Source organism: Cololabis saira, chromosome 14, assembly GCF_033807715.1.
Source record: "Cololabis saira isolate AMF1-May2022 chromosome 14, fColSai1.1, whole genome shotgun sequence".
Lineage (NCBI taxonomy): Eukaryota > Metazoa > Chordata > Actinopteri > Beloniformes > Belonidae > Cololabis > Cololabis saira.
The window spans coordinates 35650612-35794790 of NC_084600.1; the positions used below are offsets into that span (position 1 = coordinate 35650612).

The 144179-nt window shown below is 38.7% G+C and overlaps 5 protein-coding genes and 2 non-coding genes across 11 annotated transcripts in view; 2 read left to right on the plus strand and 5 right to left on the minus strand.

Annotated features, from left to right (window-relative positions):
- Positions 1 to 15467, minus strand: part of LOC133460046 (hexokinase-4-like) — a 23709-nt gene extending 8242 nt beyond the window's left edge. The window contains exons 1-4 of the mRNA XM_061740540.1: positions 15226 to 15467; positions 10389 to 10505; positions 2297 to 2459; positions 437 to 585 (exon numbers count right to left, since the gene is read on the minus strand). Coding sequence (XP_061596524.1) covers positions 437 to 585; positions 2297 to 2459; positions 10389 to 10505 — 429 coding nt within the window. The 5' untranslated portion in view covers positions 15226 to 15467. The remainder of the gene's footprint in view (positions 1 to 436; positions 586 to 2296; positions 2460 to 10388; positions 10506 to 15225) is intronic.
- A 4555-nt stretch (positions 15468 to 20022) lies between these two features.
- Positions 20023 to 51144, minus strand: uimc1 (ubiquitin interaction motif containing 1). 3 transcript variants are annotated; one of them, XM_061740543.1, is made up of 23 exons: positions 51099 to 51144; positions 50714 to 50830; positions 49247 to 49362; positions 49078 to 49162; positions 48620 to 48738; positions 47291 to 47465; positions 46848 to 47005; positions 46002 to 46703; positions 43422 to 43470; positions 43213 to 43313; positions 42243 to 42355; positions 38518 to 38686; positions 37032 to 37136; positions 35958 to 36013; positions 33322 to 33503; positions 32164 to 32225; positions 31533 to 31641; positions 31136 to 31444; positions 30290 to 30371; positions 29308 to 29407; positions 29131 to 29179; positions 22360 to 22393; positions 20023 to 21517 (listed from the first exon to the last, which is right to left on the minus strand). In XM_061740543.1, exons 3-23 carry the CDS (start codon positions 49346 to 49348, stop codon positions 21355 to 21357), a joined length of 3024 nt encoding a protein of 1007 aa, XP_061596527.1. In that variant the 5' UTR covers positions 49349 to 49362; positions 50714 to 50830; positions 51099 to 51144; the 3' UTR covers positions 20023 to 21354. The 3 variants fall into 3 exon arrangements, with proteins under 3 accessions (XP_061596527.1, XP_061596526.1, XP_061596525.1); XM_061740542.1 differs by having other exon boundaries at positions 43422 to 43467; positions 46848 to 47011; XM_061740541.1 differs by having other exon boundaries at positions 46848 to 47011.
- An 880-nt stretch (positions 51145 to 52024) lies between these two features.
- st6gal1 (ST6 beta-galactosamide alpha-2,6-sialyltranferase 1) lies at positions 52025 to 87441 on the minus strand. 2 transcript variants are annotated; one of them, XM_061740553.1, is made up of 10 exons: positions 87320 to 87441; positions 83944 to 84157; positions 82632 to 82717; positions 64884 to 65090; positions 63362 to 63733; positions 62281 to 62545; positions 60383 to 60480; positions 58694 to 58795; positions 58385 to 58559; positions 52025 to 57269 (listed from the first exon to the last, which is right to left on the minus strand). In XM_061740553.1, exons 3-10 carry the CDS (start codon positions 82641 to 82643, stop codon positions 56998 to 57000), a joined length of 1503 nt encoding a protein of 500 aa, XP_061596537.1. In that variant the 5' UTR covers positions 82644 to 82717; positions 83944 to 84157; positions 87320 to 87441; the 3' UTR covers positions 52025 to 56997. The 2 variants fall into 2 exon arrangements, with proteins under 2 accessions (XP_061596537.1, XP_061596538.1); XM_061740554.1 differs by lacking the exons at positions 82632 to 82717; positions 83944 to 84157; positions 87320 to 87441 and adding an exon at positions 69583 to 69627.
- On the minus strand, positions 85705 to 85776 carry trnae-cuc (transfer RNA glutamic acid (anticodon CUC)). The gene has a single exon. It is a non-coding gene; the product is annotated as a tRNA-Glu (tRNA).
- Positions 86523 to 86594, plus strand: trnaw-cca (transfer RNA tryptophan (anticodon CCA)). The gene has a single exon. It is a non-coding gene; the product is annotated as a tRNA-Trp (tRNA).
- A 6293-nt stretch (positions 87442 to 93734) lies between the features above and the next one.
- LOC133459283 (pterin-4-alpha-carbinolamine dehydratase 2-like) lies at positions 93735 to 115971 on the plus strand. Its single transcript, XM_061739159.1, has 4 exons — positions 93735 to 93893; positions 94850 to 94981; positions 112157 to 112237; positions 114368 to 115971. Exons 1-4 carry the CDS (start codon positions 93804 to 93806, stop codon positions 114461 to 114463), a joined length of 399 nt encoding a protein of 132 aa, XP_061595143.1. The 5' UTR covers positions 93735 to 93803; the 3' UTR covers positions 114464 to 115971.
- Positions 115972 to 132247: 16276 nt separating this feature from the next.
- The window catches only part of pitx1 (paired-like homeodomain 1), a 13600-nt gene continuing 1668 nt past the window's right edge, over positions 132248 to 144179 (minus strand). The window contains exons 3-5 of one of the 2 annotated variants that reach the window (XM_061740555.1): positions 140246 to 140395; positions 139041 to 139243; positions 132249 to 135112 (exon numbers count right to left, since the gene is read on the minus strand). In XM_061740555.1, the coding sequence (XP_061596539.1) occupies positions 134564 to 135112; positions 139041 to 139243; positions 140246 to 140395 (902 nt within the window). In that variant the 3' untranslated portion in view covers positions 132249 to 134563. Of the gene's footprint in view, positions 135113 to 139040; positions 139244 to 140245; positions 140396 to 144179 lie in introns of both variants that reach the window. The other variant, XM_061740556.1, reaches the window with a different exon arrangement.

Sequence of the window (144179 nt, forward strand, 5' to 3'; positions counted from 1 at the left end):
TTGCCTATCCTGGAATTGTTTTGTCTCTTTATTTTTGTTTCTTTGATGAGGCTGGTGTACGTGTTGTTGCATGTCCTTGCATTAATCTAGAAGGAAGATGTGCCATCTCCCAAATGTGTTCACATAACAGTATCTTCAATCACTGATTCCCCAACTTTAATCGTCATCAGTCTTCCTTTATGTTGCGCTTTTTTTTGTCCAATATAATGGCACGTTATATGTCAACGACCAGTCGGTCATTAATTTAAATGGTTCCTGTTCCATGCACTACCATGAGTTTTCAACATATGTGGGAATCAGAAAATAGGTCCCTCATTGATGCTGAATGAAGATAAACTTGAACAGGCTTTAAGTCAACAGATATATCTTTTCTTGGACTGCTTATATTTCCATCATCAGGCTTAATTTTCATACATTTCTTCTTTCTGTGTATCACCTGTTCTCCTGTTCCCAGCATCATTTCCTGAGGGATGGCACAAATCTGACTGTCCATCTTCAACACCTTCTGCTCCTCCTCTACCACTCGAACGTGAAGCACTCGGAAGTTCGTTCCACCCAGATCCAATGCCAGGAAGTCGCCTTTCTCTGCCAGCACACGCAAACAAGTGCTTGATGAAGATTTTGTTTTACGTGAGAGGGGCGTATAAATGTTTTCCACAACATAAAGACACCATATTATGCTGCTGATGCCCATATATTTATATGAAGAAAAAAGGAATATGTCTGTTGCTTGAAAGGTTTATGTATCAGGACAAAATTAAAACTAAAAAAATCTTCTGGTCCCTAACATGTTTTAAAATCAGGCAAATCCAACCTCACAAGAGCAACAACATATTACACCTTGTTTATTCATCAAAAGTTAAGTCAAAATATAGAAGCAGTGTGTGTACTCCCCATGAGCCACTGTTATCAGGAAAAACATACATGTTTCCTGTTTGAAATCAGTCCCTCACATTGCTGTGGAGGAAATATGAGCTCTTATTTTTAACGTCACTGTAGATCATCGAGATTTGTAGACATTCACTCTCTTAAGGTCCCGCCACAAAGAGGATTTTTGCTGGAAAGTAGTCCAGACAGGCCATGCCCGTCCAAGATGGATTGTCATGAAATGAAACATTTGAGATGTCGAGGCCTGGACAATCTAACTTCTACAACATGGTTTGACCAGTCTATGAAATCTGCTGGGACATCCGCTCCACTGGCAGTTGTCTTGAATGTTTTCATCTTATGAATAATCTTGCTGCAATGATGTACAGAATTAGAAAATAATGCATTAAACCTGCTTTTTTTGTTTTATGTCTTTATCCTTGTGATTGTTTTTTGCTCGGGAGTCATGTTCTGGGTCTCTGAAAAGGGCCTGGAGATGATTTGTATTGTAATTGACACCATATAAATAAAACCCCAAGGTAAAAAGACCTTCGAAAGGAGAATCACATGGGCTCCATATGTTCGGAGTAGGGCTGGGGATTGATTCAAATGTCAAGAATCGATTCGATTCCAATTCTTAAGATTCAGAATCGATTATCAAGATTTGATTTAATTCGATTAGATTCCGATATTGATTTGGGTTAGTGTTAATAAAACTGTTTTTTGAGCTGTTGCATGAATTATATGACTGTAGTTATGCAAAATATTACTACTAGTATTATATTGAGATTAAACAGCAAGTATTGGCAGCTAATGATGCTGTAAGGACCAATCAGCTCCCAGAATGCTGATAGAACTGCTTTCAGAAACATCGTAGGTCAGAATTACCAAACAGATCCGGGGAGGAAACAGAGACGGATGAAATTGGTTTTATTTTTTCCCACATTCCGTTTTTATTTGTTCCATTTTCGGTCTATTTTGGTTTTTAGTTTTTGAGCATTTAGTTTTTATCATTTTTTGCAAATGTAACCCCAAGACAGTATATAAAGTAATGAAATATAGACAATTTATGCAATTATAACCTAACACTTTAATGTTTTCATACCTTTAAACATATTTAAAAGCAAAAACATGGCACCATTATTCTCATGTCCAACAAAACATTCCTTTTTTGGGGATAAACAAAAAAATAACCAAAAGTTGTAATGTAATGATGAAAAAAAAATACATAAATAAATTTTAAAAAAATCGATCTTTAGTCATATGAATCGATTTTTAGGAATGAATGTGAGAATCGATTTAGAATTGGGAAACCGATTTTTTCAACACAGGCCTAGTTCGGAGTACTTCTAGGACACAATTCTTGTTTAAGAAATGTGCTTGAATGAAGTGAGAGAAACTTTGTTTGATTAAGACGTGAACTTAGTACCTGTCCCATCCGGCGTGGCCCTGACGAAGGTGGGCAGCATCTTGACGGAGGCCCGGTGGTGCGCGTGCTTGGCCAGACCTCGGAGCAGATCTCTCCGGAGCCGAGCAGAAACCTCCTGCAGCTTCTCCAGACACAGACGGAAAGGCTCCAGGTACTTTTCCACCTGCAAATAAAAGCAGGCTCTTACTGTTAGAAACAGGTTGTCCATTATAAGATTCATTTAAAAAAGAAAGAGCATAAGATAAATCGATTATCCTGCTCTTATTTTATGGGTGAATACACTTTAACATTACAGACACTTATGTGTAGGTACAGTTTGTGTTTTAAGTATTATATTTTTAAATTTGGGCAACTTAAAGCGAAAATGATCTGACTTATAAGAAATGTAAAGAGGTTTATTGTTTAACCACTAGATGGCGATATTTCCCCAACGTGTCCAGCATGAACCGGCAGAGAAACAGCAAAGTGATCATCCAAATCATTTAAAGGCATTTTTTACAGCGTCCCTAGTGGTCATATGATAGAACAACAGGTGAAAATAAGAACTGCAATTATTATAGATTTTGAGTTCAACTACAAATATGTGAAAATCTGAGCTGATGAAAATGGAATTGTTTTATTTTTCAGGAAACATAGTAATTGAGAGGGTTTTATTTAAATCTTTAAAGTTCTGAAAATACGAAATCAGCCCTGTTTTTTAAGGGAGCTAATTTAGCAGATAGAACTAATTCTCACAAAATGTCAAAGGTTTCTTTAACTAACCCCTTACAACAACAAAAGAGAAAAGAAAGTGGAACAAGACCTCTTAGAGGATTTTTATTCAGTTGTTTTATTTTGAAAAAAAAAATGTCACAAAACTACTTCATGCACTCAAACAGCATCAATTAGATCAAGTGCAAGAAAAAATGGAATCAGTGAATCATGTGAAAAGTAATATGGAATGACCTTTCCATTTTCACTTCTAAAACAAATACATGCACAAGTCTAAATGTGCAAACATTTTTTTAAGTTAAAACAGATGTGAATAAGCTTTTGCATCTGCCTGATTGACCGGAAATGGTCAGTCAAAACAGTTTCCTCCAAGAGGAAAATTCAACAAGGAGTGTGACATAAGATGTTGGTTGTTCCAGGGAGTTACCGGTATGTATAAAATTTGAAGCAAGTACAGCCAAAAGTGAAGGTTATAAAGGGGCTCGACCAAGGATGTGGACATCAAATCCTCAGGACAGAAAACTCAAAGCAACACGCCTTAAAAATAGAAAATGGAAAATGAAAGGAACTAAAAAGAAATGTGTAAAATCAAGACTCAGTGTTTATGACTGAACTGTAAGAAATCAGCTGAGTAAACGAGACTCTCACACAGAAACGCCTGTGCTCGTGTAAATCATCATCAACAGCCTAACCTAATAAGACAAAGTACAGTGGGCTAAAGAGAGGCAGTCGTGAGTTGTGAATGAATGAAAGTGATGTTCAGGTATGAATCATGAATCTGCTCGGGACAAACATAATGTTAAGACTTCAGTTTGGTGAAACATACAAATGACCATCTGAAAAAAATCTGCGCATTTCCACAGTAATTGATGAAATGGGGTTACAAGTGGGTTAAAAACACAGGGGATAAGATACTTGTTGAATCTACAGTAGATGAACATGTGAAGATTTCAATTTTGTACACTTTTGTCCTTCCATCACTGGAAAGTTATTTTTCAGGTTGATAATGTATCAAAGAACAAAGAGCAGGTTTTTTTCACGAGGGAAAAATGCTCAGAATGACAAGGCGTGCAAGCTATCTAGATCTGAATCTGATTGGCAACTTGTGATCGAAATGTATAACTATATATATATATATATATATATATATATATATATATATATATATATATATATATATATATATATATACATATACATATATATAAAGTCAAAGTCAGAAGTTGATCAATTGATCAATGAAGAATATTATTGAAGTCCTTGCTTCAGAAGACTAAGAGTAAAGTACTTTTTTCTCCTCTAGGCATCCATCCATTCATACTCCTTTATGTGAATAAAATGCCATCAACTATAACCGTTTTGTAAAAGGTGTACAGGGATTTTCATATAATAAATACAACACTTTCTCGAATGAATGCATTTAAAAAAAAAATGTTATCCCTGATTTTTTTCCCATTTTTACCACCCCGTGCTCCTGCCTAAGTCAGTCCTGGGCATTGTCGTCCTCTGCCAACCCAGGGAGGGCCTCCTTCTTAACCTTAATGCATTTTTTTATCAAATGATAAAACAGCTTACAAGTCAGCGTTTCTGCCAGAGGTTGATACGTTTGATGCAAAACAGAAAAAAAAATTGATACCGAGTGTGGTTTTGAACTTGAGAATTACAACAACTTTGTGAAGAACAGAAATCCTTATGCTACTAGATTCAAAAACAGCCAGAGATGAAGGACGGGGTTGACCTGCGAAGAGTTAACAGCAAGAATCACAAGACTTGTTCTCTGTGGAAAGGTGATATGAGCAACTGGCACACCGTTGCTCCAAATAATCAAATGGTGAGGTAGGGAGGGAGGTAGGTCGTGGTAGGTAGGGTAGATAACCGAGCACATGGAACAATGTACAGGTACATCTGCACTGGGGATGCGTTGAAGTTTCAAAGTCAAGACCTCCAAGAATAGTGGAGAATGAAAGAGTAAAGATCCCGTGGGACTTCCAAAGCTCTCGGGCCTCTGGAAGAGTTTAATATATGAAGAAAGTGATTTATCCCAATACAGTATAAAACAGTTTTTTGGGCATGTTTATGTATTATTTTGCAGGGATCTTTTTTTTCTGAAGTTTCCTTTGTGACATTCTTGACAGTTTGTGAAAGTCCTCATGGTCAGGGTCTATTTGTTGGCCTATCAGCAGAGATGTTTCAGATTTAGCAGGAAGCGGCTTGGCTGGCACCCCCATTAATGACCCTCTGGAGATAGCAGCAACAATTCACTGCTCTCTTCCTGTTTTCGTTGCTTCCTTAAAAGCCGGAAAATCGCTGCAGAGTGTAATAAAGTCTGCACATTCAGAAACACAGTGGATACATGTCTAACCTAATAAAAACATGTGCTTAATGTTCACACTGACTTGTAAGCGCCCGCAACGAGGTTTATTCTACTTGTAGCGTTGCTGATGTGTTTGCACAGTTTTGTGTCAGAACTCCAACAAATGATCCTCATCACAAGGTGTGACTACATCCAGCTGTGACTATATAATATAAACTATATAACCCAACAATATAACGCTTATTCATATTATACTGACATGCAAGAGAATCATCCATTCATCCTCTTTCTATACCCGCTTCATCCTTTGCAGGGTCACGGGGGTCTGCTGGAGCCTATCCCAGGTAATAACAGGTGAGAGACAGGGGTTTTTGCAGGACCACATAGATACACAGACAACCATGCCTACTCACACTCACACCTACGGGCAATTTGTAATCATAAGTTAACCAACTATGCATGTTTTTGGACTGTGGGAGGAAGCCGGAGTTAGGGCTGGGCGATATGGACCAAAAGTCATATCTCGATATTTTTTAGCTGAATGGCGATACTCGATATATATCGATATTTTTTCTGTGCCATAATTGGGGTTTCCCCCAAAGCATTATAGCATAGCATCTCTGTTAGCATCTCTGTTAGCATCTCTGTTAGCTTCATTTTTTTCTGAGGCAAACCCTTAAAAAAACAGTCAGTTTTAATACAAAGCCTCGTGCCAAATGTCACACAGGTACATTTATTAACAGAGGTCTGCACAATATCAAAATGTATAAAACAAATGAAATAAAAATAAACTGTCTGCATATATAGAATAAAAATACTTCTTGAATAAAATAAAACAAATATCCCTTTCCTGCACAACAATTAAATTAAAATACACTGTGCAATTAATACAATGTAGACAGTAACAGGCAGACTTTTCCACTGAGGTTGACAGTTGTGCAAATAACAAAACATTTGTGCAAATCTCAAATAAAACATTCAAGTCAATTTGTCACAAAATAAGCTTCAAAATCATTAAAAAAAAAAAAAGTTTTTTTTTTTTTAATCGATATAAACGATATTGTCTCGTACCATATCGCGTTTGAAAATATATCGATATATATTAAAATCTCGATATATTGCCCAGCCCTAGCCGGAGTAACCGGAGGGAACCCACGCAAGCACGGGGAGAACATGCAAACTCCACGCACTCCAACTCTGGGAGTCGTCGAACCAGGAACCTTCTTGCTGTGAGGCAACAGTACTAACCACTAAGTCACCGTGCTGCACAAAGAATCAAGGATACAAAGGATAATCGTCTTGATTTATGTGGCGCAATCCAAAAGACTTAGGGGATGTTGCACTGCGGTGGTGAAACTGTAGCGTTACTAAGGTGGGCCACAAAACACTAACCGTCTCATAGAAACGTGTGCAATCATCAGGTAATGTACTTTTTTTTAAGTAGCATCTTAAGGCAAAACTTGTCCTAACCTGATGTTATGAACATTAGAGCTGCACCAGGTGATAGAAAACGTGCCATCGTGAGAGCAGGGACAGGGAAAACATCAAGCAAAAGCCCTGTGAGCTGTTCTTCCAGGTGTCAGTGTGCTGCGATCGATGGCATCAAGGCTTGTATTTTAGTTGGCAGCCTGAGCGTTTTAATCACACATGTTTCATGTACATTGCTTTTTCAGAAATACCTCAGGCAAGTTTCAACAGCTCAACCGTTACTGCTGCACATATGCCAGGACGGCATTTCTTATGAGTCAAAAAAAAACTTGGTTGTGCAACCCGGAGGACGGATAAAAGCAGGTATAACGTGTGGGAAATCAAAGTGTCACAGATGAGTGGATGAGGGAATGTGTTAACGCCAAACTGAAGGACCTGACAGCAGCCAGGAGACGTGGATCAACAAAGACTTTATGCTGTATTGTGTAATCTCTGTGTGGATGTCTGGGGTGGCGTCCCCACTAGAGCCCGATGCCCCTCCCTCCGCTAACAAAAGAAAAAAACCTCCCGAGCTCGTATTCGTCAGTGCACACATCCTGCAGTCACGGGACCCGTATGAAACTCAGCTCCAGGATGAGGATGAAATCCTGGCAAGAACACACACCGCTCCCGTCTTTATGTCAACCACACGGTCGCAGTACTTTTCCAGAGGCGTGTTTGCTCCGGTCTCACGTCTTTCCTCCAAGGATCTGGCTCGTGTTTCTACACGCTCGCTCCTGCTTTTACGCCAGTGGAGTCGAGGATCATTTCATTCCTCCATCATGACTCCAGAGGTTTGATAATTAAAAAAAGAAGAAAGAAAAAAGGAAGGAAAGAAAAAAGGAAAAAAAGAAAGAAAAAAGGAAGGAAAGAAAAAAGGAAAAAAAGAAAGAAAAAAGGAAAAAAAGAAAGAAAGAAAGAAAAAAGGAAAAAAAGAAAGAAAGAAAGAAAAAAGGAAAAAAAGAAAGAAAGAAAAAAGGAAAAAAAGAAAGAAAGAAAGAAAGAAAGAAAGAAAGAAAGAAAAAAAGAAAGAAAGAAAAAAGAAAGAAAGAAAAAAGGAAAGAAAAAAGGAAAAAAAGAAAGAAAAAAGAAATAAAAAAGGAAAGAAAAAAGGAAAAAAAAGAAAGAAAAAAGGAAAAAAAGAAAGAAAGAAAAAAGGAAATAAATAAAAAAGGAAAAAAAGAAAGAAAGAAAGAAAGAAAAAAGAAAGAAAGAAAAAAGGAAAAAAGAAAAAAGGAAAAAAAGAAAGGAAAAAAGAAAGAAAAAAGGAAAAAAAGAAAGAAAAAAGGAAAAAAAGAAAGAAAAAAGGAAAGAAAAAAGGAAAAAAGGAAAGAAAAAAATAAAGAAAGAAAGAAAAAAGGAAAGAAAGAAAGAAAGAAAGAAAGAAAGAAAGAAAGAAAGAAAGAAAGAAAGAAAGAAAGAAAGAAAGAAAGAAAGAAAGAAAGAAAGAAAGAAAAAACCTTCTGTGTTCACTAACATGACCAGGTGGTTGTTTTACATTAGGACAGACGCTTCTCCCCCTGTAGTACTGTACTGTGCTCCACGTTTGATAACATAACTCTGATAACTGCGGTGACTTTGCATCAGAACAGGGAACTGTGTGGGAGAAGTTTCAGCACATCCAGTGAAAAATGAGAGTTGTTTGGACTGAAAGGGAGTATTATTCACAGAACTTGGCCAGGCAAGTTTGGGAATAACATTGAATGCCTCTGAAACAAATTCTTCTCTAATGATACAAAGAAAAAATCTGCGCAATAAAACACAGAGCTGGTGGAACTAAAAGTCTACAAATACTCTATTTATAGCATGATCTTAAGGCGTATTTAACTCATATCTGAGTATAAAATACACTCACACAGAAACACTTCCTAGAGAATGCAAGTGTTTTACTTGAAAATGCTCTTTTTGGCTGTTATCCCAGCCTCACCTCTAAAGACCGCGTCTCAGTTTATGAGAAAGAGGAATGTTGGCTTCAACTCTACAGCTCCTTTTTGACCTAAATGAACTTGAGTTCATGTAGCTGGAGAGTGGAAGTGACATTAAGGAAATAAAGTCATGATTGAGGCTGATTATCTGACACAGAGCTGGAGGATTGTCCTGTACGACTCAGACTAACAAACACTGAGATTTGGTGGGCAGAGGATCCTCCAGCAGCAACTGCAGCTTCACAAACACACAGCCGAGCGTTACGTCGCGCAGCAGGACTTTTAGTCACAGAGACCTTTACTGAAACGTGATGAGGTCATTTTAAAACTGTCCGCTCTTTCTTTTAGTTCTGTTTACCAGAAATGACGATGTGTTTATGTATTACTAGTCACACAACTACGCAGCAAGGTTACATTTTTGTTCCAGTCTGAAATATGGGATAAATGACCTTAAGATGTGGTGCACACAGCCCTTCTCTCCAAAAGAGGACTTTTTCTGAGTTGTGGTGATAGTTTTTACTTCTCCTTTAGTTACATAAGTACGACGGAGTATTAGGGCCAAACTAAGACGAAAGAAAATTGGAAATTACGAGAATAAAGTCATAATATAATGAGAATAAAGTCGTAATATTACGAGAAAAAAGTCGTAACATTACGAGAATAAAGTCGTAATATTACAAGAATAAAGTCGTAATATTACGAGAATAAAGTTGTAATATTACAAGAATAAAGTGGTAATTTATGAGAATAAAGTCGTAACATTACGAGAATAAAGTCGTAACATTACGAGAATAAAGTTGTAATATTACAAGAATAAAGTGGTAATTTATGAGAATAAACTGTTAATTTATGAGAATAAAGTCGTAATATTACGAGAATAAAGTGTTAATTTATGAGAACTCTAACAGGAAGAGCATCTTCTCCCTGTGTTAAAATGAGGAATATTGAGCATCTTGTGAAGTTATATTTATATATTTATAATATATTTAATATTACGACTTTATTCTCGTAATATTACGACTTTATTCTCAAAATATTACGACTTTATTCTCGTAATATTACGACTTTATTCTCGTAATATTACGACTTTATTCTCACAACATTATGACTTTATTCTGGTAATTTTACGACTTTATTCTCATATTATTATGTAATTTCCATTTTATTTTTTTTGTCTTAGTTTGGCCCTAATACTCGTCGTACATAAGCAAGTCAAGATGTGAACTAGAAATATCTAAATCTACTAGGGCGTAAAAAAACTGATACAAATATTGGCACTTTCAGGACAACTTTCTCTGTAATCCTCTGACTTTCCTCATAAAAATACAGCAGAGTTCTTTATTTCATCCAACAGGATGTCCCCTGACAGACTTCAGTTGCAAAACTCATCCTCTCACCGTTGTTTCCATCGATCTGGTTTTTTAAAAGAGGTAATTTTTTACTGTGTTTTTATTTCTCTCTAAACTTTGGCTTACTCAGGAGTTTGCGGTTTCTAAAATGCCCCGTGTTTGCATGATGAGCAGCAGATGTCTGCATTCTTCACGTTGCAAGAAAACAGCAAGATGGTGAACTCACATCTGGACGTCAGCATTGCCAGCACCTTAGTTATAATTCTGATTGTACCTCAACTACAGAGCAGTTAAGTATTAGGATTTCCCTCTCAGAAGACGCTTACCTTACTGAGCGTGTCCAGGGGGATGCCGTCCACATGCAGATGCGCCGTGTCGCCACTCATTTTGGGCTTCTTGGAAATCTGAATGCAGTTGTCGTTGTTCATCTCAGTGTTGCTCATCTGGACGGGGGACATTAACGTTCAAATCAGTCATCTTTTATTGTGAAATAGTTGCAAAACCAGAACACTTCCACGTGTCACGCAGAGACATTTTCTATAGGAATCATTTATTATGAATTAATATTAACAGCATTTTCCACGGATCCGAGTTTCCAGTGTCAGTAAAAGTCAACAACACTGATGTTTTAATGCCGGTGTAGCTTTTATGGGTTTAAATGCTTATTATAGAGTGAACAAGTAGCAACACACAAAAGGGGAACAAGCATTTCCTTCAACTGAACCATTGGGGAACTAAGTTACTAAATCCACCTATTTTATCATGTGCAGGGTCACGGGGTCTGCTGGAGCCAATCACAGCTCACTACAGGCGAGAGGCAGGGGTTACACCCTGGACAGGTCACTAGTCCATCACAGGGCCACATATAGAGACAAACAACCAGACACACTCACACTCACACCTACGGGCAATTTAGAATCATCAATTAACCTACTACCAGAGGTGTCAAAAGTATTCACATTCATTACTCAGGTAGAAGTATAGATACTAGAGTTTAAAAATACTCCTGTAGAAGTTGAAGTATCAACTCAAGTTTTTTACTCAAGTAAAAGTATAAAAGTACTGGTTTCAAAACTACTTAAAGTATAAAAGTAAATGTAAGGGGGAAAAAAGACATTAAGGACAAAAGCCATTGAAAATGAATGCATCTTAGTATAATGCAAATTTATTAAAGAACCATATATGTGTACTATTGAGCATTAACATGTGTTTCAGAGAGCAGGAGATATGATGACTAGTTGCCTATAAGTATTGTAATGGTGCAAAAAGTCAAACTTCAGAGGCATATTATCCTTTATCCTAACCTTTATTGGAATGTACATCCACGTTTAGTTGCAGGAATCTGAGGGAACGGATGTAAGAACAAAACTGGACAAGAACATCTGAAACAACCACAACCAAATTCACTCTATCCGGATGGAGCAATTTAACTGGATAGTTTTTTTTAAAGGCCGAAATGAAATAGAGTAACAAGGCTGTTTTTAAAATGTAAGGAGTAAAAAGTACAGATAATTGCGTGAAAATGTAAGGAGTAAAAGTAAAAAGTCGTCTGAAAAATAATTACTCCAGTGAAGTATAGATAACCAAAATTTCTACTTAAGTAAGGTAACAAAGTATTTGTACTTCGTTACTTGACACCTCTGCCTACTACGCATGTTTTTGGACTGTGGGAGGAAGCCAGAGTAACCAGGGAACCTGTGCAAGCACGGGGAGAACATGCAAACTCCACACATTCACCCCACCGGGCCAGGGAGTCGAACCAGGAACCTTCTTGCTGTGAGGCAACAGTGCTAACCACCAAGCCAACCATGCTGCCCCCGTTACAAAATCCATTATCTCAATTTGAAGTAAGCTTTATATGAAAAGGCGAGATGAAAATGTAATTTTTTAATGAACATACAGAGATAACAGTTCTGTACCTCCTTTAAATTCTCAAATTTTTGGACTTTTAATTGGAGACCTAGTTGTTTCCCTGTTTTGTTCTAAGAAGTAAATCTTTGAAAGCTTCTCTAGACTAGTTACAACATTTGGTGGTATCTTGCTTAAGAGCAAAATGAGCTCTTCTCATACAGTATGTTGTCTTTTGCACCCACGTCTTACAGTAAGTGACCCATTGAAAACATTATAAACGTGTATACATTTTTTTATTTTATTTTTTTGCAATTTAGGCTTCAGCAGACCAGAACATTTTCTCCCTTCAAAGACCTTTTTTATTTTGAATTAAGCTGTTCTTTGCATATACAGCATGTGTGAATAACACTGAGAACCACTGTGTGAAAGTCATTTCAGTGTGTTACCTAGGATATATACTGACAAATAAAGATTATTATTATCTATTATTAACAGCTCTATTACTATTTATTAGGATCAGCTAAATGAATATTAACTAACCTGTCATAATATAGATTCTTAAAACTCGTAAATAAATGAATGAAACATGAGAACTACCTGTCAAGAACACTCTGTGTGTAACAGGCCACACTGTTGCATGACGTCTGAAACTGTCCTGCTGAAATGACCACGGATCACGGACCACGGATCTTCTGGTAAAAGACGTTGTACTGATGTTGACAAAAATCCCTCTGAAATTCCAGTATGCACCTCCACAACAAGTTTATTTTCACACAAATGCAGGTCAGCCGAGACATGAGCACTGATGCAACGCCATCCTCTTACAGATGCTGGCTTTTACCCTTTATCATACTGGCTGGTCTCCTTCATCTTGGGCACACAAAGGCAGATTTCCAATTTCCATTTTTCCCAGAAAACGCTGAAACGTGGACTAAGCCGTCTCATCTGTCGGTCTGAGATGAACTTGTCTCCGTAGATCACTTGTTGCTTCTGTGCAAAGTAGACGTTGATTTCCTCCTTGTGTAACGGTACCAGGTTCCATCTCTGGATGCAGCGACAGACTGTGAGTGACGAAGGTTTCCCAGGATAGTCCCAAGCACATCCAGGTACGCTGATCCTTGTGGCATGGTGGTTGCTCACGCAGTGCTGGCTGAGGCCTCAAATGTCATCCAGCAGTGGATTCCAGCTGTGGCCACTTTTATATGATCTGTGTCTGGTATACAGAGGTCAATCCAGGCTCCTTCAACTTTTACCAGTTAATATGCAGACTGTAGAATCTGTTCCTCGTCAACCTCTCTCCTTCTTTACCTCTCTCCCAACCTTCTGTATGAGTGTGTTGCTCCATCAAACTCTAAGTTTGATCAATTTGCTTTTATGTTTTAACTATATAATAATTATACTGAAAAGTATTTCATTACATAAAGGATTAAATCATCCATCTATCGATCATCTGTGCCCGCTTGTTCCTATTCAGGGTCTCGGGGGGGTCTGTTGGAGCCTGTCCCAGCTCTCTTCAGGTGAAAGGCATAGGTGCACCCTGGACAGTTCGCCAGTCCATAGTAATTCTGGATAAAATACCGGACCGATCTGGCCCTGCTATGTTATCCTGTTGCTACAGTCAAAAGTAGAAGAATTAGTAGCAAGCATTTCCAAAACGTCCACGAATGCACACGCAACTATCAGTGGCTTCACAACACTGAAGAAAACTCCATCATAGAGTATAAAATTAAATCTGAAGCAGTTATTTCAATCACAGGTGTTATGAGTAGTGTTGTCCCGATCGATCGATCACGGCATTTTCAAAACATCGGTATCGGCCAAAAAAGCATCGGGACATACCTAGTTATTAATGTTTTTAATATATATTAGATCGTTTTATATATCGTTGCATTTAACGTCACTTCCGGCCAGCGGCCGGCAGTGGCCAGAAGTGGCGAAGTAAGCGAAACTAACATGGTTTACATGTTTGAATTGTGAAATGTTATATATGTTCATGTTGCATTAAGCTGCTGCTATTCATTTCATGCCATTCAGAATGTTGCACTAAGATTAAGCCAACAAGTATTTTAATTTTCTTGTGTTTGTGAGTTTGACTGGATGTCATTCAACTACCTCTTTTGAAGTTAAATTTATTTATTTTTGTTATTGCACTATTCTGCACTTTTTGTTTTAGTTTAAAATTTCATGTTTTTACATTTTGTGGCACCAGTGCTGATAAGCTTTGTTGAAATATATGTCGATGTTGTTCTCCAATGGACAATAAAAGAAACTTGGGATAATTTAGTTTTAGTCCTTTTTTTTATTTTAATTCATTGCCAAAATGTATCTGATCGGGAAAAAGTATCGGAAATGTATCAGGAGCCAAAAATAATGATCGGATCGGGAAAAATCGGGATCGGCAGATACTCAAACTCAAGTGATCGGGATTGGATCGGGAGCTAAAAAATCCTGATCGGGACAACCCTAGTTATGAGGTTGCTGGATATATGGTTCCGGGCTTTGGTTGCAGTCCGTCAGACAAAAACCTGCTCCTCAGGCTGCTGAAATCCTGGTTGTGACCCGGGGGAATCTCCGCTGACCCCACCGTGACTCCTGTTCCACTTGTGTTCTTGCTTCTAAAGGCTGATTTATGGTTCCGCGTTACACCAACGTTGGTGTAACGCGGAACCATAAATCAGGCTTAACACCACCTTACAGGACAGTGTCCTCAGCCTGCCTTGTGATGCTGACCAGTGACCACGACTGGGAAGATGTAACACGTACACGCTGTGGCCTCATGAATGTGGAGATTTTTCACCTGGCACACCCTTTTCGGTCACACCTGTCCTGTGACGCACCGTGAAGCTTTTTTGGCTCATTAAAAACTCTTCTAGTTTCTTTTTTTCTTTCAGTTAATTTAGAACAGAGTTTGTAGTTTCTCACTTTCACACAAATGCGAACCATTACTTTAAAACGACAATAAGTCAGTCCTTTCTTGAGCTTGAAGGCGATATAAAACACGCCAGACCAGATGAGCTGGTCCTGAAAAAGACCTCGAAAGGTTCAAACATTTCTGCTCCAGTCACTTCTCAGTATAAATAAGCGAGACGGAAACGCATTTTTGCAATTTTAAGGAAAGATTTCATGGATGGAAAGAACGAGCGAGGATGGACATCCAGAGCGCAGATTTTACATCTGAGGTTAACGCTTAAACATTATCAAAACAGTTGCCCAATCGTTGCCAGTGTGCCTAGGAGGGTAAAATGTGATTATGTTCTAAAGATGAAGCAAAATAACAAAAAACGACCAAAAACAAAACAACCAAAAACTCACCTTTGCGTCCTACGCCTGTCAAACTGTGAGGAACCGACTTCCTGATGGATGAAGGAGTTGGGGACGGTGCGTAAAGACGCGGCGCTGATGTCGCAACAGCAGGAGACGCTGACTGGAGCCGCTGCTCCAAGAGCCCACAGAGAACCACACAGCTGACTTCGTTTACAGACGTGACACCCACAGGCTCGGCAGAGGTTTGAGGAGGGAAGTGCGGTCATGTGCTCACGGCGGAGGAATGATGAGTTGGCTGCAACAGTAGATCTTTGCGCGCAATGTCTGAATTATGGTTCCGCGTTAAATCGACGGAGAGCCTACGCCGTATGTTACGCGGCGACGCGCGCCGTACTACGGCGTAGCTCTGCGTTGGTGTAACGCGGAACCATAAATCAGTCTTAAATACGCATCGGGAGCGCACAAACCACTTCTGCCAGTTCGACTTATCCAGAACTCTTTAGGAGGAAGGTGTTTCTTCAGGCATGTTGCAGACAGGAACTGTTGAAACAGGTACTATTCTGAGAAACACACTTTACGTGTTAGTTAGGACATGTAACAAAAGTGTCTAAAGTAAAGTAAATATAAAAACATGATTTTCACAAGGTACAAAGAGGAAGGGGTTTAGCGGCTTGAGCCTGCAGATAAACACTATTGGGTGAAGGGGTAGGTTTGTTTATATTTATGTACAGAAATGGGCAGCTAATCATATGTGTATGTATGCATGTGTATATATAGGTACATATATATATATATATATATATATATATATATATATATATATATATATATATATATATATATATATATATATATATATATGTAGGTATGTATGGGTGTATGCGGGTGTATGTGTATATATATATATATGTGTGTGTGTGTAAGTAGATATATACATATAGAGCAGATGCAGTTAATAGAGACAGTATAGTGTAAATATTTATATAGATATTTATATGGGCATGTGTGTACAAATATTCAACTATGTGTATGTATGTATGTATGTATGTGTGTGAGTATAATTACAGTATATACTACTACTACTACAACTACTACTACTACTAATAATAATACTGTTATTTAGCAGTGTGAGTACAGTGTGTGAGTATTTATACTGTAAATACGCTTTAAAGGATTAGTGAATGGGGGTAGGATTAAATAAGTTTACACTTCTTCCTACTCCTTTTTTGCACATGTATTAAGTGTTAAAGGATGAAATTCTTTGTTTTGTTTTGTTGTTTTGTTTTCTTAAACTTCTCTTGAAGTGTTGTTTGTTTACATGTACAAAAATAAAATAAATTGAAAAAAAAAAAAAAAAGGTACTCAAACAGACTTATGTTCCATCAGGGCGACCAAGTTGAAGTTGTCTTTATTGATGAGGACGCTTTTAAGATCAGTGGTTCGATCCCCGCTTCAGATCTTGAAGACATTGAACCTCAGACTGACCCTGATTTTCTGTTACAGAAGGCATAACACACTAATGTGAATAGTAAATGGGTGGTACTATAGTGTGGGAGGGGTTAAAAAAAGGCATTTGCAGATGTTTTCTGTGATGAAGATTTATTAAAATCAGCCTTAAAAGAAAAAAAAACAATTCCCTGAATTACTTTTCAACATCTATGATGCTCCCAAACAACACACCTTCTGAGTTTGAAGTGACTGGGAAAAATACCTGTTTAGAAAAGCGCACACAAAGGTTAAACTTCTTTGGGACTTTTTAGTTTTTATTTAAGTCCCCATGAAACAACATTTGGTGTTTACATGTGTGAATGTTTCTTCTTAGGGTGGGCGGAGCCAGAGCAGGATTCTGGCCAATCAGAGCAGACGGGCGGGGACTGAACAGCGGTCACTGTCCCAAACACGTGCTCTTTTTTTCTTTTTCTGAATCAATTATTCTTTTTATATGCATGGGATAATAACAAAGTTGATCTTTTTTTGAGGAGGATACTGCCATTTTCAGACTGTTTCTTCAATCTGATTTTAGTCTTTTGTCACTAGTTATTAATCACAGCTGACCTTTGTTCAAGTTTCTTTGTTGATTTTGTAACTTTTTTGGTTTATTATTAAATTGTTGCCATGTATTATAGCAAGTTAGTATATTCTTTTTTTAAATAATGAATTATTGATATATATTGAGTGTGCCATATGTGGTTATGATGTTTGTAGTTTGGTACTTTTGGTCCAGAGCAAACCAGAAAATGATACATTTAGTTTAGTTTGCTTGTAGAAAGTTCATAGTCAGATAGGTCATGTTCACACTCGAGTTTCAAAGTTGGACAGATCAAAAGACCTAAAAAGGAAAAACACAGCGCACTGCATTTTTTAAACCTGCAAACATGTTTTTATTGTTTTTTTATTTTGAAGTCATGTAAACTTGATGCATTTTTAAAATATACAAAAAAGAAAGCTATAACCAATAAAGGTCTGAGACTGAGTATAACAGGAGGAAGTAATGCATTTGTTACAATTTTTTAGTGTTGAAAGAACTCTTTTCTGCAGTTTTACTGAGTATTCAGTGATGCCAGATTTTCTGAACGTAGATTTGATTGCAAAGGACGTTGTCTTTGGAACAACAGTTCTTTATTATATTTTAAATAATTACTTGGTGACAGTGAAGTCAGGGCAGAAGCCCAAAGTGAATGAATTTGTTTTGTCACACTGTTGAGGAGGCGGTTTCTTCATCTCACTGAGTCTGAAGTTGCAGCAGCTTCTTCTCAACTTTGGCCCCGCTGCTGCAACTGATCACTGTAACCTGATTATGACATTGTCAGTGTTACACAACAACAGAAGGCACACTGATGTGCTGCTTCAAGTGCCCAACAGGAAGCTAACGTTTGAAACACAAATGGAACAATAGCAGCCGTGACACAAAAGACGTTCTGCAACATAATGCAGAGATTTTCTCAAGGACTAAAGATAAGAGTCACAAATTCATACAGATAAAGCATCGGTACTGCTCTGCAACTTGAACGTTTCACACACTACACTCTGACGTGCAGACACAAAGGACAAGACATTCTGATAACACTTCTGCTACTTCTGCTCTCGTGGTGGGGGGAAACTGTCCGTTTATAGCCTGAAAGGGGAAACTCGAGTGTTTTCACTTGAAATGTTGCATTCTTCCTCATGCTGCATATCTGAGAAGAACAGATGATAATATGCAACTTTCAGATTCAAGTTTAAATGAGCAGTCATTCCTCCACATATTTTAAACAATCCAATAGAATTCAATGATAAATTAATAAATTAATTATATTAAGTAATATTATTTAAGTCATCGTCCTTGTTGTCCTCCCCTTCTTCGTCGTCCTCCTCCTCGTCCTTGCAGACATGTTATTTATATAGTAATATGTCACTTTAGCAACTGAGTGTGTGGTAAAAATATACTATAAGACTAATTATGAGCTTATAAGAAATGGATGTCACTTATAGGCTTGCGTTGAAAAAATCGATTTCCCAATTCTAAATCGATTCTCATATTAATTCCTAAAAATCGATTCATATGTCTAAAGATCGATTTTTTTTTCTTTTATTTATTTATGTATTATTTTTTTTCATCATTACATTACAACTTTTGGTTATTTTTTTGTTTATCCCCAAAAAAGGAATGTTTTGTTGGACACGAGAATAACTGGTGCCATGTTTTTGCCTTTAAATATGTTTAAAAGGTATGAAAACATTAAAGTTTTCCGTTATAATTGCATAAATTGTGTATATTTCATTACTTTATATACTGTCTTGGGGTTACATTTGCAAAAAATGCTAAAAACCAAATTCTCAAAAATTAAAAACCAAAATAGACCGAAAATAGAACAAATAAAAACGGAATGTGGGAAAAAATAAAACCGATTTCATCCGTCTCTGTTTATCCCCGGATCTGTTTGGTAATTCCTACCCACATGTTTCTGAAAGCAGTTCTATCAGCATTCTGGAAGCTGATTGGTCCTTACAGCATCATTAGCTGCAATACTTGCTGTTGAATCTCAATATAATACTAGTAGTAATATGTTGCAGAACTAGAGTCATATAATTCATGCAAGAGCTCAAAAAACTGTTTTAATAACACTAACCCAAATCAATATCGGAATCGAATCGAATCAAATCTTGATAATCGATTCTGAATCTTAAGAATCAGAATCGAATCGATTCTTGACATTTGAATCGATCCCCAGCCCTAGTCACTTATTAACTTCCACTTCTCTACCCCTCAAGTGACGTCTATTTGTTGAATGAATCCAGGTAAAAGAAAATTAGGAAAAATCTTTATAAAGAGCCTGGTGGATAAATGAAACTTGCATAATCACACTGGTGTTTTTTTTTTTTTTATATACCACTTTAAATATCTTGGCTTAAAACACTGATAGTAATGTTGTTTGCTTACACAGTTTGCAGAAACCTGAAGATAAAGGGGATAATCTCTACAACAGCTGGCCAAACTGGAGCTTGAGTTGTGATTGAGAGAACAGAAGACTTGAGGGACCTGGATTTACCCAGATCCCTGAGATGATGCAGAAGACTAGATGGTCTGAAAGTCAGGCCAAAAGTGAGGTTTCCAAAGAGCAAAATGCTACACTAAAATGAATTTGTTTATTTGTTTATTTGATTGGATCCCCATTAGCAGCTGCACAGCAGCTACTAATCTTCCTGGGGTCCACCCGTAAGTTCACATTGAGTACCGGTAATGAAAAAGTTCAACTAAAATACAAATTATAATGATAAGGAAAAACTTACACTAATGATGACTGCAACCATTGCAGCAATAATTAAAACAATGATAACAATTAAGTAAAATTACAAAACAACAAAAAAACAGAAACAACCAGAAAAAAATACTACCCGATAATAGTAATAAATAAATAAAATGAGACAAAAATAATTATCTCATACATCAACTAAGAATCAAAGGTTACGATGAAACAGTTCCTGTAGATGTTTCGATGTTCATGTGGATCCAGTATCTGTGCTACAATCAGTTAGAACACTGATCAAAACAATGCCTTTTTTTCTTTTAATATGCGGTTTAATAGTTGTGTCTATGAGAAGAATTCTGTAAACAGACAACATGATTTACTGAGCTCTATATTTCTTGCATCGTTTAAAAAAAAAAAAAAAAAAAAATTGGGAATAACTGTCAATTCAAAAAATTGACTGGATTTATGTTTTGTGATTTATTTATCCTATTTGAAATAAAATAAGTTAATAGTGAGGTAAAATAAAAATCAAAGTAACAGTATGAATCTACTTCTTTTGAGTAGACAAGAAGCAAAACAAAGAAGTTAGAATGCTGTGAATTAAATGATACATCAGCTCAATTTATTACCACACGAGCAAATTACAACAGAGTTATCTCAATGTGAATAAACTTTTTAGAAGTCAAAGAAAACCATATTGCGCATCACTGGAGGCCCAGAGATGCCGTATTTATAAATCGTCTGAAGTCTATGCAGCTCTGCAGCTACACAGCTTCAGCGTCCTGGCAGTAGAACACAGCTCTTTAACACCATGTTTGTTTTTTCTAAACTCGAACTTAAAAACTTGTGTTTCAGGAGCAAATCAGCCAGCTTAACGGGGGTGGACCCATAACTTCCATTAAGCGATAAAAATAAATTGACTTTTGGCCCAATCAAAAATTACATTTTCAAGTCCAAACTTTTTCCCCACGAGACATTTAATGTCCAGCATCTAATTAAAAAATGACAGAAAACTGCTGGTATTCAGTTTGCAGTGTTCTAATAAATAATTATACTCCAGTCAATTTCATACAAAACTATAATTTCAGCTGTTTTTCAGTAAATATGAAAACAGAGCAGACCTGCTTCGTTCCTCCCAAATACGAGACATTTAATATGAGCTGAATTCAAGAGCAAAGCTACAGTAACAGAGTGGGAATGCTTTGATAAGAAAAGAAGAGGTAGTCTGACATCAGTCCACATCAGTGGCTTCAAATGAGTCAAAATCAGGTTTCCTCTGAACAGATTTGCAACATTCAAGTGCTCGGTTTGCCTTTGTCTGCATAAATATCCAAAAGGTGACATCAGGATGAGGGTGTTGCATTTTGAATGACCTGATGGCTCTTCGGGTTTCTGTTAAGGCTCGTGGTTCCTGGATTTTCAGTCTTTTGAACTATTTCCATCATCTTCATCTTTTAGTCGGCCTTTTGGATCGATACTGTTTCTTGAAGTCAATAAGGCAGTCTGTGGCCTCAGAGATGGAAGTGAAGGATTTGATAGGAGAGTCACTCATTGGAAACGCGGGAGTGCCCTCCTCATCATCATCATCATCTCGCAAATCAATGATATCTCTGAAAGACACACAAAAACATGGATAATTAGTTCAAGACTCAATAAAATAGTGAAATTAATGTTCAACTGGGTCCTTTTTTTTTCTGCAACTAGGAACCATGAGAATGTAGAACATTCTAACTTCAAATCACCCCTGGAACTAACTTTTTAACAGTCTAACGCGGGGGTCGGCAACCCGCAGCTCTAGAGCCGCATACGGCTCTTTAGCGCCGCCCTAGTGGCTCCTGGAGCTTTTTCAACAATGTTTGAAAATGGAAATAGATGGGGGAGGGAAATATATTTTTGGTTTTCATGTGGTTTCTGTAGGAGGACAAACCTGACACGAACATTCGTAACCTTTTCCAATGCTGTAAAAATGTGTAGAATAAATATTACATTTCAACATTTCTGTTAATGAAGATTTGCGTCAGAGCCTGCGACACACGTTTCTACCAGCAGGGGGCGCCAGGCAGGTGGCTGTTAACCGGCCAAAGGGATTTAATTGTTTCCAAAGGGAAAAAGAGAAAAATAACTAAGGAAAAAAGAGGATTCAACGTTTCTTGGACCGAATCATTAGCATTCATTGCCTGAATGTTAATAATATAACTAATATAGATACATGCAGCATGTGTTGCCTTCATTCTAAGGCTTATACAAGACTTTTAATTTTTGCGGGTCCAGACATATTTGTTTTTTGTTTTTTTGGTCCAATATGGCTCTTTCAACATTTTGGGTTGCCGACCCCTGGTCTAACGTCTGCAACAAAGGTTTGGGGTTGGTTCACTGGTTCACTTCAAATGGCCACCTAACAACTAAAGAAAAGTTGAGAGAGAAATCTTAAGGAGTTTAGATTAAGTCTTACTGTTGGTGGGATTTGGATCCAGACGGCCGGGCATCTGTGGAAGAAAAGAAGAAAAAAAGAAAAAGATCAGGAAACCACAAAATCCGGCTCTTCTTCTTGAAACTCATCCAGATGTTGATGATTTGAGGGGGAGGGGGTCTCTGTGACAAGGAGTTGAGTCCTGATAGTCAGATTCAACGCATCACTAAGACAAGTTACCATTCCACAAACGCATAAACATGGGGTTCAAAAGTCTGCAGAGAAATATGAGTTTTTGTATTATACTTGCAATATATTTCTAAGAATAATCACTGGATATTTGTTTTTTTGGACTTTGACCGTCCAAAACTGCAGCAACTAAATGAGGCATCTCTTCCCATCTGTGGAAATCCAAACTATGATCCACAAAATCCACCAGGAAATGAATTACAGTATATACACCCTCTTTATGCAACAGAATACATTATAACCCTTTTACTATCTTTTATTCATCTCAAAATATACTTAATATTTACTTAATATAATTAATAAGACTTTTTTTTAATAATTATGCACAAATAAAGTTTTTAATACTTTTACTTTTGCAAAAGGTGCATTAGGAAATCAGGCCTGAAAAGTTGGAGTTAACATGGAGATGAAGCTGACAGGCGTTAACATGTCTGTTATAGTTCCGGTTGCTCAGATGGGTTCGAAACAAGATTGAAACGTTCTGGAGACGCAACATTCGGATTTGGTCTCGTGATCATTGTGTTTGGGACTCAGGTGAAGGATAAAAACTCCTAAACGTCCATTACATCCTAAGGTACAGAAAATAACGTGCGGAAATCACCATGACTCGATAGTTTTCGGTCTGTTACTGAGGGACTATTCTGGGTTTTGGTGAAAGCAGTTTCTCTTGATCTGAATTAACCACGAGCACATTTCAGAGACAGGTTTTAATAAATTCTATGCTACATCAGAGCCGAAAAACTTTGGATGAGAAACTAATAGTCTCTGGGTTGAAATCAGGTGTTTAAACTTGGCTCAAAAAAAAAAAAAAAAAAAAGGGTTTGTGTGTGTGTGTGTGTGTGTGTGTGTTTATATATATATATATATATATATATATATATATATATATATATATATATATATATATATATATATATATATATATATTAATAAGATAAATATATGTGACATATTTAAAAAAAGAAAATCATGTATTTTATATAAAAAATGCACATATATATTCCTAAGGTTCTTACCAGCATGGTATTAACCATTAATATGTGTGCAGACAAAAAAAAAATCTTGGCTCCATCTCCTGAGTATGTCGACTCTAAGCATGGCTGCAAAAACCATCGTCAGCAGAGCTCCATTACTGTGATTCAGCATGAGAAAAGAATTCAGAAACCACCTGAGAGCCGGGCCCACACGTCTCACAGCTCTGCATACCGTTCCCTTGCAAATATGCTCGGCATCCCTGACATTATAAATTAAACTCCGGCAGCAAAAATGAGTAACGATTGAGCAACACAGACTAGTCTACTTGTGTGAAGTGAGGGCAGGATGATAGACTATGTGTGATGGACATAAATAAGATTCAATTTGATTCAAATCAAATTAAAGAGATACTTTATTTAGCCCTGAAGGGAAGTCAATTATTGCTGTAGTTTTCATGATTTAAGTCTCTTTAAAGAGTCACTGCAGAGGTCTATTGCTGTGGGCAGGAAGGATCTCCTGTAGCGGTCTGTGTTGCAGAAGAACCTCTGGCTGAAGACACTGCTGCTGAAACACCGTGTTGTGAAAGGGATGATCGGGGTCGTCCATGATGATGACAGTCCCCAGAACAGAGCCAGCTTTCTTTATCCGTTTGTTCAGTTTCTTTAAGTCACTGGCTCTGATGCTGCTCCTCTAACAGATGACTGCAGATTTGATGTAATTCTCCACAACAGGCTTATAGACAGTTTTACGCACCAAGACCTGGGCGCTGCCATTACCCTACACAAATGCATTTCATTTCCGCCGGAAGTGATTTGCGCAGCGTCTACCGGTGTAAACACAGTGGCGTGGATGCCAGCCTAAAGCAAAGACTCGCTGCTCGTGACCTTTTAATGTCGACAACTATGTCTTTGCAATGGGAACACGGTTCTACTACTTTGACTAGAGATGGCGTTACTCTCCCCACCCGAATTCAGTGCAGAACTGGGAGGAGAACATGACGACACGGCCCAGCAGAACGGACAGCAAGAGCTTCTGAGGCTTATCAATATCTGCACAGCAACAAAGTTGGTTGTGTCATGTCATACAAACATGATCGTTTAGTTTTTTTTAAAGCAAATGTAGAGCCTAGCCAGTGTTTGAACAATGCGTGGCATAAAGCTCGGGTGCTGTAACTGAAGCTGGAGAAGTCAAAACTGCGGGATGTTCGTGTTGCTGGACCTGGAGATCGTGTTCCCATTGAGCTGCGATCGTATGGAAGGTAGCAAGATTACTTGATCTATATGTCTTTATTTTTGGTATCCAAACCACATCATAGTCTACTTGGCTAGAGTGCAAAGTGTGTGTTTGCAATGATGATAATAATAATAATAATAACGCATTTTCTTCATAAAGTGGATTTCTGCAAGCCCAATGTTATTTATTTTTTCTCTATTATATATATTATATGTTCTATATATTTATTGTAGGCTATGTGTACAATGTATTATATCATATGACATGTTTGCAAAGAACTCATAATATCTATGCACTTTTTTTTTTTTTTTACTATATCTCTCTAGGTAGAAAATGCTGTGAGACGGGAAAACTGGGCTTGCCTGCACTGATGGACAGAACCAGTGGAATGCTGGGTCTAAAAGAAATGCTGGTCCGAGGAAGATGAAGTATGTGCGCTTCAAACGGCACAACAGGAACGATCTTTATCAGCTGCCACCAACTTCACAGCCAGCTCCCAAAAATTGTTGAGGATTTTGTTGAGGGAAGGTTACAGTTCTGCAGTAAATATCTCAGCATTTTAAAACCAAAATGAACAGCCTTATTTAGGGGCCAACAGATGTCCATTGTTTACATAATGCACAATTTACATTAGCTCTTTATACTGTGCCATATATCTGTGCCTGTACTGTTTGTACTGTGAAAATAAAGTTTGATGAAACTTAATTTAATTTAATTTCATTATTGCACTGAACTACGATCATGAATGATAGGCCTTATCTTCCTTAGAGTGCTACAATTTCTTTTAACACAGTTCATCATTCATAGTAAGCTCATACTGTACATTAATAATGGATGAATTAATTGATTTGAGGAAACTAAACAAATGGCTTCAACAAGAAAGATCACATGTTTAATCCTAACAGGTATTAAAAAGTAAAATATTTGTGTGCATATTATTCTACAGTTGTGCATAAATAAATAAAAATGTAAACATTTGTTTAAGTCAAATCATACATATAATATGTAGTTTGTATTTTCTATGTGTGAATACCACTCATAAAGTTACAACTTTACAAGATTTTGAATACAGATTGCAGTTTTATGGGTGAGTTTTCTTCATTGTGAATACGAATCTGAAAGCGCGTTATGTGGCGCGATACAGAACTAGTCCGCCAGAACGGAGGTGGATTGCATCGACGGGAGGACTTCAGGAAGTAGAGGGGAAACGGGTCAAAAACTTGTCTATAGAAGACAGACAACATCTTGCTGCAAACGCTGAAGAACCTAAGCTTCCTTAAGAAGTAAAGTCTGCTCTGTACTTTCTTGAAAACAGCATCAGTGTTGTATCTCCAGTACAGTCTACTGTCCAGGTGAACACTTGGGTATTTGTACTCCTCCACTTCTTCTCCCATAATCCTGGCTCTCCTAAAATCCGCAATCATCTCCTTTGTCTTGTTCACAGACAAAGGAGATTATTGCTTCCACACCACGCCAGAAGATGGTCCACCAGTTCTCTCTACTCAATCTCTTGTCCATCACCGATACACCCCACAGCTCTGAGTATTTCTGCAGATGGCAGGAGTCTGACTTGTACTGGAAGCCTGAGGTGTTCAGCGTGAAGAGGAATGGTGAGAGTAGTTCCCTGTAGTGTCCCTGTGGAGTTTCCCTCATTTCAGGTTTAACATCTCTTAATTAAACCTCCTTTCTGAAAAAGGCCCAAGAAACTTTACTGACTGCTTTTAACTCAATTGACTACTCATACAGGACTGTCTCAGAAAATTAGAATATTGTGATAAAGTTCTTTATTTTCTGTAATGCAATTAAAAAAACAAAAATGTCATACATTCTGGATTCATTACAAATCAACTGAAATATTGCAAGCCTTTTATTATTTTAATATTGCTGATTATAGTTTACAGTTTAAGATTAAGATTCCTAGAATATTCAAATGTTTTTAGATAGGATATTTGAGTTTTCTTAAGCTGTAAGCCATGATCAGCAATATTAAAATAATAAAAGGCTTGCAATATTTCAGTTGATTTGTAATGAATCCAAAATGTATGACATTTTAGTTTTTTTTAAATTCCATTACAGAAAATCACAATATTCTAATTTCCTGAGACAGTCCTGTACATCTTAAACCAAACTTTAATGGGAACAAGGTCAGAACTGGTTCTCATGTCTGGAAAAACAAATTCCATTCAGAACAAAGACGATAAACAAACCGGACACTAAGACGCAACAACTTCTCTGATATGACTGCCAGAGTGATTTGGTTATTTCAGACCCGTTTCATTGGAGCTGACCCTGGTTTTCTCTTCAGCTGCAACCTCAGACTGAAGCATCCACCTCCTACCGGTATCTACACATTTTAAATATCTTTAAATATCATGTTATTACTAGTGATGCACCGAATGTGCGGTAACCGAAATTGTTTGGCCGAAAATGGCAAAAAAACACTGTCGGTGGAATAAGTGGGGAAAAACCGAATAATTAATAACGACGTGTGATGACGCAATCAAACAGCGAACAGCGTGGAGTGAAGGGCGTGCGGTGTTAAATGCAGCAAACATGTCAGATTATTACTTGGATGTGGGGAAAAAGCAGAGGACACGAGAAATGATCCAGGCTGAGTTGGATTTGGGAAAGCCGCTTGGTGATGGAGACGTCACGGGACGCACAGCAGAGAAAAGGGCCCGTACTACCGATGCGGTGGAGAACCCTCACTGTCTAATATGACGAGATCCTCCAAGAAAATAACCCAGATTTTAAAAATTATTATACAAGGCTTCAAATTGCGGAGATCAGCCCCGCGCCACCGCGACCCGATTTATTGGATTTGAGCGGGAGAAAATGAAAAAGGATTATGAGAAAAAATACAATAAGTACAGTAAGACAAATTGTGACTGGCGGGTATTTATTTTATTTATGCAATGGTGAAAAAATTGGCAAAACAAATGAAAAACTGCAAAGAACCATTGTTCGGTATTATTTGGTATTCGGCCAAGTGTTTATTATTATTTTCGGTTTCGGCCACAAATTTTCATTTCGGTGCATTACTAGTTATTACTGACATGTGTGCATGAGTGCAGAGCTTGAGATTGTCCTGTACTCAGTTTGACATTGAACAGTTCATTCCAACAGAAGCAGAGTGTTCAGCAGATACAGGCTGCACTTCCAGTCAGAGCAGCTTCTTATCTCACAGATGGGACGGTATCAAGATTTAAATGTTTACAACATGTCAGCAGTAAAACTGCACTATTAAATGAAAAGAGGATTTGGATGAGTCAACAGTACAAAACTGAAATAAATTGGGGTCAAAACAAAAGTAGCTGTAAAATGAAAATTAAACAATAAATAATTAGAAGTATAAGTATTTTTTCTGTTTTTTTTTAATGTTGGATGTATGTTATGTAGGAAAAATCTGTTTCACAAATATGAGTACATTGACCCGATGAGGAGGATATGACCCACCCCCTTTCTCTTCCTTTATTTTTGTTTAATTTGCATTTTGTTTTAATTCAGCATTTTGTTAAAGAACAATAACAAAAAATTAGTAACATATTTTTTTATGGCATGTAGGACTATATGCAGCTTTCTTGATTACATCTTGATTTGTCGTTGGAGTAAAGTTGAAATTACCTATTGAGGATCTCAGAGAAAGTCTCTTCTAATCTGATTTGTGACCGGATTCAGAATTATTGATCACAGATGGTATCAATAGTTTCCTTTTTTTTAATTTTATGTTTCATATTGGTAAGATATGTTTCTGTTGATGTGAATTTTATTTTTTTAATATTTATTTAAATGTCTCATTAGTTTATGATTTAGTTTATATTTCTATTCCACTTTTTCATATACTGCCTTTTTAAAAGTTAAGACCCTAAACTGTTTGGCAATCTTTCTGGACAGCAAAGAAATAATTTCCTTATCGAGGAAAACATGTTTCCTACTGTCCATATGACAATAAAAACTTAGAATCTTAAATGCAGAGAAATGATAAATGTGAGTACTCTGTGACCTCCAGTGGTCAGAAGGAGGAACAGCACCACACTTGATAGGAGATTTGATATAAATATTAAGTCTAGGTCAAACCACAAGCATCTGTCACCAAACTAAGTTGATCTTAATGTGCAGTTTTACTTAGATAAGTATAATGCAGCGTTTCAGTGCGTAGAATGTGTAGAATGATGATTAGATTTCTATTTTTTCAATAATGCTGCCTTCAACTGTCTCTTTAAAAAGGTTATTACAGTAATTAAGTGTACAAACGTCACAAATTTCCTAAATTTAATTCATTTTTCTAATAAAATTTGTTTAAATAAAAAACAAAGTAAAGTGAGGAAAAATAAACAAAAACAACAACAGACTCACCAAAATCCATGCTTTCTGTTTTCTCCAGAGCCAACAGCAGATTCCCTTTCTGGATAGTGACAAGTGTAGAAAAAAACGGAAAAGAGATTGAAAATACAACTAACTTTTACTTGACCATTATTCTGATTTCTGATTTGGCGTGTTAATTTTGTGCTGCTGAGCGTAAAACCCGCTTACTGCTGCGGTCCCGGACCGACGCTGGAGGCAGAGATCCGTGTGTCGGTCGTATTCACTCAGAGGAACAGCTTTCTGACAGATAAAACACTTCTCTTGGTTCCTGTTGATTAAAAACAGAAGTCACAGTCAGCCAGAAAACGCTAAGCACTTAAAAGGAGCCCCCGACTTTTATTATTACGGTAGCTCTATACTGTACATAATTAAAGGAGAGATACCGTATTATCTCTTTTTCACAGGCTGAAACCACATCCAGACATCTTTAACAAATGTTTGGGACATGATCTGGTAAAAAAAATACATAAAAGGAGCTCCCTTTTCAAGCAGACATGTTCAGCCCTGTTTAAAGCAGCTGGTTTAAGTGTGTGGAGTTATTCGCTTCACTTCAGTCTGTCCACCTTCCCTTTTATTACAAATCTGGCAAAGTGTTTGTGTGAACTTCCAGGCAGTAGAACACGGATGTGGTTTGGCCATAGCGTGCTTTCAAGAGAAGTTTACAGTTGTTCTCTACAGGACTGTCTCAGAAAATTAGAATATTGTGATAAAGTTCTTTATTTTCTGTAATGCAATTAAAAAAACAAAAATTATATATAATACATTCTGGATTCATTACAAATCAACTGAAATATTGCAAGCCTTTTATTATTTTAATATTGCTGATTATGGCTTACAGTTTAAGATTAAGATTCCCAGAATATTCAAATTTTTTGAGATAGGATATTTGAGTTTTCTTAAGCTGTAAGCCATGATCGGCAATATTAAAATAATAAAAGGCTTGCAATATTTCAGTTGATTTGTAATGAATCCAGAATGTATGACATTTTTGTTTTTGTAATTGCATTACAGAAAATCTTTTCTTCAGGTCTGCATCAGGTATAATGTGGTGAGAACACAGTCATCATAGGTCTTTAATTTCTGTCTTTGAGTGTCAGGTAGAAAGCACATCGAGCTACCGGACCGGACGAGTCTTATAAATCCTACTGACCTGGAAACGTTCAAGAAATCATTTGTTGCCTCAGCTGTCCCTTTTGTTTTTCTTGTTCTCTTTCCTCGATGCTTCAGTGACTCTACAAGAAAAGGAGGAACGTGAGATTTTAAACCATCAGCACATGAGCAACAAAACATTAAGCTGTGAAATGCATCCATACTCCTCAAATTTACTTTCTTAATTAATCGTCTACTGTCAAAATATCATAAAATACCAGTTTTAAGTGTTAAATTGTGATGTTCAGTGTGACCTGAGGGTGGCAGTGTGGCTTCACTATTACAGTGTGTAAACCCAGACACCATGAAACACAAGTGTCTGATTGGTTTATTATCATCGTAATGTGAAGCTCCAGCCACTGCACATCTGGCTTAATTCTAAGCCGCATTTTATATATATTTTCTTTTAACGGCTTTGATGACAACAACTCTAAACATCAAATTAAATGAGGTTGTTGCTCATGATGAGGTGAATGAGCTCCCTTTTAAAACATTCATGACTCAGGTAACTTAAAAGCCTTTTAACAGAAAACGGATCAGAAACAACAGGATAAAAAAAAGACAGAAAAAAAGAATAAATGACAGGTGGTTGCTGCTTGAAATTTTCAGAACAAAGCTTTTTGATGAAAGATGTCTCACTCTGGTGGCCTGGCCTGACAGTCAGGATACAGAAACACTTGTTCAGCCGAGTGAATGCATTCAGACGGAGCACCGTATCTCTATATTACTGATTAGTAAATAATCGGCTGCTGAAGTAACAAGCTTATCTTGTTTTTAAGTCCAAACCAAAGAAAATGTAACAGTTATGAAGCTGTGTTGCAGCATTACTGTGAATAAACTCTGTCACCTTGGAAACGGTCTCCATCGGGCCTCCTCTCATCCACGACAGCCACGTCCCCGTCACAATACGCAGCGTGCATCTCAATCTCATTCACAGGGAACGGCACCTGACAGATGGGGCACTTGATGGAGGATTGGGCGGTACGAGGGCTGAATGCTGCTTCCGGTTCAGGAGACGGCAACCTTTGAATTCCTCTGTCCTTTACCACCTCAAGGTCTGGATCTGTCCTGTCCTTTATATGCTTGTCTGCTCCCGCAGTTTGTCCTCCAGCACCCGTACGGCAGCCCGAGATGTTTTCCTTTTCAGCAGTTGAGGCTGAAAATAGTCCCAGATAAATTACCTTCAGCACCAAGTTGAAATTTTTTAACAAACACCAAACTTGTGTGGTTTTCTGTGTGATTACCATCCACGTGAACCTCCTTCTCTGCCTCTTGCTTAGTCTCAGCTCTGACTGGACACCTGTTGCGTAACGTCGTCTCAATCTCAGGCAGCTCAGGACTTTTAGGGGACAGCTAAATAAAAATCAATGAAATTGATTTAATATGTAAATAACCTGGTCCCGAAAAGTTTGCTTGATGAATGCAAGTTAGGGGGATTGGTTTGTCAGGTTTGCTGTTTGTTTATATGTCTGTTGTGGCACTTTAAACATGTCAAGAAGTTTGAAAACCTTTCATTTAAAGGTTCTTTCTTGCTGCTCAACTAATTACAGCTGTTCTCTAGCTTGGACCTTTCTTAGGTATTTACCTCCAGGCTGCATGAATGCTCTGTTTTGTGAACTTAAATCCATTAATTGCTACAAAGACTCAACGTCTGTACCCAATAAGTTGTGTGTCAAGAACTCTAAGAAAAAAATGAAAATCGATGCTTTGTCTTGGAGTTTGTTTTGTTTGCACATCTGCATATTACATACAATTTTCCTTGTTCAAGAACAGTTAATCACTTCAGGAGTCACATACCATTGATAAACAGACCATAAAAGGCATGCTTCAGTAAATTCTTGCAACACAATTGTGGCATTAAACACCCAAACTCACCTCCGCTGCAGCATCAGTAACAACGAGATCCTGTGTGCTGTTATTGTCGCTCAGTTGTGTTTCTGCGATTGCAAACAAGAAAAAAAAGCGGGTTAAAGTCAAAAGCTCACATGTTGGAGATGCATGCAAAGGTAAGAACAAACTCAATCAAATAAGGACATGAGAAGTGGCGGATATTGGTTAAATGCCGTCTCGTCTGATTTCTGACAGTAATTCCCTTTTCTGTTATGCTGCGACACAATAGTGGTGAAAAAGAGCAATCCAAAGGAAAAATAAGAAAACAAGCAGCAATCTGATTCCATATGAACATGATAATCAATATAACTACATTGTTATGTAGTTTTAAATGTATTATTTATCAAGTCTTCAAGAGCTCTGGGCATCTTTAAAAAAAATTAAAAAAAATAAAAATTTGAATTTTATTATTAAAATTGGAAAATTATATCTATAGGATTATTTGTGATTTTATAGGATTATTTGTGATTTTTATGAACTGGCATTATTTTTTTATATTTTTGTAATGAGCCCTGAAATTACTTTTGTTGTTTGTTCTTGTGAAGTTTTGCTTTCTTAAAAAATTAAAATAAAAAGAATAAAATTGCATTAACTAAAGTTGCAGCTGGTAAATTTATTTTTGTAAGATTTGCTGAAATGTCCACAATGTTTCTGATATTATCACATAAACTGGGTAATTTGAGAAGCAAACTCAAATTTGGCAATACTTGCTGCTCACAATGCAGCTTACAAGTTTCCACCGCTGCCGTTGCAGCTCCTCCAATCACAGCACACAAACCGGCGTTGACAGCCAGTAAACTGTGGCTGTGCGCCAGAATGTCAATCACAGCCTCACTTCCTGCCCTCTTCCTCCAAACTTCAGGTAAACATTCACACACAACCGACTGAAGAAGACTGGATGTGAAATGGTTTACTGGAAGCAGGTCAACTTTCCCCGGGACATTATATTTAATCTCATTTATGATTTGTGTTTTATTTGTTAGAGAACGATCCATCCATGTGACACCACTTTGTTTTTTCATCTCATTTTTACAAATTAAATGTCAGAAAAACCCAAAAATGAATTCCATGTTGTCAAACAAGTGTAAACATGTAATAACGTGTAAGACTGGAGGATTTAAATAATCAAGCAGGAATCGCTACCTGGACAAACCTCACAGTCCTCAGTATCCATCTGTTCTTCATTTCCTCCATTCTTCTCTTTTTCCTCCTTCATTTGCTGGTCTTCATCTTTCTTGTCATTGTCCTGTTCTTCCTTTTCTTCTGTCTTTTCCTCTGCCTCGGCCGAAGGAGTATCAGTTGTTTCACCTCTTTTACCACGTCTCCTGGAAACGACACAACCAGCTCTCATCAAGTCAGTGAGCAGAGGAATCCCACCAGGTGGTAAGCTCTTATCCAATAATACTGATTCATCATCTGAATATCTTAAGCACAAAAAAGAAAAACATGTGATATCTTTGCCTTAGTAATATTTTTCTCCTGCTGTTAACTATTTGTTTCACACTCAGCTTTCAAAATGTGGTTTGAAACTACGAACATAAAAGTCAAATCTCCAAGAGGTTCAGTTTGGCTTTAAAGACAATCCTGAGCCTGAATTTGATTCAGAGCTGAAATACAGCTTAAACACTTATGAACAAAGAAGTAGACAGTCTGAATCCCAGCTGGCAAAACTAAAATAAATTCAGTTATGCAAAAAACATAAATCTCAGAGAAGCCCCTAGCAGCAGATTCACTGACAGACTGAATTTGTGTGTCTTTTTCCTGTGTGGCCATGGGTCAGTGGAATGTCCTTCCCACAGAACTTATTCTATGTACAAATCCTCACACATTCTCATGCTTGTCAAAGCGCTGGTTATTAAGTAAGCAAGTTTGCACACATTGTTGAGTATTATGTGAGTGTGTGTATGCGTCTGGTTATGAGTGTGGTTGAGGATGAGGATGATTGTTATCTTTGTATTGTATGTGTATGTGTTTGAATGTGTGATGAGAGTGAGAGAGAGTGTATGTGCTGTTGGTCTCTATTGTGCACTTTATGATCTGGCGCTCTTGTTTCCGTGCTTTTATTTATTAGTGCATTCTGTCAAATCTTTAAATATTATGGTTATTATGTCTTATTTAAATTAATCTTAATATTGTATCTGCTTAGCACTTTACCTGCCCAGGGACTACAGGCGGAAATTAGCAATTGTTGCTATAACCTGGCTCAGAGCATCTCTTCTTGTTTTACAAGATTAATGTTTTTTTTTGTGCATTGTCCCTGTTTCAAATAAATAAATTCAATCAATCAATCAATCAAAATATAAACAAACACAGCTCAGGGGGAAAAGTTTGCAAAACTGCACTTTTCTTGTCGCTACTTTCAATCACAGTGAGACATCCATTTCTTCATCGGCTTGTGGAGATCCAGGAGAAGCTTTTGCCGCCTCCTTTCAGTCGGCAGGGAAACCTTGACAGCCGTTTTGTGGCGATATGGCACAACCGCTCTGTATAAACTGCTTGTGTTGCAGGACTGAGATTCAGCCTTTTTGTGGGAGAGACATCCATTGTTTGGATTTTACAATGTGCTGGGTCTACTCAGATTTGATCTGTTTAGAAACTTGCTCCATCTTTGTGGACCACAACTGTCTCTGTATTTCAGTCTGAAGCACTGTTCCCGTCATGCTGACGCACAAATCACTCACAGCTCACGCTACACCGCTGACCTAGATTTTATTTTTTCTTTCAGTGAGGTGGCTCATCTGATTTTTTTCATTGCTGTGGACACAAATTGAATTATCAATACAGATTTTTAGATCACAATTGCATCTGGTCTTAGATCAGAGACATATCTGACATGTGGCCATTAGGGATGGGCGGTATGGACTAAAAAAAATGTATCACGATAATTTCTGGCATTTGTCCCGATAATGATAAAAATGACGATAAAAAAAATACCAATTCAACTCCACCTTTTTAACTATAAATCTATCACCACATTCAGTCTTTGGAGCCCCCAAAACACTGCTCTAAAAGAACTAAAAAAACTACACCAATTAAATTGAATTGATAAAAACCAATTAAATGATTATACCTGTACTGCAAAACTGTAATAACTCAGATCCGCCACGTTTGTTACACAAAAACGTCATCAACGGGAATTTATCTTTCTTTCTTTCTTTCTTGCTCAATTCTCTCTTTCTTTCTTGCTCATTTCTTTCTTTTTCTTTCTTGCTCATTTCCTTCTTGCTCATTTCCTTCTTGCTCATTTCTTTTTATTTCTTGCTAATTTATTTCTTGCTCATTTCTTTCTTCCTTTCTTGCTCATTATTTTCTTTCTTTCTTGCTCATTTCTTTCTTTCTTTCTTTCTTTCTTTCTGGGTCATTTCTTTCTTTCTGGCTCATTTCTTTCTTTCTTTGAATCATTTTTACCATGAGATGACAAATTCTTACCATGGGGAATTTTTTGGACGGTATATCGTGAACGGTAAAATATCGCCCACCCCTAGTGGCGATTCAACTTGAGTGAGATCAGACATATCAGAGTTCATGAGGCTTTTTGAGGAAAGTAACAGAAATCAAAGGCAATTCACTATTGTCTCATAGATAGATAGATTTTATGATGTTATCAATACAAATGACTCATGCTGAACAGTGGAGCACATGTGTGTTGTTTAATGCAATCATGTGATACAAGACACTCGCAGTTATGATCGTGAACTGTCAAATCAAAACTTTACTAAATTAAAACTGAATCAGATGAGAGTGTGAACGCAGCCTAATGTGACAAGAACAAGTTTTACCTTCGGGGAACATCACGTTGAGGGGATTCAGGCAGCACCTCAGGAGACGCGCACTTCTGAGAAAAACAAAGACATCAACAAAAGAAAACAATGCTGATTCAAAACCAGTACAAACAAATGATTTTCTCTTAAGATCAAAACAGCAAGAAAACCACACAACCATCATATTTTACTAGGTGTACTAGGGCTGGGCGATATATTGAGATTTTAATATGTATCGATATATTTTCAAACGCGATATGGTACGAGACAATATTGTTTATATCGATTTTTTTTTTTTAAATCTTTTTTTTAATGATTTTGATATAGCTTATTTTGTGACTAATTGACTTGAATGTTTTATTTGAGATTTGCACAAATGTTTTGTTATTTGCACAACTGTCAACCTGAGTGGAAAAGTCTGCCTGTTACTGTCTACATTGTATTAATTGCACAGTGTATTTTAATCTAATTGTAATGCAGGAAAGGGATATTTGTTTTATTTTATTCAAGAAGCATTTTTATTCTATATATGCAGGCAGTTTATTTGTATTTCATTTGTTTTATACATTTTGATATTGTGCAGACCTCTGTTAATAAAGGAACCTGTGTGACATTTGGCACGAGGCTTTGTATTAAAACTGACTGTTTTTTAAGGGTTTGCCTCAGAAAAAAATGAAGCTAACAGAGATGCTATGCTATAATGCTTTGGGGGAAACCCCAATTATGGCACAGAAAAAATATCGATACATATCGAGTATCGCCATTCAGCTAGAAAATATTGAGATATGACTTTTGGTCCATATCGCCCAGCCCTAAGGTGTACATACATTTGTTTATTTATGGACACATTGATGACAGATTTACTGAAAACCGTTTGGAAAACCTTTAAGTAGGCAGGGAAAGGAAAATTCCTGCTTAAAACTGCTGTCAATTAGTTGCGGTGAGAATTTTTTTAGTTTTCAACTAAAAATACATTTTAAGATAGAGAAAGTAACTTTTTTGCTTCCATCAGTAGTTTTGCCCCTTCTTAGCACCACATCGTTGAAGAACACGTCACATTTGTAATCAACATGCTGTTAATCATCATCGCACCTCTGGCTGCGGCAGGATGGCCTCTCCCCACTCGACCTTCGGCAGACACAGACGCTGAGCCTCTTTCAGACTTTTCTCATAAACCTCCATCTGAGCCTCGATCACCTGAGAGCAGAGAAAACAACACAAAGATGAACGGAAAGACAATGACTTACTTTTACTAAAGCGTCAGTCTCTGTCAATGTATTATTGGCATTTCTTTTGTTCCAAAAACAAACTGAAAAGTGCAAGTTTTTTGTCTTTGTAGCGCTCATTAGACCGCTTCAGAACAAGTTTGCAGTTTCTGCAGGAACATGTGTCATGTGTTGACCCAGTTCGCTTTTTCTGACATAAAATGGTGACAAATGCAAGTCATTGTGAATACAGCAGCAGAGTGTGACATGCAACATAGGTTTGCCATTGAAAAACCATCATATCAACAATTTAAAAACAAAATTAAAGCTGCAAGCAGAGATGAACGGGCCCTCGCACTTGCAATTTTCACCAATAAAAGGTCAAGGACTCAAAACTATGTCCGATGACACCACCCACGACTCTTTATGTCAAACTATTCAAAAGTTATGGCAGAAAGTAGGAACTATCAAATATGGACCAATCAGATGAAGGGGGGGCGCGCTTTTTGGCGTCTATCATCGCCACAGTAAAACTTTTGACTGAGGAAAGTAATGCCCATCGTCGCAGGTTCGAGACGCACATTTTGATGTATAAAACACCTGGGTGCACGTTACGGTTGGGGCCGCATTAACGGCCGAAGGAATGGCATAAATTGCGCCAAAATGACACGATTCATTCAAAATGGCCGACTTCCTGTTTGGTTTCGGCCATGGCGCCAAGAGACTTTTCTTTAAGTTGCGACATGATACAGGTGTGTACCGATTTTAGTGCATGTACGTCAAACTGTACTGTGGGGCTTGAGGCACAAAGTTTTTTAGGAGGCGCTGTTGAGCCATTATAATGCAAACCATTAAATATCAAATTTTTCGCCAGGCCTGGCTTGCGTGCAAAATTTGGTGACTTTGCAACCTACTATAATCTACGAAAAAATATTGATCAGCACGAAGAAAAAGTAAGTAATTTATACCAGGGGCTGCAGATTGTATCTGTCACATGGTGAGGTGCCTCCTGGTGTGGATGTTCATGATTATGTTTTAATGTTTATGTGGGGGGTGTATATGTGTGCTGTGTGGGTATTAAAGTGAGGATGTGTGTGAAAATGACCAGATGTGTGTTTTTAAACCAGGACTGTCTGAGTTTTTCTATGTTAAATGTTGATTTTATAATGTAAAGCACTTTGCGTTACTAGTATATGAAAAGTGCTATAATAAAGTTTGATTTGATTTAATGTTTCCTCAGAAGACTGAGAATAGAAAGCATTAGTGGACACTTTGTTTGTTTTACACAGATGCCTCCGGTTTAGATGATCCTTTTAAAAGCAGACGTATGTTTGAATGGGTTAAAGACTTAAAGCCTTCTGTGTCAGAGTCACCTTTGTGTACTGGTCTGGGTCCAGGCCTCGAGGGCAGAAGGGAACCCCCCAGTAGTAGTGAACCGTCTGTTCACCCAAAGGCTCCCTAAGTGGCTGTGTCACTCCGCCGACAAGCTTGTCTCTGTCCACCGGCTGCATTTCATGTTCGGGGCTGGAAAGCTGCTGGCGCCTGATGGACAAAGAAGAGGAAGAGGTTAAAGATGAAACATATTTGTCTGAACTGCTCAGATCATTGAATGTGCCTCAAACACACTTCTGAAGATCCAGACTGGAAACAGATAGTCAGTAAACTTTGTCCTCCAGTGTTGCCAACTGTTTGTATTTTAAAGCACCATTGAAATAAATCCTGATCATCCTGGAGCCCTTTGGTAACACACTAATGACAAACATCAGCCAGACTCACTAAGGTCTGATTTGAAGCATGAGACAAACCAGAATACTTTCTGGACTTCACATCTTTTCTATCACATCGACATAGAACGTCTAAACTAAAATGCAAAGCTTTTCGCAGTATATGGTGGAGGTTTTGGCTACAGAGCTCTGTAGCGCCGTCCAGAAGGGGGGAGGAGTTCAGATACAGACTGTGTCCTGAGTGTGCACTGCAAAAACTCAAAATCTTAACAAGAATATTTGTCTTATTTCTAGTTAAAATGTCTCATTTTTAGTATATAAAAAAAAAAAAATCTCATTACACTTAAAACAAGACTCATCACTGAAAAAAAACAACAATTTTCACCTGTTTCAAGTAGATTTTCACTTAAGTAGAAAAATCTGCCAGTGGAACAAGATTTTTTTTGCTTGTAATGAGAAGATAAATCTTGTCCCATTGGCAGATTTTTCTACTTATTCCAAGTGAAAATTTACTTAAAACAGGTGAAAATTGTCAAATAAGTTATTTTTCTGGTAATGACTTGTTTTAAGTGTAATGACATTTTTTGACTAAAAATTAGTTGACTTCTTCTTCCGGCTCTCGGTGAAGGCGGACGCTTTTCTGCTCCCTCTCCCTCCCTATCTGCCCTGCTGCTGCTTTTGTCCTGTTCTGTGCTGAGGTGTTTTTTTGCACTTTCACACTGAGATGTATACAGTGTGAATATGCCCTTTTTCCCCTCCCCATCCCAGTGTCATCCTTTCTCAACTGATCTGATCTCACCAGTTGACTCATGTTGTTATTTGTTTTGTCTGTTGTCTTGATGGGTTGTACTGGTTGCAATTTCACTGTGCTGGGACGCCAGCCCAGCGACAATAAAGCTTATTCATTCAGTATGGGCTCCGTTGGCTTGGTCACCTGCACAGAATGCCAGACTACCAGCTGCCCAAGTGCATCCTCTACGGCGAGCTTTGTGAGGGTGTGCGAAGGAGAGGACGTCCACTTCTTCGCTTCAAAGATGTTGCGAAACGCAATATGAAAGCATTAAATGTTGATACATCTAGCTGGGAAAGGATGGCTGAAAACCGTAGGAGCTGGCGTCGTACACTTTATGCTGACGCACTAACACTGTCTGACTCATTCAGCTATTAACACTATAATCTCACGTAGATAAATTTGCCATTATTATTATTATTCAGTATGCGCAGCTCTCCATGGTGCTGAAGTAATTACTATAGATGTGGGTCTTTACCATGTTTATAGCAATTTTACTGGTAACTGTGGACATAATTTAGGCTGTTTACTTGTTCAGAGACATGGCCCACTTCCCCAGTCTGAGGGAAGTAAGCCTGGTGGAGAAGAGGCTGCCTGAATATGCAGAACTTGTCAACAACCTAAACAGGGAGTTTGATCTGCGCTTTATGGACTTTAAAAAAAAACTGTTGGAGATATGGAACTATTCTCTCAACCCTTCAATGTTAGCCCCGACTCTGTCCCAGACCACATTCAAATGTAGTTGATTGAATTTCAATGTGACACTGAGCTAAAAAATAATGTCATGTTACTGAATTTGAAGGATTTCTATACACAGATCTGACTGGAAAGGTACCCACAGATCAAGAAACATGCACAGGTGATACTTTCACTGTTTGGCAGCACTTACATCTATGAGCAAACCTTTAGTGTTATGATCCCAACAAGTCAAGACTCAGGAGGTATTGACCTCGTCAGTGAGCCAGCTGCAACCCAACACTGAGAAGCTAGTAGTGTCCAAAGATCAGCTTCATGTGTCTCACTAGATTCAGAGGTACTGACTTGCACCTTGATGACCACTGACTGACTGTGATGACTATATTCTCCCACTAGCAGTCTACATGTGTTGAAGATGCATGTTTGGTTTTTGGGGGGTTTTTTGTTCAGATATTGCACTATATTTGGTTGGATTTATGGCTGCAATTATTATTTGTTGTTCTGAAGTATTTATTGTTATTGTTCTATACTAATGTTGTTGTATATAACATCTTATTTACACTAATAAATTAACTTCATTTTTTGCTATTTGTGTTTCATACTTAAAACAGCTGTTTGGCCCACTCGCACAATTCCACTTTGGCCCTTTGACCCAAAAGTATGGGAACGCCTGATCTACATGAATATTTAAAAAAAAAAAAAAACATTTTGATGTTCATCTACTGCAGGAGTTAAATAAGCTGTTTGCAGTCACCAGTTGCACAAATACAGGCTATAGAAAAACAAGAAATGTGGCAGTTCTGGTTTCAGGAAAGTACAACTGCACCTGTTAAGTGGTTAAATGTTCTGCAAAGAAGTTAATTTAGACCCGTGTCGCCTCGGGCAAAAAAGTATGAATTTAATCTCCTAGAAGGGACTTCCTGCTATGGCAACACAGACAGTCGTTACCGGTATTTCAGCCAACAGCACCAAGGGTTTGTTTTCTTTCTTTTCCAAGGAGCTAAGAGATTATCTCCTGCATCTTTTGCATTTTCACTAACGTCTGAGGTTCAGAGCAGATGAGGCAAATAAAGCTGCCTCAAGTGTGCTGCTCTTCCTCGAGCAGGATTTAAGAGCTGCAACGCTGGTCACATTATTTTAATAGGCAAACAAAGAAGTGCACTTCAGTTGCAAAACGCGTCTCTTAAAGCTTTATATTTTTTTATTGTAACTTTGGAGCATAACTGCTTTGAAACAGGGACTAATGTTTTATTGCCCTGATCTGACTACTGCTTTCTTTTTACAGTTGGTGATCTCTCACCTCATTCATGCTGCCGCTCACTTGAACCATTAGAAATCACTTTGAGTCTTCCAAGCTGACTGAAGAACTAAGACAGAAAGGGCAATAGATATTTGAATAAATGATAGCGGTTAGCACTGCTGCTTAACAGCAAAAAGCTTCCTGGTTCGAATTCTGGTAGGTGCTTTTGCATGTTCTTCCTCATGCTTGAATGTTTTTCTCCAGGTACTCGGGCTTCCGTCCACAGTCAAAAGTTGTGCATGTCAGGTGAACTGTGGTTCAGGTAAATTCAGGTGACCTCTCCAGGGTGTACCCCTGCTTTTCACCCAAAGAGAAATGGGAGAGGCCCTGGTAGATCCCCTTGACCCCGAATGGGAATGAGCAGATATAGAAATGGATGGAAGTCTATAACGCTTCCTGGTTGTCACTTTACGTACTGTACAACACAGACTTGTAACTTTGAGAAGAAAAGAAAACTGAGTCATACATCTGTAAGTAGGAGGAGTAACACACAGTATTACTTTGTTTGGGCTCACAGCTCCCTGCTATCCATCCAGGTTGAGTCTGTGCTAAGTTTGATGTGAAGTGTTTAATATGTGATCTTTGTACCTGCAGTTCGGCTCCACAGAAGCGGCTGGAGAATGGTTCAATGTGTCCGCCTGGCTCTCTTCCCGAGGAGCAGGGCTCTCCTCTGGGAAGACTGGGCTGGGAGAGCCCACCGGCTGCAGCAGAGATGGAAACATTGAAAACAAAAGAAACAGGTAGGAAATACATCTGAAATTCCTGATGTTCAACTTTCCACTATATTATAGACAGAGGTGTCAAGTAACGAAGTACAAATACTTCGTTACCTTACTTAAGTAGAAATTTTGGTCATCTATACTTCACTGGAGTAATTATTTTTCAGACGACTTTTTACTTTTACCTCTTACATTTTCACGCAATTATCTGTACTTTTTACTCCTTACATTTTAAAAACAGCCTCGTTACTCTATTTCATTTCGGCCTTTAAAAAAAAACTATCTAGTTAAATTGCGCCATCCGGGTTGAGTGAATTTGGTTGTGGTTGGATGAGAAGTATAAACATAATACCATTCCGACACCCTATTGGTTTGTACGCGTCTGCTCTCTGAAACACATGTTAATGCTCAATAGTACACATATATGGTTCTTTAATATATTTGCATTATACTAAGATGCATTCATTTTCAATGGCTTTTGTCCTTAATGGCTTTTTCCCCCTTACATTACTTTTACTTTTATACTTTTAAGTAGTTTTGAAACCAGTACTTTTATACTTTTACTTGAGTAAAAAACTTGAGTTGATACTTCAACTTCTACAGGAGTATTTTTAAACTCTTGTATCTATACTTCTACCTGAGTAATGGATGTGAATACTTTTGACACCTCTGATTATAGAATATCAACAATAATGAGGCATGTTCAAGTAAAACATTTTATAATGGAACAAGCTGGTGAACTGTCAAGAAAGCGGGTGAAAATTTGTTCACTTTTGCCTCAATAAATCTTACAATGTCATATTCCATTGGGAAGTAAGTATTATTGAATAGAATAGTACCGTGACGTCGTCATCGTCTCCATCCGACCAGACTAATGTCATATCGCTCATCGGCACAGTCTCAGCATGGTTCAGGTCTTTGGATTTTTCATTCAATTCCTCTGCAACATGTAAACCCAGAAAATGCAGCAAATGAAAACTGATCACACATCAAAACTGCTCGTGATGATGAAACGGACAGAACAGGAGCAGGTGATGTTTCACTGTACCTGACTGTGTGATTGTGTTACAGTTGTCAGCTTGACAGCCAGCAACCTTCTGGACCAGAAATAAAATGAAATATACAGTTTTAAATCAGTGCAAACATAAGCAAAATCAATCTAAAGTGCCACATAAAATCAGTAATTCTCTGTGTAACTCTACTTAACAGGACACAATAGATTATTTGAATCTCACCATATCTTAAAATGAGCTACCTACAACCTCTAATGAAAAATCGTGATATATTAAGTCATTACATTACACATGCTGGTTTGGATCATTCAGGTAGGTCTTACACACCGCCAATGAGGAACAACAATATATGACCTTAGAGAAGCAACTGTTGCTATTTCGAAAATGTTTGGAGTCCATTATACGGTAAAAAAAGAGAGGAACATTCAAGACTTTAGCCAATCTTCCCAGGAGTGGATATTCAAGCAAGGTTTACAAGGTCCGACTGCACAATACTAATAAAAGAAAGCTTATTTTCTCTCACATTACCACATTTGGAGAAAACAACTTGGACTTTTCAAGCACCGCAGTGAATGAGTGACGTTTGCCATTTCTTTCTCCCCACAGAACCTGAGCTCTTAGCAGTCATCAAAGTAGATCATGAATTCTTCTAGAGCAGGGGTGTCAAACTCATTTTGCTTGGCGGGTCGGGTTTGACCAATTCTTTTCTCGCGGGCCGCACGCTCAAAATAACAAAAACGGCGCAAAAACATTTTTTTTCTACTATAGTTATCTAATCCAATATCAGTTTAGTTAATTTTAAAGGAAATATGCACTTTGTTTACACTCTAATTATGTAAAATATATTTCTTCAGGATCTTTTCTTGAAATTTCTCATTTTTTTTCAAATTATGTAAGATACTTTTAATATTATTTTACAAAGATAAACAGAAACAAGTATGTTTTTTTTTTAATATTTCGCTTTTTTATAGGAAATTTAATTAAAAGCAATCTTTCTTATTACATCCGAGAGTGTTTCTTTGTGATTTAGAGATTTTTCCAGTACAATTAAGTGTATTTATTTTTAGAAATTTGCACGGATATTTACGCCAGTGTGCCGAAAAAGTCAGCACTTCTCTTTTAACGGTTTTACTTTGTCACTATCATATTCAAAACTGAAATTCTCCAAATAAATATCTTCTATCATCTTTTTTAGCAGTGATATTTTTCCTGCGAAAATATATAATAGTAGTCAGTTAATAAAAATAAACGATCGTCTACAAAGAAATAAAATCGGCAAATGCATTCTAGAAAACTAAAAAAATATCAAAAACTGCTCTCTTTGTGGAATAACGATGGATTTGTAGAAGAAATATATTATCGGATATGCTGCGATTCATGGCAATTATTTATGCCTTCCTTTTTAGTAAATTAACATTTCAGTTTTTTGCGTTGGAAACTTCTCGCGGGCCGCATGAAAATCTCTCTCGGGCCACATGCGGCCCACGGGCCGCACATTTGACACCCCTGTTCTAGAGTCAAATGTGATGTCAAGCGTCCAACAACTAAAGCTTGGCGACAGAGCAATAATCGCAAGCACATCAGTGAATCTACAACAGTGGGTGAAAAATATACTGTTGAATCTAGTGCAATGCTCCAGTGGAAGACCAGACCTCAACCTGCAGCAGTGTGACCTTATGAAAGCTCTGTATTAACAAAATCTCTACAAAACTTTATAAAGTGAAGCGAAATTGTTAAGAAGAAGAGTTCCTCTGTGACGATGTGGGACTTTTTCTCAACTGCATAATATGTGGTGGTAAGTCATGGCTCCGGGAGTTACAGAGAGAACATCTAATCTAAAAGTACAGCTGCAGTCTCTTCAGAATTTGTGCATCTGTGTGTGAGGCCTTGTAAAGACAACACATGCACGGACAGCAGACACATAAACACTATTTAACTTTAACGTAAGACCTCAGGTGAGGGGAAAAAACGCAGATGTTAGCCTACTGGCCTACTTCTATGTTTTTTTTTGTTTTTCAAGAACACCGTTATTGTTAAACAGATGAGTAAAGGGAGTAAAAAATAAATGATTCAATCAACATTTACATTCCCCTAATGCTGAAATCAAGATTTACTCTTAAATTTACATCTTATCTCATCCTTGAAAACAATTACAGGACTGTCTCAGAAAATTTGAATATTGTGATAAAGTCCTTTATTTTCTGTAATGCAAAAATGTCATACATTCTGGATTCATTACAAATCAACTGAAATATTGTAAGCCTTTTATTATTTTAATATTGCTGATCATGGCTTACAGCTTAAAAAAACTCAAATATCCTATCTCAAAAAATTAATTAATAATATTCTGGGAATCTTAATCTTAAACTGTAAGCCATAATCAGCAATATTAAAATAATAAAAGGCTTGCAATATTTCAGTTGATTTGTAATGAATCCAGAATGTATGACTTTTTTTTTTTTTTTTTTTTTTTTTTTTTTTTTAAATTGCATTACAGAAAATAAAGAACTTTATCACAATATTCTAATTTTCTGAGATAGTCCTGTATAACTCATAACTATTTTCACAAGTAAAGGAATCCTTCTCCTTTCTTGCTCTCTAAAACCTGAACTCACCTCCCTGCCGCTGGGCGGACTCGCTTCCCCCTTCGAACCTTGGAGTCTGGCAGCTGAAGGACTTGCCGGCTTCTTCTCCGTGTCACTGTTAGAGCTCTGTTGTGCTGCTTTCAGGCTGAACACAGGGCTCAGAGCGAGACCGTGACTCCTATCAGTCTCCCCTTGGCAAGGACTTTTGGGGACCAATGATAGATGTGAGGGAGGGAGAATTTTGTGGGGGCCAGGGCTTTTGGGGAACACTGGGCTCTCGGGACAGGACTCACACCTCATAGAGGGGGTTACATTTTCCTGAGAAGAAAACACAAACTCTGGGTTTTCACAGGCTGGGCTACAGACAGAGACGTGGTGTTTGCAGGCACTTGGAGACCTCTCGTGCTGAGTATTTCTGCCAAACACCGGACTCTTAACGAACTCAGAGCTCAGCTGAGTCTGTCCATCAACTCCCAAGTCACCCGTGGAGAAGATAGGACTTTTAGGGCATGGCTTGAGGTCACTTTGGGGGAATGTGGGGCTCTTGGGTTGTGCAGACTTTCCAGTCAAGGTACAACTGTCCTGAGAGCTCAACACAAACCCTGATTCTCTGCAGGAATCCACCAGGTCCTGACTCAGACGGTGGATGTGAACAGCAGCTCTGCAGCCAGTCAACGGGAAGATGGGCGACTTCTGAAGCTGAGAGTTGTCTATCTGAGTCAAGTCGGAGCTCTGGGTCACCAAAATGTGAGAACAGACACAGACGATCACAGAAATGAATGCCATGTGCAAGTGATCAATATTTACACTTTCTTTAATGGCAATAATAAAAAGATATAAGTCAGTCAATCGTTATGACATAACTGAATTGCGTACCTGCGAGGAGTCCAGAGCAGCTGAGAGACACTCGGAGCTGCAGGGTGACGTCTGCCTGGAGATTTTCTGAGTCTGAGACAAGTCTGGCATTTCCAGCAGAGGACTTTCTTCTTTCCGTTTCCGCTTTTTATTCCTATTAATGTTTTCATCTTCAGCTCCTTTTGCTTGTGGGAAAGCAAGACAGTGTGGCAAGACAAGTTTATTTATGCAAAAATGTCAGACACCATGATAATTCAAAGTGTTTTACAAAAGGTATTGAGACTGAGATTCATCTATTCTAAAATATTGTTAAATGTGGCGGAAAATTTAAACTCCATGAGAAGGCAATTGGAGCTGCAGTGTGCTAGTGAAAATTTAGGAAGCGAGACTTCCTGCCAACTAATTATTTCATTTATTTATTCGTTCTTGCAGGATGATAACACTGAACAGCACGGCAGTCTCACCTGAGTTCACATCGGTCTCTGTTCTGCAGCCGTCCTCTAGAGGCTCCTGGCAGACGATGGACAACGTCTCCCCGTTCAAGTAGGAGAGTTTCCGTCGAGATGGGAGCCTGAGCAAACTGTCAGCAAACACAGTTTGACTCACGGATGTCTGGCACGGTTGTGTCTGGCTAACCATCTAGAAAACAAGGAGTGCAAGAAGAAAAAAAAAACGTGACCAAAGAGCAGCCGTTTCTCTAAGGTGAAGTTTGTGATGGAGCTAAACATGGAGACCTGGGAGTCCCAGCCTCTGAAACCTCTGCATATTTAGTAATCCTCTTTTATCTCTGAGATGGAGCACAAAGTTGACAGAGCTTTGTTGATTCTTAACTGATTAGATCGACCAGCTGTTCTCCTTTAGGTTGCAAATAACGAGGCAAAGTGGAAGCAGTCAACATGGTTATGTTTAACAAAATATTGAATTTCTGCTAGGCCAACTTTACTCTAGATCTGCGTTACATCTCATTCTGCTTTCCGGTGAGTTGATAAAATCCTGTAAACCCAGATGTCAGATTACACACAGCATTATCTTTAGCTCAAGTTCTGTTATCCTTCACTTACATTAACACACTGACTGCGTTTACATGCAGTCAATAACCCTTTTAAAACCCGAATATTGGCAATAACCGGAATTTGCAAGGCCATGTAAACACCAATAACCCCTTTAAATAACCCGAATTTGCTCATATTCCGGTTTTTAAAAACCCGAATATGACCCCTGGATTACTCCTTTTAAAACCTGAATATTTGGTCATGTAAACGCCAAACGGAATATCCCCATCAAACGGAACATGAATTTGTTTTCTGCGCATGCTCTGTTCGCAAGGAATCTTGGTCTTTTGAGTCCAGGAAGTTCTTATAAACACGGAGAAACGCAAGACCACACCACACTTTTGGAGTGAGGAGGAGACTAATCATTTTATAAATGTAATGAAAGATATGAACATTTCTGCATTTGTAGACGGTAGAAAGTACGGGGATAGCGAGATTTACAAGAAGGTGTGCGAAAAGTGGCGCGAAGCAGCATTTGTTTTGAATTTGGATACAGGAAGAAGAAGCGGAAATGACGGTAATTGCGTCATCACGTTCTCCGCGCGTCACTGGTTTGATCAGATATCCAGAATGATTAATTACCATGTAAACGGAATATTCCCAATGTTTCAGTAACCGGAATATTAGCAATAACCCTAATTTTGACTGCATGTAAACATAGTCACTGTTGAAGCAACTTATAATTAATAGTTCTGTTGTGTTTTACACTAACTTTATTCACCTTAACACCTCTATACTCACGCTTTCTCGGATGGCTTCCCTCACATCCGCCTCCTCCTGTTGCTGCTGGAGGGCAGTGTTGCTGGCTTCCTGTTCACTCAGACGAAGGGCCAGGTCCATCATCTCTTCCTCTGTCATCTCTGAGGACACAAGTGGAGCTGGTGAGCCAAAGTCCAGGCTCCAGCTACCCTTCTGTTTCTTACATTATATTTTCTGAGAGCACATTACATTTCTGGTTCAGACTCTTCTTTTGCAAATTCAACACAAGTCTTTTTAAAGTTTCAGACTTCACAGTTTTAACTCACAATTGGTGAAAAATAATGTGTCTTCTTAGAGGCTATAGCTGCAAGTCTAGCGAGTCTTCTTCTTATTAATCACTGTTTAGTGGGATTGTTTCTTGCAATGCAAAACAAAAATCAATTCCATGGACACAGTTTGTGATCTTTTTGATACACTATAATTCTAATTACCGTATGTACCTTTAGATTTGGGCTTGCTGTCCCGCTCCTTCCAGCATTTATCTCTTGTGAACGACTTTGTAAGAAGCGATGAGGAGTTCTCATCCTGACAGAAGATCACATACATAGTTAAATGGGAGTATCATTTAATGAATAAACCTGATTTCAGCAAATGTTCCCACTTCTTTACCTCGTCGTCTATGTCTGCAGCAGCCTTGTCCTCCTGCACGTCTTCATCCTCCTGCTGGCTTTCAGAGGCGACGTCCTGGATCCATTGCTTCCTCAGAGCCATTGTGGTGCGAGCAACTGCACCCAGGAAAGAAAGAAAAGTGACTTGAATATTCACTTCAATTTGATACATCAAATTACCAGAGGTGTCAAAAGTATTCACATTCATTACTCAGGTAGAAGTATAGATACTAGAGTTTAAAAATACTCCTGTAGAAGTTGAAGTATCAACTCAAATTTTTTACTCAAATAAAAGTATAAAAGTACTGGTTTCAAAACTACTTAAAGTATAAAAGTAAAAGTAATGTAAGGGGGAAAAAAGCCATTAAGGACAAAAGCCATTGAAAATGAATGTATCTTAGTATAATGCAAATATATTAAAGAAGCATATATGTGTACTATTGAGCATTAACATGTGTTTCAGAGAGCAGGAGATATGATGACTAGTTGCCTATAAGTATTGTAATGGTGCAAAAAGTCAAACTTCAGAGGCATGTTATCATTTATCCTAACCTTTATTGGAATGTACATCCAAGTTTAGTTGCAGGAATCTGATGTAAGAACAAAACTGGACATGAACATCTGAAACAACCACAACCAAATTCACTCTATCCGGATGGCGCAATTTAACTGGATAGTTTTTTTTTAAAGGCCGAAATGAAATAGAGTAACGAGGCTGTTTTTAAAATGTAAGGAGTAAAAAGTACAGATAATTGCGTGAAAATGTAAAAAGTAAAAGTAAAAAGTCGTCTGAAAAATAATTACTCCAGTGACGTATAGATAACCAAAATTTCTACTTAAGTAAGGTAACAAAGTATTTGTACTTCGTTACTTGATTGGACAAAGAAACCCTCATCAAGACATTACCCCAGAACAACTTTCCACAAGCAGCACCAGCGCTCCAAATACAAAAATCAGTGTCAGTGCTGAGATCTACTTGGTCATAGCACTTTTTGATATCCCTCTCTCCCCTCTTTTGTTCTCCACTGCATTACTGATTTTTAATGGATTTATTATTTAACAAATTTGGTGATTAATCAGTACAAAAGAACAGTTGCAACAAGCTAAACACACCCATGTGACCCGATTTAGAATAGAATAGACTTTATTGTCATTGTGCTCAGGTTACAATGAGATTGGTTGGGATGTTCCCACCAAAGTGCAAAGGAAGCAATCAAAATAAGAGGAATAAATAAGTATAAAAAGCACAGTATAGAAACATAAAAGCAATAAAAACAATGAATGGATAAAGTGCAACAAACTGTGACCCAAAGATCACTCCCATCATTCAGAAAATACACCTGTTATGTTATGTATTGTTATGTTATTTACTTTGACACTGATTTGTTGACGGTGGCAGAAGAATTTGAAAACATAACATGTCTGTTTTCTTTGGCTGTTGAAATAAACACATCATGGATGTATTTACCTTATTTACATCGTTTCTTCCTTCTCTTTTTGCCGTGAAAGTTTAGTTTGGACTGACAGTATCAGTTACCTAACGAAGAATGTCCTCCTTTTCTTCTCATCTGCCCACCAGCTCCGCCTGAAGTGGGAAAAAAAAAGCATAAATATAAATATCAGTTTCCTTCGTATTTAAAAAGTCAAACCAAATGAACTCCGTCTGCGCCGGGAACGTTAGCTAACAATACAACAAAACAGAAACAAACTGAGATGTAATCTTGTCCTGAGTTTCAGTTTCCCACTTGCTTAACAGTAAATTCAAAAAGGCGCCAATTAATTTCTGATTTTTTGTGCAACAAATATAGAAAAAAAACAACTGTTCAGCCAATATTCATTTGAAAGACACTCACCTCACACTTTCCATCACTTTCGCGGCGCCATGTTTGTTTCCCCTCACGCCATTGCGTAACACGAACGTGCCGACTACGTCAGACGCTTCTCTCGCGCTGCGTTCATGGACTCTCAGTTAAATTCAACCCTCAAGGAATCCTTTTATTTCAGTCACCAGACAAGAAATCTAGACATAGGGCCCGGCATACAGTTTCATACCTGTCAAGATTTGGATTTAAAAATAAGGGAAATTTTCTAGAGTTTGCATTCTAAGACTGGTTTACAAGAAATCTAAAATATATACTTGTCAACCATTAGTATATATATATATATATATATATATATATACATATACATATACATATATATATATATATATATATATATATATATATATATATATATATATATATATATATATATACTGTATATATATGTATATATATATATATATATATATATATATATATATATATATATATATATATATATATTTATACATACAGTATATATATATATATATATATATATATATATATATATATATATATATATATATATATATATACTATATACTTCCCCATTTGTTTGAATGAGAAGGTGTGTCCAAACTTTTGGTCTGTACTGTATATGAAGAATCCAGTAAATATGTACTTCATAAATACGAATCTGACACTAAATTAAAAACTGTATATTGTATGGTAATTCAAATATATTTTATTAAGCCCCAAAGGCGAAATTAATTAAAATTAATAATTAATAAAATCACTCAGTAATTTGGATTCATATTGGCTGTGCCAAATAAGAGTCTGTTGAGTTGTATGATGTGTAAAGTTGTTGTTTTTTTCTTGGAAGTTTATTAGGCGATAAAACCGTAAAAGGAAAAGAAAAAAAAACTCATTGTGATGCAATGATTCAGTTACACAGAATGTGTGTAAGCTCTGGGGAAGTTAGTGACCAAATAACAGTGTAAGTGGGGGGATATTAATATTTATTCACAAGTTGAATACAGTAGCCTACCAGTTTACACTTCAAAGATGTATTGGTGTCAAATCTTTTCATAAGAACTAAAAGTGTCCACCAGCTGGGGGCTCTGCTACCTCAAAAATGTTTTCTTCACATTTCCCTTATTCATTAGCCTCTCTTGGCTGATGACAGCCAGGAGAGGCTCCACTCCCCTCACAACCTTGAGCAGGATGAAGAAAGTGTAGGAAATGGAAATATTGCCGTCTCAACCCTTCAAAATAATCTCAGGATCTTCCCAAGGATACCCAACATCACATTGGAAACAACTGTATTAATAACTTGACAGGTTGAACAAGTCAGCCAACAATGAAAATGAACAAAAGTTAATCATTTGGAATCAGAACTTGACTTAGCAACAAGCAATCTGTGTTTAATATCTACAATTACAACTTTTAAAACTATATGACACAGAATAACCAGGAGCTAACAGTATCAGATTTTGGCGCTGTGAATTCAAACTTCCATGAATTATTCATATATCATAGGAACAACTAAAAGGAGAGAAATAAGAATGGAGTCAATATGAAAAGTCAACTGCTCTTTAAAAGCTGCAGCTGAAGTGCATTTCTTTTGCCCTGCTGCTTCTATGATGAGAGGCCCGTCGTAGCACAGAAGAAAATACATCGAGTAGGACAAAATATAACAAATTTAAAAATACATAAACCAACTAATTCTACATCTATCCGTTAAAACAACCCTTTCAGAAGCCTTGAGGGTGAAGGCAAAGCAGAGGGAAAGTGCATCTGTCAGCTAAAACAAAAAAGGCTCAGAAGGTTTCACATCATGCTGAATAGGGACGAGAGAGCAACTGCATAGGAAGAAACTTTTATGTGCAATGACATCAATTATTCAAGTGTTCACTTGCTGAGCAAAAAAAACAACTAAGTCTTGCTAGGTTAAGCAATTTAAAAGAAAAAAAAAAAAGAAAGTCATTAGAAACACTAAAGATTGAAATTCATAATGGGACCATGACTTCAAAAAAGCACATTTCTATGAGATAGGTAGATAAATAGGTAGTGAGAGAGCCTTTGTAATGTTTTTTTTTATTACTAAATGACAAAAATATCTGAAGCTCATTTCATTTAATTTTACAGTGATGTACTACAGGCGCAGCAGGCCCACCAGTTGGCGGCATTAAGCTGACAAATACAACATGCTGCCAATTGACAAGCTCCCTAAAGTTGTCCAATTAGATGACAGTGAGCTGTTAATGAGGGGTGGTCTTTAAAGACAGGGCACGTACCCTTGTGGGCTCACAAAATAAATCTAATACGCAGGGATGAAAACAGCCCAACAGTTCCCATTCAAATGTAGTCAAAGTAGCTCTGCACATGATATGTTTTCAAGGAAAAAATAAATAGACCAAAAGTCAACGAAGACCACTGGGAAAAGACCAGTGAAATGGCAGTCGTGTTAAACTTTTGTATACTGGCAAGACTCATCCATAGAGGACATTGCTGTGCTTACATTCAGTGTTGCATTGTGCATTTGATTATCCAGTTTAAGACATCCGACCCGTTTGCCTGCTCTCAAGTAATTCAAAGTCCATCTTCAAAGAAGCACAGTACACTAAAACCCATTGTCTGTTTGCATGCTAGTAAAAATATATGGAGAAAAGCGATTAGCTGCGTTAGCATCATGCAGCAGTTGTTTATCAGAGTTCGCTGTTGCCTTCTCCCTTTTGCTACACTACTCAAACATGCATTAGTTTTAATAGAAAGAAAGTTACAAAGCCCCTTCGGACTGCTGCGATAATACTGAAAATAGAAAAAGCCATGCATAAGTTAGGAAACTTGGAGTTTTGGTTACCTACAAATGGAAGCAAAAAGCTACAACAGGTAGTTTTTACGCAAAGCTACGTGTAGCCACCACCCGGAGCATACGCAGAACCTTAACGGAGCCGTAAACATATAACCAATGAAAACAAATTTGCGTTGAATTTATACAACCAAACCAATACACACCATTTTTCCGCTGGAGATTAAAACGTGAAATGACTGAAAGAAAGTTGGACGTGAGATGCTACAAGTACCAGACCAGTCTAACCATTTTAGTCTCTCCAGTGGGAACTAAACTTTGTCCCCCACGTCACTTTTAGTTCCTGTGCTAAAAACACAGGGCTCAAGGATTACGGCTCTTTAAGAGTCCTCAGTCTTTGCGGTTAAATCACACATACGTTGTGCAGTCACGCTCAGTTTCAATACGAATACAAGCTGCTGGTTATCAATGAAAGTGCATGAATCATTATGGCTACCTAAACCCCGCTGATTAAAATGTGTCTTTGTTACTGCTTTACCCTTAAATATGACACATATCTCATAATTGGCAGATGAGAAACCTTCTTTAGTAAGACATTAAATCCTCAGGTACTGAGTTCTAGCCAGCAGTCAGGGAAACCTTAAAAGTCATAACATTCTGCTTATTTTTTGTACTAATGACACAAAACTCCAGTTGACACAAAGACGAAGGGAACTGGTTAGATAGTAAGAGTCCAGGATTGCTGGTGATGCCAACATTTATGAGGATGTGGCGCCAACTTTGTACCCCCTGGGGCAATTTTTATTTATTTTCTTTCTTTTTCCTTACCAAAGCTAAAATCTAAATGTAAACATGGGAAGTTACTTTTAACTGAGCTGGGAGACAGCAGTGAATGTAATGATAGATAACCAGCGTTGACAACATAGAACCAGGAAATCTAAAACCATCTAAAAGCTCAGTACTTTCATGCTACATAATTTTACGTTTGTCTAAATCAGCCAGAAGAAAATCAAAAACAAACAGAACATCAGGAAACCAAGCATCTTAAAATGAAAATCTTAAAAACAAATGACTCGTCTCAAAAAAAGATCTTGAATGTAAAATCTTAAGCTAAATGACAACTGCTGATATGTTAATAAATATAGCCACTTTCTGAAGGACCATACTACTGATTTTGCACATTTCGGTCCATCAACAATAAATTCTGTAAACTTAACATTGATGATCTACATTTGGAGAACCATATCAGAACTTCTGCTTTCTTGCATCACTGCATGTATTTAACACAGCTAGTATCCACTCTATATAATGTTTTACCACTATTTGGTTGAAAAAAAAAAGTTCATTTATATACATTTATTCATGCAAGAATCCTGCTACTAAATAACAAATAAAAAAATTCTGAGGATTTTGAAGGGTACATGCAAGTCAGTGGGTTTAAAATGCCATAGAACAGATGTCACCAGACCGAGACCACGAGGCCTCAGACACGTGTTTTGGTCTTGATAGGGTTGAGCTCCTTCTGGCTGTCTATCTTTGATGGCATCTCTTATGTTTGTAAGAAAATGATCATCCCCAGCCCAGTTATGGCAATATTTGGAACCTCACCTGAGGGGATTACACTTACAACTAATCAAGCAAGTGTGGTTGCCTCTGTCACACGCCTTGCCAGGAAATTAACTCTTAATTCTACTCTAAGGCTCCAATGCAGAAACATTGACTTGAGGAAATACTGGCCTATTACAAGCTACAGAATTTGAGGTACTCCTCGCAAGGCTGTGCCTTATAACGCGTGTCACATGTTGGACGTGTGATGTAAAGTCTGTAATTGTAATGTTCGTACTCCACCATTCCAAATACTGAAAATTCAAATATTTGAGTAATAACAATAATAATAATAATGAAATGCCAAGGAACAGACAAAGAAGCAGAGTTTGGAGGATTTTAGATGGATTGATGCGCCGTTGAACTAATACAGAAAATGACAATTCAAAGACTTTAGAGCACAGACTGTGATTAAATTTCTCAAACCTTCATATACCAATAAAGTCACCTGAGACCGGCTATCATTAGAATTTCTGGGATTAATGTGGGACAAACGTATAGTTTCTTGGCCCTTGAATTGGATTATTTGTTGTCCAATCACCAGGATTACTTGCTATTAGTATTTTAAATGTGTGACTCATCCATCAAAATGCTGTTTTCTTTCTAAATTGGGAACGGTTTTATTTAACCAAATAGTTCTTGAGCTATGTGAAGAAAATCAAATAAAAACGTTGCACTTTAGAAAGTTGAAACTGATGCTTGGGATCACAGGTTGTCACGCTCAGATCATTTACAATAATCTGCAGGTGAAACTAATTTCTGTCCACTTTATATGAAATAATCAGCTAAAGTTCTCTTTTTTTTCCTCCATGCACTAAATTTATCTAACTGTAAACCTTGAGAGCTTTAGACAATATTTGGCAGTAAATTCAAGAACACAAGAATTTGCAAAAACAGCAGTATGGTCCTTTAAATGTTGTGAGGCTGAAGTTCTAAAATGAACGTCCCTACAAGTAGAGATGCACAGATTTATTAGCTGGTGATGAATTTTCGGACAAATGTTGATTTTGTATGGCACTTTAAAAAAAAAAAAAAAATCAGCCATGAAATGTGTGAGTAAACAAACTCAAAACTGCTGAGGATGCTCGGTGTTATAAAGATAAAGTGGATACAAATTATTAGTAAACCACACGGCCCCTGCTGTGATTCACTGGTTTAATACGTTACTGTGTGGGATTGATTTAGTTCTTTGAAAGAAAACCAGAATCCGCAGGTTAAACCTTAAAGAAGATTGCAATCGGTGCATCTCTACTGTTATCAGTTATCAGTATTCTTATGAATGCCATTACGTATACAGCTGGCACAGCTCGCAGTTGATGGAAGTCCAGCGCATGTGCTTTGACAGACAAATGTGCTTACAGTATATGTTAACGACATTTATATTTACAGTCAGCTCTGTTTTTGGTTCGGCAGTGAGTGTGAGGTTGTCATGCATCTGTTCTTCATGCGGGGTTCAGCATTGCATCTGATGGTGTCGTGTATTCCTTTCTTCTTTTTTTTTCTTCACTTTTGCTGCTGCTGTTTCATCAGTCAGAGGTCAGGCAGTCCTTCCTTGGCCCAGGTGCAGTTCATGGTGCTGAAACCGGGCAGCGTGACGCGTCCGTGGGTGTAAATGTCGCGGTCGGAGCCCTGGTTCATCCGTTTGACCAGGTTCTTCTCGTACAGCAGGGGGTGGTAGGCGCCGAGCGTGCAGGCGGCGTCATAGAAACGCTGGTAGTAATGGCAGAGCTCCGTCTTTCTCCGGGACGGCAGGAACTCGTAGACGTGTACCACCTCGCACAGTGACATCATCAGGACAGTGCCTGTACAGGAAAAAGAGAAATTTAAAAAAATCTCTGACAACTATTAAAAAAAAAAAAAAAAAAAAAATAGTTTTACTAAGAAGGAGATTAATATAATTGCTTTTTCCTCTCTTGTAGCTCGTAGACGTATTTTACTTCAATGGAAGGACCAAAAACCTCCATCTCCCAATTCTTGGTTGAAAGACCTGATGTCCTTTTTATATTTAGAGAAAATTAAATACGGTATTAGGGGTTGCTCTGATAAGTTTTCTTATATTTGGGAACCTATTCTTTCTTTTGTTAATTATTTGACATCCTTGGAAGATTAATTTAATTTGATTTAATTTAATTATAGGGAAGTATGATAATGCTAACCATGTCTATTTTTTTTAGGGTTCCTCTTATGTCTGTTTATTTTAATATTTATTTATTTATCTTATTTCATTTTATTTTTTTATTTTTTTTATTTATTTATTTATTTTGTTGTTGTTATGTGTGTCCTGTATTTTATTTTATTACTTTATTTTTCCTATTATTATTGTCTTCAGTCAGAGTTTGATTGGTAATTGGTACTTACTTTGGGACCTGTTTATAATTACGTATTTTGCAGTGTGTGTGTTTTGGGGTGTTTGTTATTTTAAGTTTCGTGTCCTTATTTATTTTACTTGTTTTTTTTTTTGTGTGTGTGGTAAAATATAAAACGGGGTATTCTGTCGAATCCTTTAAAAAATGTTTATTGTGTAATATGCATTACATCAACTACCCAATAAAGAAACATGTTAAAGAAAAAAAAAAAATCAGATTTTTTCGCTGTGTCGCTGGACGACAACAATTATCAAATTCAGACTTTTTGATGAGTGAATTTATAAAATGTTCCATTCATGCAAATTTAATTAATCTTTCAGAGGTTTCATGTATTCGATCAACCGTCTCACCAAGATTCATTTAAATGTATACACCACACCCCTGTAAACACAAATGCAACACTAAATGGCTGGAAGAATATAAAATACCTCAGCACTATCTTGTTGTTTCTGCAAGATTCACATCAGCTTAACTTAACTTTGTAACATGGACATCATATATGAGCGTGGATGAGAGACAGGACAAGGTGAGACAGCCGGATTTTCTCATACCCAGCAGGCCAGAGGAGGGCGGGTTCTTCTGGATGGGCTCCGCCATGTTGTCTTGTATCCGCTGCCAGACCTGCCACTCAAAGCGAGGATGCAGGATGTAGAAGGGCTGCTGAGGGTGAAGCCTTCTGTATCTCTGGTACTGGGTGAAGATTGGGTAATCTGTCCTGTTGTACCACTGCAGGGGAGAAACAGGCCGCGGCACCGATCACATCTCCCGTGCCATCCACAAAATAAACAAAGTGTTGCAAATACACAAGTCATCGTAACAAGGTTAAAAACCTAGTAGGGGGGAAAATAAAGAGGTGTCACCTGAGAGAGATTGGAAGAAAAGGGCGCGGGGTCCCAGGCCACCAGAGCGCCTGAGCTGTACAGGGAACTAGACAGGAAGCGGTGGTCGTCAGACGCCATCACCTGGGAGACAGGGAGAGGTGTTTTTGGAACCGATGACAGGTCATTTATAAACTATCGTTAACTAAATGCCAGAGGTGTCAAAAGTATTCACATTCATTACTCAGGTAGAAGTATAGATACTAGAGTTTAAAAAATACTAGTTGCATACAAGTATTGTAATGGTGCAAAAAGTCAAACTTCAGAGGCATGTTATCATTTATCCTAACCTTTATTGGAATGTACATCCAAGTTTAGTTGCAGGAATCTGAGGGAACGGATGTAAGAACAAAACTGGACAAGAACATCTGAAACAACCACAACCAAATTCACTCTATCCGGATGGAGCAATTTAACTGGATAGTTTTTTTTTTAAAGGCCAAAATGAAATAGAATAACAAGGCTGTTTTTAAAATGTAAGGAGTAAAAAGTACAGATAATTGCGTGAAAATGTAAGGAGTAAAAGTAAAAAGTCGTCTGAAAAATAATTACTCCAGTGAAGTATAGATAACCAAAATTTCTACTTAAGTAACTTGACATCTTTGCTAAATGCAAACTGAGTTCGTTCTCTGAAGAGCTTCTGGTGGTGTTCCCATCGCCAAGGATGCGTCCAGAGACTCATGTCAAAGTAGTTACAACTTATTTCACTAGCTGAGCTTCACCTGTTGTTTCATCAGATGATACTGGATTTTTTTTTAATTTCAGTGTGAAGAAATTTCCCTTTCATTATGGCTAAACATATTGTACACACCTCAACAAGATTCATGGTATTTAATGAAAACATGTAAACTTCACTTCACAGTTAGTGAACAATTAACATAAGGAGTCAGTATTTACATGGAGAAGTCCAGATTTAGTTTCGAGTCATCAAGATAAGCGGGATAAAGCCTGTATCAAGTTTTGCTCGTCATTTGAGGAAGGATGAATTTAGGCTTAATCTGTTTTATTTGTGCTGCTTTTTTCATTTGCAGTTATTTTTTTATGCTGAAATCAAGGTTTTATTTTATTTATGTTTTGACTTTTATCACATTTATTATGAAGAAGCACACAAAATTCCAAATCACACATTGGAGGAATTTTAGTTTAAAAAAAATTTAAAAATTGATAGCACATGCTTTAATTTTTTTTCAACTGAGCAAAATGTATATGTATAATTCACAAAAAAGATCTTAATACAAATCTTTTGGGAGATGCTCGGCTCAAAGAGTTTAAGTTACATTAGAAAAAAAGTGCACAAGTTCACATAAAGGCTGAGAATTCATTAAACATTGAGTATTCAGATTAAAAAAACTGGATTAGATGGAGATTTAGAAAGAACCAGATGGGCTCTCTGTCCTTTAGTGCCACTGTTGTGCAGGTGCACAAATAACTCACGCAGTGGTTGTCAACATTGTGGTTAAAGGTTTGTTTCAGCAGCTGGAGCAAAAGCACAACTGATATGAGGAAACGATACTTAGATATACAACAATGAGTGGTTTCTCATCGTCTATAAACTTCATAAATTTTGCTTCAAGTCCCCCCCCCCCTTCATTTAATGACACGATCTGCATGACATGAGTTGTTTGGGGCTGACACTCTGCAGCAGCTGGGTTGCATGTTTGTGCATTTTACCTGCGAGTTGATGAGGCGGAGCGTCGTTTTCGAGCCCACGTCTTTTTCAAAGCCGGTAGTTGGTGCAGCGTTGAAGCGCAGCACTGCATCATGAGAGTCTAGGGAATAAAAAAAGAGAACCAGTCTTGAAGAAGTGAATCTTCTTGAGTTACTGATGCGACACGCTCTTCTTTCTCACCCAGTAAATAACCGCTATGAACAGGAAAGCCTTGAATTAAACATCGTCAGAACAGGTGTTTTGTGTATTTTTAAGAACTTAAGCAAGAGTGGCGTTCAACAGATACACCGTCTGCAAGTAGGAGTTTCATATCACCGAAAATCAAGAGGGTCACTTTGTAAACTGACAAACTGGCCCTAGGTAAGATAAACAGCAGATGTCTCAACAGTTGCATTTTAATATTCATCAAATTATAATAATAATAAAGAGTTTTCATAATGACTCTTGGGGGGAAAGGGTATTGACAATGAAGTTTTAAAAAAGTACACTCTTTTGGTTAATGCTGGGCATCAATCTGGAAAAGGTTATTAGACCATTTCCAAGCTACTTGGAGTCGACCGTAAGAACGATTATTCACAAGTGGAAGAACATTCAAGACAGCTGCCAAAAGTTCACCTTAATATCAAACTGTGAAATGCTCAGCAAAGCTACAGAAAAACTGTAGAAGAAGAGCTTCATATCAGACTCTGCCGACCTCACCGAACATCTTCGCTGTCTACGTTGAGACGAAGACTGGACAAGTGAGGCTTGTCTGGAAAATGCTTGTGTCTGTTAAAGTAACATGGCAGCACAGCTCTGGTTTGCAAAGTTACTTCTGGAACAATGTCTTTTGGACAGACAAAATTAATATTTGACTAGAATTCACAGCGCTGGGTCTGGTGAAAACCAAGTGCAGAATGCCTCATAACTACTGTCAAGCATGGTGGTGGAGGGCTGATGATTTGGGCTTGTTTTGCAGTCATTGAGACAACCATAAACACGTCTTTTTTTTTTTGCTATGAAATTTCTTCTGCCAGGCTTATGAAGTGTAATGAACATATAAAATGAAATGGAAGAAGTGTTTTAGGGAGAAGTGGAAAGATCTGGGTTAAATTCATTTACATGGATATTAGGGGTCCTCATCCTGGCTGGAGTCAAAGGATGAATCAGCAGCAAGTATTTGGGATGCAGAGACAGCCTAAATTGCATGCCACTTTTTATAATTTCTCCATAGTAATCCGAGTTGATAAACAGGAGACAAGATGGGAGGGAGACAAGCTGACAGCTATTAAAACAGTGTGGGACGAGGAGGTAGAGCAGCTTCCAGGCACCGATATCACAGTAATATATATATATATATATATATATATATATATATATATATATATATATATGCGTGCCTTAAAAACCTGCTAGCAATTAAATAAAAATCTGGGCAAATACCAGCCGACCACTGAACGTAAGGGTGGAGACCCAGAGAAAATTTAGCCTACGAGGGCCGTGCTTGAAATTAAATAACAATTTATTATAAATTATAAAAAACAAAACAATGTAATGTTAAACTGTTGTATATGCAGGTCTTTTCAATGTTCAGTAAAAAACATACATATACATGATTTTATGGAAAACAAGTGAATTATCCTCATTGGACTGTGATCTCAGAGAGGTAAAGAAGGCTGTTGGTAATGAAAATGGCTGGTAATGAAGTTAATGGTAATGGTAAACAATGTTTGTTGGGATTTTTCTGGTTGCCAATGCTTTGGGATAATTAAACAACGTTATCCCTGTTCCTGAGATACCAACGTAACAGGAGGGTTAATGTGTCAAACGCTCTCAGTCATTTTGTAGGTTCAACATTTTTTTAGACCTCCAGACTCATCTCTGTACTTCTTGTTTATGCATCGGTGTAAACATTTCTCACCTATCTCTTTTCCCAGCCCAGAGTTTCGGAGAGAACCTGCTGACGACACCACGGCGCAGCTCTTGTACGGCCCGAGGTCAGAGGTCAGCTGTTTCGGTGGCAGGTAAGTGGCCCAGGGTAGCGCCGAGAAAGGCTGGAGGTCGGAGGTCAATGTCAAGACTTCCACCTTGGCCTTCAGTTGGCAGAGAAGCTTGGGACCACTCAGCTTTGGTCTGCTGGGAACTCCACCGGGACCGGACAACGTGACTCCGTATTTATTCATTGCCTGGCAGAAAGTACAGAAGTAAGCTCGCTTCTGAAACTATTTATTTGGATCACAGCCAGAGGTGTCAAGTAATGAAGTACAAATACTTTGTTACCTTACTTAAGTAGAAATTTTGGTTATCTATACTTCACTGGAGTAATTATTTTTCAGACGACTTTTTACTTTTACTCCTTACATTTTCACGCAATTATCTGTACTTTTTACTCCTTACATTTTAAAAACAGCCTCGTTACTCTATTTCATTTCGGCCTTTAAAAAAAAAAAAAAAACTATCCAGTTAAATTGCTCCATCCGGATAGAGTGAATTTGGTTGTGGTTGTTTCAGATGTTCTTGTCCAGTTTTGTTCTTACATCCTTTCCCCTCAGATTCCTGCAACTAAACTTGGATGTACATTCCAATAAAGGTTAGGATAAATGATAACATGCCTCTGAAGTTTGGCTTTTTGCACCATTACAATACTTATAGGCAACTAGTCATCATATCTTCTGCTCTCTGAAACACATGTTAATGCTCAATAGTACACATATATGGTTCTTTAATATATTTGCATTATACTAAGATGCATTCATTTTCAATGGCTTTTGTCCTTAATGGCTTTTTTCCCCCTTACATTACTTTTACTTTGATACTTTAAGTAGTTTTGAAACCAGTACTTTTATACTTTTACTTGAGTAAAAAACTTGAGTTGATACTTCAACTTCTACAGGAGTATTTTTAAACTCTAGTATCTATACTTCTACCTGAGTAATGAATGTGAATACTTTTGACACCTCTGATCACAGCACAAACATGGCTGTTGTGGCAGTAACTCTCACCTGGTAGTTCTGCACCACCTTCTTCAGCCGGCTTCCCAGCATGTTGCTCGACATCTCGTCATCCCACACCTCTCCCAAAAGCCCATGTGGCCCGAAGAACTCAGCATCCCCCCCTTTATTGCCACTGAGCTCGCCCTTTCGCCGGCGTCCAAACAGGGTCTCCAGCGCTCGCGTGAAGGGGCGCGGCAGCAGGTTGGTGAAAAACCCAGCCGACTCCCGCACTTTTACAGTTTGCTTTGGTGGCGAATTCCCTCCCTCGCGGGTTTGGTTGGGTGAGGAGAGGACGGGGATCGGACGGCGAGGATCCCCTGGAACAACGCCAGGGAGCTTCTGAGGGTCCATGTACACGGGTTTGGCTCCTCCTCGCAGCACCTGAGGAGATCAGAGGGTTGACTGTTTCATTTCAGCTTGCACTGAGAGGACATTTCATTTAGAGCAACAAGCAAACATATGTTTTCTATGCAACTGTAATTGTCACTTGAATACGTTATAATAAATAATGAGTTATTTAACATTAAAGGAATAGTTACATTTATTTTACATTACATTCGATTACATTTAGTTACATTTATAAGCAGAGGTGGGTAGAGGAGCCAAAAATTGTACTCAAGTAAAAGTACTGTTACTTCAGAATAATATGACTCAAGTAAAAAGTAGTCATCCAAATAAATAAAATAATAATAAATAAAATAATAAAATAAATAATAAATAAAATAATAAAATAAATAATAAATAAAATAAATTAAAATTAATAAAAAATAGCTTAAATTAAAATAATCTTAAAGTAAATTCAAGTACTTTAATAAATAATAAAATAAATAAAATAATAACAGAATAAAAAAATAAATTAGGCACAAGTAGCACAAAATTTCAAGCCTTTGTACTTTTCTTTTTTAACCAGGCAGAACTAGAACAAGCTCATGAACTCATATAAACTCTGTGTGTGTTTGAGTCTGTGTTTATGTGACAAAACATGCAAAAACAAACATTTTTCCCAAAGAATCACCCAGTGATGTCATGAGATTGACGCGGAGGGGATAAAAGAAAATCTACTCAAGTAAAAGTAAAAAGTATAGTGATTCAAAACTACTCCTAAAAGTACAAAATTTCCCAAAACTTACTCAAGTAAATGTAACTCGTTTCTACCCACCTCTGTTTATAAGTTACATCTGGCCCTTTGAGGACAGCCATTATGCTGATGTGGCCCCCGGTGATATGAGTTTGACACCCCTGATTTATAGAGACTGTGGACATCTCGTTTTATATGGTAATAGAGCTTTTAAACCTGTGCAAACACCAATAAGTCATCTGATTTTATAATGTGGGAACATTAGGAGGTCTTTCTTGAACACAGACATCAAAAACTCTGGGTTGTGTCATTTAAAAGCTTCTCTGCAAGTGCTTAGTGTCGGTCAAATGAAGCCAGAAATTAATTTGTGTATAATGAAATACAACCAGTTTGGAGGCTTAAGTTGTGTTAAGTAATCCTTAACACCACCAACAGTGAAGCGAGGGGACATACCTTGATGACAGAGTGCGTGCGAGGCTGAGCCCTGGTCCGAGCCCGCACGCCGAAGATGGCATCGGTGACAGGAACGCTGTTTTCAGCGCAGAGGGCGTAGAACAGAGCCATGGAGATGCAGAATAGAGTCATGCAGATCACTCCGCGGCGAGCCCGACGTCTCAGACGCCACAGCAGGCTGACTCTGTCCATCGCTGCCCCGGGAATCTGCAGGGAAAACCAAACTAAAATAAAAAACTTGTGTGCCAGTCTCACAATGGGCGATTCCAGTTGGTCTAATTGTCTAATGATATCCAGAGGGTGGATTTACATAAATAAAGCAAATATGCTGTTTGAACCGCTGACTTCGAGCTCCCCTCTTTAAAATACCGAAGCAAATGAACCCCAACATCATTAAACGGCATCTTCATCATCAGTTTGCTTGTTTTGCAACGGTTAAACATCATTTCACTTTAACTCCACTCACTCAGCCTGTTATGGGACATTGTTTAGCCTAGGCAGATTTTGCCTTAATGAATAATTTCCTTGATGTAAAACAGTAAGTATTACAGTTTAATTTTTACAATCAAAAATGATACCTAGGGTATGGAAACATAAATATTGTTGTAAAAACTGCCTGCGAGTCCTGGAGGCTTCATTAAAAGGGGACCTATTATGAAAAACACTTTTTTCTCTTGCTTTAACATATATAAAGTGGTCTCCCCTCAGCCTGCCAACTCAGAGAAGGAGGAAAGCAACCAAATTCTGCAGTGTCTGTACAGCCGCCCGGATGATCCATCCAGTGTGATGTGGCTTCTATGAGCCGTTCAGATTCTGCTCCCTTTCGTCACATAACGAAAATGCGATTTACATTGGTTGGCCTCTAATGCGTGAAACCACGCCCACAACTAACTCCACCGGCCGGAGCTTCCGCCATTTTTTCGTAGCGGTGTATCGTGTCATTCAGGCAGCCAATCAGCACAGAGCCTCATTATCATAGCCCCGCCCACTCAGAATCCTGCATAGATAATGAGGGTAGAGACTGGGAAGATAAAGACATGGCTCAGAGGCTGAATTTCTCATTTATTTAGCAAAAACAATCAAACGCTTGTTTTTAAAGACATTCAAGGCCTGTTTAAAATAGGTATTAGATGCCATAATAGGTCCCATTTAACCAAGAAAACTTTTGTGTGTGCGCGAGCACACGAGGCAGTAAAGCTCTTAAATGGGGAAATTATTTTTAAATATTAGAAAAAAATAACAAAGATGCTGCTGTTCCCCTACATCCATGTGATAAAACGATGCCACTCCAGATCAGAGGTTCAAAAACGTACAAAAAGAGAGAAAAAAAAAAAGTCTTAAAAAGGTACAGAGTTTGTGAAACAAAGTAGCCAGAAGGCCCCAAAGTTCAGCCCTGCACTAACTTTATAGTCCATAACAGGACGGACCAGTGATTGGCTAAAACGGTCTACACGACAGCTGGTTCAGAACGCCATAGCAAACAATCAGCAACAGTAAAACACATGCTAAAATCTAAGGCTATGTTCCAGTTCATCCATTTACTAGGGATTAAGTGGGTTTCCACTGACAACTCATTATGGAGGACTCTGCAAGTACCTGGATGGTGCTCTCAAAACGGTCTGAGTGTGGAACGCCGAACACTTCACACAGCAACTGGTTACAATCTGATGGATGCAGCAGGAGCGGCGGGACACTGGTTTGCATGTTCTCAGTTAAAAAGAGGATGGCTGCCTGTTTTCTTTCAAGGCGGGGACAGATCAGGCACAGGGCAAATAAAACTGGGTTCATTTTGTTTGGAATTTACATTTATTTAATAGTCAAATATCGTTAGGTTACATAGTGATCACTCGGGTGAAGCGGCTAAAGAACAAAGTTTGCCATCGTCGTGTCAGGTAAGAACACAAAAGCACCGAGCGCTGAACTCATCCCTTTGGAGATGTAACAAAAAGGTAAATAACTTCAGAAACCTTGACACAACTACTGGCGGTTGCTTGGCAGCAAAGCAATGCCGCCAACACAAAAGAGTGTGAGGATTTTAACATTTTTCTGCAAAAACTATGTGATACTGTTGCATGTCGCTGCCACGTGGGGGTACAAGAATGTGAACCATCATAGGTGTTGGCTCCTCTTGGTTGTGACAGGAGTCTCAATAAACACAGCTCTGCTTTGTGGTGGAGCAAGCACAGCTGCTCTGTCTGCTCCCACGTTACTTTCTTCCTTATTTCATCTCATTTTTTCGCTCTTCATCCTCTTTGTAATGAAATCTGTTTTCGTCATCTCTCTCTCCCGAGACAAGCCAACTTTCAACTGATCAGCATTTGACCTTCATCTGCAAGAGCTATGTACCGTTTGGTTTTTGGAGATATGCACGCAAGCCTGTGCTGGTTTAATACCAATAATCCCCCACTCTGCATATGGTGAGTGATGCAGACTGATAACTACGTCTCATCATCATAAACTCTGTAAGAACTACTCGGCTATCATGAATGAACTTTGACATGAGAGCGGCATTTTGATCACAGAGTTTTTGAGCAGCAACGAGGCAAATGAGGATATCTGAAGATCACAGCGGTTACAATGTTCTGTTTTTTGTCCATTTAAATCAACGTACAGATGGGAACCAACTAAAGCTGCAGATGCTTTTATAGTTGAGATTGTTACTCTAAATGCATGTTGAAAGAAATCAAAGCAAACTGGAGGTTAAAATAGGTCCAGTGAGTGGAGACGAGAGACAAATGAGAGCAGCATCACTGCCTCGGGACACTGGTGAAATCAGAGAGAAAAGCAAGGAGGAGGAGGAAGATGGGGGAAAGGGAGGAAGATGGCTTGATGCACAATGAGATAAAAAAAGAGAGAGAAGATAGGCCTGAAGAAAGTGAAAGAAAGATTTGAATGTGGGGAGACTGGAAAAACAAAGCTAAGAATATGTTTGTTTTGTCTTTGTCCTTTAAAGCATCTTCTCCAGCATTTACCCCAACTATCAGTCACAGTTAATGGAGGTTTATGATGCCGGGAAACCAGCTTACTTTAAATAAGAAGAACAAAGGCTTGTGGGTTACTGCAGGGATTGGATCAGGGATATCAGATTAGACATATTTTTCAGTGACGCATGTCTCTATTAAACAGGTATTTTACATTAGTTATCTGATGAGATCAGACTAAGTATCATCCAAGGCATCATGAACCAATGGCAGTAGTCTCTCTGAAGAACAGACACATAGCAGCAGGGGCTTGATTTATTAATTAACTTTTTAAGAGGGAATTCCATGGATTTCCCAAAATATTTGAATTAAACATATTTCCTATAAAGTTTCATTTGTAATGTCACTTATATTCAGACTATTCTACTGTGCAGGAACAGAGATTATTTGAACAAATATAATGTGAATTGCTTCCTCTTGTGATGTATAAAGTGAAACATTTTATACATTTCAGTTTGTCTATTTAATCAAATTCAGATAGTCTGTTCACATTGACGGCGCTGCAAATGAAACACTTCCTGTGGTAAAGTGTTTCGTTTGCATCAGCTGAAATGACTGACAGAAGCAACAAATGATCATAACAAATCCTATGACATTTTACATTTAGAGTTCGCAGTAAAAACATGGAAGTTAAATAAAGAGATATTGTTGAAGGAATTTCTGTTGTGATAGCAATAAGTTGTTTTTATTTTACCTCTTATATTTTGTACATTTTGTATATTCTTTGTTCATTTTATTTTAAATGTTTGGTGACTCTGAAATTATAACATGACAGAAGATTTCGTTTTTGTTTTTTAGGTTCTTCAATGAGAAGCAGGTAAAGGTCTGACTGTTCTCTCTAAAAAAAAAAGAGATCAAATATTTGCTAAATTAAAAGTATTAGATGAGGAATGACAAATTACATCTAATCTCTTTGTTAAGGAAATGAAGCATAAACCAGCATCATTACTGAGCAGTTCTACTGCTTCAAGATAACCAGAGGCATCACAAATCCACCCGTCTGAGGATTCTAACTATAATTAAAATCTGCAGCCGGGAAACAACCGAGAACCAGACAACAAGGTGAAGATTAACAGCAGCACCCATGGGGACAGGAAATGATTGACCTACATATAAGAAACGACCAGTACATGTGGTCTTTGCCAACTGAACAGAAACCAAAGGCATCAAAATCATGCGCGCAATGTCTAAACTGACACCCGTGTTAGATTTTGGAAGCTATTAACAATAAAAGTTGATTGAAATGTTGAAATTTCCTTAAAAATATAAATTTGGTAAATGGCAAGGCTAGTTTATTTGTATAGCACATTTCAGCAAGGTAATTCAGGGTGGTTTACATAATGAAAACACAAAAAGTAAAGAAGAAAAAACAAGATTATGAGTTACAGTGCAAAGCATAATAAAGAAAAGTTAGACTTAAGCTAGAGTTACAGTGTAGTAGTGAAATTAACATTGTTTAACTCTAAATTCAGAATGGTTTAAATAATTCAGCTGTAAACAAATAAGTTTTAAACCTTGATTTGAAGGAACTCTGGGTTTCAGCGTTCCTGCAGTTTTCTGGATGTTCGTTTCAAGTCTGTGCATCATTCGTATTGTACTTTCACTATTTGCACTATTTTATATTTTCTAGTCCTGCAACAATTGAACATATTGTAAATAGTACTTTGTTTGAATTATTTTTTTCTCCTAAGGAGTATTTTTTTTATCCTTATTCTTACCTTCGTAGCTACTGACTGTCGTGTTCTTCCAGAGATGTCTTTGTACTTCCACACAATGACAAAGTCTCTTGTCTTATGTTATCTTATCTTGCCTATCATAAACTCTGGATGCTTGATATTTAGGCAGACTTGTGAAGTCGATGTTGCAGTAATAAAGTATTCAAAGTCAATTTAAGATGAATGCATGAATTAGTTTTTCAAGCTGCTGAGACATTAAACCTTTGATCCTGGAAATATTCTTCAAAGGCCGACTTTGTGAGGCTGTGTGCTGACTCTTAAACGCTCTTCTTTTGGTTCAAAAACAATTACTTCAGTTTTGTTTTTGTCCAAAAGAGGAAAATTATGTCACAACCACTCATGTATTTGTTCCATGCATCTGCTCAATGTTTTTATGGACGCATTGTCACCTGGTGACATTGTAATGTAAAGTTGTGTGTCATCTGCGTAGTTATGGTAACTTATCTTGTTGTTTATTATCTGAGCTTGCAGAATCATGTAGATGTTAAATAGGAAGGGTCCTAGGATAGAACCCTGGGGGAACACCACATGTAGTTTTTGTCGATTCCAATGTAAAGTTACTTATTGACACAAAGTAGTCCCTGTCCTTTAAAAGGAGCATGAGGCTCCTTTTAAGAAATGAGACTCATTAGCGCCACCCTTCGCCACGACGGCTGTCGGGGGTACTGCAGCCAACAGCGAAGCCGGCACGGGAGATCGGGGAGAACGTGCATGCAGCGTCATTTGACGTCACATCCGCAGGACAGCACGGGAAATTCCAGCCCGGAATTGCAGCACATTTTGCAGCACACAGCCTGTTCAAGGCAACGGAGAGATACGGTAGAGGGCTCATTCTTTTTGGTTTGGAACGCTTCATCTGACATTATTACTAGAAAACTTAAAACGTATACACATTTTTTTCATAAATCCTGCCTCATGCTCCTTTAAGTAAGACTCAGACCAGTCAAGTACTGTGCCAGAAAGTCCAACTCAATTCTCCAGGCGCTCTTGTAAAATACCATGGTCAACAGTGTCAAGGCACTTTTCTATTCTTTTCAACCACTTAAATTGCTTCATAAAAGCCACATTCACTCATTCATGCAGCACTCTCTTAGTCTGCAGAGATCTATTCAGATATGTACTTAAGCATCTTCTTTTAATAAACAGTATGTAGTATACATTATCACACACCGGTGAATGCATCAGAGGGAGCATGGGGTTCAGTGTTGAACCATGAATCAAAACACCAGCTTTCAGGCAGGCAGACAAGTGCTCTACAGCTTGAGAATGCAGACATTTCTGAAGTACATAAATAATCTCATGCAGGACATCCAACTGGAAAAAAATAAAAAAATAAAAATCAAGCAAATGAGAAGAGACAATTGTTATTTGACCATTTTAGAGCAGATGTAGCCTGTTATTTGTGTTGTTTTTGGATACCTGAAATAATAATTAAATTAAAGTTGGCTTACATTTAAAGATTTTTCTTGACGGTTTCTACAGGACACAGGGTGTTAGATGTTGAGCAGACTTTTTTTGTTTTTGGGTTGTGAGCAAAATGTAAAAAAGGTAGAGATTTAACTTGTCCTTCTCGCTTAAATAAAACCACATTCTCTCTGAGGCCTGGCTCTGGGACGGGTTACCTTGGTTACTCTGCCGGATCTTGGCAGAACCATCACGATTTTTAAGCCACTCTGTGTCTTGTCTGTGACCAAGCTGCCTAATGATGAATAGTTTTTCCTTTCACAACACAATTCATGGGAGTGCAAACAGCTTCCCGTCATATAATGGCCATGGCTATTCTCCAGAAATGTCCATCGGGGAGTGGAATGGTTCTTCCAACTTCAGAAAAATTAAACCAGAAGATTGCACTAACAGCGACATCATGTGCAACTGAAATCTGCATCAGTTGTGTGTGAAGTTTATATGTGGGGACAAGTAACAGACTAACAGGGAAAAGTAAATGAATTAAATTAAAGACTGAAAGGAGCTTTAGATGGCATCAACATGTAAATGATGTTTTATCTTATACACTGCAGCCAAAAGCCAAACAGCCATCAGTCAGCTCCACACTTTGTTTTCTGAAACTTTGCTGCAAAATCAAAAAAAAAAAAACAATCCCAAGTTTGGAGTTTAAAAAACCTGACAACCATTTACCAGCAGGCATTAATCATTAAAGCATAATGCCACTAACAGTATTCTAAAGCTCATGTTGATGCCTTTCAACTGCAACATAAAGAAATTGTATGCAGTAAGTGTATCACACACAGACACTCATATCAATTTACCATTCATTTCTCTTAAATCAGGGTTTTGGCTGACCCTGCTGTGTTCTTGACGCCTTTTTTTTTTAATATATAACAGCTCAAAATTTTCACAGACCTTCCAACAACATTTTAAGATCCATTGTTAATGGTAAATGAATGACCGCTGCACAACCCTTCACATTCTTAGTTGTTTAACTCACCTTTCTTCTCGTTTCAGGTCTTGCCTTCTCTCGTGTGTCCTCAGCTGTTGCTGATTAACTGTCCTCATATGTTGCACCTGTTTTTAATAGTTTCACCACGCCTTTTGCATATAATCCCATCTATCCACAGCTCACTGTTGTCATTTTTCTTTGTATGCAACACTCCAGCTATTCACTCTTGTCATTTTTAAAACATGCTTTTTAACTTGACTTTTAGGGTTTGGTCTCTTGTCTTCCTATTAACTAATTCTTGTATTTAACTGCTTGTCCAGAGTCGTTTGTGGTCAATACCACATTGGCATTATGCATTTAAAGAGGACCGCTACCATGCCACTCTACACACAGTTAACATTTTCTAAAGTCAAAAGGAGTATACACTTTATACATACATACATTGTCACATCAACCAAAAGCCGAGATTGTATGTTTGGAGCTGTAAAAAAAACAAAACTCTCTCCTTAACAATGTATAAGTAAGTTAATTATATTGAGCTAGTTAGATTTGTAAGGGATAGGACCTATTAGGTTTTCCATCTGTTGTGTTGCTGAGCTTTCAGCTGATAACATGAGGGTGGAGTGAATGATTCCTGCAGAGGAATCCAGCTGGATTAAGTAAAATGATGGGCAGGGATGCCAGAGGGCTTTTTAACAAAACCAGGATAGTGGATTAAGCCTGGATTTTCTGGATATCCTGGCCTGGATTCGGTTTCACAAAAGCAGTAGCACATAAGTTACCATGGCGATATATCCTGTGCAGCTAGCCTGCTCCAGACCCGGCTAACAGCCAGGGTTAGTTAAGCCTGGTGTCTTATCTGTTCAGTCAGCGGTCACGTCCATCAGAAACCAATGCGTTTGGTCTGTGATTCCATTTTTCTTATTCGTCTGTTTTTTTTTCAACCTGCAATAATAAACCACTGATTTATTTTGACAGACATAAAACTAATATTATTTTTATATTATGATGATTATCATTATCAATTTTATAATTATCCCTGCGGGCATTTGTTACTGTTCGGTCATGTTTTGGAAGACGTTGTTGTCAGAAAGGTCTTTCATAGACTACATGTGTTGAGGGGATTAGAGAAATTACTGATAAAGAAGCAAAAGTCAATCAAGTCGAGCTGTATAAGTAGCTCCAAAGACATGTATCGTACTTGTGTTGCACATGTACTCCTACATGCAGTCGGGGATGCCGAAAACCTCAGAGCCACTATTTACCACACCATCAGAAGAGTGTCTTTGGCATTCAAAGAATATATGCACATCTTCATAACCCTCCCTGGCCATATTAAATTTTTTTGAATTGATTTCTTTCAGTCATTCCACCATTAACCAAACTCATATTAACCTGTGTGGACAGGTGCCAATAATCTTAATATGTCTTTGAATAATACTCACTGGATTCATGTTAGCCAGTCAGTCAGTCCATATCATACCACAGGAATGTGTGATTATTTCATATGTGATGCGATGTGATGCATATTCAGTAGTGGACAGAGGTGTCAAAAGTATTCACATTCATTACTCAGGTAGAAGTATAGATACTAGAGTTTAAAAATACTCCTGTAGAAGTTGAAGTATCAATTCAAGTTTTTTACTCAAGTAAAAGTATAAATGTACTGGTTTCAAAACTACTTAAAGTATAAAAGTAAAAGTAATGTAAGGGGGGGGGGAAAGCCATTAAGGACAAAAGCCATTGAAAATGAATGCATCTTAGTATAATGCAAATATATTAAAGAACCATATATGTGTACTATTGAGCATTAACATGTGTTTCAGAGAGCAGAAGATATGACGACTAGTTGCCTATAAGTATTGTAATGGTGCAAAAAGTAAAACTTCATAGGCATGTTATCATTTATCCTAACCTTTATTGGAATGTACATCCAAGTTTAGTTGCAGGAATCTGAGGGAACGGATGTAAGAACAAAACTGGACAAGAACATCTGAAACAACCACAACCAAATTCACTCTATCCGGATGGAGCAATTTAACTGGATAGTTTTTTTTCAAAGGCCGAAATAAAATAGAGTAACAAGGCTGTTTTTAAAATGTAAGGAGTAAAAAGTACAGATAATTGCGTGAAAATCTAAGGAGTAAAAGTAAAAAGTCATCTGAAAAATAATTACTCCAGTGAAGTATAGATAACCAAAATTTCTACTTAAGTAAGGTAACGAAGTATTTTTACTTTGTTACTTGACACCTCTGGTAGTGGAATGATGTACCATGTCTGAAGGGGACAGCTTCTACGGGCCATCTTCTGATGTCGTGGATTCTGGAGATGGTGCGCCACCCCCTCCATGTGCCAGACGCACTTTAACAGCTAAAATAAATACGGGGGTGAAAAATGTGCGCCTTCTACACCTTCCAAGTCAGTACAAGTCATTTGTATTCAACTTTTTATCCAGATTCTTACCAGTCTGCAAAATGTTCTCATATTTAATCTGGACCTGTTTCCAAGTCCTCTTTGTCCGGTCATGTTCCTACTGTATAAATATTGATAAGATGTGTAACAAAAAAGGTGGACTGTAAATGGGTATAGAGAGAAGGGGATAACACACAGCAAAGAGCGACAGACTGGGATTTGAACCTGAGGTGCCTGCATGAGGGCAGGGGCCTCTGTCAATGGCACCCCCCTCCAGACACTGAGCTACCTAGGGCCCAGAGTAACATGAATTAATCCGCTGTCAGAATTACACATTACATTATAGACTTCCACTGTTCATTTATAAGTTTAAAGTTGTTAATCTGAGCATATGTCAGGTTATTCCTTGAATGATATGATTATAACGTTTTCCGTTAAGGGTAATGGTAAGAAAATGTGTATATTAGGCTATTTACTCGTTCAGGCGATCCGCTATCGTTTGCCATGCCCTTTGTCGCTCCTTTATAACAGCGGCCGTGTTTCCTTTTTTTAGTATGATGTGCTCCATTTCTTCATAAACCTCCATCAAATGATGTTGCTCATTTGGTGAAAAGTACGGTAATTTATCCATTGTAGAATCAGTGAATCTGTGATCAATCTCATGGTCTTTTGAAGAAATCTGTGGACCTGGTTTGACAAAGCCGGGCCTTCTGATCCTGGTTTGGCCTTTGTGAAACGGATGAAGAGTCAAGCCTGGATTTATCTCTTATTGGAATTGTGGGGATCCACCTTTAAAACCACCTTAATTTCAATAATAAAACTTCAAAAACGAGCCATACGTATCATCAATAAGGCTGATTACTACGCTCAAACAGATCCACTTTTTCTAAATTCTCATGTTATTAAATTTTATGATTTGTTTTATTATAAAATCATGCAAATTATGTTCAGAGCAAAATCAAAAATGCTCCCTGACCCAATACAGAGGTTCTTTTCAATTCAGGAAAATTAAATTAGAGTTAAATTCTGGAATGATGCCAACATACATTTAAAAACATGTCATTCTCTTTTTGTTTTTAAGAAAATGGTTTGTAAAGCTATTTTTGAAGCTTATAAGTGCAATTGACCATCTGTAAATGTTTCTTTGCTTTTCTATTGTCTCTTTGCCTTTTGTTGTTTCTTTGCTTTTCTATTCTCTTTTTGGTTTTCTGGAGGTCGGTAGCCAAAAAAAGAAAGTTGGTACTATAGGATAGGCTTTTATAAGCATTTTGCTTCAGCCTATGCCTTTTCAGTCATTGTTCAACACATTTTTGGTTTTGTATGAAATGTTAATGCTGTGCACAATGTTTTTTTTGGTGTTGTTTTGTGTTGTCATGACTGAATAAACTTCATTCATTCATTCATTTTTGTTTTTTTTAATTCTTTTGAAAGTTTTGTAATTTTCTTTAATAGTCGGGCTCAAAAACACAGCAGCTCCTTGTTATGTGGCAGATGTTATATCCAGTCCAAGCCAAACTGTCCTTAAGCTTACAGGGATTTGTAACTTTTAAACTCAGAAAGTGAATCCACTCAGTCCAAATACACAAGAGAACCTGAGTGCATCAAGGTCAGTAATCTGGTCCAGCTTAAGGATTTATGGTGCTCCCATTCCAACACAGTATATTAAGTCCTCATACCCTTTATAGGCCTTTTTCCACCAAGCCTGCCTTTTTATTTTTAGTAAGAGTTAGTGTTTATGGGCAACGTCAGTGAGCAGTGATGGGGGTAAAAATAAATGTTTTGGAGAGATAAATGGTCCCATCAGGGCAGGGAAAGTCTTGCTTATTTGCAAATGCTCAGCTACCTTTTGCATGTATCACAACAGCAACCTGATCTCAACACAGAATGTAAAACAGCTAACTCACAAGGATTGCAGCTCATGATTCAATTCACCACTACCTTAGGCGGTGGCCAAGCTACTTCACCCAGCTCTAAAGATTCAGCAATTGCACTTTTCCCTTATAAGACCTACAATCAATCATCCATCTGTCTTCTATACCCATTTATCACAGGGGTCTGCTGGAGCATATCCCAGTTCATTACAGGGGTTCACCCTGGACAGGTCACCTGTCGATTGTAGGGCCACATATAGGATAGAGACAACCATGCAGGAAATTTAGAATTACCAATTAAGTGTGCATGTTTTTTGGGCTGTGGCAGTACCTAGCTTCCTCACACTGCTCAAGCCCAGGGAGAACATGCAAACTCCACGCAGAAAAACTCCCGCCGGGCATGGGATTTGAACCAGGAACTTTGTTGCTGTGAGGCAACAGTGCTAGCCACATCGCCACCAAACTGCCCTTCGAGTATATGCAGCAAAATGATCCTTGAAAATGGCAGTTGATAGATTCAGCTGATATGTTTCAGTAGCTTCATCCCTACCAGAGATTCATTTAAACACTGTAACATCTCACAATATCACAGCAGCATTAAAGGAACATTCTGAACATTTTCTGCATTCAAATCAGTCCTGAGTCTATTATTAGATGATAAAGGCGTGTAAACTTTTGTTAGCGATCAACAAAGCGTGAATTAAGAGACAGAAATGTATTTTTCAACAAAATGGCTATTAATATTAGCCCTTGGAATTATCAATCAGTCAAAAATCCCACTGATAAAAACTAAAATTATTTGAACAATCTCTTTGCCTTTTTTGTGAGAAAATAAATATATTTAAAATCAACAAATAATATGTTAGTGCCGGTATTTAAAAAGAAGGACATTTTATTTTTAGGCCATGTAACTCAGGTCTAATTATAACTTTGAGAGTGTACAGTGTACAGTGTACAGTGTATATATAAAAGGGTGTTTATGTAGGCAGCTCCTTCCAGTTGCCATTACCTTGTTGTAAGTCGTGCTACAGTACCAAATGTTGCACAAACTAATGTCAACAGACACAAAAGGAGGAGAATTCATGCCCTCTGCTTCCACAGAACTGTATATTTATGAAGAAATTGGTGATAGAAGCATGAAACACGTAGGCTTGAATCCTCACGCTGCAGACTGCAGGGCTTTAGACAGATCGTGGTGTCACCTGGTGTCTGCTTCAAGATGTCACTTTAAACTTTACAAACACACACAAACTTGTATTGCCTCACTTAAGACGACATTCATTTACATTTAACTTATAAGCTTACAACCAAGGCCTCAAACGGAATGATTCAGTCAGATTTTCTGCACTATATTAGGCAAACATGCAATATGCTATATCATTGCCTATTCCTTTCCTTCCTTCCTTTCAATTCCTGTCTATATTGTCAGTGGTATGTCTATATTGTCACTGTCTTGTCCAAATGTATATACACTGTGGGCCTGGGGAGCATTGCAATTTCGAATCCTATGTATAAACCTATACATATGGTTTTGACAAATAAAACTAACTTGAACTTGAACTATTGCAAAGACAATGTAACTTGTGATATAAAAACAAACATGTATGTATATACAGAGGTGTTAATGATAGTGAATCATCTATGAAGAAACTGGAAAAAATAAAAAAAATTATTTGGACGACGCACACAAAACAATCACGTCTTCCCTGCTATATTGATGATGAACCAATTTATTTCCATGAAAATAGTCTCTTCTTTAAAAGAAAACAGAAAAGAATAAATGCTCCCTTAAAACATTTTCTGCAGAATTAGGGGAAATTCGGGTAAAGAACACCATGTAGGGTGTTCTTTAATAATGATGATAAAATTAGATAAATAAATAAAAAATAAGGTGGTGAGTGTCCATTTGATTGGCCATATGGACACTCAGAGCACAAATGAACAATACTGAGAAATATAGGAGACCAATTATGGTGATATATAGGTTTTTTTTGCAATATTGACATAGATGTCAATATTGTGATGATACATTTTTGATATACTGCCTATACCTAGTGGAAGATACCCACAACAAAACTTTGGAAAATGTATGTCCTCAACAATCCTCAATCCACAAAAATCCTCCATGGTCTGGCTCCACCTCCATTTATTAAGAAAAACAGGAACAGGTTAACCAGAGCAGGATCTAGAAGTGACTGTATCGTCCCATTCAGAAAAAGTGCTTTTGGGCAGTCAGCGTTTTCATACCGAGCATCTCATACATGGAACACAGTACCAAATGTCATACGAGACACACCCACCCTCACCTCCTTCATTAAACACTTAAGAACAAGCTTCTAGAGAATCAAGTCTGCACTCATATTACATATTAGTGTATTTTATTGTATGTTTGATCTTATATCTTAGTGTATTTTATTGTGTTTTCTTTTATTGTGTATTTATTAGTGTATTTTACTGCTGTGTGTCATAATTTCTTGGACTACATGTAATGTATGTGTGTCTGGAACCTTTTTTTACATCAACCTGCCCCAGGGACTAAAGATGCAAATTAGCCACTGGCTATAATCTAGCATATTTACATGAAAATGTTATTAATATGTACTGTTCCTGGTTCTTTTCCTTTAAAAATAAAATACAAATACATGACAAATACAAGTACACATCATACACACACTCTTGTTAGGATACTAACTGAAATAATACATTCAAGCCTTTATCACAACTTACTTAAACATTAACCCTCAAAGAATGTCGGTCAAAAAAAATGTGCATCACTTTCCCTGCATGTCTTCCTCCACTCCTCTAAAACTCACAGAGATGTGTCCGTGTGGACTCCACCAGCAACGATGAAAAGGTAGGAGTGTTACGTGCTACCTCGCTGTGTGTTTTAATATGCGCAGGTGGAGTGTGTGTGTGTGTGTGTGTGGCAGCAGCAACGCATCAAACGACATGGCGGCCTATTGGTCTGCTGCAGCATGACATTTATGCCTAATCCCATCGGAGAATACGGTCCAGCTGCATGTCAGCAGAGTACACACTAATGCAGCACTTTAACACAGACCTCAGGATCTCACATAAACACTGGTGTTCACCACGTCTGCTGCTATCCTGGATGTTACTTACTGCACACGCTGCTTCCACAGGCCGCCAAGATGTTTCCAGGCTCAAGGAAGGAACTGAGAAATGTTTAATCCAGCAGTAATGCAACCTTTAATGATCCGTTGATCTGGCTGGTTACCGGGTACATCCCCACCCAGTAAACAATTGACAACACACTGAAATAGCTCATCAATAAACTGTCAAGTATCTAACAGCTTCATCACCCACCGACTGCCCCTGTGAATCCAGCAGAGCCTCGGTGACACAGTTAAAACTAATTTGTGCCGGTAGCATTCAAACCCCTGGATGTCTGCAACTGCATTACTGTGTTAAAATCCATTGATTCATGTGATCAGAGGAGTGTTACTGTTTTAATCTATCACACTGTATGTGTACCATTAGATAGGACATTTGGGTGGAAAAAACAAACAACAAAAAAGCAGCTGTAGAGTTCCATGAAAATGCAGATCACAGGAATAAAAGGTCAATTCAACAGTACGAACGTTAATTGAATCTGATTTACGACGCGGCAAATAAACCTTGGCAGACACACTAAATAAAAACAAAAATTGGCCGCGGAGTCAAAAGGAAAGAAATGCAACACAACAGTTCAATTGATAACAAGAAATAACCCAAAGATACCGACTGGTGAGCAGAAAACAAGACTATAAATGGAAGCGGACTAATCAGTTACAAATTAATTCAATCAAGCCATCAGAGGAGGTATAAAAAAACACACAGAGACAGACACTAATATGACACAAACAGGAAGACTTGGGCCGAATCCATATTTCGACACTCATGGACTTGGAGGAACCTTCCTGCTGTTCTGCCGCCATGAGGGCTTTGGCGCTGTTCACACATTTGTAGACATGCGCTTACTTCACATAATGAGTTAGCACTCAAGGCAATTGTATGTCAAAATATATTGCCTCAGGGAACCCTCAAAAATGTAGTTTAACTAAAGTGATAGTGAGCATAAAGCCTGAGTTATGGTTCTGCGTCAAACCAACGCAGAGCACACGCCGTCACCGTGACGCCGTCACCGTGACGCCGTCACCGTGACGCCGTCACCGTGACGCCGTCACCGTGACGCCGTCACCGTGACGCCGTCACCGTGACGCCGTCACCGTGACGCCGTCACCGTGACGCCGTCACCGTGACGCCGTCACCGTGACGCCGTCACCGTGACGCCGTCACCGTGACGCCGTCGTGAACCCTTCGGACTTCTCCGTCACTCCATTTCTTCGCGGTGCAGTACCCCCCGTGACCGCTAATTCGCGATCTTTTCCTGAATGGTTTATCCAACTTTTTCCAGTCACAGTGAATCAAAGAGATAAGGACAACTATTGTGCAAAAAAACAAAACCAAAAAAATCACACATACACGAATTAAAGAGCGCTGAAAGTTCACAACTGCTTCAAACCGGAAACCGGAAATGCGTTGCTACCAAGCGAATCAATCACAGCCCTCTTTAACTTTGTAAATGTACAGAAAGTGTATAAAAAGGGCTATTTTTAAAAGGAAACGTCTTCATTTTGTCAACAGACTGAATAGGAGGTGAGTTCATGCCCTCTTAAAGCTGAGATATACTTTCTGTTGGTGCTTGCGTTTGCGTCCGTTCGTGTCCGTTTGCGTCCGTTCGCGTCCGTTCTCGTGCACCACCAACCGCAACGTCGCTCGCGTTACCATGCGTTCACACTGAAAGCGTCAAAAATCTCCTGACGCCAGCTTCACGCTGCTTGATGCGTTCACACTGAAAGCTGCTGTCGACGGCTGCAGTGGGCGGGGCTAAAGCTGCGCTGCAGAACTGGAGGGAACAGTGGGAACAGCCTACTCATATAGCGTGCACATCTTCAGTTTCCTATTTCACTATAGATCACACTTTGGGACGCCTTCTTTATATTTTAGCGTTATTTCCGCGTAGATAAGACTGAGTTTGATGCTCCTTAACAAGTTTGGTCCGCGGATCAACGTCAACCATCAGCGAGCCCTTGCTCCCGGTGAAGGTTGATTTAAGGTTCCGCGTTACACCAACGCAGAGCCTATGGCGTAGGGCATGCAGCGACGCACACTGTACCGTGCGCGTCGCCGCGAACCCTACGCCGTCGGCTACGCTGACGATTTAACGCGGAACCATAATTCAGTGATCACTGACACACGGGGTCGGGGAGGATTTGGTCATGATGTTTAAACTGTGTTTTGTGATTAATAAGCACGGTTTTGAATTATTTTGCGTTGGGTCAATGTAGCAAATAAAATCGTTCGGACCATACAGCCCCTCAACTATCAGTTACGTGTTTCACATGAGCAGTTCAGGTAAAAACGGCAGTCAAATCAGCAAAAATGGCAGTTTGCTGGATGAAATATTAATTCCTGATAAAATAAGTTTGTTAGTACAGCTCTGCTCCTGTACGCATGTGAATGAGTGTACGTTTGTGTGTACATGAAAGTACAATCTGCATTGAGGCTTTTAGCTTCGGGAATCCCGGTCTGTGATTGGACGCTGCCTCGGCGTCGCCGCTGCTCATTTGCATAAAGTTGAGATTTTTCAACTTCAAATTGACGCGCTGCTCCGGCTGCTCCCGACGCCTCCGCTGCCTCTGCTGCCTCTGCTGCTCTCGCTGCTCCCGCTGCCTCTCGACGCGCGTTTTCATAGAAAATGATTGGCAGCCGGCAGCCTATGACGCCTGTGACGCTTTCAGTGTGAATGCAGGGTTAGTAAGCGAGGAGAGCAAGTATATCTCAGGCATTAGTAATTTAAGTACTTATAGCTAAGCACCGATCCAGCTCCATGGAAATCTACTGTAATCAAAATTAAGGACCATCACAGATTCTGATAAGAAACATTGTTTCGCTGTCAGCAAAAAGCCCTCATACCCAAACATACCACTGTTTTCCATTTAACGACACCGCAGGCAACACTGAGTGCCATGATATCTGGCTCAGACATTAATTTCATCGCTGCCCTCTGTGATGTGTGGGCTTTCGTTGAACAGCTGGTTGTAGTTGAACCTGCATGATTCACACAACTAGGTGCAACAACCGAGACTCCTACCGCTGCAGTTACTACCGTTCAAACAGTGAATCATCGGGATCTTCACCCGAAGAACTTTTGTGAGCTGCAAGCTGCCTGAGGCTTTTGCACTCCAGCAGAATGAAGATTATTATGTCTACTTTACGCAAACCAGTGCGAAGATTTTCAGAGTGAACACTGCTGATGTTCATCGTGTTGAGTGCAAAGACGTTACCTTGTAGCCCATCGTGTATACGACAGCACGCTGCGTTGGTGTTGCTTAGAAAAGGGCTGCTGCCTGCTGGTTTCCCCTCATAACTGCTGTGGAAGGACATAAAATATAGACTTTATGAAGTTCACTGTCATCTTTCTATATGAATGTTGCACACAGATCTTACAATTTCCACTGACTTAGACCTCAGATGTACAGCAGAGGACCCAGATGTCCTTGACAACCACAGCAGTGTTTAACCTCCAGGTGCAGTTACAGGGATCCCACTTTGGCGAAGTTTATGAAACTCAAACTTTTATTCTTTCATCTAAATCGTTGCCCAAAATGTTGGAATAAAATATGTTTACATTTTTCTCATGATGAAATGATTGGAAATCATTCCAGCTTTAGGGACAACGGTGCACATTCCAACCCTGATCTACACTCATCTGGTGACAAAAAAATTACAATTGCAAATAAAAGTAGGAGAGGCACATTTCAGCTCCTGGGCTCACCCTTAAGGGACAGATTTGAGGAGTTCAGTTCATTCAAATACAGTTACTGCTCCTCCGCAATGAAAGCACCCAGCTAAGGCGGTTTAGGGATTTAGATGGATTGGGACACCTTCAAGGGGGCTGTTTCACACACAATGCATAAGAAAGAGGCCTTGGGACAGGCCCAGGACTGGCTGGAGAGTCCATGGGTTACTTGAGTTGAAGTGGCAGGCTTTGCCTTCTGCTGAACACAATCATGACCATGATCACTTCAATCCTGCAAAAATCTGTGGAAGGATCCTTTCAACCCCAAACCCCAAATCAGCCCAAATGTAGGATGGATTAAAACTGCATTTCCTGTTTCTGGAATGACATAAGCATTATGTTGACAGCTACTGTAAGAGTGGTGCACCATAATTTACCCTTTTAAAAATATATATATTATCATTACTGTTATTACATTTAACAGTAACAGAGTTCTGTGTTTATATATAATTGTTTTCTCCCAAAATATAGATCTATATAGATATAGAAAATCAAACTGAAGATGAACATAAAGGAAATAAGGGGAAAGTAGGGTACACAGACATCTATTACACTATAGATGGCTGCACAACACATCTATTATTGCAAAGAATATCTCATAATTTAGGATCCTATCGCTCGGTATTATTGCAGATGCAGTTATTACTACATCACAGCAGTGAATTAACGCAATTATTCACTAAATGCACACAAGCATGCAGCATGACAAGAAGAGAGCCATCATTTGAGTTATCACCACATTCCATGGATGGATCTGTCCTTATCTCGGCTGAGGTGTGAAGCTCTTGCTGGCTGACCTGTGTTCAGAGATGCCGCGTCGATGGCCTGGTTTATGGACGCCATGGGAGCGAGCAGGCTGTCGTTCCCGCCGCCATGTTCCCAGAGAGATTCCGTGTGTCCCCGAGTCCGCGGTCGGTGCGTGGAGGCTGGAGTCCGGCAGCCGCGGCGCTTTCTCCCCCGCTGCACCGCAACGGGGCGACAAGCGCTCCGCCCGCACACAGCCGCCTTCCGCTGACAAAATAAAGGGTCATTAGTATATATAAAAACCAAATGTGTAAAAAAAAATCTAATTTTATCTATTTATAGTATGTATTATTACGAATTGGAAATTAATTGTTCATCATTAAATGTCCAAAAGAATTAAACACATAATTGCCTAAATGATGCACAAATGGTGTCAGTGGAAATTATCTCAAATAAAAAGTTCAGGCAAGTTGTTTTTTGAGTTCATCTGTCATTTTCTTATCAACAAATAAACAATTTTGTAGCATTTTAAGTAGCTTTGTTTCATCGAGCCGTACTTAATAACCTTTTTATAGACAACATTAATGAACTTGTGAATATGACTAAAATATTCTATTCTTTTGTTTATAAGATAAGATAAGATAAGATAAGATAAGATAAGATAAGATAAGATAAGATAAGATAAGATAATCCTTTAATAGATAATCCACAGAGGGGAAATTTGCAGTTTACAGCAGCAAAGGGGATAGTGCAAAAACAAGAGGCATCAATAGAAATAGTAATAACAACACACTATAAACAGTAAACTGGTATATACAATAATTCTAATAATAAGAAAAATAAATAATAAGAAATACTGGTATATAAAAAATAAAAAATAACAGACGGATAATTACAGGTGGGTATTTACATAATTTATTTATTACATATTTATGTTTATGGTTTCATTTGATCATGCTATTATTATTATTATTATTATTATTATTATTATTATTATTATTATTATTATTATTATTATTATTATTATTATTATTATTATTATTACATAATGGGTGCAAATATAAGAAAAAGAAAAAATAATCTTATCCATGAGATCAATCCAAACGCAGACCAATCTTAAAGTGTCAAAATTCCCACAAGATTATATATATTGCTGTTTTATTTTTTAAAAACTTCCGGTTTCTTTCGTGTTTCAATATTACTGACTTTGTTATGCAGTAAGCCAAGGCACGCAGTCTCTGCAGCGAAAGAGGGAGAATGAAGATACACACGAGAATCAGCATCTCTTCCTCAGCCATCACTCCGCGCTCTCATTTCAGAGGTTTAGAGCCAGTTGTTTATGTGCTGATATTTAATTATGTGGTTAAGTGCTCTCACAGTACAAACCATGATCTACAGTTGTTTGATCGACCTCTTACTATTTCTTGAATTATGCATAATAGGTTATAAAGGGACTTCTACAATTTACACCACATTACACTGAATTAAGCAGACACTCTAATCCAAAACGACTTACAAAAGAGGAACACGATGATGCCAAAAGGGCATCAAGTGAGATTTATCATAAAAAAACAGAGATACAAAGAGAGAAACAAAGTTAAAAAACAAAACAGCAAATATAGAATAAATATAAACACGTGAATCAAATTGGAGGTTTACATTATGAGTGTTCATACCTTTTTATTTTTAATAATAGGACTTGTTGTACCTACCATACCTTATAAAATAAAAAAAATGTTTAAAATTGTTGGTGTGGGTGTATAGACATTTTTGGTAATTAATGGGCATTTCTTTCAAACCGCAAAAAACAGTAGTTCCCTGACCGGGAATCGAACCCGGGCCGCGGCGGTGAGAGCGCCGAATCCTAACCACTAGACCACCAGGGAAGTGAAAGCCTCAGCTTTAACATGGGATTTTAACCATACCTCACTTCTAAATGTTAAAAAATTATTTTGTGGACTTCCTTTTGAATATCCATGACGTCTCATCGTGAGTTAATTGTTGCTCATTAAAACAGTTATAGACATAACTGAACCAACTGATTTAATTAGCCTTTCGCAATTGGAGGATGTACTTAGACCTGTATGACTTGAGACAAGCAAGTTTACAATTTGTCATCACCAGAAAAGTTTGTTCAACATTTTGCAACTAACTTGTCTGGTGGTTTGGGATGCTTTGTTCTTGACTCGCCTCCAGAGTGAATAAAAAGGAAAGGTTGCAAAAGTAACATCTTTGGGTGAGGTTCCCGTTTATTTGAACAAAAAGGTAAATTGACAGAACCAAGGGGTTTCTATTGTCTCTCTGGCTGCTGTTCAAAAACTGTGTGTCTCCCACCACCACTCAACTCAAACTAATCAACACTTCTGATCAACAGCAGCTGTGGCAAGGGTTGGGGTAAAAGAAAATAACTGAAATCATACTGCGCCCTAGTGGAAAAGCAAATACCTGCACAACATAAAAAATGGCTCCTACACACCGGCCCCATAATTGTGTTGGTGTGCACTTATAATTATATAAACATATTTTAAAAATGAGCCAAAAAGGATGTGTATGTGTGTGCAAATCTTCTCCTTTCCCTGGAAGTCAATCCCGTGCGACTATATAACTGGCAACCAACCCAACCTTTTACATGGACCTCGTGGCGCAACGGTAGCGCGTCTGACTCCAGATCAGAAGGTTGCGTGTTCAAATCACGTCGGGGTCAAATGTTACGTTTTGTAGACTTTTTTGCGTATCATTTGTTTTATATTAGTCACAGAGAGCTAAGAAAGAAGGATCGTGTCAATTTTTGAATAAGAGAAAACTAGTTTCAAAGGTGGCAATGGTTGTCAGCTGTTGTGACAAAGTTTGTTTATTGTTCTGTGATCCAAAGACCTGATGGTGGTACCTCGAGGAGCAGGCTACAACTATTGAAGAGCATAGACATCTTATCATTATAAAACATGTAACATTTTATATTTATTCTCCAAGTCATTTCAGTTTGGAGGTTTATTTCTTTTGAGTGCTGTATAAGTGGATGTGTGGATGGGTGAACGTGTAACGTAAAAGTGCTTTGAGTTGTCAGCACAGTAGAAAAGTGTAATATAATACAGACAATGTAACTTTATAGTGTAACTGAATCTTGCTATCTTGCAGTTTTATAATGTGGTAAGTAAACAATCTTGAGATGGATGTGGTTATGTATTTTGTTGTTGCTTACTGTATGAAAGGTCAATTGCATACATGACACTTTTTCCAGAAGTAGTAGCCTACATCTATCTTTTTTTTTCTCCTTTTGACAAGATCAATATGTAGTTATGGAACAGATTTGGCATATGTCATCAATAATGAGATAAATTGGAACTGTGAAGTGTCATTGGTGGAGCCTGTGTTTGATTCCGAATGAAGTTTATTTGTCCTGGTGTCAACATGTTGGATAAGTCAACCTACTCACTGTGCTCTTCAGCTGCATCAGCTTGTGCAAAAATCCAATCAAAGCGTCTCCACAGTGTTAATAAATACATTTAACAACATTTTAGGGACACTTTAAAATACAAAGACAAGTAAAAACTACTCTGGTAAAGAATAACACTATTTGTCGTTTTCATTATGTGGAGAATATCAGATCCAGCTCAGATCGACTGCCCTCTAGCGGTCACTGTGAATCACTGCAGCCCCGCACTGCACTGTCGGTCACTATTGACCTCATCGACTCGGTGTCGGCCGAGCGCCAAAGCGAATAAAAGCTGGACCAAAATAGCCTCAGCACCAACACGGACTGAATGTTTCACTCAGAACTTCATGAGATGTGGGAAGAGCGATGCAGCTCCACAGATGGAAGAGGGCACCGAATTGTTGGATCTGTCATTATTTTCTCCTTTAATATTTTTTTTTTGTATAGATAAAAAAAGAAAAAAATAAGATTTACAATAAGAATATCAATATTTCCCCCCCCCCCCTTTTTTTTTTACTTTTCATAACATTAATGAAACCAAAATAAATAAATAATAAGAGAAAAAAAATAAGAAAAATTAAAAAAAAATTAAAAAAAGGAAAAAAAAAATAAGTAAATAAAAATAAAAACAACAGCACACCCCTCTCCCCTCCCCTCCGTCATATGGTCAATAAACTACATCATTCAAAATCATTTAACATATTCTATTAATACTAGAACAAAAAATAATAATAAATTCAATAATCAAGTCCTGTGTAAACACATTCATTAATATAGTAGATGATTCAGATCATTTCATATTTAAGAATATCAGAGATGTGTTTCAAACTTCAACATTACTTTCATTAACAACTTAACTTTTCAATAACAAGTTTCATTTTAAGTTTACAGTATGTCATGTTAATTTTGTATCATTTCAGTCTTGTAGACACTTTCAAGTCCTCTTTTCACAGCTTTTTTCAGTGTTAATTGCTGAATTTACATGTTTATTGTTGATGCTGGTAAAATAAGAAGTCCGGGGGAGAAATCCAGGATGTCTGAAAAAGCAGGGTTTGCTGTATCAAGTTCATCTTAGCTCATTCTGTTGCACGAAGGCCAAACCAGGATGAAAAGGGTTGGCTGTGTCCCACCATGTGTAACAAACCCTGGAGAAATGATACAAATCAGAAAAAGGTAGATATGAGAAAATGTCAAGATTATGGAACCTGGAGGCTCAATTTAACCGGGATAACTGATATATCACGGTTTATCTTGGTTTTGAGTAGCAACCTTCCAGTTGGACGGGACATGTCCTCTGCATGAGCTAAACACTGTATCTGTTTAAAGAAATGTTGAAGGTCAGAGTCAAACTGTGCAGACAGTTGCCTGCACATGAAGATTTATCACGTCAGTAATGACATGCAATATTGAGAACAACCATGTGAACGTATAACGCTGAATTTGAACACGCTGGTGGAAGTCAACGATTCTGTCTGAAGTGGCAGCTGATAACAATTTCTATTTGCTGCAATGACGCTCTGCCAAATTGGGAGACAGGGGTTCAAAAATAGCTCAATTACTCTGGCATTTTCAGAGGGGAGATAGTTGAATAATAGCGTCCGGGCTGTTAATTGTTAGTGTCCTGAATAGAATTTATTTTCCAGACAAAAGACCACTTTCAAGGATCTTATTCTCTTAATTTAGTTTTTATTATTAGTTTCATTTCCTTTATTTTTTACCTAAAATGCAGACACAGCAGGCATATTGGATGTTTGACTATACAGGACTGTCTCAGAAAATTAGAATATTGTGATAAAGTCCTTTATTTTCTGTAATGCAAAAATGTCATACATTCTGGGTTCATTACAAATCAACTGAAATATTGCAAGCCTTTTGTTATTTTAATATTGCTGATCATGGCTTACAGCTTAAGAAAACTCAAATATCCTATCTAAAAAAAATTGAATATTCTGGGAATCTTAATCTTAAACTGTAAGCCATAATCAGCAATATTAAAATAATAAAAGGCTTGCAATATTTCAGTTGATTTGTAATGAATACAGAATGTATGACATTTTTGTTTTTTTTTAATTGCATTACAGAAAATAAATAACTTTATCACAATATTCTAATTTTCTGAGACAGTCTTGTACAATACAAAAGATGTTGGAAGGATTTAAGGTTTTTGTTTGTGGGGAGTCAGATCAGCATGTTTCCATCCTTTCCCAAGGTGGGTTTCCACTTCGTTCAGAGCTCAATCATCCTTCCATTCGCCATGATTTGGATTTTAGGACATTGTGGTGGAGGACACCCACATGTGGGGTCATGATGTATCTTGGGAGTCGGTGAACATGAAGCAGGTGTGTTTGCTTTCAAACACCAAAACAGCATGTTGTTTAAGCAGCCACCTGGTGAGTCAGTAGTTCTGTATAAATTATACTTAATCCAGAATGAACAACATTATCACAGTAAACATTTTAGGTACCAAGTTTGTCTGAGAAACACATGCAGATAAACTGTTTAACTCAAAGACTATTTACTGTCTAAAGTATTGTAAACAAGACCTGGCAAAGAAAGAAATTAGTCAGAAACAGCTTATTTAGCTTACAGTTTTTCACAGTTGCTAACGCCCAAAAAGCAAAAATTTGGCACAATTTGCACAACCTTCACTTCATGTACCAATTGCTCGACCCAAGTTGGCACTACTTCACACTCCCTTATCTGCATTAGAGTCTGACTTTCCTTCTTTACACTCTGATGTCAATTACAAATCACCTTGCTGTCAACACACTACACACAATTTTCGGTTGTTGCACACAGTTCTCAAGTAAAATCTCAAAGCATCAACCTGTAACACACAAATATTCAAAACACTACACACAATGTTCAGTCGTTGAACACACTTCTCAAATAAAATCTCAAAGCATCAAACTACAACACACAAATATTCAAATCTCTAAACTTTGAGGTCTGTTGGGAAATTTGCAATCAGTACTGCAGTATAAAAGTGCCTTGAGCCTCTGTTTTGGTGAACAATGGAGAACATTGGAGAGAACCAGAGAAGGAGAGAGGTAAGAGGAGGAGGAGGAGGAAGAGGAGGACGAGGAGGGGGTCAAAGGGGAGGAGGAGTAGGAGGTAGAGGAGCAGGAGGGGGACAAAGAGGGAGAAGAGGAGGAGGACAAGGAGAAGGAGCAGGAGGAGAAAGAAGAAGGAGAGTTACCATCTCTAATGAGATACGGGCAACCGTGGTAGACCACGTTCTCAACCATGGTTTGAGCATGAGGGAGGCTGGCCAGAGGGTCCAACCCAACCTCAGCCGCTACACAGTTGCTGCCATCATAAGAACCTTCAGGGTGGAGAACAGGTACGAAATCTATTTCCCTTGTTTACTGTAATGCTGTATATCAATAGAATACAGTGTGCTCACAGTATTTGCATTTTGCAGGACTGAAAGAGAACCATACCGTGGAGGAAGAGCATGGATTTTCACAGAGGAGCAGGAGACAGATGTTGTAAATATTGTTCGTGAGAACAATACAATCACGCTCCTGCAACTACAGTCTAGGATCCTGGCTGACCATGGCACTTTCAGGGACATCCACACTGTCAGCCTATCAACATTAGATAGAATCCTCCGCAGGAATCATGTTAGGATGAAGCAGGTCTACTTTTGTTTTGTGAGGGGGGGTTCACTGTACTGTACTGTTCTGTGTGTGCTAAAATTAAACTTTTTTTGGTTGCACATTTGTGTGCTGTTTTATGTTTGACTATACAAAAGTAGGCCTACAGACATTTTACAAAAGGAGAAAAATCACATTTTCCAAAGTCATTGTCATTCATATGGTGTGTTCTGTTTCTATAATTGTGTTTTCAGTTTTGCACCTAAGTGTGCTGTAAATGCTTGGTAGTGTGCAGACAAATGCTTAGTTGTGTGTACTCAATGAATGGTATGTGTGTGTCATTTGAAAAAATGGCTGTGTGTACCAAATGAAAACACAAGTTCCATTTTGTGAACAGGTAAGAGATTTGATGGCAAAGAGTCATCTTGCAAAGGGAGTGTCAGGTTTAGCATTTTGTGTGTGAGGTTTTCAGATCTGTGTGTTCAGTTTGAAAAAAGCTGTTATTGTTTTGAGAAATGGGTATTAACGATTGTGAAAAACTGTAAAACAGCACATTTGTTATGATTTAAAGTGCAACACTGCCACCTACTGGCTCTGGCTGCTGAGCCACATGATTATGGTGGAGTCTCAGGAACCTGAAGACAAGCAAAGGGCAGAGACAGTGGCGGAGCCAGAATGTACCTAATGGGTAGGCCTGCAAAAATTTGGATGGGCCTGATTTCTTTTAAGTTGAGATGTGCGTACAAATTATATTGTGTAAATAAATCTGTCGGACTCGGACCACTGTAAATTATAGTACACCTCGTACTTATGTCAGATTCCTGTCAGATAAATATCTACAGGTATGAAAGGATAACAGTCCTAATGTATACTCCACAATTGGACCTCTGTTCTGTTAAAATTAACTGTTAAGACGTGATAAGGAAAAAAAGAGGGAGAGAACGAAAGAGATTGAGTTTATGTCTTTACTGAAGCTTTATTGGTTTTTTTATTTTAAACAATGACAGACATGTTTTTCTTTGTTCACTTATTGGCATAAATAAATCTTCACACCTCGCTCCAGACACAAATTCAGCACATTGGACAGCGCAGCGCACCTGACTGTCGCAACCAGTACTCGCTTATGAGGTTCATTCATAAAGTTGGTGATTTAAAAGTGGGGTTGGGTAGTATAGAAAAGATATTGAAATGTCAGACAAATTGAACATGTTAAAGTTTTGTGCTTCCCCACATAAACACAATTATAACATGCCACGGTGGGCCAGAAATTATAAAAAATAAACAACGCTGTTTTACCTGCAGTTACCTGCAGTTACTTTTTTCCATGAATCTTACGAATGAATAATATAATATATTACAAATAATAGCACTGACCAAAACACCTGCAGAAATACTGCAGGAATGACATAGCAGCAGTTAAATGCAGCCTTCTGTAAGCTTTAAATATCCACTGGGCTTACATCAACTACATCAAAACACAAAAATAAAAACCTTTTTCTGAACTTATCAATATGTCCCTGTCCTTCACAGGATAAGTAAAATGGATCACAGCAAAAACTCAAAATCTTAATCTTAATCATTGTGCTGGAAAAAAAAATGACCATGGTAAATATAAATTTAATAGAATATATGAAATAAAACCAAAATATATCAAACTGGCCACAACTCCCAGGGTCTCTGAAAATTAAAAGATGGCTTGAACTACGTATTACACTTTACTTGTAGTGTAGTGACTTTTGGCATCACAGTGTGGTATGCCGGCCTCACTGTGAAGGACAAGACAGCTCTGCAGGGGGTCATAAAAGCGGCCCAGAAGATCGTCGGCCGCCCCCTGCCCTCCCTAAATGACATTGCAGACTCTCAGGGGCTGAAAAGGGCTAGAAGGATTTTGCAGGACCCATCTCATCCCAGGCACAGTCCTATTGACCTGCTGCCCTCCGGCAGGAGGTACAGAGTCCTGAAGCAGCGGACGAACAGACTCAAAAATACCTACTATCCCTGGGCCATTAGATTGCTAAATAATACACAACAAAACATAACATAACAGAACAGGTGTATTTTTCTGAATGATGTGGGAGTGATGTCTAGGTCACAGTCTGTTGCACTTTACCAGACATTGTTTGTATTGCTTTTATGTTTTTAGAGAGCTCTTTCAGCGACAGGCTCCTTCACCCTAGGTGTGTGAAGGAGCGCTACAGAAGGTCCTTCCTCCCTGCAGCTGTGATACTACACAACCAGCACTGCTCCCAGTAGACCACATACAACCTGACAATAAATGTGCATAAAGGGAAATAATGTGCAATATCTTTCATTCACTGCAACGTGCAATTATGTAAATATCCATCTGTAAATATCCGTCTGTTATTTTTTTATATACTAGTATTTCTTATTATTTATTTTTCTTCTTCTTCTTCTTCTTCTTATTATTATTATTGTATATACCAGTTTACTGTTTATAGTGTGTTATTATTACTGTGTTATCAGCATTTCTATTGATGCCTCTTGTTTGCACTATCCCCTTTGCTGCTGTAAACTGCAAATTTCCCCTCTGTGGGACTATTAAAGGATTATCTTATCTTATCTTATCTTATCTTATCTTTTATACTGTGCTTTTCATATTTATTTATTCCTCTTATTTTTGCTTCCTTTGCACTTTGGTGGGAACATCCCAACCAATCTCGTTGTAACCTGAGCACAATGACAATAAAGTCTATTCTATTTCTATTAAAAAAAAAGGGCCCCTCAGACAGAATCTTGCCTTGGGCCCCTGAAGACAGATTATTTTAATCAGGCAGTAAACTAAACACCTATTGTAAAGCTGTACGGGGCAGAAGCGGCCAGGCAGTGATCAGATCTGGTTAGTGCAGGATCGACGGCCAACATGTTTGGGTTAATGGTTAGTCTGAACACCTGTGCGTTTCTGCGGGGCAGCACGAGACCTGCGCTGTCCACAATCCGCTCCTCTAACATGGTGAGTGCTGCGGCCACAGTCACTGCCTGTACATGGACATGTGTAAGCAACTGTGAGGCATGTTCTAGTCGGTGATTGTAACAGAGAGCGCTGTAAAAGAGAGTAAACTGGCCAAAAACAGTTTCTGTTTTTGTACTCTACCTTCGCGCTAGGTCCAGAGTTGTTCTACAAAGCGGAACCTTTCAGGCGGTGTTTCTGCACGGACGTATTTGGCGCGGACATAGGTTATTATCTATGGATTTCGTGTTTATAAATTTTAATCACTTTAGATCATTTAACAGATCTCGATGTTCTGATTTTTATTAGTTATAATGATCTCAGAACATACAAAAGATTAGAAAATACAGAGAAAAGAGTGAACCAACTGCAACGAGCCCTTGTCAAATGAGAAAATCGTTCACTGAAGGAAATGACTCCAAATGTTGGCGTTCAAACTTGATTTTAAGTTGATTTTAAAAGTCAAAATTTTTAAGTCTTGGCTTGTATCAAATTGAACATGTGTTTTATTTTCTTGCCTGTGAGTTTACAAGTAAGATGTCACATTCAGGTTACAACATTGAAAGCAAATCTGACATTTTATTAAGTATGTCAATATCAGTCAGTATTAATAGTAGTAAGTAGTGATAATAAGTCTGGCAATGAGACAAAAAAAAATGAATATCACTGCAGTTACAATGTAAATGGAAAAAAGATTAGCTTTTCCTTGTTTAAGGAAACACAGGATTTTTTTCAATTAATATTGTCTGCCACATGACAACTGTTACTGGAAACATCCATCCATCCATCCATCCATCCATCCATCTTTCGGGCTGTTTTTGGACTGTGGGAAGAAGGGAGACATGCAACATCCACACAAAAAGGCCCCCATCGTGACAAAAGTGGCCAATGTGCTTATAATGTATTAAACTGATGGCAAAAGACTTGATGTTCATTTTCTCTGAATGTAAATTTTCCAGTCGTCAGATTCCCACTGGCTCTCGGCTACAGAACGGGATCAGCTGGTATCAGAGCTTAGGGCCACAGGGTGGCTTGAGGTGGAGGATCGGGATGCCATCTTCAAGGAGCTTCACTTTAAAAACTTTAACCAGGTGGGTGTGTTTTGTGTTTTTATTTAGACTTGTTTATAACTGCTGCTGGACTGCTGAGTTTTCAGGATTTCTCTTATTTATTTCTTCTCCACGCTACTCTCCATGTGTTTTGCTTGAGTTGGTTGTAAGCAGGTCAACAAAAGTCATTTCAAAGGACTTCAGGCAGAAGACAAGTCCAGCAGATTCCAAAGACTACCCAATTCAGTCCAGTTATATCGTTTAATCCGGTTCATTGTAATTCAGTTTGTCCAACTCATTCCTAGAATCCAGATTCAAACTTCATATGATGCCAAGCAGTACTGGAGTTGAGGGGGGGATGAGGGGGGATGGCATCCCCCCTGTAAAAAAAAACTGTCGAAATCATCTCCCCTGTAAAACTGCCATCCCCCCTTTCCATCCTTTATGTCATTTCATCAATGAATGTGGTTTTACTGCTATTTCAACATTTAGTCATCACCAGAAAAATAACTTATTTGACAATTTTCACCGGTTTCAAGTAAATTTTCACAAAAATAAAATCCACGTTTCCACTGGCAGATTTTTCTACTTATTTCAAGTGAAAATCTACTTGAAACAGGTGGAAATTGTTGTTTTTTCCAGTGATGAGTCTTGTTTTAAATGTAATGATTTTTTACTAAAATGAGACATTTTAACTAGAAATAAGACAAATATTCTTGTTAAGATTTTGAGTTTTTGCAGTGATCCATTTTACTTATCCTGTGAAGGACAGAATCATATTGATAAATACAAAAACCGGAAAGGGAAAAGAGTGAGGATGGACCCCAGTGCATCATGGGAGGTCTCCCAGTAGTCTAAAGGTTTGTTTTAGGGCACTGTGAGCCAGCCCTGACTATGAGCGTTTTCTAAAAGGAAAGGTTTAAGCCTAATGTTAAAGGTAGTGTGGGGGTCGGTATAGAGTCTGATAACCGAAGCTCTGCCTCCAAATCAAAGATGTAGTTGTGTATTTTTTTCACCCTCACCTATCAGGGACTTGGTTTTGGCTTTGTGTGGTTTTATATTACAAAAGCCAAAGTTTTCTTTGTAGAGCAACATGCAGATTTCTTTCTGTTTTGGTGATTTCACTATATTATGATGAATATATGTCCCATAGATGTTGTATTTCTCATCCAGCACCAGTCTTCATGAGAAACAGTACAGTGGTGGTAAATGTGAATAAACATTTTTGCACTTGGCAAAGAAGAGCTGGTGAGTGTGTCCTACATACTGAGCGTGATATCCAAGAAAACATGAAGAAAGAGAATCAAAACACCCACATTTTTTTAAAAATAAGCCTATTTCACCAAATTGCTGCAAGTTTGAGTGTTTAACCCTTTACAACCTACTGTCACGACAGGTCAGGACAAGAAAAATCTTCTTAAGTGTCATTTTTTTCTTAAGTTCAGTCTTAAGAAGAAAAAAGAGAAGTCATATTCTCCAAAAAAGTTCTTAAGTATTTTCTTAACTTTCTTCTTAAGAAAAAACTTAAGAAAAAATGGTATTCTTGAAATAAAAGTTCTCACATTTGTTCTTGACTTTTTTCTTAACTTTAAGACAACCTTGACCTGTCTTAAAATTTCTTTTGTGAAAGGTAAGACTCTAATATCACCTTTTTCAACACATTTTAGACAAGTTTAGACTAGTAGGTCATAGTTTGAGGATATACTTTGTAATTAATTACACAAAGAGCCTGTTAACTGTTTGTTAGCATGTTAGTTACCGTGGTAGTTAATTATTATTAATAGTATTATTTTTCGCACATTAATCTCATCCACCATAACCTTGAAAAGTTCCTGCATCTCTTTTTCTCCTTCTCCATGTTTAGTGAGTGACTGACGGTTAAGACGCAAACCTGTATAACTGTTGTTTGTTGGCGCGTGCAATGCAATGACATATTTTAAGAAGTTCTTAAGTAGGAAAAATAAGAAATTCGTAAGAAATGACAGTTCTTAAGATGGTTCTTAAGAAAATATTGAGGAATTGCACTTAAGAACTTTCTTATGAACTTCTTAATTTTAGATCTTAAGACATTTCTTAAGATCGTTCTTAAGAACATATTGGTTAATCCGGCCCCAGGTCACTAGATCAGGACAGGTCTTCATCAGAGAGACAAACCTCGAAGTTCAGAATCAGGAAAGTCAAACAAATAGAGTGATCATGCAAACTTGACACAAACAAGACTTGGCAATTCTCTAAACAATTCTCAATACAGTATTATTTTCATGCACACACAAAACAAAATACCAGAGAGCATGAGAAATATGATAAAATGATTAAAACCAATATTCTGTCGTCCCCTAAACTCAATAGAGAGCGTTTAACTGTGTCCGGCAGCCGTCCTCGGCAAACTGAGCGTGCTCATTTCGGTGGTGACATGACAGGAAGCCACTGAAGTCCTTAAACTCACACGGCCATGTGTGCATGTCCCGCCGCTTAAGCTGCGGGATCCAATTGGAGGCTGCAGGAAAAGCTTGTAATTGAACCTTGAGATGAGACTGTGTTATCACAAATTCACATTCCCACAAATATGTCCTAAATTTAAATTTGTAGGCTTTTTTGTGGTTGTTTGCGTGTGTGTGTGCGTGCGTGTGTGAAAATACTTTTAAATCTGCATCTGGCTCCTTTTTATTGCAATTGGAAGCAGTGTAGCAATAATTAAACCCAGCATTAATTGACGTGTTCAGGAAGTTCATCAACAATAAGCGCCCTTAAAGAAGTGAAGACATCGTCCACTGTGTGTGCAACAGTATAATTGTGCCACGAACACAGGTTGTACAACTTCTTTTGGGCTAAAGTAAACTTTGCAACTTAAATGTAAATGTTTTGGAGTGTTACGTTGGCCCAGAACTGGTAAGCGGCGTGCTACTTTAGCTCAGCTAAGTTTTGGGCAGGGTAAACTGCAACGTCTCAAGGCCACTTAGCGGACTTCCTCTAATCCTGTTGTTAGTTGTTTTAGCTGCTAAAACAGTCTGTTTTTACACTCTAACATGTTTGAAGTTGGCGGACGAGCGCTGACCGCCCCCCTCCCCATCTGTGCCTCCCAGCTCCTAAACCTCTCCTCTTACCCCCAAACGTCAGGCTGCATTACCTAGAGACACACCAGGCGGCCAGTTGGCAGCAATTGGGTTTTTGATCAGAATGATTTCTTTCACAAACAATCAAATTGGCCCAAATGTCTCATCTGGTTTGGAAACCACTAACAACCCCATCATTCCTGCTGATATATGTGCTTTCTTTCTTCTTTTTCGATCTTGCGTCTTGCCACCCTCCTTTCCGTATCTCGGCCTTTTACTCTTTGTCTGTCTCACATTCCCATTCTGTGCCCCATTTTATTGGGAAATGAGCTCATGTTGTTCCGATTTTGTATGTTGGCAGGTCTCACTGTCTGTCTCCCTTGTCCTTCTTTTTCACTCTTTTATTCCCTTCTCAGACCCCCTCCTCCCCCTCCTAATTCTCTGATGTATTTTCACAAACTCTAGCTCCTTTTTCATGAATGTTCTTAGAGGGCTTTTACCGGAGGAGAGCTGAGATGAAGAGCGACGTCCTGGCAGATTTCCATTTGCCACTTATCTCCCGAGCGATGAGCTTGACTTGAAGAAATCAGATCCCCAAAAGATTAGAATGAGAATAACAAATTGTCTTGGTGTAGAAACTTCTCGGGCCTCTAGGGGGCGGTAGAGCTGCGCGTAAACTCACTGAGGCGCCCTGAACCGAAGCTGAGCTGCAGAGGAACTTGAAAGGAACATTGCAGCTGCACTTGCTTTTTTCTGGTTTATTTTTCTTTGATTACAGCAAGTGGAAAGTGGTATGATGTCGTCGTAACCGGCTCGGTAATTTATCTGCGGCTAGAGGATACACTATATGTCAAGCCCCGAGTCTTTAATGAGGTTTGAGAGGTGAAATCCTCCTTTCTGGAGTCGTTCTGGTCAGCGTGAATGCCTACAATCCCATGTGGAAACGTCTGCGCGCAGCCATTGTCTTTAATACTGTAAATTCTGGTTTGAGTTGTGCGTATTTGTAAGTTGCAGTCGCTGATATTGTTTACGCACAAAAGCTTTATGATGTGCATGTTTACAGATGACCATCTGCTCCGCATTTCGGCGGATGGAATGGAAACAGTGATGCGACACAAGTGAACGGGGCAACCCAGGCAGGCGGCCTGCGGAGGTGCAGGGAGCTGAGCAGGGGCTGAAGCCTGAATTATGGTTCTGCGTCAAACCAACGCAGAGCACACGCCGTCACCGTGACGCCGTCGTGAACCCTTCGGACTTCTCCGTCACTCCATTTTGCCGCGGTGCAGTACCCCCCGTGACCGCAAATTCGCGATATTTTCCTGAATGGTTTATCCGACTTTTTCCGGTCACAGTGAATCAAAGAGATAAGGACAACTATTGTGCAAAAAAAACAAACCAAAAAAAATCACACATACACGAAGAAAAGGGCGCTGAAAGTTCACGACTGCTTCAAACCGGAAACCGGAAATGCGTTGCTTCCAAGCGAACCAATCACAGCCCTCTCGTCTGCGTGTGGTCTGCGTCGCCTCGACGCGTAGTTACAATTTTCGGGAGGTGCACGTCAGTGACGGCGTGTGGTCTGCATCGACGCGTACCACACGCCGTAGGCACGGCGTCGTTTTGACGCAGAACCATAACTCAAGCTTGAGCAGGGAGCTGAGCTGAGCGGGGAGCTGAGCGGGGAGCTGAGCTGAGCGGGGAGCTGAGCTGAGCGGGGAGCTGAGCTGAGCGGGGAGCTGAGCTGAGCGGGGAGCTGAGCGGCGAGCTGAGCTGAGCGGGGAGCTGTGCAGCCTCAGCTGGGGACTTCTGCTGGCTGAGGCTGACATCGATGGGATCCGCGCTGTGCCACAAATATTCAGCCGTGCACGGATGAGAGGGGAAAAAAAGAAAAGAAAAACTTTTCAAATGCGGGATTTCAGGATGGGGAAGAAAAAAGAAAAGTGGTTATTTCCAGCTCGCAAGTAAACAGTCTTTTTTTCTTAAGAGAAGAAGGCCAACTTTTGATTTAATTTAGCTTTTAAATAAAGCTTAATTAGTTTGTAAAGCAAATTTCATACACGGATAATAAAGACACAGCAAGACACATTTAACACGTGAAATGAGAAGAATAACCACACACGCACGCACATGGATCTACTACGAACACAAACAAGAACCAGTAAACCATTACACTTAGAATACAGTAAAGGTCTTTTTAAATGCATTTATTCATTTTCTTTTGTAAAATGTTCAAATCAGTCTGTTAATCTGTTAATTGTTGCGCAGTTTTTAAAAAGGCTTATTTTTTAAGTTAATTGAACAAATAAAAACAGTTTATGGATGTCTTGCATGATCTCTTAATTGTTCGTAACTTTATTGGATAGTTCAAAACAAACTGCCATGCCAATCACTGTAAACATTACAATCTAGTATTTTACATTTCCTTTCAAGTATGTAGTCAGAAATGACATTTACAGGAGAGGATGGTTAGGAATTAATGAAAATCTCAGTTTAATAGCATTATTTCTGCATTAAGCCATAAATTATATACATCTTTGCACTTGTCGGCATCAACCACTCTGACGGGTTTTGTTGCTTATTGGCTCGTCAAATCCACATAAAGCAACATCAAACCTCCAAAATCTGCTCGTAAACTTTATGCTCTGATTTTGAGATGCAGTCATACGTGCGTTGATGTCGTCTTGGGGTCATGTTGGATACTTATTAAAAATAAATATAGATGGAAACTTTTTTTCCCCACATTTGTGCTAAAAATAGTATCATAGGAAAAAAGTAAAAAAAACAAAACAACAAGAGCTCAGTGCTGCAGTTAAACCACAGACAACAAGCACGATACCATCAGTGAAAGCCTGTGGAGAGGCGCTGCGCTCAGACAGCTTCTCCTGCTTCTCCCGCTCCGTTCTTGGAGGCGGATAACCGTCCTCCCCCTTTTTATATTCAGCTGCGGCCTCCGTTTCCTCCAAATCTCCTTCAAGCCTCTGCCTCTCGTTAAGGGCCTCAGTCTGCTTGTGTTGAATAAGTTGTCCTACAACTAAAACTGAGCCCCTGGGTAAACCAAACTCAGAGCCCCCCCCCCCCAGCTTTTCCCTCTCTCACAAACACACACACACACACACACACACACACACACACACACACACACACACACACACACACCGCTTGAACCGTCGGCTCGATGACTTACTTACAGAGATGCAAAAGACAACGACATTAGCTGTAATAAGAGTGGTGAAAATGCAGGAAGAGTAAAAATAACAGAGGGAGGAAAGAGATCAGGGAAGATTCAGGGCCCTCCGTGTCACCTCTAACTGAACGCTTTTATCAAAATGGAAAGTTTTAAGATGATGTTTGCATCCCAAACACTAACTGATACAAGAGGCGCGCCTGTCAAGTCAACACTTTGCATCTTATTCTACTTTTTATACATGTAAACTCGATCTGCGGCTGCTCTGAAATGGACTGACTTCACTTCTTTTAGGCATGGTCTTCTTTATCATTCTAGGGTTTGTGGATATGCCAGTTAAAGTTCACCGAATCACAGAGACCACTCTTTGCTTCTCCTTGTTAAATATCTACTGTATATTTCCATCAGTACTACTTGTATTTATATGCCTTTACTTGATTGAAGCGCCAGTGTAACCTTTGGCATTTCAAGTCTGGGATGAAAATTAAAATCTTAAAAGCAAAGCATCATCTTTGATATCATTTTATTTATCATCCTACCTAAGTAGGACCTATGTTTTTTTTTGTTAGTGATAATCAATTGTAATACCTGCATACTTCCTCAATTTTTTTTTCTGTTGGAAAAAATATGATTTAGCTAATTTGAGTAAAGTAAGCTCAGTGTGTAGTTATTTTTGTATGTTGAGTATCTCTGACTCTTCTAAAGTGAGTTTAAGTCAGAGTTGGAGGAAAAACAAATGCTCATGTGGGCAGGTGGCGGTGGGGTGGATGAATGTTTTCATTGTTCAGAACTGAACTGGGTAAAAAGGCGTTCAAGTTTTCTGCCCCCTCAACTTGGAATGATGCACAGAAGGACTTGAAATTGGTTGAGCTTGTATCCTTGGGTAAATTCAAATCCGTTTTAAAAGACAGAGAAATTAGCTCTCTCGGTTGTTGCGACTGCCCCGTTGTGTAAATTTACCATTGTTTTACTATTGTTTCCCCGGAATGTGTGACTGACTGTCTGTGTTCGTATGTATGTATTGTTGTATTGTTTTTATGCTGCCATTTTGGCCAGGTCACTCTTGAAAAAGAGGTTTTAATCTCAATGAGTTTTTTACCTGGTTAAATAAAGGATATGAACCAGAAACATTTAATTCCTTGCAAAACTGTCCTCTACCCACCCCAAAGCTACACCCTGGTACGTATGTTTGTATACATACCAACCCTGCACAAGCTCTCTGACCGTATATCCTCTCCCCAGATACGAAGGCCAGTTAATTGGCCCAGAGGTGTCCAGTTCCCATTCCCGTCTCCAAAATGGAACTCTCCCTGGGAACCCGGAGTACAATGCGTCCATCTCATTTTGTGAAAAGGCTGGAGGGAAGCTGCAAGGTGTGGCACCCAGGTTGGAGGTGGTTAGGTAATCTAGCGATCAGACCATGGGTAAGCTAAGATATCCATGACGTCTGCTGTCTTTTGACAAGCCCGATGTCTTTTTAAGCCCTCGCTGGTAACCCAGCATTTAATGAGGGGTTTGGCCTTAACTCCTTGCTTGAGCATTACGTGACACTTGTTACTTAAATTAGAGCTGACGTGCGTGAAGAGCTGTTACACTCTTTCGGCTATCAAAGTGAGGCTCTTTTCCTTGTGTTTCTCGGCTGTAAGGACGTTAACTTGAGAAGATTATTACTGATGTTCCACATGCCCAGCGGAGTCCTGTCTACGACATGAAAGGGCTTTGGCACTGGCAGCTTCGCTTCATAATTATTCAATATTTTTGCTTTAAATTGCACATCAACGTAACCAGCCAGCTGGAATCTTATGTAGGGCTGTTTGGAAAAGAGGAGAAATCAGAAATAAGAGGTGTGGTTATCATCATCATCATCATCACCACAACCACCACCATTCAAATCATAGTGTTCTCACTTTGTGCTTCACAGGAGTGAAGGTTTTCCAGGATGCTTACACAAATGCGGTGTTAGCCTCCTGGGTAATCAGAGGGTACGGGTTCGTCTTCTTCACGTGTGTGTTGACAAAGTCTTGCGTGTATGATCGGGAGGCTCGCATGCATGCATGCTCTTGTACATGCGGACGGCGTGAACGTGTCTGTCAGAGCAGAGGCTAGCAGGAGTAGGCGCAATCTGCATGCACTTAGTCCTGGCAAGGTAGAGCAGGCGTTTATAAGCCCTTGGGCTGCATGGCGGTGGAAAGCCGATCTGTAAATAACAGACACGTGTTTGAAACTGAGTCCTGTATTTCAGCCCACAGCCGCAAAGAGAGCAAGAACACCACTCCGCTCCGACGTCAAATAGTCTCATGTATGACAATCATGCTATAATAGCGCTAAAACGACTCCTCAAAAGTGGGCATGGGGTGGGGGGCGGGGGGGCAATGGCAGGGCTCTGCTCTTGGGTGTTTCTGATTATTTGAGATGGGGGGGCCTGTATAATGTCACGTCAAATTATCTGAGTCTGACAGCTACAGCTTGTTGGGCCAGTTGGAGACAGAGGCTGGCTGGCTGGAAGGACGGATAGTCGACTGGCTGGCTGACCCGCCGGCTCGGAGAAGTGTGGCCTGCACAATGCAAATGGGGTAAACAAAGCACTCTGAGAGGAAAAGCCCTTGACCTCTTGTTGACATGTTGGCTACGAGTGCACGGGTGGTTTTATTTTCTTTTTGGCCCAAGTGGAGGGTGTTGATGTGGCCCGCGGGTGACGAGCACCGCACAGCTGCTTCACGGGTTGTGTGTCCTGCTCCAGGGTTACCGCTGCCAGGGCTGCACGGCAGGAGTTAACCGTCTTTGTGTTGCAGGGGTTCTGCTCCTGTTGGACATTGTTGGACACAGTAGTGAAGATAACTAGGCCTGTGTTGAAAAAATCGATTTCCCAATTCTAAATCGATTCTCATATTAATTCCTAAAAATCGATTCATATGTCTAAAGATCAAATTTTTTTTTTTTTTTGGGGGGGGGGGGGTTGTTTTTTTTTCTTTTAATTGTTTATGTTTTTTTTTTTCATCATTACATTACAACTTTTGGTTATTTTTTTGTTTATCCCCAAAAAAGGAATGTTTTGTTGGACACGAGAATAACTGGTGCCATGTTTTTGCCTTTAAATATGTTTAAAGGTGTGAAAACATTAAAGTGTTAGGTTGTAATTGCATAAATTGTCTATATTTCATTACTTTATATACTGTCTTGGGGTTACATTTGCAAAAAATGCTAAAAACCAAATGCTTAAAAATTAAAAACCAAAATAGACCGAAAATGGAACAAAAAAAACGGAATGTGCTAAAAATAAAAGCGATTTCATCCGTCTCTGTTTCCTCCCTGGATCTGTTTGGTAATTCTGACCCACACGATGTTTCTGAAAGCAGTTCTATCAGCATTCTGGGAGCTGATTGGTCCTTACAGCATCATTAGCTGACAATACTTGCTGTTTAATCTCAATATAATACTAGTAGTAATATTTTGCATAACTACAGTCATATAATTCATGCAACAGCTCAAAAAACAGTTTTAATAACACTAACCCAAATCAATATTGGAATCTAATCGGATCAAATCTTGATAATCGATTCTGAATCTTAAGAATCGTAATCGAATCGATTCTTGACATTTGAATCGATCCCCAGCTCTAAAGATAACTACTCTGTTTGTGTTGCTTATGTTTCAGTTTTACTTCTCTGTGGTTCATTAAGACATTTTTTTTAAAAAAAGAAGAAAATAGAATGGATACAAGTGTGACATTACTTATGAGGAAAGCAGCCTGTGTATTATACAACACTCTTTATTGAAAGTCATTTTAATTTTTGGTTGAGTTGGGTAATTCAACAGATTTGAAATAAAAACACAAAGGGCGCTTGTTTTTATACTAATACAGCATTTGTTCCTGATTATCTGCAAACTTTGTTTTGTCATGGCATGGCTTAAGAAGAAAAAGATCTTTCTGGAGTGAAAACTGAGCTGAAGTGACCAGTTCTTGGTTCAGATTAAAAGCTGCCAGGCTTGTAAATCAATGGAAACGTATAAAGACGTGGCTGCAGATGTTTGCAGCTGCAGACCTGTTATTGATGCGACCGGTTGGCAGAGACGGCATAGAGAAGTGTTAAATGGGACTGTCCCTGCACCGAGGAGTGAAGCGTGCCTGTTAGTCACACGTGCTTATTCAGAGGAGGCGTATGAAAACTGATTATCTCTTGCTGGATTAAGTCATTCTTGAGCATGAATCAATGCAACAGTCATCTCTCGCATCTGTTTAGCCTGTTCTTGTTTATTTAATGGCAACAATCATCAAAATAAATCCCGTGATCTCTTGTGATATAATTCTTAAGCTTGTGAGAATCCTTCAGATTTCTGTGAACGGCAGCGGGCGGCTAAAAACCTCTATCCACGCAGGCTGCACGTACTTGCGTGCATGTCAACTGTGCATGACCTATGAAAACATAAATGGTAGTTATAGACTATAACTCCACATTTATGAGTAGACAGCATCCTTTGAGGAGAAGAGATCGTCTGTTATCAGCTTCGTTTTTCATTATAGAACAAGTTGGCCCACGAGGACAAACGGAGTTTGGTACATGAGGCCTGTAATCTGTAAAGTCTTCATTGATCCACGAATATAGACCCAGAAATCATGACTACACTTTTGTGTATTCAGCATATATACAACATAATGATTTATATTGAATTACTTGTACGACGACTTAGGCCCCATTTACACATAGCCGGGTATTTACAAAAACGGATATTTCCCCCTCTACGTTTTGAAAAATATCCTCGTTTACACGAACCCGGATAAATACGCTGTTAAGGTGCTATGAGCATCCAAACCTACAGGGGGCAGTGTAACGAGAAGCGTAAAGTCATACTAGCCAATCAGAATCCTGGAAAAAAAACATCAACAAATGACACGTGTGAAGCCTGAATATTATGGTTCGGCGTTAAATCGACGGCGTAGCCTACTGTACGTACGGTGCGCGTCGCCGCGTACCCTACGCCGTAGTAGGCTCTACGTTGGTGTAACGCGGAACCATAAATCAGCTTTGACTGAGCAGTTACTTCCAAGACGGAACGAGAGTCTTTCGTTTGGAGTGACAGAGAAGTGGAGTTACTTTTAAGTGTGACTTTAGAATATAAAACAGGTAAAATACAAGAAAGTATTGACGGTGGCCAAACAAATTGTAAGCACAGGTCGCACAAATGACGCTGGTGACGTTTCTGTTGCATAATGTGACGTTTTGAAGCCTAAATGTCCGTTTCCCTCCGTTTACAAGCAAACGTGAAAACTGAGTTTTTGAAAATCTCCACTTTGGCCGGAGTTTTCAGAAATGATCGTTTTTGGTGACTTTGAGCTTCGTTTTCGTGTAAACGAATGGCCAAAACCCATGAAAACACCACCGTTTTTGCTACGTGGAAACGAGTGATAAGAGTGGTCGACTGATAACGATAGTTGTATTCTCTATGCCAATTTTTAGAACTCGGGCAGCCGGTGACCAATTTACGATGCTGGTTTATTTTCCTTTTGTTTTTTTATCAGGTCTTCAGATACATTTTTCATACTTTGTTGTTATTGCCAGGTATCTTGCGACTATATTGCCAGATTTGCGGGCTCTTCCCATTCGCAGCCACTTCCACCGGTACAGAACGTACAAACGAACCCGCAGCAACAGGATGGGGGTAGACTTTATACAATGACGGCTAATGGATCCAAGAGTCAGCGTTTTTACTGCAAAGATGACAACGGCCACTTTTCAGGGTTCCTGCTCCTCTGCCTGTGTGACACGCTTCATTTTTCTGATTGCTTGTGTGTCTATGGCCAACGCAGATGCAGGTTCTTTTGTGTCCGTCAGTCCTGCCCCCGGGAAATCCAAGTCGAATCCAGAGGAAACAGACTCTTCATATTCAGAAAGTGAAAAAACACAACAGGATGGTCGGCCAGCTAAGTTTTGCTGCTGAAGCAAGTAGAACACAGTTGACACGTTTCTCTGAAAGAGCAACAGATTCATCATTTTAACATGTTGTAAATGAAGTTACCTTCAGACACTCAACAGGTGACAAGGATAAGTATCTGTCTGTGGGAGTCTATCATGGGCTAGTGTCAACTAATTAGACCAAGCGAGTGAAGGAAGACTTAATTATTTAAACATCCACAACTACGTATTCAAAGCCAGCAGTGTTGACTGTTGTTACCAGCGTCAACAGTCACAAAGAAGCTAGTAAATTTAAATCTAGTGAGATGGTTTCTGGTACAATCTTATAAAAATCCAGCTGCTGTCATGGTACATTTCAAGCTGCAACTCCAATGGCCTGAGTGTGAGGAGAGAGAACAGTGAGCCTAAACTCGCTGTAAAACGGAGGGAAGTCGATGGTTCAGGTCATAATTCTGTTAATTCATCACTGAACACCATTAACATAGTTCTGCGTTTGTGAGGCAGATATTCTCATTTCTCTGATAAGTTATTCATCCTTAATTTACATCACATAACTGATAATATTATTTTTTTTACAAAGGAGCAAAACATAAAAATGGCATTGGAGGGATGTTTATATTTAATATTGAATGATACTAAGAGAAAATACTGGAAACATAAATAAGTTGAAGAATCACTTGTGGCCGGTGTGGCAAAGAGACTGCTCGGACAATTTTCTGGACTATAAGCCGCACCTGCATATAAGCCACATCTGCTCTATTTTTTTAAAAATAACTAAAAAAAGATATACAAGCCGCATCCGCTCTATTTAAAAAAAAGAAATGCAAGCTGCAGATATTTATGTTGTTAGATTAGATATTTACTACATGTAGAGAACGATTTTGAACTGTAAATGATGTACATGTTTGTACCTAAATAAATCCTTTCCTAACAGTGTCTTTTAACACGGCAGCAACTTTACTGATTAAAACGGGACAGAACCAAGAGAAAATAACCGGTATTTATCTATCTGTTTGAAATCTGATTCTACCTACAGTACTTCTATCTGCTGAAGAAGAAGTAGCGTATTCTTCTTTGCATTTATTTTGTCTTAGTTTTGATTCTAATTCCGGTTAGAGCGCCCCGAGCGGTGGAAGAAAAATCCACAGAATAGCCGCATCTTTGTATAAGCTGCACGGTTGAAAACCTATGAAAAAAGTAGCGATTTATAGTCCAGAAAATACGGTAATCCCAATTAACACATTTATGATTCACGATTAAAGGTGTAGGTCTGAAAGGACACGTGCACCAAATCGTTTTCTCTCTGTGCTGCATGAAGTCTCCATCCTGACACTCAGGAGCTGTGTGAAGTTTGCAGTTGCACATTTTATTTTTCTATTCATTGACCATCTGCTGAGTCCCAATCAGTCATATCATCAATCAGCTTAAATATTTTGAGGAAACAAAATCCTTCACGTCTTTATCTGTAAATATTATTTTCCATGAGAGTCTTTACTGCGTATTCTTACACTAAACGTAGCCAGAAATGATTGCTTTAAAATACGGAGGGATGAATTTCCATTCGATGGTGGAGTTTAGCATGGATGGAGGGTTTTGGGCAGAGGTGTCAAGTAACGAAGTACAAATACTTTGTTACCTTACTTAAGTAGAAATTTTGGTTATCTATACTTCACTGGAGTAATTATTTTTCAGACGACTTTTTACTTTTACTCCTTACATTTTCAGGCAATTATCTGTACTTTTTACTCCTTACATTTTAAAAACAGCCTCGTTACTCTATTTCATTTCGGCCTTTAAAAAAAAACTATCCAGTTAAATTGCTCCATCCGGATAGAGTGAATTTGGTTGTGGTTGTTTCAGATGTTCTTGTCCAGTTTTGTTCTTACATCCGTTCCCTCAGATTCCTGCAACTAAACTTGGATGTACATTCCAATAAAGGTTAGGATAAATGATAACATGCCTCTGAAGTCTGACTTTTTACACCATTACAATACTTATAGACAACTAGTCATCATATCTCCTGCTCTCTGAAACACATGTTAATGCTCAATAATACACATATATGGTTCTTTAATATATTTGCATTATACTAAGATGCATTCATTTTCAATGGCTTTTGTCCTTAATGGCTTTTTTCCCCCTTACATTACTTTTACTTTTATACTTTAAGTAGTTTTGAAACCAGTACTTTTATACTTTTACTTGAGTAAAAAACTTGAGTTGATACTTCAACTTCTACAGGAGTATTTTTAAACTCTAGTATCTATACTTCTACCTGAGTAATGAATGTGAATACTTTTGACACCTCCTGGTTTTGGGAGAAAAAAACATTAAAAGTCATGTTTCGCAATGGGACAATGTTCACGAACCTTTGAGTGTTAACACGTAGCCCTTTCAGCTGTCACTCAACGTTGCCCAGCGGGAGTTGAGCCGGAGCTCGGCCCTGAGAGAGGAGACATGTTTGGACAACACCTGACATGACAGGCTGCTTAGCCATCTCCATTAGAGCCAGTGAAAACTGAGAAAAAGCAGACTGCCTCACTCTCCAAATTGGTGCCTCTGAGGTCAAGTTTCAGGAATATGTCAATTACTTAAATTGATCAGGAGAAGGTTTCCCTGATAACCAATTTGATCAAGCTGCCGATCGTGTTACACGCATAGCGCTACACGGGAACCTACCAGACCGTCTCAGAAATTGGTAACACCACACTAAAAAGGCTAAATGCAATTTCCTTTGTGAAAGTAATTCTGTTTCGTCATGTCAGGTGGCGGATGGGGCCGCAGCTCTGGCCTGTAAACAATGGCATTTCAGTTGATTTAATTAGGCAGAGAGGAAGCATTTAGGGGCTTAATTGAGATTGCAGTGGGAAATTGCTCTGAAATAGGCCTACCTGGTTTTTTTTTTCTTGTTGGTTTTTTTTTTTTCCTCTCTTCACGGCGAGCATGACTACGGATTTTACTCTTCTCATTGTGGATAATTAGAATTACCGTAATCACTCCCTGGATGGCCTGTGATGTGACATGCCAAAACCTGAAACATGAAGAGTGTGTATGTTTGTCGGTGTGTGCGCCGAGGTCCTGACGTCGGTGTGGGAGTGGACGCACATGTTCGGCGGGCTTTTTTGCACGCAAAGAGACGCCTTTTTGTCTCCGTTCCTCAGATGGCAGCATTGCTCTTTGTGCTGTGTGTGGCTGTGATTACATGTTTATTTTAAATTTTTTTGCTTCTAGGAAGGGATCCTTTAATGCGGGTATGTTTACTAAGTGCATTAGAGAGCTGCGAGGATATAGCAGTCTGGTTTTTTTTTTTAAGCGCTAACGGTTGTAAACTTTTTAAAGAATTTTAGAAGTAATACATTATATTTTTGTTGTATAGTGGCAGTTGTTATAGAAAACCATCATAGATTTGATTTTACAATCTTGATATTCCATAATTTATTAATTGTTTTTGTGCGTACTGTTTGTCTTTTCAACCATAACACATGTGTTATACATTTTTATGATTGTATTTAACAGCCTAATCTCAGACTACACACAATTATAAATGACCCTGTATACGTAATTGTATATACAGGTATATCTGCTATACTTTAAATAACTGTTATGGTACTTTGCTTGGTGGAGTCACTGAGTTTTGAAAACTTAGAGCTTTTGTAGTTGACTGGTGGGAAGTTTCCTGTTTACTTGCAGTATATACAGAATTTGCTTTAGCAAAATAAAAGATGCTAAAAAACATAAAACAATAAAACACAAGCACTACCAGTAGTCCTGCCGCTAAGCAGAAACGTACCCTGAATCTGCCTACGTGAAAAGTTGTCACATGTGTTGGGAATTCACATGCACGTTTAAATATCTGTTCCTGTTAGTGTGTGGTATTGTCTTCCATTCATTTTTGCGCAGCCTAATCCAAACTTTGACATGATCTGAGTTTCATACTTTAGCTTCAACTCGAACCAGGACCTCAGAAATACTTTCTGACTCATTACGACTAGGTTTTGATGCCCACAAGGATTACTAGTCCCAACAAGACCTGTGATGTCACCGAAACAGTCACAAAAGTGCTTACACACACACACACACACACACACACACACACACACACACACACACACACACACACACACACACACACACAATATCATGGATAGATGCATGGACTGGCAGCAGGGCCACAAAGCTACACACTCTGCACCCACTCATCCGCTTTTATGCTCCTCATCTGCGGAAAAAACTCCCAGAATCCATCAGCGCTGCTGAAACTCTCAGCTGCTTTAAATCGACGTTGAAAACTTTTTCATTTAAAGTTGCATTTCAGTAATCTCCCAAAATTCCCTGTGACTTTCATTTCTTGCATTTCATCTGTTTTAATTCTTTTTTAACCCATGTCTATTTTAAAAATATTTTGTCTGCTTTTAATCTCGTACTTTTAAAAGCGCTTCGTATTGCTTTTATTTAAATCACTTTGAATTGTCTTGTACATAAAATATGCTATAGAGAATAAACTCGCCTTGCCTTCACCCGCCTGTTTGGTCTGAACGGTCCGTTATACTATGTACGACTGCATTACAGCGTTCTATGATCAGCTTGTACAGCTAAAAAAAAAGTACAATTTTATACTGAACTTTGGGTAAAGTTTAGCGATCACATTTATTTAGTTTAAACTGCATGTGTGCTGCTTGTTTAAATGTCTCAAGTTGACAAGCAGGCAGATTTGGCAACTGATGAAAGAGTGGCCTTTTAGTGGAGAAAAAAACTGGAGGGGGATGTGAAACCCTGCATGTATATCAGGCCCTTTTAGTGTAAGCTATTCCTGTGTGATGCAGCCCTGCGATGAAGCCAACGGCTACAAGGGTGAGAATCTGCTGCCTTGTTGAAATTTCATTTTTGCTTTTAAATTGTGAAATATCATACTTATAAAATGTTGTACCCCCGCTTATAGGAAGCCTAAAGTAGACTTGAATGTAAAATATGATGGAAAATATCTTTTGTGTTTGCATTGACATTAAGAGAGAAGGAGAGAAATGCACTTCCTGAATCATTTTTAATCAAATTGTTTCTTCTCCCGCAGGCGTTTGGCTTCATGTCACGGGTGGCTCTGCAGGCAGAAAAGATGAACCACCACCCGGAGTGGTTTAATGTTTATAACAAGGTAACAGCTTTCTAAAAATCACAACTCAAATCACAGTTTTTCCAATGATATCTGAGGAGTCATTTACAGAAATGAATTTGTTTGGACTCAATCACAGAAATTACAACTCGTGCCATTAGGCGATCTTCTCCGAACTCGCCGTTTGAGTAAATGCCGTATTTACAGTCCTATGGTTGGTTTATTAAAACTGCCCCCACACTGGGATCAATCAACTATGGATAAAGGGATGTTTTTCATGTCAAACGCTCATGGCTGGTTAAGCAGAGCTCTCCACTCAAATGGCAAATGACTGGAAAACATGCATTTGAATTTTTGCATTTGCAAAAACTAATTTGTTTGAAAGTTAAAAAGCCCTTGATTCAGGAAAATTAGAAAACTTTTTAAGTACTTTTTAAGAATTCTAGGGAGGACTATTTTTTTACCCCAAAGGCAAAGATATTTTGGCTTAAAATAAGATAATTTTGACGAGGTTTATGGAAGATTAGACTTATTTCAAGAGGGGTTGTTTTTGCAGTGTAGATCGAGAAGAAGAAGCAGCAGAAAGAAAAAAAAAAGCAACCGTTTCACAGTGTAGTCCCAAGTAAAACCTTTTGCAGAGACCTCTGCCTTGCCTGCACAACACCAGCACTGGAACACACTCTCTTTGACTCTGCGAGAGTAGAGAGTGGTTGATATGACAAAGCAAGTCCGTGAAAATCTCTCAGCATTAAGCTGCAGCCACTGAGTTACTGTGTGGTGGACCAGGGCGCTCTGAGAGGAATGCTGCTCATAATCCACTCTTTATTAAAGTGGCTGTAGAACAGAGCTGCAGGTCTCTGAGCCCCCACAGGACTTTCCACCAGACACACAAATCCCACACTCACTAAAGTCCAGCCATGACAAAATATTAGCACCGGCTCAAAATATTGAGCGGCAGCTAATATACAATGTTGTTCTGCTTTGTTTTCTTGGATGTCGACGATTTAAAAAAGTGAGTTAACAAGAAAGGAGAAAAAAAGAATCCTGATCATAACAACTTTGGAGGCTTTAACCTCGCCCTCTCAGCCAAACTTCGGTTGAACATAGGAGGGCGGAGCGAAACGAGACAATGAAAGAAACCTGATACGGGGCCAAATGGCAGGACAATATCTGCCTGTGCATTAGCGGCTCAAAGAAATAGAATTTTGTGAAATATGATTGAGTTTGTGGTTTTAGGGGAAGTCGTGTTTCGACTGTGTTAGCCAGGCGCAGTGTGTGTGGGCAAGTCCTCAAGTCCGGACATCACAGACATGTCACAAGGAGACCAAAACCAAACGCGAACACGCTGGCTCAATCTGCTAAACCGCACGACAACTGAAGGAGCTGCATTGTTGCTCACTGGAGTTAGCTCGTCAGTCGAGAGTACAGATACCCCCGCCAAAGTACAGGGAAATACAGCTGCTGGAAAGGGAACCTTCTGATTAACATTCTTATTAGTTCAGGAACACAAAAGCAGGGAGGGTGGGACATGTCATAGAAAACTTTGTCGAAAGCCTTAGTTTTGATAATCGAATTTACAAATATATAAGAAGCCGAACTCAGTACAGACTAGGAATGGGTGATATTTTACATATACCGTCAAAAAAATTCCCCACGGTAAGAATTTGTCATATCGCGGTAAAAACGATAAATTCCCGTTGATGAAGGAAGGAAGGAAGGAAGGAAGGAAATGAGCCAGAAAGAAAGAAAGAAAGAAAGAAAGAAAGAAAGAAAGAAAGAAAGAAAGAAAGAAAGAAAGAAAGAAAGAAAGAAAGAAAGAAAGAAAGAAAGAAAGAAAGAAAGAAAGAAAGAAAGATTGGTTTTTATTAATTAAATTGAATTGGTGTAGTTAAGTAGCATTTAGTATCTTTTAGAGCAGTGTTTTGGGGGCTCCAAAGACTGAATGTGGTGATAGATTTATAGTTACAAAGGTGGAGTTGAATTGCTATTTTTCTTATCGTCATTTTTAACATTATTGGGATAAATGCCAGAAATTATCGTGATACATTTTTTAGTCCATACTGCCCATCCCTAGTACAGACAGTAACTTAACTAGTTGTACGTTAATGAAACAAAAATAATAATTGTCCTTGCTTTGTAACTGAATATGTACATGTGTGTGTGTCTTCACAGATCCAGATTACCTTGTCTACTCATGACTGCGGGGGACTGTCCAAACGGGACATCAAAATGGCCAAGTTTATTGATAAAATGACCCTTTCCATGTAACGTTTTGTTCTCAACCTGAAAGCTTAACGCCGCTTGTTTCCTTCTAATTTAGATTTTCAGATTAAAGCGCTCCCTGCACACGAGTCGTTCCACATGACCACAACCTGCATCTGTTTTTGTCTCAGAAAAATAAGTAATGAGTTTTGGCATTTTTATTTTGACGGCCTGTTTTCTGAAAGACATCCGTAGGTTTTGTTAGTGGCTGTTTCCATTGTTATTGATTTGTTTTTGATTGTTTTTGTTTTATTTTAAATGAGCTAATAAACATTGTAGAGAAATTGAAAGAGACGATTATACCAATGTTTTTTTCCACAGCTAGTATCAAAATGGTTTGTAAGTGCTCTCCTGCACTCTGTCCAGTCCTTTCCAATGAAGTGGAGGATACTTTTTCCTTGTCAGTGCTCTCCTGAGCCACATGTTCTAGTTTTGGCTCTGACTGGAGCTAAATAGGGAAGGAGGTCAAAGTCGGTAGGAAAGGGATTTGTTTGATTTACAATTTGGTAAGGGATGAGTCATACACAGTTGTTCTTGGGTTTTTTTCTGACTAGATTCCTTCACATAAAAGATCAGTAAATACAAAGGAGTGTGAGATGTTAATTATGAAATCAGATGGACTATGATATAAACAGCCTTTATCTCTGTCTTTTAAACACGCAGACAGGTAACTCTTGACGGCCTTCTTCCCTAAAACCCTTACTATGCCTTTAAGTGTGTTATGAACACCCCTACTTGGCTGATTACATCACAAAGGGAGGTGAAAAGCTCCTACATTCACATTCTCCATTACAAACCTCCTTTTGCATTAACAAGCTCCATCAGATGTTTCCTGTAGCTGCTCAAGAGACTTGCACAAGGATGACAGGAATGTTGGGCCATCTCTCCCGACAAGTCTTTCAGTTCCTCAGAATCTATGGCATGTCTTGATAGAACGGGCCTCTGCAGGTCAGACCTCAACATCTCCTTTGAGTTATGGTGAGGACTGACATGGCCTTTCTAAAAGATGAATTTTGTCTCTCTTTTTTTTCCCCACAAACGCTTCTATTGTTGATTTACTTCTGTTCCTCGGGTCATCCAAGCTCTCCTAAGTCTCAGGTCATACTGCCCTAACCCTAACACGCAAATGTAAAATTTCTTGATAGAATTTTGAAACGATCTCTCCATCAATCATAGCAAGACGTCAAGGCTATCACTCAAACAGTCGCCCCGGTCTACGATGCAGCATGTCATGACTTTTATACAACTTTTTCATCAAATTACGGTGTAAACATTGTCTTTTTTTGTATAAGACCGAAACAACTTTTATGGGTGGGTGGTGTTATACAGATTTTTTTTTTTCTTAATTCTTGGTGTCATTTTACGACGGAGTATTAGGGCCAAACTAAGACAAAAAAAAAAAGGAAATTACGAGAATAAAGTCATAAAATTACGAGAATAAAGTCGTAATATTACGACTTTATTCTCGCAACAATATGACTTTATTCTCCTAATATTACGACTATATTCACGCAACATTAGGCTATGACTTTATTCTCGTAATATTACTTTATTCTCGTAATATTACGACTTTATTCTCGTAACATTAGGTTTTGACTTTATTCTCGTAATATTACGACTTTATTCTTGTAATATTACTTTATTCTCGTAATATTACGACTTTATTCTCGTAAAATTAGGTTTTGACTTTATTCTCGTAATTTTATGACTTTATTCTCGTAATATTACGACTTTATTCTCGTAATATTACGACTTTATTCTCGTAATATTACGATTTTATTCTCGTAATATTATGACTTTATTCTCGTAATATTACGACTTTATTCTCGCAACATTAGGTTTTGACTTTATTCTCGTAATTTTATGACTTTATTCTCGTAATATTACGACTTTGTTCTCGTAATATTACGACTTTGTTCTCGTAATATTACGACTTTATTCTCGTAATATTACGACTTTATTCTCGTAATATTACGACTTTATTCTCGTAATATTACGACTTTATTCTCGTAATATTACGACTTTATTCTCGCAACATTAGGTTTTGACTTTATTCTCGTAATTTTATGACTTTATTCTCGTAATTTCTATTTTTTTTTTGTCTTAGTTTGGCCCTAATACTCCGTCGTATCATTTATGTCTTTCTTAAAACGCATATCTGCCAACATGGCAGATTTTCCTTTGATAATTCACCTGAAAAGTAAATAAAACTGAAATTCCTTCCGCATCTTTTGCCGTGAACTGTCTCATGTGTCCCCCCCATGACGTGAGGCCTCAAGTAATACACTGGCTTGATCTCTGGGTCTATACATTTGTATTCGATTATATCATTTGTCAACATTACACATCATTTTCCTTTTTGCAGTAAAGGACATGCTAGGCCACATGTGCTGGTGAGGGTGCAACACATGCTCGCAGTTAAACGTACGTCAAATTGTAAAGACGACCCGTGAACAGTTACATCAACCACTTATTCGCTTCTACAGTTAAGCTATCGACAGAATTGGACAACTGTTGCATTCATGCGTTGTAAATTGGACAACAGTGACCCATGCAGCCACCCTTCAAACCCCTTCCCCCCTTTTTTAACAGGGAGATAACTTCCAAGTCTGGAAACAATCCCAGTAAATGTAAGTGTTTAATGTTTGCAACACAAACCACATTGCCTGTGTTTTCAGGCGACCGCATATCTCATCTGTGTTGTTTCACTTGAACACAATAGCTCCTTTTAACTGCTTTATATCAAGTTATGTATTGTCCAGAACTCTCCAACGCAGAGGCTGGGTTATGAAACTATTAACTGGATTGGAAAGACAACGAAGCAAATTTCTTGTGGACCCCAGATGTGTTTTCATTATTCGGACATAACATAGGCTAAATGCAATGGATTTTAGGCTTAAATTAGTTACATGGTCCCTCACAACTCCATCCCAGGGACTATTACACACTGGCTCTGGCTCAACTGGTAGAAAACTGACAAGATTGTTGCAATGACAGAACATCCATATGTATCAGCAAATGATAATCTGTTTAGGTCGTGTTTTGTGTCAGTGTTGGGTTACAAATACACATGTACACATGACACCACATATGGGACGGACACGTCAGAGAATAGAGGAAATAGGGGTGTGATTCCCAGACAGCTTGGGTTCAAGGCTTTTGGTAGGCCGGTAGTTTTGGGGCTTTTGTTTTACAAATGATTCCCACAAAACTGGGGTGCCGTGAAAAGATAAATGGAAAATAAAGTAATTAAAAATCTTTTAAACCAGCATATCTAAGTCCAGGTCTACGGAAGAGTATTAGGGCCATGCGGGAGAAAAAATATTTGAGAGGGGAAGATTTTTTTTTATTGTGCACTTCGAGAAAAAAGTCAAAATGTCGAGAAAAAAGTCGAAATGTTGAGATTAATGTTGAAATACAATTTCAAGAATAAAGTCAAAGTCATTTGGCCTTTTTTCTCAACATTTCAACTTTATTCACAAAATTTTTACTTTTTTCTCAACATTTCGACTTTTTTCTCAAAATTGTACTTCAACATTAATCTCGACATTTCGACTTTTTTCTCGACATTTCGACTTTTTTCTCGAAGTGCATAATGAAAAAAAAAATGTTCCTCTTCTAAAATCTTATTTTCATTTTTCTCCTGCCTGGCCCTAATACTCTTCCGTACAGTTCCTTGAGGACACTGGCTTTGGTGTTTTAGATGTTTCTCTGGTCCAGCATCCCCAATTCAGGAATATATCGTCATCATCTTGTCATCAACACGGAACCTATTGAATTGAGATGCAATATAGCATTGCATCTCGTAACAGTATTGCGGAAGTGTTCAGGGACGATGGAGTGTAATTTCTGCAATTCTTAAATACAAATATGTTCCTTCTTTTTTTTTGGATCAATTTATAGCCAAAGGTTCTGGCAGCTGTACAAATGCTGTTTAAGGGCCAGGACACCCGATCAACCCCATGGACGACCGTGGGCAGAAAAACAGTCGGACTGAAAGTGGGCTCCCGTCTCCCCGAATGGGTCAAAAAAATACTCCCAAACACACCAACCGACTGGAGCGTACCTTCTGTGCGAGGCCTAATACGTCCCCATAACTGCAGGTGGCGCTAAACTGTGATGTCGCCCAAAAAGAAAAGGAAAGAAGAACAACCAGAAACGATGGATCACTCTAGTCTAGAGTTCTGAACTGAGTCCGCTGTCATCAGTCAGTGTTTTCATTTCCGATTGAAGTCAAGAAGCATCCAAAATAAGGTGGCTAATAATCAAAATATACTGGCATTCACAACACAATCAAACACAATTCAAGTCCAAAACAATGTGATGATAGAGTGAAGTTTAGTGTCTGCCATTGCTTTTTATCTAGTATGTTTATCATGTCCGGTTAACTCTGATTCGCTGGTCAAGAGCTCCACCAATCAGATTCGTCATAACTAGTGACAGCTAGTGGTCGATTGTACATGTTGAATCGAACGCCGACGGACGACTGCACTGAACACACCAACCCGACCCGAGTCAGCGACCTCACCCGCCTGTCCAATGGCCGATTATCGGGTTGGTGTGTCCCGGCTTTAACAGTTACTTAGGTCATTGTTGTGGAGGTGATCCACATTGGTTCTAGATTGTTGTGGAAAATGAAAAAATGTACTTAAATATATTGCAAAGAACACTTTTATTTAATTAGTGTAAAACTTCCCCCGTCACCCTCTCAAGGCTCTCAACAAGGCATTGTCTGGTGATGCTAGATATAGTTACCTCCAGAGAAATGCATGCAGCCATCAATGCCTTTGATCAAAATGACCTAACATCAAAGAAAACAGCTGTTTAAGAAAAAAAAAGAACCAGAATGAACCATTTTCCCCTTTTTATCAAGAACTCAAAGAAAAACTCTGCAGTTAGAAAAGCCTGGAAATGTCCACGAGTGTCTGGAAAGAGCCAGAACTTATTTCTTGTGAGGGTTCAACAAATAAACCACGGCAATGCCGGTGGAGAGTTTGATCGATGATGATATCTGGTCAGTGCAAATACATACATCCAGACAACAGCTTGGTGTGAGGAAGCACATCAAAGAAGCACATCAAAGAAGCCATTTTTCTCCAAAGTCCAGAACTGTTTGACATTCTATAGAAAATACAAAAGTTGGACAAAAAAACCTAGTGCAGAATTATCTTCTACGATGAAGCCTCCCTTCCAGCTCAATTGTCCACATAAGAGATGTTGAATGTGGAATCTTGGAAAACCAAACTGGTTTAATAAGAATCATGAACATTTATTTTGGGTCAAAATTGAAAGAAAAATGTTATGTAAAAGTTGATTTTACCTCTTCATACACTCAAATCCTTGGTGTAATACAAGGCAGACTATGAGATACACTGCAATAAAGAGGTTACTGTAAAAGATCACTTTCAATAAATCTATGAATATAATAACATGTTTCAGCACTACAAGACTCTGAGTGCAACGCCAGCCTCTGGCTTCTGAGCAAAGGGAGAGGAGGGGCTTTTCAAATGACCAGACAGCAGTATTTACAAGGCCAAAGCAGGACCAGACTGGGCCAGATGAGGCCCCTTCAGATAACTGGTCCCAGCTGATTACCAGAAGCAGCAAACAGCCAAGTCAGCCCCCCTATTAATGAATTCCCCTTGTTCGTAACTCCTTAATCCGTTTTCTGATTCACCTACTAATTCTGCAGCGCCAGTGGTCCAGTCTACACACACACACACACACACACACACACACACACACACACACACACACACACAATGGAAGACACACAAACAAGACAAGGACTAAAGGAAAGAGAAGCACAGGCAACGTACAGGGGAGATGATGGAGGATAAGACTTTGCAGAGTCAGAGGGGAACTAAATGAAACACGGTGAGATGGGGCATGAGAAGTTTGACTTCTTTTTTTTTTCCTTTCCTTGTGCAGACCTGGAAATTGAAAAATAACTCTCCTCAGCATAAATTTCTGGTTCTCCAGCAAGCAATATGAATAGAAAAATAAAGAAAGAGTGAATTATTTTCCTTGGTTAGTCAGAGAAGAAACCACAAGCACACGAGAGGCTTTAACGTTTTTTGTGTGCGTTATATCAGCCCCCTTTTTTCCTTTTTCTCTAGAATGCAAACTGAAGTTTCACTCGCTAGCTATGTGAAGATGAAGCTGCAAGACTGGTAGTTGTAATTTAATACAGACCAACAAAGATAGCAAGGTCACTAAAAGTCAGTCTTCAGTGAACCTTTGGAGCCTCCAGAGGGAGTGCACAGGCCAGTGTTTAGCATATGGATCCATCTGTTGTGGTTGTTCTGCAGGCACACTGCTGATAGCAATCATACTGTGAATGTAGTGCCAAAAAAGCAACTGGGGCTACATTTGCAGAGACAGTTGTAGGGCATTTGTTATTTGATCAAATACACCCCCTTCTAACATTTCCCATGCGGTGCAATAGTAACTGACAATTACTGACTGTTCCCATCTGTGTGAACAGATACATGATGCTGCCTGTTTTGCTGATAAATGACACTTACATGGCGTCTTCATCCATTTGTAAGACAAGTTGTCAGTACAGCTGTTTTGGCAAAAAAGAAAACATATTTCGCTGGATATATGAGAGACTCCAGTTCTCATACCAAATCTGTGACTGTGAAAACCAATTAGCATCATTTCATTCCTTTTTTATTAAAAAAACGTTCTCACTCAGTGTGACTACACAGTTTAAAGATCGTTGAATTGGATCTTTTAATTATTTCATAAGGATGATTAAACAAAATTCTAATTTTTGTCACTTTTAATCATGTAAGACAACAATGCAACAATGGATTCTATATGTCTAATAAAGCCGATGACCTCTATGTTACGTTGAATGTAATGAACAAAAACTATCCATGGTTTAGGACACATGAGATTCTGCACACTCACTGATTCATATTTTTCAAAATAAAAAAATATTGGTTCATATTTTTATACTCATCTTTTTGTTCATTCTAGTCTAACAATTGGAATGGTAATTCATTTCATTCTGCTTGTCTGACATCCAACAGAGAATAACCATAATTTCATCCCTGGTGCTCCCTCCTCAAGTGAGCTGAAAAACACTTTGATCACTCCTTAAAGTTATATGGTATGAAGCCAAAGAATGACCACGAAACAAAATGTTTTCCACATGTTTTGTACAATGCCACAGCCAACTGAACCACAGAGAAACAGAGCCAAGGCAGACAAAGCACAGCTAGGTGAATAACTGTCAATCTTTGCAGAGCTGTGCCTCTGCATCAGTGGTGCAACACTACTGGGAGCACTGGAATTAGCTAACCTCCCAACAGGATCAACAAAACACAATGTCCACCTGTGAAAGTGATTTTAGGAGTATTATGAATGGCTGTCATGTTAAGATATAGGTCATGCCAGGGTGTTAGAAGTGCAAGGAAAGGAGCTTGTTTAAAGGGATGAGTCTTCCGGATGCCAGGTCCTGCTCTGGCATTATTCAGTATCTCTATCCATCGTGGAACCACAGATGAGAACGGTCTAGACTATGACTGTCTTCTGCCTGTTATTCTTTATGATGTAATAGGCAAAGTGATATGTCAAGTGACCAGAGGTGTCAAGTAACAAAGTACAAATACTTTGTTACCTTACTTAAGTAGAAATTTTGGTTATCTATACTTCACTGGAGAAATTATTTTTCAGACGACTTTTTACTTTTACTCCTTACATTTTCACGCAATTATCTGTACTTTTTACTCCTTGCATTTTAAAAACAGCCTCTTTACTCTATTTCATTTCGGCCTTTAAAAAAAAACTATCCAGTTAAATTGCTCCATCCGGATAGAGTGAATTTGGTTGTGGTTGTTTCAGATGTTCTTGTCCAGTTTTGTTCTTACATCCGTCGCCCTCAGATTCCTGCAACTAAACTTGGATGTACATTCCAATAAAAGTTAGGATAAATGATAACATGCCTCTGAAGTTTGACTTTTTGCACCATTACAATACTTATAGGCAACTAGTCATCATATCTCCTGCTCTGTGAAACACATGTTAATGCTCAATAGTACACATATATGTTTTTTTAATATATTTGCATTATACTAAGATGCATTCATTTTCAATGGCTTTTGTCCTTAATGGCTTTTTTCCCCCTTACATTACTTTTACTTTTATACTTTAAGTAGTTTTGAAACCAGTACTTTTATACTTTTACTTGAGTAAAAAACTTGAGTTGATACTTCAACTTCTACAGGAGTATTTTTAAACTCTAGTATCTGTAGTTCTACCTGAGCAATGAATGTGAATACTTTTGACACCTCTGTAAGTGACAAGACTCTCTTGTCTCTTGCACACTGTGCTGGGTAAAGCTGAAGAGTCATTTTTATGATGATATTGTGCTGGATTGATGGATTGGCCCTGCAGTGCCTTTGTTCAACCCTGCTGTGTTGTGTGAAGGGCAGGTGGTGGAATAGCATTACATGTTGTTCTGCAACTGTACTGCCTTGGGAAGTAGTAACAGGGGCAGAGATAAGTGCTGTGTGAATTGGAATTGTGGAAAGGCTTAAGAGGAGGGAAAGGACGGCAGAAACCCATGTGGATGCTGAGACAGGGCAGTATTCAAGTCAGGGGAAAAAATCTGACTCTTTTTCCATAGAAAAGACTTTTATTCAGTGTTACCTGAATAAATTAGTCAGTGACAACAGATGCTAGAGACTTGGTGTTGACGGTGGACCAAAAATGTGGGGTAAAGGGATATCGGTAGAATGAAGGGGGGATATTCAGTGTCGTCATACTGCAAAATTGTGAAAGTGGGTTTTGAAATGTTTAGTTTCAAGCTGCAATTTTTCCACCTTTGTGGAAATGTCAAAGAGAAGGCTCAGATTTGTACTGAAACTGTGGGGTACCCTGCTGAGAATGAAAGGTACAGTTGAGTATCATCTGCGTATCAGTGTTACGATCAGTCATGTGTCCCAGTCCAGACAGGAGGTGTGTGTTGTAAAGAGAATGTGTCACAGTGCTCAGCAACTGTACCGCGACAATGTGATTCAGATATTTGTCCATGCCATCACACTACGAAATAATGACGAGGGGGGAGTGATTTAAACTAAGGCTGTACTATGTATGAGGTGCAAGTCTCACAGGATGGCATGATTTCAAAGCTACAGAGAGTCCGATTAAGATAAGAAATGAGAAATGCGCTGCTGCTCCTGAAAACGAATCTTTGTTAAACCTCCTCTGATCTATTTTGAAAACTGACACAAGCTGAATAAATGTGGGTTAGCGCCTCATCAGTGTATGTTTGAACAGTCAGTGTCACAGATGTTGGCAATAGCAGCAACGATGGCTTAACCGCTGGTGAATAATATTTTTTTGCAGTGAATTGTTGCTAATGTTTTATTGTTGTTCATTTTTTGCAACATGTTCACGTGTTAAATAATCTTTACTTAAACAAATCCTGCTTCTGACTTTTGACATTTTGAGCATGACAGTTACCTCTGCAAAAACTGAGATTTGATAAGTAAGGGTATTCCCAGTCTGTAGTGGAAGAAACTGATTATCCTGAACAGAGCCTGGAAGTCCTCAAACCCATCCAGCGCTGAACTGTCATACTGACTTTGAGCCAGTTCTTTATGCCCAACAGCGGTATCTTATGTCACCAGTGCTCTTAAAACTGAATAGGAGCAAGTCTCTACAACCATCTTCCAAAATCTCAAGTCTTCCCTGAAATAATTAATGCCCAACATGTTTACAGCAGTCACATTCTGGAGTTATGTATCAGTATCTGACGAAGGTTGCATTCCATTAGACATCGTTTTGCCAATTTTAAATAGTCTCTTTATTTATTTTATTTAATTTACTGCAATTAATCAGCAACTCTAAACAAGCCAAGCTTAGTTTTCTTTAAGTAACTGTGCACACAGTGTTGTTAGTTAAACGAGCAAAGGAATCAGATTGTCCTTTTAAATAAATAAAGCAGATCCCTCATACCCTTATCTTCGTTCTTTGACCAGCCACCCACAGCTTCCTTTCACTCAAGTCCCGGCAGCTCAACTCTGCATAGTCACTAATCCCAAAATGACTGTCATGTGTCAGGATGTTAGAATGACTGAGCTACAGAGACAGAGTCTTGGAGTTAATCACATCATTTTCTTTTTTTCAAGACACATATAATTATAGTAATTCATGTTGTATTTAGGCTTGGAAGAGCAAGCACGTATTGGCCAATGACTCATTTGACTGTTTAATCCAACAGAGTCATCAGGTTCATAAATCAGAGTCTAATTTTCTGCACAGTGTAAAGTTGGACTTGTTATATATCTTGGCTTGTTATATTGTTGGATTATAATATTTTTAATTCAGTTTATATAAAGAGGAAGAGGAGTGGATTTGTAGTGGGCTATTTTTAGCTGCGGCATAAGACGCATTTGTCTGGCTGGCGAGTATGATTGTAGAATTCCTTCATGATGACAAAAAACATGATTTTTAAAAGAAACCCATTGACTACAAAAAAAAAAGATTAATGTTGTCAATGTGCTATGACCTACTGGTGTGTAGACTCCTGTTTGAACTATCTACCTTTAAAACTAGATGTTACAGACAAATACCAAGCACCGTAACCTCCACGTTATCTCAATAGGAAGTACTTACTGAATATAGTAGGGGTCTTTTTTAAATTAAAAAAAAATGTACACAAATTAGAATGCAGGTTAAAAATGTTTTTTGCATTTGCCGCATTGTGACAACTAGAACTTGGTTTATTTTCAAGACATGTGTAGAAGCTATGTTGCTTATAAAATGCAGGATAACCTCGCTTTGTTTCACATCTGCTTTCTCTCATCATAACTTTCCAGCATTTCGTGTTACATGAAGCTGTCACAAACATGACATTGCACAACTCTTACATGTTCAAAGATGTTTATAAGGAGATGTTTATGTGGGGGAAAGTGTTAAATGACAGTTGTCGAGTCAGAAAACCAATTTAAAGCCACATTGAGGCCTTTGCTGTCCGTGATGTTTTCAGTTTTCTACTTCGCATTCAGTTGTGTTGTTAGGTTTAGACATCTTATATATGTTAACTTATACATGGTTTTGCTTAAACACAGATTAATGCTTGCAGGTTGGCATCATTTTGCAAGAATGCTGCTCAATGTAAAACAACTGGCAAGTAAGACGGCAACATCTCGCACTTTCTGTGCCTTTCTACATCTGGACATATGAATAAATGTCCCTATTACTCGTTTTCTTGTAAGACTGGGCTGAGAAGTGAGATCAGCAGGTAAAGGCAGATGCAAACTCTTTACTCCCTGAACACACTCCATTAGGAATGTTTTAATATATATTAATTTGAATGTTTAAATGTTATAGATATGAAAAGTATTCATGGATTAATATTATAGATAGTATTATATCTATTATTGATTAAGGTTATAAAACAGAGATGGTTAATAGTTAAACATCATTCATTTATCATGGTAAACCATAATATCACCTGAACTCAGTCATTCAGTTCTGTTTTCTTGGTTTCTAGTTTGGGTTTTTCTTTGACTTGTTTCCTCTTTTACTTTTAAAGTCTGGTTCCTTGGGTTTTATTTCTTGTCCCCTTCTTTTGCCCAATCTTCCCTGATTGTTTGCACCTGTGTCTTGTCAGCCTTGGTTTTCTCTTCCTCACTGCCGGTCCGGTTGTCTGTCTTCCATTCAGTGTCCATTTGTACTGTTGCTAAGTAGTCTGTACCAGAGTATAATCCCTGAAGCAGCCTCCTGTAATTGCATTGGCACAATCTCTAAATAGCTTAGGTTTACTAATCAATCTTGACCGGAGGAGCAAAAAAACAACTCATCATGCACTGAGACGAGAGCTTAAAAATCCTCCTCAACAACAAACCCTGTAACAAATCCAACCTCATAAGGATTTCAGTTTGGGCCGGTCTTTGAGAATGGTGCACAACACTTGTAGAACACAGGAGGCAGTGCTTTTATAGCATGCCCTTTGGTGACTGCTATACATTGAAAATGTAAATGAAATACGTAATGAACATCAAAATTAAGTGTTTGAAGCTAGAAAAAGGTGCAGCATCTTCAGTTAGTAATCATGGGTTTCAAGGCAACAGTAATCCTTAAACCCTCTGATGTGAGCAATAATTAGGGCCCGAGCACCTTCAGTGCGAAGGCCCTATTGTATCTGTAGGAATTTTTTTTCTTTCTTTCTTTTTTCTTCTGACGAAAGGAGGGCCTTTTTGCCCCCCTAAACGTGCCCAAAAAGTCACCAAATTTTGCACGCAAGTCAGGCCTGGCGAAAAATTTGATATTTAATGGTTTACATTAATGGGCGTGGCAAAATGGCTCAACAGCGCCCCCTAGAAAACTTTGTGGCTCAAGCCCCACAAACCGGTTTGACGTACATGCACGAAAATCGGTACACACCTGTATCATGTGGCAACTTGAAGAAAAGTCTCTTGGCGACATGGCCGAAACCGAACAGGAAGTCAGCCATTTTTAATTAATCGTGTCACTTTGGCCATTCCTTCGGCAGTTAATACGGCCCGAACCGTAACGTGCACCCAGGTGTGTTATACATCAAAATGTGCGTCTCCCTCCTGCGACAACACGCATTACTTTTCTCTTTCAAAAGCGTTACCGTGGCGACGCTAGACGCCAAAAAGCGCGCCCACCTTTCATCTGGTTGGTTCAGACAGAAAAAACTTTGTGCCTCAAGCCCCATAATACGGTTTGACGTACATGAACGAAAATCGGTACACACCTGTATCATGTCGCAACTTAAAGAAAAGTCTCTTGGCGCCATGGCCGAAACCGAACAGGAAGTCGGACATTTTGAACATTCTGAATTAATCGCGTAATTTTGGAGCAATATGAGCCATTCCTTCGAGAATTAATACGGCCCGAACCGTATCGTTAACCCAGATGTGTTATACATCAAAATGTGCGTCTCCATCCTGCGACAACACGCATTACTTTTCTCTTTCAAAAGTGTTACCGTGGCGACGCTAGACGCCAAAAAGCGCACCCCCCCTTCATCTGATCTGTCCATATTTGATAGTTCCCTAAAAGTCACCAAATTTGGCATGCAAGCCAGGCCTGGTGATAAATTTGATATTTCATGGTTTACATTAATGGGCGTGGCCTAACGGCTCAACAGCGCCCCCCGGAAAACTTTTCTCTGCCATAACTTTTGAATGGTTTGACATAAAGAGTCGTGGGTGGTGTCATGGGACTCGGTATTGAGTCCTTGACCATAATTGGTGAAAATTAGCCCCGCCCCTTCTTCTGATTGGTTGTCCCTTTTTTCTGCTATAACTTTTGAATGGTTTGACATAGGAAGTCGTGGGTGGTGTCATTTCTGATATGCTTATGGGGGGCGGTGGCCGTGAGTGCGAGGGCCCGTTCATCGCTGCTTGCAGCTTTAATTAAGGATTCAGTTTGTTGGCTAATTTGCTGACGCAAAATGTTTGTAAGGGCTCTCAGGGATGAGGTTTGGGGGAAACAAAACAAACAAAAAACAACTACTATCCAGATAAGCTGCTGGCTTTCTCTTGAAACAATCACAGATGCATAAAAAAGATCTATCGCTAAAGTATCCAGTGACTGAATGAAAGCGTTTTATTGCCAAGAACAAGCTGGTGATTGAAGCAGACAAGATGGTAAACGTGAACGATCCATTTCTCCAATGCTTCTGGATAAACTCAAGGTTTGTTGCCTCAGTTTACAGTGCGCAGCAGCTGTGGAGCAGCTTTCAGGATCATGTGAGTTGCTCCTGGGAGCTGGCAGCAGCAGCTGTAGAAAGCAAACAGTAGCTGAGCAGCATTGTAACGGAGGCTGAGTAAAGGCTTTTGTTTAGCTTGTTTGGTTGATTAGCTTCAACTTTATTTATGACGCACTTTTGAGCACAGATGCAACCCAAAGTGATTCGCTGGGTTAAAAGCCGCAAAAAAATCAGAATTCACAGATTTAGTTTCAGATTAAGTCAAGCTTGAGTAAATGAATCCTGGCCTAAAAAAAGGCACTTTAAAAGCTATCTTTGTGCAGCCATTGCACTTATCTGCTAAATATGACACTGATATCTTACAAAAGTTTGGACTAAAGTTTGGACACACTTACCCATTTGTTTGAATACATACATATACATACATACATACAGACATACATACATACATACATACATACATACATACATACATACATACATACATACATACATACATACATACATACATACATACATACATACATACATACATACATACATACATACATCAGACTGATATCTAAGCTAAGCTGTTACGCTAAAGATCCCAGACTAAGAGTTACGCGCTTGTCACATTATTCTAAAAAGATACACACATACACACACAGTAATGCTAATGGTTTCACAGATGATGAGTGCATGATTTGAAGTTCAAAAATAAGGCCACAAGGAATATTGCGGTTTTCTGACAGCAAGTGACAAACATTTACAAATAGAGACAGAAGTTGGTTTCAGAAGAGAGCTATAAAAGAAATAAACCAAGCTGAGACTTCAGGACATGCAAGAGGATTCTGGAAGCATAAAACCCTGGCTTTGCATCTATGACATAACATAACATAACATTGCATCTTCAACTTTTTTTTTAGCCACATAGTCAGTGAAAGCTATCACCGGCTTTCATGGACTAAATTCTCACCTTTAACCGATATTTTCATGCCATAAAGTGCTGCCACACCAGATTTTTGAGTTTTCTTTTCATTGACTGCTAAATTTGTAAAGTTGCAAACATATAGTCCGTATCACGTCCATAGAGAGTTTTGTTTCAGATAAAGTATCTCTGAGTGCTGTTAGCAGCTCTCCTGTCATGCTGCTGCCTACCTTGTACACAGCACAAGGGATTTCTACCCGCTCTCACCTTCCCACCTCTCTGATATTCCTCGTCTTGGTCTAAATTTTCAGTAACGTCTTTAATGTTGCCTCCACGCCTTACACTGTGCCCCGGTTTGAATTGTTCACTTCTCTGTAGGATCTGGATACTCTTCCAGCCAGCTTACATCGCTTCTTCGAACGCAATCTGACGTAAACAATAACCATGAGCTTTGGTTCAAAAGGATTACAAAAACAAAACCATCTTGAGTCTTTAAAATATCACATCCATATAACTGATGCCAATGTTTATCCACTAAAACATACAAGTCATATTAGTTTGGGTACCTTTTGAAGGATATGAACTTTAAGAGAACAGGGAGGGGGGCTTTAGCACACAGCTGTAATTTTACTAACTGAAAAGGTTTGCAGTTCATTACTTGAATAAGAAATGAGCGTTTTAAGGTCACGTGTCCGTTGTTTGTTTAGTTGTGACTGATTGAAGTGAGCTCCCTCCTGGCTGCATCCCTCCTCATCGATGCCGTGGCCTTGAGTGCTCAGGTGGCTGTAGCACTCATGTTTAATGTCATTAGAGCTCAGCGACGAGCACTTCCACAAACACAAATAGTGACTCACTGTGCTCTGTGGATGAGGGTGAGAGTAGTCTTGACAATGTTAGAGTAACTTTAATGGGTGCAGTCAGCCATTTTGCTCCGTATATAAAGTTTATTGCTGGCATGACAAATGGATTAAACATACTCCTGACCTGCTTGTGTATCCCAGCTTGTGTAGACGTTCAGGTTTTGTTCCTGAACTTTTCTGGCTTTAAAATGGGATAAATAGGCTATAAATATCAGGAAACCCAGTGTCTGGCCAAATGATTAAGACAGCGGTCCACTGATTCTTTCAAATGTCACAATACTTCCTGTCGAGACCTTCCTGTCCAGCATTTAATTTAAGATGACATTCACATTTTTTTCGGGTGACTGTAATCGACCGATAACACTTTACAGCAGAAATAAACATATTTCAGCCTGGTTTTACGCAACCACCCCCACTAACACACTTTCCCCCCTCCATATCACAGTTGTTAAATGTATTTATAATTAAGGATGGTTTATTTAATTTCATTTTTCGAGTGACAGCTAGATGGCATCAAACTAACCTTGTTATGCTGCTAATTGTATAAAAGGCAATTTAAAAGCTCTGTTTACGTTTTTCAGTGAAGGAAATGTTATTGTCATTTCATTAAACTTAAAATTAATTTAAACAGGACCTTCAAATACTTCAGACAGCATAGAGCTGCAGGCGTAATAATAGGTTAACATTTCAGCATAAGCTTTAATGTTATTGTAATTCCACATCTGAAACTGTGCAGAGCTTGAAAGCGTTCAACTGTTCAGAAATAAATAGTAACTGAGTTCCTTTGTCTGCCCTGGTGTTTAAACTTGGCATGTGAGGGATGCCCACTTGGAACTACTAGAGGATTCTTGCAGGACCTATCCCAAGTTCCAGCCCAGCTGGCTCCCACCAGGCTTGTTTTGTCCACAGTGGTGCAGTGTGACTCCAGAACCAGCCAGAATGGGTTTGGGGGTGAAAGTGACTTGTGGTCCTGGCCTGTAAACAGGCAGTGCCCCTTCACCTCCACTTTGACGCTTTCTGAGGGCAAACATTACTATGTGATTGTCCTGAATCTGCAGTGAAGAACAGGCCAAAGAGTCTGATACTAGCAATCAGAGGGCTGATCACATGCTACTAAAGGACACCTGAAACGAGGACAGGGTTAACTGGAGGGATGGGCATAGACAGTTCCTGCCAAGGAGCCATGACCTGGCTTCAAAACCACACTTCTGAAACCTGTGTGTGTCACCACAGAAGGGTTTATCCAACTTTTTACACCTTAATGATAAACCACTTAAATAAATTGAACGACAGCATACAGTCAGCCCATAATATCTGGAATGTTTTCCCTTGAAATTGGTAAGAATATATCTTGTGTTTCAGTCTTTATCAGTCTCAAAAGAACAATTACATGCTGAGATTTTGTGGCAGCTTCAGTTCTGTGTGTGGTGAATCTAGGCTGTGCACAAATATGTTCAGTTTAATAATATTGAAATATGTAATATTTTACTTTTATTATACCACTACAGTCACTCTGCTGTAGATTTTTCTGACATTTGCATAATATATATATATATATATTTTTGTGTACATAAGGAGACATGCCCTGTTCATTTTTATTCTACTTCATTCTTTTATTCTACTTCATTCTTGTTCTATTTGAGATTTTCAACGTCTTGCTGCTCAGTTGTCCTGGAATTACACCTTGGGGATGAATAAAGTTTTCTGAATCTGAATCTGAATCTGAATATATTCTGTTCTGTTCTAATCTGTTCTTTTATAATCTATGTGCAGTGGGGATTTCCCCATCAGAGAAACATTAAATATTTACTGGCTATAAAGCAGCTGAACTTTGCCCTTCAGTCTCAGGCGCGTTCACGTCTCGTTTATAGCTGGAAACAAGTATGAAAAACGTTTACAACGGCCTATACGAGCTATGTTTTTGTTACGAATCACCACGAGCCTCGGGTGCGCATTGTCCTCCCCTCAAACATTTTCAAATCAAAGCTTATAGCTGCTATTAGCGCCATTGCGCATGCCCACCTTAAGTAAATCCCTCGGCTCCACGTGAACGCGGGCGCGCCCAAGGAAAGAATCTGAACCTGCGCGTCTGCTGGTGTTGTGACTTGTTGGTAAAAGCCCCTATAACGAAAAAAAAAACGTCATTTAGGCTGTGACAAAAGTTGGGGGGGCTACAGACCCACGACGCATGTGGTTCTGTGAGGAATTAGACTTCTCTGAAATGCATCTGTCGGCTCACCTGAGATGACGCACACGCCACCGGTCAATAGGCTGTTTCATGTGCGCGTAATAAAACATAAAATTGACTAAAATGTCCAAATTTAATGCATGAACACATTCCAACGTGACATATTTCAGTACTGCATGCGTACAAACACACTTTCTAATGTTGACGTGACCGACACACATGTAATGTCACCCTAATCCTGATCAACTCTAACCAAGCATTAACATAAACAAACTAACTGTAAAACGTTTGATTTCTCAGCCTCGTGGGACACTAAAACACGTGAGATGAAAAACATTTACTTTTATCAGCAATTAGCCTCCCTAATTTTCCTTATGATATTAATTAAACAAAATAAACCAATCAGAACAACGGAGCAGTTCGTTTGTTTTGAAGGTAAACCCACACACATTAGGCCATCATGAGATAAAAAGATAAAGCCGCTTTCAGTCGTCACACGACAAAGGAAAAGAATAATCTGATAATATAAATTAAAAATACCAGAAAAGTCAATTAGTGTTGGCGGAGGCTTTAGGCAGAACGTGTTGTGGTCACTATGAGCGATTCTGTGAGACACCAGGTAAATACAGCAATAAAAGATAGTGTAAACATTCACTAAAAGAGCTATTCACACTACTACTTTTATGTTTAAATTGTGAAGGCTTTTTTTTTTAAGGCCCGAGTTAAAACGCACTTGTGTAATTGCACTGGCTTGATTAAATAGTCTGATAATTCTTTCCTGTATCAAACTGTTTAATTCGGGACCGTTTTTAATAGTTTGTTAAATCTGGCTGCGCCTTAATCCTCACACATCCGGCAAGGATCACTATCAGTTTAAGCACACAATCATCGCTTCTCCACCTGCGCAGCGCCCTAATATCAGTCTAATGGTGAGTAATATAGATATGGGGATTTCGGAAGGTGTCAGAAAACAAGATATGGCTCTGCGAATTTACTTCGTGCGTCTAGATGGATGTGCGCGCTGACGCGTGGATATTTTCCTGCATTTCTTAAATGCATTTACATCTTAAATGTTTTATTGTCCTGATTACAAAATATGAATTCTGAATCTGAGCAACATGAGTTGCAAGACAAGAATATTTAATTGCAGTTTCGTAAAACGTCGTTTCCGCCAGTCTTTTTAAAAAGAAATTCAGACACGAACAGAAACATGTTTTCCCCCCTGGAACTACGTGAATGTGCAACTGGGGATGGAACTACTTATTTTCGGTGGGACTGCAGGGCTGCTTCTACCTTTACTGCCATGCATGCATCTGCATCAGTGTGGCTCAGTCTGCTGCAGACGCGAGGCTGCTCAGATCACAATAAGACAAGGGTGAGAACTGCGCGCAGGCCTGTCAGTTTCGATGTCGCAGTGCAAGAAAGTTGTTTTTAAATAAATAAGAGTATACTGCTTTACGGATGCATTCATTTTCTGATCATTGCCGTAAGTTAAGGACTAAATAACTGACAGTTTTAAAAGATGAGTTGAAACTTTGATCCTGAATGCCTTCCTCTAGATTAAAAAATTTCCCTTTAGCAATAGTCTTAAACTTGTTTGCCGTTGTTATAACACAGGCCACTAATCCAATAATCAACCAATCTTAACCAGATGTTTTTGAGATAATCCGTTTACACTGACTGCATAACTACTGTCTTTTACACAAATACTCCCCTACAGCATATATTGAAATAACTCTTTTCCTGGAGTTTATTCAAACATGTTACCATAAACACACGAGAACTTTAATGTTATGTATACAGTTTATGTTAATGAACTTCTGTAAATTCTTACATTTTCGTACAAAGCACTCAAGTTAAAACATGCGTTTTTTTTCTATTTCTGCAAACAAATTTAAAGGTTGTTTTTTTTTTTCAAGGGAAAGCTTCACGGGGTTGCACCCAGCATATAAACAGAAAGCACACAGAAGCGGTATAAAAATGTACAATAAATGTCATATTTCCTCTTTTTTCCCGCATTGAGTTTTGTTTTATATAATGCTCGACGCTTTATTTTATCTTATTTATTTATTTTGTTGCAAATCCTTGTTTAGTTCGACATCAGTCCTCGACAGCGAGCAAGCGAGCACAAAAAAAGAGAGAAGAAAAAAAATCCCATCGTCTTTTCATATTAGACCTGTATATATTTACATGTTTATATGTACAACAATAAAACATGTCTTCATCATTAAAAAAAAAAAAAAAAAAAAAGAATCCAAAAAAACCTGGACATTTAAATTGCTGTTCATTGGTAAAGTCAAGTAACCCGCATAATCCATTTTTTCTTTTTGAAAAATGATTGCAGCTAATCCAGTTTAGTTGTCTTTCATTCGTGTTCCCATCCACAGGTGGCCTATATACCGTCCGCTCCTCACACCCCCTCATACTTGTAACATGCACGTCCCCGTCAGCTGTTGTACTGGCAGGCGTTCAGGCTGGAGCTGGGGCTCTGCAGACCGCTGTATCCAAAGGTCGGGTGCTGTTTGGATTTCAGTCTGAGCGTCGCCAGGCTCGAGTTGCATGTGTCCCGGTAAACGCTGTAGGGAGAGCCGGGCGGCCCGTACGGACACGCGGACGACGACATGGCCGAGTTGATGCCCGACGTCCCGATCCCGTTCAGGTTGCTGATGTTGTTGAGGCCCGGGGCGGCCATGCCCGGCACCGCCGAGTGGCCCATGCCGGAGGCCATGCTCATGGAGGAGATGGAGTTGGGCGCCGAGAACATGGACTGCGAGGTGAGGGGGCTCATGGAGTTGAAGAAGGTGAAGTTCTTGGTGGACAGCGGCGCCGGGGTCAGGCCCTTGTTGGTCCAGTTGTTGTAGGTGTAGGCCGGGTACATGTCGTCGTAGGGCTGCATGAGGCCGCTGAACTGCGGCAGGTAACTGTTCTTGCAGAGGTCCATCTGCTGGTTCCGCTCCCGCTTCCTCCACTTGGCCCGGCGGTTTTTGAACCACACCTGTTGGAGAGGTAGAGGTGTCAAAAGTATTCACATTCATTACTCAGGTAGAAGTATAGATACTAGAGTTTAAAAATACTCCTGTAGAAGTTGAAGTCTCAACTCAAGTTTTTTAAGTAAAAGTATAAAAGTACTGGTTTCAAAAATACTTAAAGTATAAAAGTACAAGTAATGTAAGGGGGGAAAAAGCCATTAAGGACAAAAGCCATTAAAAATGAATGCATCTTAGTATAATGCAAATATATTAAAGAACCATATGCTATTGAGCATTAACATGTGTTTCAGAGAGCAGAAGATATGATGACTAGTTGCCTATAAGTATTGTTATGGTGCAAAAATTCAAACTTCAGAGGCATGTTATCATTTATCCTAACCTTTATTGGAATGTACATCCAAGTTTAGTTGCCGGAATCTGAGGGAACGGATGTAAGAACAAAACTGGACAAGAACATCTGAAACAACCACAACCAAATTCCCTCTATCCGGATGGAGCAATTTAACTGGATAGTTTTTTTTTTAAAGCAGAAATGAAATAGAGGCTGTTTTTAAAATGTAAGGAGTAAAAAGTACAGATAATTGCGTGAAAATGTAAGGAGTAAAAGTAAAAAGTCGTCAGAAAAAATAATTACTCCAGTGAAGTATAGACAACCAAAATTTCTACTTAAGTAAGGTAACAAAGTATTTGTACTTCGTTACTTGACACCTCTGTTGGAGAGGTAGAGAGCGGTGTCACGTGCACAATCCCACACCCAACACCCCCAACACCCTAAAGTCACCTTGGTCTCCTCCAAGGGCGTCATGTCTGACCTCACTTTCCAAAACACAAAATAGTTCTCCATTTCATTCCTTGAATTTGTCAATTAAGTACAGTAACATAAATAATTCAGTCCCTGTCACGCTTAGGCGTCAAAAAAGTCATAAATGTCCAGAAAAATGTCATCAATTGAACATTTTTAGGCTAGTGACATAACCTAGATTTTATAGGCCCAATTTGTTGAAAATACAATACCCAAGGGAGAATGATCAATGACGTAACATCAATCAATCAATCAATCAATCAATCAATCAATCAATCAATCAACCAATCAATCAATCAATCAATCAATCAATCAATCAATCAATCAATCAATCAATCAATCAATCAATCAATCATATATAAATATATTAAAATCAAATATACAAATATATTAAAATCAAATATACAAATATATTCAAATCAAATATACAAATATAATAACAAGACACACCATGTTATAAGTTTGTTTTTGTTTTTTTGTTTCCGAGCAGCACACTATAATGTTTACGATCAGATAAGATTTAAATCTATATGATTTCAAAGGAAGTTTATCTAAAATATTCTAGAAGCAGGAAAATAAAACCTGACAGCAAATCCAGTATATTATGTCGCAATCCCAAATGTCATCAAAGGCCTCGATGTGTTTGCTCATATCACATCACGATAAATTAAACAATGAATAAGATTTCTTTTTTCAGTCAGATCTGATAATTAACAGACATTTTTACTTTTTGGTCCTTTCAGTTGCGTCTTTTCAGGCAGCTAATAGATACTATAATAATGTTTTTTTTTATTCTATTTTCTTTTTTCAGTTCAACGAAGTCCGTAATTTGTATTTTAAAACTTGTGTAACGCATGCTCAGCCTGGAAACACTTAGGACATTTGTATTAGAATGAAAAGAGGGTACAAAGCGCGACCATTATTGGACAGAGATACAGTAAACCAGTCTTATAATAACTCCTGCCTATATTCTTCGAAATCCTTCTTCTGCTGCTCACTCTCTAATTCATAAAAAAGGCCCTGAAGTAAAAATCCCCAAGGATTTATGGGTGGTTAGAAGTTAGATGGGTTCCTTCATGTTTGTGACAGTTCAGTGTTGGTTTTCAGTTATGACAATGTGTGTGAAATAACAATGTAATTCGTTTCAGTTTTTATTTTACAAATAAGACCTATTAAATCAAATGTAGTTCAAACGTAGACTAAGAATGCCATAAATCAAATTAACTAATGAAGGAAGCAGAAATGTTAATTCAACCTCTTCTGGGAAATCAAAATGTTTGAATTGCGTCTCTCGAGGTAAAATTAACCTCTGAGTGCGACTCTGTTATAAGTTCAAACCAATAAGTTTGGAGCAGGAACCAAACGGGACAGGGGTTAACTACAAATGAACCACAGGCGTGGATATATTCCCCACGCATTTGATCCAAACATGACAAATTGTCCTCGAGGCAGCCCTCTTTGAGTCATCTTTCTTTTTTTTAAATTCCTCAGTAGAAACAGTTTATGAATTGGACCATCCGAGGAGCCGACGAGGCTAATTAAAGCCGAGCCAAGGACGTCCATGCAAACGGAAGTTTAATGAAGCTACCAAGGGACCAAAAACAACATCTTAACAAGCAAAAAGTGCCAGTTCATAGCTGGTTCCAAATAAATAAAATAAAAAAATAAATAATTACACCGCAAAAAATAATACATGGCCATAACTAAATGATAAATGACCGTGGCGTGCTGCTGCTGCCACGGCGCACCTTTCAGGCTACAATATTTTCTTTATATCCCTTCTGAATAAAAGGAAGCATTGTTTGAAACTCGTCATCTCTTTGGCTCCTGAAATGTAAATCCAGCCCTCTCAACTTATTCAGAGATTTCTTTCCCCCTCCTCCTTTCCCCCCTCAAGACTTTGAATAGCTGTATGCATTTTTGATGCAATTTGAGACTGCGGATTTTGCAGGGACGGCTGTCAGGCGCCATGGCTGTCAATTAAACCGAACACGATTCATAAAAATAATACAATAAAATACGTTTTTAAAAAGTGTGTGTCAAACACACACACACGAATATGTGTGTATGACGAGTCTGTTATTTTATCAAGCTATTTATCAAATATCATTTTGTGCCAAATAAAGTGTTTCGAGCATGTTAAAATAATATCTGATGGGCCCTCTCGATGAATAATCACGTAGCTCCAGTTTATTTCACAGCGAGGTTACACAGATGTGGAATCTTAAATAGTTTTTTTTTTTTTACAAACATCCACAGTGGTGGGTTTTTGTCTTAAAAATAAGAATAACAATTATGGAATACATTAAGAATAAAATAAATGAATACATATATTTTCTCCTTGAGGATAGCAAAGCGGTGCACTCTTTAGAATATTTATTCGTGGAAAAAACGGCGATTTCTACTAAAATGTCCTCGATATATGCGTCCAGGTGAGTGTTTTTATGGGCAACAGCAGGTTTAATCGTGTTTTTGTTCTCGCCTGTATAATCAGGTAAATCAGGCATGACTGTAAATTATAAGATAACGCTTTTGAAAATCTTAGTCTCTTTGACAGCAGATCTGCGATTTTAGATTATAAAACCGATTTGGTTAAAAAAGTCAGTGATTTGCAAGATTTTACACAAGAAATGGAAAGCAAAAGACGCCAATACAAGTACAGGAAATTGTCTGTGGTAACATCTGCAGAGCAGATTTATCCAAAAAGAATTTGTACAATACATTTTGCGGGAAATTATCAATAAGAGCAAGTAACACAAACTCAGCTTTTATGTAAAATGAAGTTATAAAGTTAAACGGTCCGTCTCTTGTTCTTTGATTTATAATTTCTGATTTGAAAATACTTTTAAAACAATTGTTGATCCTTAAAACGGAGTATTGCGCACATTATTTTTTATAGTTCATGAGGCCTGCTGTAAAATGTTTATAAAGATACATTTTTCAGCTCACAAAATAAGCTCATCTTTAAATATTATAGAAAAACGTGGTTTTTGTTTGAAGAGAAATCAGATAATCGGCATAACGTTATTACATTTCCGGTCGGAGCGCTCAGTTTTTGATGAATGACCTTGGTTAAATAGGCGTTTACGCACGCTTTACGCACGGCTGCCTGCCTGGGATCGGCCTCTTACCCGCACTCTGGCCTCGGTCAGGTTGGTCCACACGGCGATCTCCTCCCTGGTGCTCATGTCCGGGTAGCGGTTCCTCTGGAAAGTGGCTTCCAGCTCCTGCAGCTGCTGGCTGGTGAAGTGCGTGCGCTGCCGCCGCTGCTTCTTCTTCTTGGGGTCGTCCGCGTTCCCGTCATCGCTCCTGTGCTCGGCGCTCCGCTCCTTTTCTGTTCATACGGGTGAAGCGGAGAGAATAGCCGTTATGCACCTTGAATACCAGGCAGTAAACATTTGAATAATCACTGTGTCACAGTTAACGTATTTAAAAACGCATAGTTTCTGAAAACCTTAAGGCGCGGCAACATGAGAAGCAAAAACGAGGTCTGCAGTAACCAGTATCGTTGTGAATATAATACAACAAAGAGAGATTAATTGAAACCAAATAGTCACTATAGCACGGCCTTCGGTTTATCTTAGATTATTCCAAACAAACATGGATCTGCTCTGAGAGATCTTTACGACTGCACGGTTCACTCTTATCTCCCAGCTGCTATCTTGTATTCTTGTCTTAACAAGACCGACTCGTTAAACTGAAGGGGTTCACACGTGCAAAGGTCATTCATAAAAGGGAAATAATGACTTGAATGCTTGGCAAACGTGAAAAGCATTGTAAACAAAATGAAGCAACACATTTCCGAACTTATAAATAAATCCAAACGAGAGGAAGGAAAACAATTCCCGCACAAATGGGAGTCTTTTAGACAAAAAGAGAGAGGAAAAGCCTTTGTTTTTATACATGTGGCATCGCTGAGGTTACTACAGACCTGCTGCCTTTGAGTTGAGACTGTTGGATTCAGTATTTATAGTTTATCTTAATGCATTCACTGATTGCAGGCCAGGCGGTTCTGCACATTTTTCCGTGACAGACTCCGGGATCTCGCAACTGTTTGGTTCGGCCAGTGCATCAAACACCCACAAGAAGGGACTAACTTTCTCTGAATATTTATCCGCTCTATTGTAGCGCATTAAATCGAGCAGAAACAACCGAACCAATATTTACTGCTCTGTCGATTCATTTTTAAGAAAGCATTGGCGCATTTAAAGTTCATTATAGACCTCTCAATTCGCGCATGTCTCTTTGACAGCCCATATAATTATAAAAAGAAGCCCCATTGCTGCACCCAAGAAGGAGTAATCGAGTTACTAAAAGCACTCTTGACTATATGTACCTGCCAACTCTGCGTCTGAAGACTCGCTGCTTGAGTTCTCTAAAGTTTCTCGGCTGCTGTTTGACGTTTTCTGCAAGTGAAACGCGGCGGCCACGTCGCGGGGCGGCGGTGCTCTCACTGCCTCTGCGATTCTGTCCAAATTCATCCCACCTTGAAGAAAAGGATGCGCAAATAAGAAGAAAAAAAAACGGGGTGAATCCTGGAGTGCACAAAGCCTTCCCCTCCGACAACAGCGCTACTGAAATTCACCCGCTGTCCAAAACACACCGCGACATGAGCGAGTGAACCTTTGCAGAGAGAAAGTCCACAGGTATATATTTTTTTCTTCCAATATGAATGAAAATAATATATGAATATATATTTTGAGGACTTTAAAAATAAAAAAGCAACCCCGCGCGGTTCCGTTCAGTTCCTTTAAGAGCGGCCGCCCAGTGCGCGCTCCTTCTATCCGCAGCAGGGAAAAGCTTGTGCCCGCAGCGACTGAGAGGAAGCTCCTGCTCTCACAGAGACACACCCATATGCGGAGTTTAACCTCCCCAATGCGAACGGGTCCCACCCACTAAAGCTTCCCGCTGCAAGAAAATACCGACTCAGACACAGAAGTCTGACGTCAAGGGAAACGAAACGAAAGATGAGCTTTTAATTAATGCGACATTTGCTTTATTCCCAAAGCACAAAAGTATGCATACGGAAATATATTCCAGCTAGACGGAATAGGTTTAAAAAGAAAAATGTATTCTACAGTACTGCTGTGCCAGGTTTTTTTTTCTTCATTTTTTGAGGCTCAGTATTAGTCCTAATGGCTTGTTGAGAAATAACTTTTTAGTCAGAATGGAGAGATGCAATATGTCTCCTAAAAGGGGATAAAATCGGCCTTTCATTTGCACTGGCATCTTTGACATTTATCCAGCGCAACGCAACTGGGCGCGCTTCTTTACACACTCGCCCACGTAAGGCATGTCTTGGATATGTACCGAGCTGAATAAACATTTGCCAACTAACGCAAGCCTGGCCTGCCCAGTTACCGGTCCCTCTGTATGAAAAGCGTCCGATGATGTCGAGTTTGCAAAGACACAATCACAGGTGATGAATGGCACGTCAACTCTCACAATTGCGCAGGATGTTTTTGTGCCTGGACTGTGACCACTGTTCTTACCAAACAGATCAGAGAATAATAGTCTGTTGACAGCATACAGATCTGATTTACATTCAGAAATATACTGTATCTAAAACCCCAGCCAAACACTTTTGTTATGACGACTGTCTTCCAATCTATTTATGACTAATGGACCACAAAACGTCCACCTGCGTGAATGAGTCTTGACGGTGACACGTTTGACCTCAGTCCGTTCCTTTGGCACTGACGCACAGACGCAGCAGCAGGTTTGATGCAAGTCTTTCACCTAGAGCAGCCTGATGCGGGTGTTTGTTTGCATGCAGCGTGCAGTACTCGCTATTCGGGCATTTTATCCAAATCATATTAACCCCTTCCTATCTGGAGTGATGCATAGGTGTGTTTGTTTTAAAAACGCCACCACATGAGACGGTTTTCGAAGCTTTTCCAAGCAAGCTTTTAAACGGAGAGTCCTTCGATTATTTTTGGGAAATAACATGTCTCTTAAGCTTAATTTATCTTGCAAGAAAATTGGTCATCGCTATCTGTGTCATTAATGTTAACGTAAGGTTGAAGTTGTTGTTATCTTTATTATAAGTGTCTTTTACGCATTAAATGCAATTCACTTTCCCGTAAAGCTGAACCTTTCATGGTTTCAAGAAACGGTTTTAGGGAGTGACTTATTTCATTTTAAATATAGAATTGAAACACAAACAACTTCAGATTATATTAGTTTTTTTGTTTTTGTTTTTCTGACGAAACGCTTTTAATATTTTTTTTATCCCAATTATTCATAAAGATACAGTTGTCTTTGTGCGCTCCAACGTATCGCGCTTTTGAAATCTGGAGTTTAGATCTGGATGTTGGAATTGCGTTGCTTGTATTTTGTTTCCTGTATTCAAAAATAAGAAAGAAAGGGGAAAAAAACTTTCTCAGCCTGCACTGTCGTGCACGACATTCTCTCATGAGAATAAATCAACTAAGCCGATTGACACTTGAGGGGAAAAATAATTTGTGTCTCAGCTCAATTACGCCCTCACATTCAGGTATGGCTTCAGTATACGGATTATTCCACTTTCTTTTTCTTTCTCGATTTAAGATTTTAGCCACTTCTGCAGTATGAGGTTACTTGTTCTGCTCCCTTTTTGTAGCTCGGCCTCGGGATCCACTTGTGCTGGGTAAAACGGCAGCAACCGTCTGCAAACGCAGTGTTACCGGCGCCAGTCTCAAGCTTTTCAGTCCATTCTATGAAAATGACTTCTGACATGAGATCCCGGTCCAGCCGGAAAACTTCCCCGAAGGCCCTTCTGAACACAATTGTGCATGCTCTCAACAATCTGCATGTGTTCAGCTTCTCTGCGAGGACCAGGTTTCAAATGAAATCACTTAAATAAAGTGACATTGTGAGAATTAGCTGGATAAACAAAAGTCCATGGATATAATTTACGGATATGATGATCCAACTCTGCATAAGGTGGTTTTGGAGGAAATATGTTGCAGTAAACAGGTCAACAGCAGAGGGTCACTCAAACATGACTAGTCTAAAGTAGATTTTAAAAAAAGTGTTTGGAGACAGGTGGTGCCCTATTTCCTGTGAGTGGGAACATAACCTCTCCATGCACCTCCATTTCGACTCTTACGCGCCACATTTGTTGAAGATACTAAGGGTCAATACGTTATATTTAGTACAGGTATCATATCCTCCACAATTATCAAAACAGAAACAGTTATTAGACAGCTGTAGTTAAAGGTTCTTAGATCTGGAGCGGGGCAGAAATCAGATCAAACCCAATGACCCGCACGTCTCCATTGAAATATTAAAGGATTTACAGGATGCAGAGATCGGCCATGCACGGTGGAGCTTTTGTGAATTCTGGTGCAGCTTTTGTCCCCATATACTGCAGGCTGATAAATGGGGGTAATCTAAATAAGCAGCCTCTTCAGCCTCCATCCCTGCCCGTGCGCGGCTCCTCCTCTGCTCTGGAGGGCACTTGCGTGTGATGGATGAGTTAAAAAGCCTTTCCATCCGGCAGGACAGGTTAAAGGCCAGCGGCAATGCAAACACTCATATTTTTTCCCCCGAGAAGTGAAAATAAACCCGACGAATGCCATTAATCACGCACAAAAGTACAGTCTTGGGTGTATTTGTTCTGTGTATGGGTAAGCAAGCACAGCGGGGCGACCCACGGGGGCGGAGAGCTGAAGAGCTGCTCAACAGACTCCAAGTCAGGACAGAAGTGGAGGATGTAACTGGACACGGTGAGTAACTGGAGAAGGACACTGCCGATTATTGCCTTGGTGATAGTAAGCCTGCCTGTTCCAAGGTCTGCTAGATGTGGACTCTGACAGCAACAAACATGCAGAGGGAATGTCTGTCCCTTTTAAACAGCTGCTTTAATGCACATGAAACAGGGAAATGTGCATCAGAAAATTATATTACAATGTCACGATTTTGGATTTGTGTTCATCGTTCCTCAATTAAATCCAGTTTTCAAACATTTGTTATAGATAGTTAGATCAATGTGTGAAAATACAAACACAACACAAATACATGTAAACATTAGTGGAAATGCGGATTTCGGTAGATTTAATCATCGATATTTTCAAGTCAGCAAATGTACAACTCTTCAGCAATGACAGGTCCCTTGGTAATGTATGGCAATCTATTGTTTGTATTTTGTCTAAGATTTAAGATTAAACGGATGAAAATATTACATGATTTGATAAGTTCATCAAATGCACGTCTATGCTCAAATGCCAGCTCCTCTAATCTTTTGCAAAATGCTGTAAATCTTTGACTCTTGTCCTTCACTCTTTGGT

What these genes read in the sequence shown, in the direction of transcription:
- LOC133459283 (XM_061739159.1), top strand. Translation starts at nt 93,804, where the DNA reads ATGTTTGGGTTAATGGTTAGTCTGAACACCTGTGCGTTTCTGCGGGGC. An exon ending in CAATCCGCTCCTCTAACATG is followed by an intron (nt 93,894 to 94,849) that starts GTGAGTGCTGCG and finishes TAAATTTTCCAG; the next exon opens with TCGTCAGATTCCCACTGGCT. An exon ending in GGTTTAATGTTTATAACAAG is followed by an intron (nt 112,238 to 114,367) that starts GTAACAGCTTTC and finishes GTGTCTTCACAG; the next exon opens with ATCCAGATTACCTTGTCTAC.
- st6gal1 (XM_061740553.1), bottom strand. An exon ending in GCACGCACTCTGTCATCAAG is followed by an intron (nt 63,734 to 64,883) that starts GTATGTCCCCTC and finishes TGATCTCCTCAG; the next exon opens with GTGCTGCGAGGAGGAGCCAA. An exon ending in TGGGCTGGGAAAAGAGATAG is followed by an intron (nt 60,481 to 62,280) that starts GTGAGAAATGTT and finishes TTTATTCCCTAG; the next exon opens with ACTCTCATGATGCAGTGCTG.
- uimc1 (XM_061740541.1), bottom strand. Translation starts at nt 49,348, where the DNA reads ATGGCTCTGAGGAAGCAATGGATCCAGGACGTCGCCTCTGAAAGCCAG. An exon ending in CAGCAAGCCCAAATCTAAAG is followed by an intron (nt 48,739 to 49,077) that starts GTACATACGGTA and finishes TTGTGTCCTCAG; the next exon opens with AGATGACAGAGGAAGAGATG. An exon ending in CTGCTCTGGACTCCTCGCAG is followed by an intron (nt 46,704 to 46,847) that starts GTACGCAATTCA and finishes TTGGTGACCCAG; the next exon opens with AGCTCCGACTTGACTCAGAT.